The sequence below is a fragment of the Colossoma macropomum genome, unplaced genomic scaffold (genome assembly GCF_904425465.1).
Source record: "Colossoma macropomum unplaced genomic scaffold, Colossoma_macropomum, whole genome shotgun sequence".
In the NCBI taxonomy this organism is placed as follows: domain Eukaryota; kingdom Metazoa; phylum Chordata; class Actinopteri; order Characiformes; family Serrasalmidae; genus Colossoma; species Colossoma macropomum.
In genome coordinates this window covers 13,080,831-13,214,898 of record NW_023494795.1, presented here as the reverse complement: position 1 = coordinate 13,214,898, position 134,068 = coordinate 13,080,831, and the positions used below count along the sequence as shown (strand labels likewise).

Here is a 134,068-nt window from a genome sequence, read left to right as displayed (position 1 = left end):
CTCAAATGCATTATTTAAACATTATAAGAGGACCTCAGGGATTTTAAAATACCAGAAGATATAGGACACAGGGCCTTTAATTAAACTGGTCATAAACACCCTTTCAGAGATGCCATTAACTTAGATTGCTTATGGCATATACTATTTAATGACTAATTAACTAGTATTAATACATAAAATAAATAAAAAAGAGTTGTATGTAATAATAAAACAAATAAATAAAATCTGAAATATTTAGGGGTGTCTGATGTTAGTGGAACACTGCCCCACTGAATGACCCCTTGACAGCTAGCCTGTAGAAAGCCAAGTTCTCACTCACAGACACTTTGAAAAGGAGGCCCCTCAATCACTGCTGTCTTTGCAGAAAAAGGCCATGTACAACACAGAAGAAGCCATGCACAACATTTTAATTTTTACAGATGTTTGAGAAGCACACAGTGGCATTTACCAAGAACTCTCAGTGGAATAAGTGGGGCTCATAGGGCGGAGCTGAAAAGGTTCTCCAAGCGCACTGGTGTTTGTCTTTGCCCTTTTCATATTCACTGATACTCACTAGTTTTCTCTTGCTCTTTCCAACCCCTCAACAAGTCTCTTTCTGCTGGCCTGTCATGTCACTGACCTTTAGTGCTCCGGTAACATCTGTGTTGTTTGATTCAAAAGCCAGATATACCAGTTCTGAGGTCATATGGGTATATGCAGGTGGTGAAAATGCTGGACAAGGCCAATTTATCTCAGGGTTATGAAGTGGACACTGCATTATACTATCCATGCCTGTCTCAAAGAGGGTTAGTCTCTCAATCCTAAGCACCTATAAAAGTAAAAGGGTGAGAGAAGCCACCGTACGGTCAATGAGAAAATGCCATCTGCCAAACACAAACTGAACAGTCCATGACTCAGCACATAATGTCTAGACAAGCAGGGAGAGCCGTAGCAAATCTACCACAAAGAACCCAATCAGTATGTTTAAATGAGGCTTTAAAAGCCCGTTTTCAACACTTTATTGCTGCATGCGTTTCAGGCTGTTGCAATCTTGCGCAAGCTGTAGTTTATAAATAAATGATAAATTTACTACCATATTAGTATTACATTTAGTTGTACTATTAGCCTTTTGTTTTCAGCTTGTCTTTTTAAGTTAAAATCATTTGATTTTTCCATGAATATAGAAACGCGTATTAGTTTTGTATTCTTGGGTGATCAGCAGTTTAAATAAGAGACTTAGAACCATGAACATATTTTCAACTGTACTACAAAGCTACTAGTAAATATTTTAATCTGTATGTTTAGTCAAATCATTTTACTTTGCTATGAATATATTACATGTAAAGAATGTGTGTATTAGTTACACATTCTTGGGCGATTAACAGAAAATCTGTGTTTTCTTTCCAAGTACAGTACTTGATTTATTCTATTTTTGCATATTTGTCACACTTAAAAATTGCATCCAACTTAATCTAAGACAACCTGAATAAACAGAAAATACCATTTTCAAATGATTGTTTCATTTATTAAAGGAAAAAAGTTAGCCAACCAAACTAGCCCTGTGTGAAAAAGTAATTGCCCTTAACTTAAGCAACCATTTAATCAGATTGAGCTTATAATTAGGATCTATTAAACTAGACGTCCAAGCTTGATCACTGCCAACCCTGTTCAGTCGAAACATCACTTAAATAGAACCTTTCCAGTAATGTGAAGTAAACTAAAGGATCTCAACAAGCAGCACACTATGCCTCCATCAAAAGGAATTCTCAAAAGAGATGAGAAAGAAATTTATTGAAATATGTCAGTTTGGAAAGGGTTACAAAGCCATTTCAAAGAAACCACAATGAGAACCATTATTTCCAAATGGAGAAAATTTTAAAAAGTGGTGAACCTTCCTAGAACAACTGGCCGACCTACTAAAGTTCCTCCAAAAGCACGGTAACGACCCATCCAGGAAGTCACAAAAGAACCCAAACGACTTGCAACTCTCCTATGGATACCATTTAAGGAACTACAGGCCTTGCTTGCATCAGATAAGGTCAGCGTACATGGTTCCACCATTAGAAAGAGACATGGGTAAAAATGGCATCCATGGAAGAGCTGCAAGGCAAAAAAACACTGCTAACCAATAGTGAACATAAAGGTTCGTGTCACGTTTACCAAAAAACACCTTGATGAACCCCAAGCTTTCTGGTATAATGTTCAGTGGACTGATGGGTCAAAAATGAAAGTTTCTGGAAGACACTGCGTCATCATTCTGACGTAAAGCTATCACAGCATTCCATCAGAACGTCACATCAGCATTCAGACATGGAGGTGGTAGTGTGATGGTGTGGGGACCTGGGCAACTTGCCATAACTGACAGGACCATAAATTCTGCTCCCTACCAGAGACAACCCTGCCAGAGAATGTCTTGTCATCAAGTCTGTGATCTGAAGGTCTAACACAATTGATTTATGCTGCAAGACAATGAAGCAGAACAGCAAGTTTACAGCTGAATGGATCAAAAGAAACACAGTTAAGGTTTTGAAGCGGTCTAGTCAAGTCCTGACATGAACCCTATTGAGATACTGTGGTAGGACCTTGAATGCTCAGTTCATGCTCAAAAGCCCTCTAATGTGGCCGAAAAAAAGCAATTCTGCAAAGAAGCGTGAGTTCCTCCCCAGCGAGAAAGACTGATCTTAGTTTACGGGGGCAGTTACCTTTTCACATGGAAAACTTTCTTCCGTCAATGCATGAAATTATTTAAACACTGTATTTCATGTTTGCTCATGTTCTCCTTGTCTTATATTACATGTTGCATGAGGATATGAAACCATTTAGTGTGACAAACATGCAAAACTACAGGAAATCAGCAGGGGGCAAAAACATTCACCGCATTGTAGGTAAATCATGCACCTGTGGGCACACAACATACATGCATATGTCCTGTACATAATGTACCAGTGTACAGTAAATGGCTACCGTATTTTACCAAAATTCATCCGATATAAACCGGGCAGTGCTAATATAGGGAAGTGCTTACATAAGCAATATCCTCACCAATCAAAGGCTGACCTCTCTCCTCGAGTCAGAAAAACGTAAGAGAGAAAGCTAACGATTAGGACTGTCATGCTCATGAAATATTAGCTTGCGATTAACCGTCATGTACGCAATTGCGATTACCAATTTAACGTCATTTTCCATTTGCTATATGCAACTATTAAAGCCTAAGCCTAAAGTGACCAAATTAACTGATGACACATTTAGCCTCCTAGCTGTCTGCTCAAACAAATGTCTACAGTTACACCAAAACACATGTAGAGTTGAGCAAAGCTACATTTGTTCCTGAGATTAAAAATGTAAACAAAAACACTCATTCGAATTAGCTATATAACTAACAAATAAACAAACAGGTTAAAACATTTTTGAAAGCTCCTTATCTTAATGAAGGCATTTACTGCTGTTTTTACATTTATCTGCCTCAACCCAGCATATATGACTATGAAATCTAACTACTGCAGAAAATGATGCAGTCAACTTAAATAATTGCAATTAGCCCATTGCATAATAATTGACAAGCCTAATGATGACAAAAGTTAACCTAGCATGCATAACTAATTTACCAAGGTAGCTCATCTGTCTGCCTATTGTTCAGCCCTTCATTTGTCTATCTGTTGGTTTGTTTGTTCGTTCATTACAGAACCCTACCTATTTTTTAAAAAAAGGTGGATAATACTTTTGGAGAGCTGTCAATCAAGTGTGGTAATAAGAATATTAAGACCACAGCCAGATCTTTCTACTAGCATTTTTGAGCTGTGCTTTATTATATTTCTATTTTCTTGTTTTTCATTTGAACTTTGCTGGATGTTTAATAGAACACTCAATTTTAATATCATACAAACATTCATAATATTTTACATGAAGGATAATCTTACTACTTCTATTTTCAACTGCACTACTAACTTACTATCAACTACTTTCAGCTGTTTCTTTTTTAGTCTTTTCATTTGATTTTGTCTCAAATACATTACATGTGAAGAAAATGCTTATGAGTTATCTGTACCACTGCAAATTCAGAAAACAATCTGAATAATCAATACTTTTGCTAAAGACTTTGTGTTCAAAGCGGAGGCTGCATATTGAGAAGGGATTAAAAGGTGAGGAGGAGGAGAGAGGTGAGTAAACCTGGCAGTGAAAAAAGTGACAGTGGTGTAAAAGTAGGGAGGAGAAAACGCAGAGCAAAAAGACAAAGACTGAAAGACAGAAATTTAGGAATGTTCAAGAAAAAAAAGGTATAAACGAGAACTGTTAAAGAGACTCTGATGGGGACGGCTATGTGAAAAAAAAGAAATTCTGAGAGAAACAGAGAGAGAGAGAGAGAGGTGAGGGTTAATGGAGCGCAGAGCTCAGCTATTGTTTCAGCTGCGTCAGGAAGGGTTGAATAGCGTCAGCATTTGAGCAGTGGCGTAGGAATAGAAGCACAAGAGCACTTCTTGCATTGTCCTAGCCATTATCTCACACACACACACACACACACACACACCTGGATGCATCCAACTTTGAAAAGGCTTGTGCTTTCAACCTAGCCACATGGTTTTGCTAATCGCAGCTTTGAAGGCAGTTCAAAGAGAAAAGCTAACAGCCTCTGATCTGATGAGCTCAAACGAGTATGAAACGCTGATGTGAAACAAGCCACAAGGTAGGTGGGGGCAAAATGATTGACAAATCGGTGACCCAAATAGAGAAAAAGCGTCAATACTTCTTGACTCTAACCAGTGTGGTCACTTAAAGCCAGCAGAAAGGCAGGAAGTTGATTACCCAGGTACATAGCTGGATAGACAGACACAGATAGAAAGAATATTCAAAATTACACAATTGAAAAACACAAAATTAAAAATTCTATCCAATACAGTGGTGTGGCTCAATGCAACATTTTTCAACAGAGCAAAATTAAGTGCTTGAATATGCCTCTTCTTCATATATTAATGTTAATATGTTAATGTTTGCACCATGCACACAGCGTACATGTATGTACACTGGGGGCATGAGGTCAAGATTCAAATTTATTAGCGATTATTTTTGGTGTTATAATTTTTCAGAAAGTTTTTATAGAACTCTAGGTTGTGTTGTGGTTCTATATTGAACATTTTTTTAAAAATGGATCTATATAGCACCAAAAAAGGGTTCTACTAGTGTTGTAAGCTTAACATCATAACAATAGCATTTACATTTATTTGCCTTAACCCAACACAACTGATTGCTAATTTCTGGAACCATAATATAACTGTGAAATCTAACAACTGTGAAAAAATGACTGCAGTCAGCTTAAATAATTGTGATCATCTCACCTCAAATAACTGTGATTCCCAATTATGTACTTTAGCCTAGTTGCAAGCACTGACAATGGTTTCCACAAAAGGCGGCAAGCGTGAGAAACTCAGATCCCTAATGGATGGATGGATGGATAGACGGATGGATAGACAGAAAGATAGATAGACAGATAGATAGATAGACACTTTGTTTTTCTAAATACATACTTAAATGCAAATGAATATTTAAAAACAACTGGAGTATAATGATTATTTTCAGGTTCAATAAATTTTCGATTCTGAGGTGAGGTTTTGATGTGTGATATTTTATGTAATAAAAATGTCTTGATTCCCAAGAGCTCTAATTACGCCATCTTGAAATAGGATACACCTGGATGTCAAGTTTTGATCCTTGACAGTGCTTACGATGCAAATGAGAAACTTTCAGAAAAGACTCGGGTTCAGATTTTGATATACTGTTTTGAACGTCAAATGTCAATTTTAATAAGTGCATATGATAATTATGCACACGTACGTACTGTTCTAGATGAGATAATGGGAAGAATTACACTGCATTTAACTAGAAGTACTAAGAAGTACTAAGTACTAAGAAAATTGCAGACTATTATTAGCCAACATCGTGCCCATAGGTTCTCAGTCTGAAGGAGGTCAATACCTCCCCATAAATGTGACCCATTTGCATCTTTTTAATAAATGCATGTGGCTGCTTTTTGTGAATACAGTAGTAACAGTAAAAACAGATTATCACCACTGACCAACAAATCCAAGTTTGAAATCCTCTAAGGATGCAAGCACAATATAACAAGTGGCTAACAGATCAGCTACAAAATGCAAAGTACATACAAAGGATCATGACCGATTCTTGGCAAATGGACCAATACCTGTAAAGCCAATGAAGCTCAGAGAATAGTTTCTAACAAACTATTTCATATGACAGAGACAAGAACCTGCTTAGTATGGCAGAGGCACACTGTCAGCAATCTCCTAGTGCCTGTGGCTCTTTTCCACTCAGCCGTCTATTACTGATCATTTCTGCACAGTAATACTCACAAAGCTGGCTCAGCTATGTGCACTGGCTCCAGTAAATCTGTCTCACATACAGTCAAAAAATGAAAGAATGCCACATTAGTCCGTTCTAAAAGAAGTAAACAGATTGAAAGTACCAGTGTTGTAGACAGTACACCCGCCGAGTTCAGTCAGTATTAGGTTTAGTGTCAGACTATTATGAAGTCTCTGCACGGCTCAGACGGTCATCTCTGGCTCAAGTGAAGGAAATGTCAGCTTAAACTGAATATGTCAAGCACCCTAGTCTTTGGCCACACATGCATAAACCAATCCAATTTGGACTGAGACTAAAGACATACACACTGGCTCATTTTCTGGTATCATAATTGGAACAAGCATATGTGTTTCACTTCCAAATATTCTGTGTCCTATTCCAAAGTCTTAATAGGAAAGTCTGCCCACTCAGCTGCCATCCTGGCAACACCCCTGAGCAGTTACTTCCACTCAGACCAAACTCTGTCTTTGAATGGGAAGAGGCCTATAAACCTAACTCTGAAATGTTTCAAAAACATTTGAAAATAAAAATTGCATTAATATTGTGTAGCGTCTGGCTCAAATAACACTCAAAACATGTTTTTTCAGGTTGTTCTGCTACTGCACACACCCATATCTTCACAATAAGGGTGGGCTTTTGCCGCCAGCGGTTTTACAAGCTCTTACATTCATTTTTCTTTTTCAACCACTGAACTGTCTCCTACTGCTATTATAATGTTTCTGAATGTACTGTGTATGACATACTGGCATGTCAACAAGCCCTAAAAAGCACAGTGTGTATTACAAAAGTCAACCAATACATGTTTAATGTCCAAAGTTTACTTCTTAGGTTTTGCATTGGAGCTAAAAGGCTAAGGTAGCTACCTCAACAATTATTTTACAAATCGCATGCCTACATGATCACGTACTACACTCGAACGGTGTTAAGCTGTTAAGTAAACTTAAATAGACTTGGTTAGATAATAATGAACAACAGTATGAACAAGTTGGCTCCACAGTGGCTGTTACTATTGTTTTAGCTATGTGACATAGGCTTATTTTTGAGATTGTATTTGAAATGACTTAAGTGGGAATTCCACCATTGTTTCACAATTTCTGCATAATTAAAAGGTTAATATGTAAACAAAATCATTCAGAGCGGTTTCATGTGAAATGCTCCATTCTAGAGAAAACCGCCGAGTCAGAATTGCTCCCAGTGTTGGTGATGGGAAGCAGATGTCTGATGCATTTACTGTCTCTAAAAGCTCCTTCACAGAAGGTCATTATATGAAATGGTTATGAATGAGCTGCCTGATATGTTTTCAGATATAGTTTTAACATAAGATTTATTTTTCTTAAGCATATTCACGGCACAGAGGTACACAAAGGTACAGATTTTTTACAGATTTACTGCGATTTAACTATTATCAACATTACATGTGAAAACTTAGAAGATGTAGTTTTGCTGGTTGTTTCGTATGGTAAATAAAATGGCTATATTTGTGTCGTACACACTGCGACTCCTGGTTTCAGTCCCCACCATCTGAGTCAGTTGGTTTCTCCACAGTACGTTTCATCTCAAATCACTCTCAATGACTCTGTTTATGTTTCAACAATGCATTTATGCAATTTTGAAAAATAGATGGAATTTTAAGTCAACAGAGTTTGAGGCAAGAGTGCAGTTTGCATTCTGTCAATTGGTAAGAATATGATTCCACTACTTGTTAGCTACATTAGCCTTGTAGCTCCAATGAAAAACCAAGGATGCAAACTTTACACAAAAAACCTGCCTTAGCTGATCGACTACATTTGGGGTAAAAGAAAAATTATGTAAATTACATTTTATGTCAAAGTATTCCTTTAATGCACTTTAAAAATAGGAAGCAAACTTGTTCAAAGAGGCTACTAGAAAGGGCCTGTTCTCGGCAGTGAAGACAGGACGGGGCTGAGCGGAACAAGACGTCGGCGGGCAGTCGGCTTGGACATGGAGTGTGACAAAGGGAGTTTGGGCTCTATAAATAAACTGTGATTGTTCAGCAGTGTGTCCAGCTCTCCCACGTATGCACTGCTGAAACTTCAAGGAGGTCAGTGAGGCACTCTTTTGCAGGACATGAAGAAAAAATCAACCCGATTTAAACACAAAGCAGGAGAAAAAGTGGAGATGCGTGACAGAGATAACTATCAAATAAGTTGTGAAAAATTCTATAGAGAGAGAAAAGGAGAGACTGTGTTGTGGTTTTGTACAAGAACACACCCCAAATGTCCCCAGTGTAAGTGATGTAAGAGAGCTACCATTTTTCTCTGCCTCTGTACTCATGCTCTGGGGAAAGAGAGATTGAGAGAGCAAGAGAGAGAAATGTGTGTGTCACACATTTCTATATATAAACACTAATAGCCCTCTGTCTCCAGTAAAAAATAAAAGACTATCACATGATTAATTTTTTTACTTTTCTCTCCTGTTATGGGCACTGAGTGGGTGCAGATACCCTAAACGCCTCATTAACGTGTCACATGACCTGAATGCCAAGCCCGCAGTCATTTGTCATTACTGGACGTTGACTGACACATCATAATAGTGGCGTAATATGGCCCAAGAGCCCCTTAGGACAGAATAATTATGATGAAGACAGATGGTCTCTTGGTTGTTCAGTCCACGAGTTCAGCTTATATCAGGATCGACAGACTGCCAGTCTTTGGACACTGACGAAAACATAGATGCATTTGCAGTGAGTGTTAAAGCCACTACCAACTTCCAAGAAGAGTTTAGCAAACTGAAACCCAACTGTGATTTAGAATGCAGCTGCAGCAAATCATGGAGTTCTGTGGCAGCATAATTCAAGCTGACCATGGATGACATGCAAAGTACACCTACAAGCAGACGCTTAAACCTTGTGCTGCATGAACTGCAAGGTGATCCGGTCATGAGTCAGGTTTTTCAAAAGGCACCACTGCTGGCGGTTATCATTCGTAGTGTCTTTTTCGGGCCTACAGTCCTGTGGGCAACTCTACAGAGCTGAATGTTTGCGGTGGCAGCGTTAGGCTGTAATTAAGGCAGTGAGCTCGCCAGTGCTCTCTCTGAATACATCAAAATGTAACTGCATAGCCCTGTCATCTGGTTTCCTTTCCTATGGAAATACTGTTAATTAAAAAGACCGAGGGAGAGCACAATGAGCTAAGACAGAGAAAGTGAATGAGGGGTGAAAAGAAACCCCATCAGATGGGATCTTTATCGTAACATCACCCCACGGTCATGTACGTGTAGTTCTGTGCTAAGCCTATCCCAGAAAATCTGATTGGCTCTGCTATATAAAAAATATGAGAGAGTGAGAAAACAAAGAAGAAAAGAAAGAGAGAGAAAGCGAGAGTTAGGGAGGGACAGAGAGAGTAAATGAAAACAGAAACAGAAAGAGAAATTACAGAGAAATAAATAACAAACACGAAAGAAAGAAAGAAAGAAAGAAAAAAAAGGATGAAATCTAGATACATATTTAAAATGTAATTTCACGCAGAGAAGGAGAGCATGTTTTAAGATGACAGTCTAGATATAACCACCATAACTTCAGATTAAATAAATACACAACATTTGCTCCTAAAGGTCTACACAGTTAAAGGGGAGCTCCACTGATTTTTCAAAATTCTGCATTATTTAATATTTGAGGTAACAAAGTCATTCACAGTGGTTTGATGTGAAATGATTCACTGTAGAAAACCTTAGACTCAGATTTCCTTACAGTGGTGGTGATTTATCATATATATGTCTATGGAACCCGGGGTCACAATGTCTGTAATACAAATATAGCCATTTATTTACTACCAAAAACCACCAGCGAATCTACACGTCTTCTTAGTTTCATATGTACTGTTGATGATGATAAAATAGTAAATATAGTAAAAATAGTAAAATTTAGTTTTTTCTATTTTGCCTTACAGTGCCTTTCATGTACCACTCCGACATGAATCTTTTTGTCAAAAATACATTGTCAGTAATAACCTTGGGACATCAAGCAGTCTAACCATTTCATGTGATAACTTTCTGTGAGCTATCTTTCAGAGACATTGTCTTCGGACGTCTGGTTCCCATCTCCACCACTGCGAACAATTATTCATTATGACTCGGTAGGTTTATAAAAGAGCAATTCAAACCAGACCACACTGAACGACTTAGTTTACTTCTCAATTATTTCATTATGCATAACTTTTAGAAAATCGGCAGAATTCCTCCTTCTTAAGTCCAAAACACAATAATCGTTGTGTTTATCCCACAGGACCTTCAGGTCACTCTAACCCGCCTAATGAGAACACATCCCTCAGACGACACACAGGTGACACAGGCGTGTAGAGCTCTTACCTCTTGTGAAGGAACTGTAGCACAAGACGAGCAGGACGCTCAGGGTAACGGTTCCCCTCATGGTTTGCGGTGGAATAAGAAACAGTAGCCTAACTAAGATAACTTAAGACTACCTAACCTGAACCGAGAACGCCGTCGCTTATCTGTAGGTTTCTAGTTAAGCTGCTAGCCGAGTTAACTTCAGTGCTGTTTTCGTTGACTTGACTGAGCTGCTCCTCAGCGCGCTCGGCTCCTCTGACTGAACCCGCAGTTCAACTCTCTTCTCTCTCTCTCTCTCTCTCTCTCTCCCACTCTCTCTCGCTCTATCACTGCCTGAGCTCATATGCCACGTGTTTCACCCTTCACTCACTCCTACGGCGCTCAGCTGTTCACAACAAAAAGATAACTGTCTCCATCGCAGAGGGTCTCAGCAGCGGGCTCGGATTCTCATAACGGCCTCTGTTCACTCACTCGGGCCGAGAGCGGAGCGCCAACAGCGCAGAGCAGCCAGCAGCTCCAGCACAGCCCGGTCCAATAAAGCACTGCAGCTCCGTGACGCCGCGCTGAGAGCGGACAGATGGAGCAGGACACGCCCTCAAACCCGCTCACACACCAGCGGCAGAAATACAAACTAAAAAGTAAACGGGTTACTGTAAACAGTTTCGCTGGATTTCCTCAGTGGCTCAAATGAACACATTTGTTAAATTATTTTTATTATTTTATTATTTGAACAAGAAAGTACAGTAAATAAAAAGGGAATGTGCAGGGAAAGTAAAAAAAAAAGCACTGAAAAGGCTTGTACCAAATACTTCTCCTCAAAAAATATATATATATGCCCAAACAGAGGCTGCAATGTTGTCTAAAAAACCTCGACACACCATACAGAAGTTGTTTGTTTTCATATTAAATATTATAAATTTTATTTATAATATTCGATTACGTCATGAAGAAGACCTCGTCGCTATATTGGTAGGCCAGAGCCAAGGCTGTGCGGTAGGCAAGCTGCAACTCTAACTGAGCTCTGATAGAGCTCGTCTCATCACCGTTACTGCGGCTACAGCCCTGCAGGTGGATAAAAACAAGCAAAATAGACCAGAATGAGTCAGAAAATTCCAGTGTATTTTATAAAAACTGAGAAAAGTGGCTGCCAGAGCTCTTAACTTAAGGCCGCGTCCCAAACCACACATTTAAGTACATTAAGGCATCACACAACCGCAAACTGGCAATATCAGTTAAACACAGTGACAAAAATCTATAAATCAAATTAAATTGGATTTTATTACAAAGAAATCAGCAGCCAGGGACCTTCAAAAAAGCACCACACAGAGATTTACACTTTCTCAACAGTGACACACGGGGGCGCCATCACGCTGTATGTCAGAGTTTGCCGTGCTGCACAAAAAAACTACGCTTCCCAGAGTGCAATACGATGGACCCTTTCAAAAACGTGCAACGGCGCCTGTCTATAAATCCAATTATGCCGGTTTGTAAATCTATATCACACATTGAAATGTAATAACATGTAAAATATTCCATAATATCAAACAACTCTGAGAAAGAAAAATAAAAAAGAACCAGGCGTGGGCGACTATACGCCTAGTCCTGTATGAGCGGAGAGAGAGAGAGAGAGAGAGAGAGAGAGAGAGAGAGAGAGAGAGAGAGAGAGAGAGAGAGAGAGCGCGCGGAAGAGAGAGAGAGAGAGCGCGCGCGGAAGAGAGAGAGAGAGAGCGAGCGCGCGGGGGAGAGATAGAGAGAGAGCGGGTGGCTCTTAGCTAGACAAGTCAGGAACAGCTCACCGGTTAGGACACAACAAACGGACACACATTTAACTACTTTCGCTGGCAGCACGAATGTCGTATAATGTGGAAAGCTAATGCCGGTGTCACACAGAGACGCGGTCCGGCGGAGCAGAAGAGCTCAGTCATGGTTGTTTTTTTAGCTAGCTAAGCAGCGCTAGCGTCGAGGCTCCGGTGTTGCTAGCTACCCTCGCGCCTCGCTGGCAGCTGTAGTTATTTTGATTTCCTTAAGCGAAAGGAAAATAAGAAAACAGAGCAGGAACGGTGTTTATTACTAGAATTATTCGAGTGTGGTCGACTGGGAAGGGCTGGTAGGCAGCAGTAGAGACATCTTGAACGTCTCTCCTCTTCGCCCCCATCTGCCCGGGCGCTGACAGACAGACAGAGAGCATGGACACGCCGGGCAGGATAGCAGTCAGCACGGCGGACACGGCGGACTTCACCGTGGAGAACGTAGAGAAGGTAACACGACGAATGGCCGCTCATCACTCGTTTCTTTTATTCTGTACTGTAGCTGAGAGGGGTACAATACTACACGCCTGTCCATACAAATTTTGGCAAGAATTTTGAGCATCACTCATGACACTTCATCGCTCTTTGCCATGCTGCTTCAATTCATAGTACTACTTTAAACTTTAAACTAAAACGTTTGGTCTTCTGAGTATGTCATGCCGCCGATGAGAAAAGCTTGAAATGCTTGAACACCCTTGTGACAATGACTTGTCAGATAATAATGCGTTTATTATAGAAGTCGTTTTTTCACACTTAGGTTACAGCAAGTGTGCCGGCCATCCACATAATGCTTTGTATACTGACATGTTTGACGTTGCTGTTATACCTGGTTCCAGTTGATCAGATTAGTAGGAGGTTTATTTTAGAAAGGGTCTGCAGCTGGATAGCAAATTGCCGCCCATGTGACACAGCTAACGCTCTGTAAAGGCAATCTATACGCTAAAGGCTTTGTAACCTCATGGCGACCATCAACCCATCCTTTTTTGGACTGAGAGATTCCTCAAATACAAAGCAGATTTCTTTTTTGAGTGCTGGGTTGTAAATAACATCTCATAAGTGACCAAACAGATATTTTCTGATGAATTCTTTGCCAGTACACAGCCAGCGTTTCCTCACTGAGCCGTACATTTTGTGCCACCTGCTGTGCTAGTCGGAGGATATATCTGATGAATATGTGCTGGAGTTAATAAGCAGACAGGGGTTTTACTGCTATTTCATAGGTTTTACGTTCACCAGGACCACCCAATTCAGTTCTATATCTGGATATGTTTGTCAATATCTCTGTAACATGATGTACTATATATTAAACAGAGGAGGAAGATGTGTGCTCTCCCTGTGCCACTGCCTGTTAGAAGACATCGCATGTTACTGTTCACTGTAACCCATACAAGTGCTTTGTTTTGTTTAGTACTGCAGTGTATTGTAACACCATTCATATCCACGGTTGACAAAACCTTTAATCCTCTTTTAACTGTCACAGTACAGCAGCAGAGGATGAGCTACAGCTATGTGACTAATTATTCAGACGTGTCTTTTGAGGATTTTTGTAAATAGATCGCAGATGAGTGTCTGCGCAGGCTGTGCGTGTGTGTTTTGGACCTCCTCAGGTGTGAACTGTGCTGAGGGTGTTTTGAATGAATAGTGATTCAGAGGCTCAGAATCTAGAAGACAAAGAAAGCTGAACGTGTTTGTATTGCGGTAAAGAGAAAGAAAGGAGGTGAGGACTGTGGCGAAAGGCGAAGGTGGTTTTCACTGAGAACGTTGCAGATATGTGTCTAAAATGAGCTTCGTCACCTCTCATTTTCTCTTTCTTCCCTTTGGCTCTCGCTTACACACTCTTACCTGTCTGAGTCTTCTGCGTGTTCACCTTTCATCTCTCTTTTATTCTCTGTCCTTCATGGGCTTCCTTTTAATCTCTTTTGCTTTTTCTGTTCCTTTCTCTTCACTTCCTTTCTCACTTAAAAGGCACTTTTCTACCAGACAGTGCAGTGCGCATTTTCTTGTCATTTCCATTTCCATAAGTGACCCGTGGTGTTCCTGAGGACCCATGCTGAATTCGGTTACTCTTATTGCCAGGGTACCTAGCATACCAAACCAGGACGTATGGGTGGTGGAAATAGTGCAGACCGAAAGCAATCATCAGAGCATCGGCGTGCCTCGTCACTTGAGTCAGATAATCTCTATATCTAAAAATACAAGCGAGACTTAATTGCTTTCTGAAAAAATTGTAGCATGTTCAAAAGTTTGGATGCCCTTCTAGTGTAAAGTCTCAGACATAAGTTAACTCGTAAGAGCTTAACTGACTCATTAGGATTAGTTAAGCAGGTCAAGAATTGTCATTAGATATTGTCAGCTGATGACAGAGAGTAATATGTTCTGACTCTTGAAGTCTTTTTGTACGCTCAATAATCATGGGCTTCTCTAAGCACCTGGCTGAGACACTGAAAATGAAGCTAGTTGATGTTTTCTAAGTAGGGGAAGGCTATAAAAAGATATCAAGGCAATTCCAGCTCTCAGTTTCTACTGTCTGAAATGTCATTAAGAAATTGAGGAACTTGTGCTACACAAGGTAAGATCTGACCAGTAAAACTGTTAGGTATAACTGCTCATATGATGGTCAGAAAGGCAAAGCAGATGTGACAGCAATAGTCCTGCAAGAAGGTTTAGCTAAGACTGGGGTGTTGGTGCACCCATCTACTGTACAGCGTTACTCGCCCAAACATAATCTACATGGAAGAGGCATCAGAAAGAAAACATACCTGCAACTGAAGCAAAACAACGTCTGGATATGCGAGAACCCTTTGGAAATAAGTCCTACTGGCTGATGAAATAACAGTGGAACTCTTTGGACACAAAGGCACCAAAGGTATGCTTGGATAAAAAAGAACCAGCATTTGATGAGAAGAACACCTTGCAAATGTCAAACATGAGGGTGGATCTGTTTTGCTTTGGGCTTATGTGGTGGCACAGTAGCACAGGAAACACCGTATGGTAGATGAAAGTAAGGGTTCCACTAAATATTTCCAAACTCTGGAAGCAAATGTGACTCAGTTAGTCAAGAAAAGCTTAAATGCAGTGATCCAACACATACCTCAAGATTCACTATGAATTACTTGAAGAAACACAAATTGAAGCTTTTGGGGTGACGCTAGCAGTCTCCTAACTTGAGCATCTTTAAGAATCTGTGGGTAGATTTTAAACATGGTGTGCGTGCAAGGCGGGGTCAAGAATATTACAGAACTAGAAGTGTTCTGCAAAGAGGAGTAGGTGAAAATTCACAAAACAAGCATAGAAAGACTAGATGGAATAGCTAGCTGCAGAAAGCAATAGCAATCTGTGATATCTCCCAAAGGTGGTGTCACTAAGTGTTGACTTAATATGATGTCCAAAGTTTTCCACATGCCACAATTAGTTTTATATATATATTTTTTCTTTTAAGGTAATTAATGTAAAATGAACTGCGTATCAACATTTGCAGAAAAAATATTATTTTCAAATAATTTGCTATTGTGGTTGTGTTAACTTTTTTCACTTAATTTAGCCAGGAGTGCCTGAACTTTCGCCAATTGTTTTTTTTTTATTTACCTCCGCTAACCTTCTGTAAACCTACTTTCTGAGTCATTTGACAGCCACACAACACCTGAAAGCTCCTACTTTCATGGGTACCATTGTGAAATGGGGCACAGACAGGTAATCGACCAGCATACTGAGAAATCTTGATTCGGATTAGCAACTGTGTACCGTGTAGAGCGGAGTAATTTGGGAAAAATGTCAGCATAGATCAATAAACAGATCAGTACTCTTTATCGGCCAACACCCTGAGTTTAGCTATCGGTGTTGGGAGAGAATAAGTTGAATGGGTGTGTCCCTGCATTCACCTCACTTCCCCTCTCCCACTTGGTCTCAATGTAGATGTGAGTAGAGGCATTAGCTAAACCAAACTAGATGCCAGTCGCTCATTCACTCTCTTTTCTGTCTATCATTGATTTCCCTCTTCACTCACTCTCTTCTCAGATGTCATGACAGCATTATGTATTTCTATTCAGTTTTCCCAAATACCAGTATTGTTTTAATGTGTCTGTTCAGTAATGTGATTCCACCTGCTGTGGACTGGGGAATATTTTCATCTGCCTATTGTGTGTGTGCGCATCTGTCTGTTTGTCTGTCTGTCTGTCTCCCCTCTTGCAGGTTGTGTCTGGCTGTTGCCAGGTGCAGTCTGTGACTCTGGGGCAGATACAGTGAAAGAATAAAGGAGGGGGGTTGGGCAAAGTAGCTGCAACAAAACAGTGGAAATAAAGCTGTGGCTCTAATGGAACAGAAGAAAGGTAGCGGGATCGGTATCTGTGTCTGATGCAGGAGGTGGGCGGGGGGCTTATAGGTGGTGATGTAAGTCACAGTTTCATGAATGGCATCAAGAAGATGTGGTTTGTAGTCCAGAGAGAGGAAACTCATGCATGGTAATGGCTTTTCATAGTTGACAGTTGGCATGCAGGCTGGGCTTTGAAAAATGGAAAGATCAAAAAGAGTGGTGCGGGGGTGGCAGAGTGATTGAGGAAATGACTGAGCTTCAGGCAAAGGGCTGAGGAGAGGACTGGATGGCTCTTATGCTGCAACCCACGGCAGCATCTTTGTTCATTTCCCATGGAACTAACGGGGCAAGTGTAATAGAAGTCTGCTCTGAATGTGACCTGAACTGACAGTGTGACGCGTTATCAATCAGGCATACGGTGATCAGCCTACCAGTCTTCCTATGATCACTATAATGAATAAGTTCAGTAGCATAAGCTGTTCACTGAAACTGCCTGTGACATGTTTTTGTTCAATAATGTGAAAAAAATAATCTTTGAAAAGTTTCACATTAAATTATTGAAGAATACCAGGTACCATGCAGTTCAGATGATGTGGCATGACAGTTCATAAGATTATTTGTCATAGTCTTTCTGTGTCTGACCTGTGTTGTAGTCTCACTTTCTTCTCGTCATTTAATTCAACTTTATGACCAACTGTTAGTCACGCGAACATTGCATTATTTAGTAGAGATGTGGAATTTCTGGGACTGATACAGTAACCATTAATAAACACAACATTGGGGCAGACGAAAAATTATATCGTGAAAATTAATTGTTTTAACATTTTACTTTTTGTAGATATGCTACATTGTTTAGCAGGCACTCTGAGCTGAAGCCCTTCACAACAGAATGTGAGTGAAAATAACAATTCTTGAAGATAAAGAGCGGGATATGTAACTGATAACACTGAACCAACTAACAATACCTCACAACAATGAACCTTCATAATAATATGATTTAGATTTTTTTAATTAAAATAATCAAAAAAATCTATCATACCCATGAACTCTCTCTGGCTATGACTTTGAATCACCTTGAACTAATTTCATATATGTGTGTGTGTGTATGTGTATGTGTTTATATATATATATATATATATATATATATATATATATATATATATATATATATATATATAATGTGTATATATATATGTGTATATATATATACACATATGTCTCTGTGTGTGTGTGTGTGTGTGTAATTTTTAATGTAATCTCAACAGCCAGATCGGAATTCACGTGGCTTTTACATCAATCCAACTCGACGTTCATGCTTATTCATTTTACCTGCTGTGTGGTCGTGGCAGATCCACGTGACTATATGTGCAGTAGTAAGTCTTTAAGGGTGCAGTACATGAACACAGAATGGGGAAGGGATTAACAGAATTAAAAAATAATTGAAATAACAGACACCGGCAAAATTATGTCGGTCAGAGGTTCTGAATGTCGATTTTGATTACTTTTCGATTAATTGCCCAGCCCTACTTGAGTATCTCTTGTTTGTTTGTTTGTTTTTTGAGTGTTCATCATAACAATGAGCATATAAATGTATAACAGTATTTTAAAAGCTAAAATTTGTTTATTTAAAAAGTAAACTGACTACAAAATGAAAATTTGGTCCGTGATGAAAATTGATTTTCTGTCAGAATCCAAATCGGTAAGTTACAATACATGCATTTGGTGGTTTAACTAGTACTCTGCTCCAGTTACAAAGAAGCTAAGACCTTGTTTCCACTGTCGAGCCAAATGGTTCTCAGGGTCGTACTCGGCCGTTCTGCGTTGGTCCAGACTCGGAAGACTAGTTACAGGTTTTTCATTTGTTGTGCCACTAAAGCAGAACCAGGATAAACTGAAGAAAACTACGCAAATGAGTGGCTAACTGCTAACAGGCTAATAGCTACTCGCACACCACCCATAGATATTAACTGCGTCCGTGCGAATGAACTGGTTTGTTTTCAAGTTGCAGGATGTGGTGGTGCGATACTGACAAATGTAGAACCAGTCAGCGAATAGCTAACGTTACATCATAGTGTCATCCCGAATGGTTCTGTGGCCCCGAGCTAACTGTGCCGAGAAAAAACAGGCTGAGCCCAGTTTTTAAGTGTTCTGTGTCGAACCATGTCCTTGTGGAAAAAGCTACTGGGACGGATACCCTCCGTGCTCAGAACTGTTTGGCCCTGCAGTGGAAAAAAGGCCTAAGAGTGGCCAGCAAAGGCTGCTGTGGTGTCTAGAAGAACAGCATTTTCCCTCTACTGGTGACTACCAGTCGGCTTCATTGTGTGTTTGCGAGTTAGAAATAGGACTCGAAGTTTTGAGTGATAATTACAACCAATAACTTGAATATTGGATAATAATAAAGTTTCTCCTTTTATTGCTCATATGTTGTGCATCTCTACAGTTTGGCATTCAGTCTTTTTATGTAAAGTTTAGGGTCAAACATTCTTAATGTAGAATTCCACTGAAAATTTCTGTATAATTTAATCATTAAGGTTTAATCAATTCATTCACAGTGGTTTGGAGTGAAACAGTGGATTGTAGAGAAATGTAATCAATTTCTTTAAAATGATGGGAAGTCTTGCAAAGCAGGATTTCATGTTTAGCCAGTTTTCTTTTAACTTAGCTTGATCTTAGCCTGAGTTTTCTGTTTTACAACTGTGAATCACTTTACCAGCCGTGGCAACATATGCTGCGTGCCTGACCTGCTCCATGACAGGTTAAGTTCAGGGTTTCAGATCATAAACAGCTCTTGCACCAATCAGGACAGGTTTCTGACCGATGAGGGGACAGCCACACTCATTCCATCCTTCTCGGTTATCCTTTTTGCCTGTCTTTTCTCCTGTTTCACAATGACCTTTGTATGGGACTGTGTGGCTCTGTATCTGTGGCTCAGAGGTTGTATTGTGTATTGTTTGAAGAGATGTGATGGTCAGGCGATGTGGCTGGTAGTGAATGGTCAGATGTTGTACTGGTCAAACATAAATCTTGCAGTGGACAATGCAGAGAGAAAGAGACATGCTGGACTAAACTTAAAGGACCTTTCCAGGTCCTTTAGGTTTAAGTTTCCATGTACCCACTAAACAGTCCTTTCTCTTATTGAAGTTTTACCAAACTCACTTATTTCTTTTTATGTTAATATCACCTCTGCCATTGGTTTTCTCTTAAACTGAGGCTGTTTCCTCGGCATTAGACTAGATGAGTTTGACTGTGTAGTATATATTGTAGATGCCTGTTGGCTGTTGTCCTGGTTATAAGTTTTCCTGTAAATAATTAAACTTGCCTTTCATCTGTAATTAGTTTGCTTTTTGCATGTTGAGTAAGTTTTAAGAGAACAACGTGTAACATAACCCAAGGTATTCCACATTTGAGTTACAAATGTGTTTTTGCTTGAGGTTGGCAAAAACAGCTAGCTGCCTGGTTGGTGAATGTAGTACGATGGATAACAGGGCAGTAGAAAATTGGTTCAGTAGCTGGTTAACCGTTTAACTGACTGTTCAGCCATTCCAGTAAATCAAACATATCACTGTTGTTGGAAGAAAACCTTGTATCTCCAAAATGTTAACTTTACAGGAGAAGGAAAAAAAAAAACTACTTTGCCTTTAATGTAAGTCAATGGAACCAGACTAATTTTGGGTAATTTCTTTTAGGCCATTCATCATGAAATTTACATACAATGTACAGGGTAATAGGTATTTCCAAAATATGACAAAAATGGAGATAGAAGAATGGAAATACAAGGTTTTCTTCCGACAACAGTGATGTGTAACCTTTGTTTGATGAGTAAGTTGAAACAGCTGAACCAAAATAGAAACAACAGCAAGTGGACTTCTTAAAAGAGACCTGTATTCCCAGCAGTAAACTCAACAAATTCATCTTATTTAAGTGATGATAAGTCTTGGACATTTGTGTATTTGCTACTTGTAGCTGACTGGTTATTGTGATGTATTTGTGGTGAAGAAAAAAAAACACACAGCATATATGTATATATATATATATACATATATATATATATATATATAATGTACTGTAACTGTTAGCGAACACAGTCTGTAACTATGTCATTCAACCCTGCTTGTTAGGTTCATTGATTTTGTCTTCTCATTTCCTGAAAAGCTCCAATATCCTGAAGTATCAAGTATCATATTTATTGGATAAAAATCCTGTATATAAAATTCGGAGGGCTCTGTATCGCTCTCAAAGCTCACTGCTCACTCCTATCAAATGATGTGATCGGGTTTCATCTGGAACATCTTTATCTGTTATTTTTCATTGAGAGAAGAAAGGAAACAGTGTGTGCTAATTTGGTGAAACAATAGTGATCACGAGATGTGAAGGGACTGTCTCAACCTCGCTTGTTGACACATATGAAGGACATTTTGTGTGTGTTGCAGAAGTTGTTGTTTCAGCATCAGTCCGGGCTTAAGCTTCATTAATTCCGTACACTGTGTGCTAGGAAGTGGTTGTCAATGGCAACCTGAGGGTTCACTCACTCACTTGTTACTTTCAGGTGTATCTGTCACTTATATGAGGAAAATTATGTTATTAAAACTTTTTCACAAGCTGTTTTAATAACCTGGTGTGAAATCAGTGTCAGTTGGATCTTTTTCTGGATTTATGGCATCACCATAAGTTGAGAAGTTGATCTGCTTTGTTACCTGTCTTTACAACAAACGTCTGCTCAAGTACAGTACAACCTGATCAGCAGATTTAGAAATAAACGTTTTTGATGCCTGTGGTCTTTATCAGTCCACTGTTAGCAGAGCTTTAATTAGGCTTGAAATTTTGGTCTGAACCTGAATACAGCCTGAGAACTTTCTCTCCAATGCTGACCCGACACTTAATATAATTTTGAGTCCAAACCTGACCCAAGCCTGACAAAATTCTGTCTAAACATGGAAATTAAGTTTTTAGTTCAAACCAAAGAATTTTATCCGAAGCTGACACAAACCGGCCCATCATCTCCCAAAATGCTTAATAAAACCAGAATGGACAGTGTCAGCTGTGTAGTGACAATAAGTAGTGATGAATAAAGTCGGAACATGGTGTAATGCAGGGTATCTGTTAAACGTCTCAGGCAAGCTGTGAGAACCCGGATGGTAAATTTAAACCCAATCTGAGTCTGACACATTTGAGAAATGAGCGTGAGCGGTCGGGTCCCGTTGGTTCGGGCAAATATTTCAAGCTGTAACTGTCAGACAGATATTCAGAAATTCAGTGCTGTTGCTACGTTCACTGGAAGAGCTCGTTTTACAAAGATCAGTGTAAGGGCTATCACAATAAAAACCCTGAATGAACAGTGAGCTTACCACAAGGAAAAACTCTTTCCAGAAAAAAGCAGACCATCTCAAGTTCTTTAAAGACCACCTAGATGTTCCACAGCAGTGTTCTATGATCATACATTTTGGTAAATGTATGAGCTTTTTGTTTAAAGACAGCAAATCACTGCGTTGTCTATCCCAAAACTTCATCCCAGCTGTGAAACATGGTGTAGGGTGTTTGTTGATGTGAGGTCATTGATCAATCAGTGAATTTCAAGTTGTATCAGGAAATTCCATAGAAGACTAGTCTAAAACTCAAAAGACGACGATCTTAAACACAGAAGTAAATCACAAATAGACCAGCTCATACTGAAAAAAATCATATTTCAGAGAGTCCATGTCAGGGTCCTGACTTAAGTCTTATTGGTATGCTGTAGCGTGAACTGAAGCCAGCCATTTAAGCAAGATATCCCAAGAATAGATAAACCCGAAGCAGTTTTTAATGGAATGGGCCGACCACTTTGCAGAGCTGAAGAGGTACATAAAGCATTCGGTTGAGGTTGAGAAATTTCCTCTGTTTACTACTTTTAATGGTTCACATACTTTTACCTTGTTTGTTGACACTGATTGTTTAGATGTTGTCAGTAAAAATATACTGCAAGCTGTTCTGTCTCCGGCTTGTTAAACAAAGCAGTATTTTTATAATCTAGTGTTATTATTAGCCGTTATTTATTATCATGCCTTCAGTGAAGGTCACATTACAATGATCCATTACCGTGTGGTGCTGTACTACTCTTTACTCGCTCATGGACTGGAGGAACCTGCGTTTGAACTATTGAATTAAGCCTCTGTTAGAGCAGCAGGTTAAAGACTCTCTCTGGTTTGTATCATGCATCTTTAACTCACCAGCTGTCTGATCCAGAAGCTACACTTGTCTCAGCACTCATTGTGTCCCCATGGGCTGCGAGGCTACTTAAGCGAATTACAGACAGACTGCTTGAGGTCTAAAATTCTGTCAGCTGCTCTCCACTGAGCTGTTCAGGCTTCAAAATAGAAGAGTGGAGCTCGGCACCCTTGAACTCTCTGGACGGTAAGCCATAGCCAGGCCAGCCACCTTCTTATCACTATACTATGTTTTTTTTTGTGTCTCAAATACTCTAATGCTCTGCATGTTTAATTTTTTAACGTTTATTTAAATATAATAATTGACATACTGTGTCAATGTGGATGGGGTTATATATTTGCTCTTTGATCAGTTGTGTTGGCAGGCAGATTGTTCTCGGGAGCAATAACTTTATAGCAGCTTTTCATTGATTCTGGCTTTAATCAGTTGAGCTCCTTCAGCTGAGTAGTCTATGGCTCAAGTTAGCATAAATCAGAAATGATTTGAGTTGGCTCTGTGTTCCCAAGCCTTTAAACTCATGCATACCTTGTCGTAATGAAAGCTGCTTTTTTAAACATCAGCTCCGACGTTTGGCATCAAAAGATGGCAAACCTGGATTCAGTAGGCAAATAAAATATGCTGCAAGAGCAGTACAAAAAACCGAGGGAGTAATGTGGCTAATGGTCTGGCCGTCGCCTGTGCAGTCTGCGGGGAGCCGCGGTGATTAATGGCCGGGGTGAGCGGTGCAGAACACAAGGACAGAGTGAGTCATCGGCGAGCATCTCTCATCTCACATGCAGGCTTTCTTTACAGCGAGTACGCCGGGCACTGCTCGTCAGTCTCTGTGTCAGCGGACCACGGTCATTCAGGACCAACACCAGCTAATGTCGCATGTCTGATGAGGATGAGCTGGTGTGGAATTGTGGGTTGTCATAGAAACCTTCGATTTTCAAGAAGCTGTGTGTCGTAAGAAAGCTTGCGGAGAAGACCGATGATGATGAAGACTGGTGTGTAATAATTTTAAACATATAATAGTGCTGTACATGAAACTATCAGAGAACTGAACACTAACATGATGTACAGGAACACTTTGTTTCTCTTTGTTGCCCTTTTGATGTTGTTATCTGAGTATTTGATTTTTATAGTCATCTCTTAAATTTGATAGCAGATGGCAGCTCCCCTGGAGCATTTAGACTTCTTGACCCTTTGCACATCTGAAAGTTGGTTCATTTGTCACTTTATTAGGAACACCAAAGTAATACTGAATAGGACCCCTGCCCTAGCTCTCACAACAGCCTGAATACTTTGTGGCATGGATTCAGCAGTGCTGGAAAAATTCTTTAGAGATTCTGGTCCATTGCTGCACATTCATGCTGTGAATATCATATTCTCCCACAACTACTCTGAACTGATGACTGGAGAGGCCATTCAGGTACTCTGAACTCATTATGTCCATGGAACCAGTTTGAGGTGACTTGTGTTTTGTGATAAGATGCATTATCAAAATGGAAGTAGCCATTCGTATTATGGCCATATTCTGGCTTTAAAGGGGAGCACATTGTCAGCAACAGTACTCTGATAGTCAAGTGGTAGTATTTAAATAATGCTCGATTGGTATTAGGGGCCCAATGTGTGCAAAGACAACACTCTTCACACTATTGCCCACACTATAGCCCATTCGTGTTAAGTGAGTGTGTGTACACAGAAATGTAGGTATGTTGTACCCTCATATCAATTTTTTTAGAAAAATTGCACTATCCACCAAACCCAAAAGGTAATTGTTTGTATGTAAATTGTCAGTCCAGTCCACTACAAGGTTTTATAACACTATGATTTCTAGGGCTCAGACTGATTGTAAGTCAGAAAGTGTTTTGTTTTTTTGAAGTCTGGTTGGGTGAAGTTTCATAGTCCTGAAATTAAACTTGACAGTTAATAGAATGATTTTTTTGGTTTAAAGTTGGAAAGATTTTTTGGGGGGAGTTTGATTGGACTGTAATTTTCCTCCTATGCAGTCACTATGCTCTCAGTCTTTGTTTAATATATCAGTTGTTTTGTGTTTTTTCTGTTAACTTCCTCCATGCTTTTAATTCTTCATCCCACCAATTTTTTTATTCTCCTTTTCTTGTCCTTATTTCTCTATGCCTTTTGCCACTCATTATCATCCCTGAATCTCCAAGGGTTCTCTCCCTCCCTCCCTCCATCCCACTGGGTCTCTACTCTACTTGTCTGTCTCTATGGGACAGATTTCACTCTGTCAAATATAGCACAGACTGTTCTCAGCCATCACTGTTATCTCATCAGAAATGACCGAGAGGAAACTAGTAGCATGATAGTAGGAGTCATGCTGTGACACTTGTACTGTGACTCTGCTTTAACTGTTATCTACTGATTCCCTCGGTGACCCTCCTTACATAAGAACTGATGTGCATCTCATTCAATGTTAAATTTGATTCAAAACACTGGAAACTCATAGGGAATCAACATTCCCATCTTATGCAAGAAATTACTTGAAGGCTCAAACAAACCAGTAAAAATCTTGTCTGTATGGGAGGGAGAACTAGCCTGGCTGGGATTCTAATCTAAGTGGGAAACTGTTGTCTAATCTCTGTATCACCTCAAAAAATCTAGCACATGTACTCATTCACTTCAAGCTTATTCACAGAATGTACTATGTACCAGAATGCACCATATAAACAGTATTTAATGAACTGTGAATCAGATTCTAGTTGTAAGATATGTAAAAATAATTCTAAAGGTACTTTTCTTCACATAGTTTGGGATTGCCCAGTTGTTGTATCTGTTTGGAAGTGTGTAATCAGTGACTTAAGTAATCTCACACAAAGAACTCTAGACTTAGATCCTTGTTTACTCCTGTTAAATGATGATTCATGCTACCGATTTTCTTCAGGAGAGGCTATAGCGGCTCTTCCTCTCACTTTCCTTAGCCGCTTACGGAGCAGGTTACTGGTAACAAGCCAGACGCGAAAACTTCTCAGAAACAAAAATCTTCATGCAAAAAACTTTTACTATTCCAGTATTGATGTTTACAAGTCATAGTTGGCTCATTAGGATTTCGATCAGAAAACTATGTTACTCCTAACCTGACCGTCTTAGATCTGTTAACTCAACGCTCGCATTCATGGACGCTGTATGGAGTGTTCCATAACTATATTACACGGGGGGGGGGCATTGATGGCAGGCTTCACATCTGCAAAGAAAACCACACTGCAGCTATGGTTTGCACCTGCTATCAATTTAAGACAATTCTGTATTGTTTCTTTTTATAATATAGCCTGATTAGAATGTAGTACTGTGAGGATCAACAGAGCAACAAAATCTACTGTTAACTCTTGGTATGAGAGTTAGTTAGCCGAACCCTTTGACTTTCTAATTAACTACCACTTTATTTGCTGCCATTCTCTTTTTTCCCCTGTGTGTATATTTGTGTTGTATGTCATGTTCTTAAATAATATATAATAAAAAATATATAGTGGCTTGTAACAACTTTAATGTAAATTCTTACTAGTTTTGTTCCCCTATCACTCATGCTTGTGGCGTATAGCTGTACCTGACTACATCTTGCTTTTCTGTCTTCCAGGCTCTACACCAGCTGTATTATGACCCCAACATTGAGAATAAGAACCTGGCTCAGAAGTGGCTGATGCAGGCTCAGATTTCCCCTCAGGCCTGGCAGTTCTGTTGGGCTCTACTCAGTCCAGACAAGGTGAGAGCAAAGTGTAGCTTCTACTGCTCTTGTGTGTTGAACTGTACTCTGTTTCTCTTTTCTCTTCCTGCACTGTTTTGTTTGGCTTTACTCTACTTGATCCGTTCGTCCTCTGTTCCTCTGCTCTCTGCTTTTCTTGTTCTGTTCTGTGCTCTTCTGTCAGCTGCATTGTGCTCTACCTTTCTGTTCCACTTTACCTCAGTCCCCTCCAATCTATACTGCCTACTCACTACTCTTCTACTTCAGATTATGCTTACTGTAAAATACTGTGAACTATCTGTCCTGCTTTATAACAGTCTTCTATTTTGATTGGATTATTCCCCATTTTTTTTGCCATTTTCTACTTGAAATAAAAATCGGAGAGATTAGTAGGAAACCATCTTGCACAAGGTCTCAAATTACCCATTTTCTGCTGTTAGACTATACACTACTTATTCTCATCCTTCTTGTATTTGTTCTCATCCTTCTCACTTGAGCTGTTTATACCTGATATCACTCCACATTTATACTGGGCTACAGTCTAAGTGTGACCTGAACTATCATGTTTCCTGATGCATATCTAATCCTACTGTAACTGATCCAGGCTGACTAAGAGGAGCATCCTCTTTGCAGGGTCCCAGATTAGAGCTTTATGCATGATGGTGTTCATAGCCTTTGGAACTGAACAAGTGATAACGAATGTGTGCTGTCAGGTTTTGCACAGTCTGCTGCAAGGCAAACTGGAAATTTGTTTCCAGTGTTTACATCCATCTTCCCAAGGGAAATAAACAGGTTTGCACTAATATGATACCGATGCCTGTACTGGCATATAAACACAATATTGGTATCGGCGATGGGGATGCTGATACCTGTGACCGATACCACGAAGCAATTTCTGAAGAGTGTGAGCATGTCAGTGGGCACTAGGCAGTGTAGACTGACAAGGAGCAGTAAAAATCATAGCAAAAATTGTGTGCCAGTATTAAGTAGAAAGACAATAGTAGTGGGTAATATACCATTTTTGAATTCTTTCTAAGCTATTGGTTTCACTGATACAGATACACCAGATAACACAACATACAAACAATGTAAAACCACTAACTTTGGTAACTTGCCTCAATTAGTGAGCAATGCTTCTTTCAGCAACCCCTCGTCTCCCTCTGTGTAGTCACTTAAAGTCTGAGTTAATGTTAGTCTGGGTTGTTATTGAGGGAGTGAACATTAGAGAGACATATGGAAGGAACCGCCAGTCTCTTGGGTAAGGATAGTCTTTATTTAGCCTTTAGTATAACAGCCTTCCAGCTAGGCCTGTGTGTCCACTAGCCCTGCCTGTGGTACACCTATGTCTTTTAGCTGCATCAGGCAGCAGTGAGGTCTCGCAGCCTTTTGCTCCCACAAAGCTGAGAAATCTGTGGCTCAACTGCTGCTACTGACAGTGTGAATGACTGTAATATTTACTAAACTCCAGTAGAGTCTGATGCTGTGAAACAGCATTTGCCGAATCAGAGAAGCTGCTGTGTACTTACAAGTACAGATCACCGGTTTATCTATATATGGTTCAGTTCTGTTTTTTAGCTATTTTGCACAATAAAAATATAAAATATTTTGCATTTATTTTAGTTGTAATAAATGCTACTCAAGGACTCAAACTTTCCAGTTATATATGTAGTCTAGTCGTGCTTTGTGGTATACTCTTTTGTCTGAAATGGCTTTTCTTTGAGAATTTTCCATGTTATTTTGCTCTCCCCTTCTTTTCTCAGGTTCCAGAGATCCAGTACTTTGGTGCCAGCGCCCTTCACACCAAGATCTCCCGCTACTGGGGCGATATTCCTGCCGAGCAGTATGACACTCTGAAGACTCAGCTCTTCTCTCAGATCGCCCTCTTTGCCTCGGGGTCCAAGATTGTTCTCACACGCCTGTGCGTGGCCTTGGCTTCGCTGGCTCTTAACATGATGCCCGAGGCGTGGCCAGGCGCTGTGTCCGAGATGGTGCGCATGTTTCAGGAGGAGGGCGGCGGGGTGGACGGCCGCGCCCGCTGCCTGGCCCTGCTGGAGCTTCTTACCGTGTTGCCCGAGGAGTTCCAGACCAGCCGACTGCCACAGTACCGCAAGGGACAGGTGCGTGGGGCTCTGGGCCGTGAGTGGGCTGCAGTCTACCCACTCCTCCAGCAGCTACTGCGCCAGCCCGACTCACCAGCACTGGTGAAGGCACGCGTGCTAAAGTGCCTGTCTAGTTGGGTGCTGCTGGACGTGCCACTCAGCGAGAGTGAGGGCCTGCTGGAGGCTGGATTTGCTGCCCTCTCTGACCCTGAGCTTTTTGACACAGCCGTGGAGGCCATCGTTAATGCCATCTCTCAGCCCGACTCGCAGAGGTAAGGCTAAAGCATGGCTCAAACTTAGTTTGACACTGAAAATAGCTAGCTGGGTATCTCTGGTGCATTCTCCCATTGTTGCCATTTCTATTGCTCATCGCCAAATAGTGCACGAAAGATGTTGTTGTTAAAAATTCAGGTCTTTTGCTGCCAGGAACAATTTGGAGGAACAGAATGACAGCTTTTGAAAATATGTGAAATGCACATTATGAATATGATACTAATTGCTAGGGGTGTTCCAATAAAGTTTTTGGAAACTTTATTGAAGTCACTTAATATTGAGTATATACATGATACAGTAATTGTAAGTACAAACTTGTCTAAAAACAGATTATTTTCCTCATATTGTACATGTCTATTCACCCTCTGTCTGAAATGCTTTTGTCCTTAAGAGCTCCTGTGACCTCCCGATGAGCCCCTTGTGCTCTGATTGGTCAGCTCGCCTACTCTGTTCTAATTGGTCAATCACCGGAGCAGTTATGCCCCTACACATTCCGCCCCTGTCTTGTAGTCGCAGACAGTCCCTTTTCTCCTGAGCAGCTGTAAACGTTGATGTGGCTTTTTTTATAGAACTGAACAAGCTCTTCCAGGCCTCCTGTAGTTGCTGTGCGCTGTGTGAGGGTGTACCAATCTTGCTGGTAGGTGGACAGTAAGGATTGTGTTATGAGATTGCGTCATCTTGTAACAAAGACACCTGAAAAAGGTTGTGTTTATGGGAAAGAGTTACTCCCTCTGGCATGTACTTTGAGCTTTATAACTTTGCAGACTGTTTATGTGCACAAGAAGCTATATAACACACTAAAGGGAAAAGCATAATAGGTCACCTTTTAATATTGTGGATATTAACCCATTAAATAATATTTAGATTGGCTTTGATACTGATCTTTTAGACTGGGCCGAAACATCCCTAGAGGATTGTGGAAGTCATCTAACATTCGCAGCTACCTGAGATCATAAAATTGTAGTTGAGTTGGTACTTATATGAGGGACTGAAGAAGATGTATGACTAGAATAGTGAGAATAAGTGCTTGTGGTGATTGTAGGCTTCATTGCAGTAGTCCTTGAGCTGAAACCTCAAATACATCACAAAGACAAAATGCCTAGCACCTCAAAGCAACAGGTACACTACTGACGCTGCTGATAACATTAAACCCATTTCACACTAGATGCAGCTGGGTGCGTGTGGTAAACTGGAATTACTCCAGGACACTTATTTCACACCAGACATGGCAAACGCATAGCGAGGTGAAAGTAGTTTCTGTTTGCATTATATTTTCATGTAATGCAAATATCTTTATTGTCCATTTATTACTCATATAAACGTTACTTAGATGACATGAAGAATCAACAATAAGAACCTGAGTTGCTGCCGTGACTTTTGCTACTTTCTCACCATGGGATGTACAGCTGTATGAGGAGGAGGAGATGCTTGAGAGTTCACAATGTTGTTGATTTTGTTTATTAGCTTAGATTGTACATTATAGCATAAACACTGCATTTCTTTACTGTTTCTGCCTAGAAACTGCTGGCATGCAGTGCGCGGTACATGTCAAAAATAGATCCAAAGCGTATTTTTGCACTTCACGCATGCATTTCCGCCATGTGACGCATGCAGTCAGTGTGAAAGGCTACATTGATTAATATATGGGAGCCTATTGCGCGTGGCATGGATGTGCTACGGTTACCACGTCTGGTGTGAAATGGGCTTTAGAGTTGGTCCTACACATTCACATTAGAGCCTCGAGGTGCCACACACACAGAGGCGGTAATGCAACATGAGGCAGAAAAGCAATTGTGAAAAAAAATGTGTGAGGAAGTATTGAGGAAGGAGAGGATGACCTACGCTGGTCAAAACAGTGATTTGGACGATAGATCAAGTATGTATGTATGTGTGTGTGTGTGTGTGTGTGTGTGTGTTCATGTGTGTGAAAGGTGAAGGATGAAGTTTGGCTGAAAGGAGATATTGAAGACATTTGTGAACGTACAGATTACTTGTGGATGGATAGGCATAGAATATTACTGAAGGTAAATGGGAGGGAGTGTGTGTGTGTGTGTGTGTGTGTGTGTGTGTGTGTGTGTGGTGTGATGAGCAGACACACGCAGTGTGAAAGAGGGGGGATTGTGAGAGACATGAGCCAGACAGCAAGAGAGTGAGTGATTGGGTAGTTACACTGACATGGAGGGGAGGCAGGAAAACAAAGCCGAGCTGAAACTCAGACACATCAGAGAACGAGGGGAAAACGGAGGGACCGAGGGAGAGCAGCCGAGAGGGGTTGGGAGAAGGGGAGGTGGGGGTGGTGGGGGACATTTCAAGGCTGGCTGGCGTTTCCATGGCGATAGAGCAAGAGAGCGATGTCTTACGCTCTGGTTGGTACAGACACGTTAAGCTCACCCCCCCAACCCTTCCTCAGAGAGAGCTGGAAAGACCAAGAGAAAGGAAGGGTTGGATGGAGAGGTTGAGTTTAAGACCAGGCCTTTACTTTGTCTTTCTTTCAGGAACGTTGTAATCCTTAGTTCTTATGTAGATGGCAGTATAAGTACAAAGGGGACAGGAAAAAAAGAATGTTAAGTGAGATAAAATAAGCACAGTTATCATTACACAGCCCACCACCATTTATCACAGAGGAAGTAGCATCCTCACTGTATCACGTATGTTGGACGATTTCTTAAGCTATGTTCAGATTCCGCATTTTTATGCAGAAATACATAGTATGTAGAAATAGTGCTGCCTCTAGGGTGTTTTGTGCTGATACAAAATTGGCTGATGTGTACCATGTAACTGTAACAGTGTTAGCACAGTGTTCTGCTTTGTATCTGGTTTTGCCAGCTAACTAACTATCTAGATTGATTTATGTCTCACTGTTTAGCCTAGGTATGGCTGCATGCCTGGAATGGCTTTGGAGGCAGAATATTAAAGTGTAAAGCAGTAATAAATATGTGTTCTGAGTTTGTCACGCCACAGAAAAACGATATTGACCCCACAGCCAAATTTGAATGATTTAAAAAAAATGACCAAGTATATAAATCATGTTTCAAAATCATGAAAAAATAAGCAATATTTTCTACTCTTAAACACTGAGGGGTATCTTCACTGAAGGCGCTGAAACCATGCCCAGTCACCGGAAAGGTACAGCCTCTCTCAAGGCTTCAGCATCGTATTCGCCAGAACAAACCTGCTGCACTGTTTGAGGTAGAACAGGAGAATTTGAGCATGAAGCTGGAGAGTAAGAAGCCGACTTCAGCTTCATACTAACGTTAGCATATCCGTTAGCTCGCTAGGTTAGACATCGACACGTAGAATTCACTTTCATTTGCAGCCTCTCTCAAGTGTAAAATACCACTGTGACCTGAAAAATGGATGCTCCATTTAGGTTTTATTGGACTTGTACATCCATACTTGTTTGAGCTAGAGCCAGAATTCAGTTCGGAAGACACTGACCTCCCCAAAAATCCCCCCCCCAAAAGAAAAAACCAGAACACAAAAATGATAAACAGGTTAATGGTCTAACTCTACAATTCAGTACTACAAAGTTAAATCTTGTCCCATGTCTTCAGCAATTATTTTATTTTATTTTTTTAACATGTATAATTCCCTTATGCAGACTTCAAAAGGAGGAGATGTGACATTTACTGAAAAGTTAAAACTCTTTCAACTTCAGCAAGCTGCATTCTGACCAACTTGTGATTGTTTCCATTAGGATAACATGTAAAATATTATTAAGGATAAATGGCTAATCTGAACACAGCCTTATGTCCTTTTTAACTGGTGCACTAAACCATGAATCTTCAGCTTTGGTCCTGGAGGGCCAGTGTCCAGCACAGTTTGATCATTTCCTTGCTCAAGCATGTCTAACTCAACTCATCTGTTAATGTGCCCTTAATTGTAGGGCAGATACCAAACTGTACTGGACACTGGACCTCCAAGATTGGATTTACCTCTGCTCTATACCCACCTTTCTGTTTTTATCTTCCCTGCTTATATGAATCGAATCTTGCTTGCTCAACAAATAAAAGCCAGAAGCTGAGGTTATTGTTCCTTTGTTTCTTAGTATGAACCAAAAATAAATCCCTCCCTGAGCACAATAAACAGCTGCTCCAGAATAAAGACGCAGTTTGTCGCATGCCAAGTAACAGTAGAACACCATGTTCTTCTGGTCACAAGTTCGGTACATCATTAGTTTTGGGATTGGTCACAGATACAAAGGCATGTATGACTCCAGAACTATGTACAGAGAGTCTGAGATGAGGGAAGAGAGACTTGGAGACAGAGATATTATTTTTGAGGTTCACAGCATCCACCTACATGGCAAATGTGTTAGATCATCAAGCTAGTTGCTGAAATGATGTGGCTGCATGATTAATCAAATGCATTGGAACGTTAGTCTCAAAAAGCTGCAACATTGGCTTAACCACTTTTTGCAGTAGGAAGCTGAGTAGCCAAGGCCTGTGACAAACAGCAAGTCACAAATTCGCTGAAATTGCAGATATGATTGTTTTAACAATGCGTTCTGGGTGATGTTGCAATTTTTAATATTGGGCAAAATAACATTTTATATTTAGCATGTGTAGAGGAGCCCTAATAGATCACTGGACGGGTACTGCAGCATGTCTGCAGTCATCCATGTCATTGCTGTGCGTTGCTGCTGTGTGTGTCCTTGGAGGCATGCTGTGATATTTCAGCTGTTACGAGTTATGGTAAGATGGGCCATATGGCAGGGCGTGCACACAGGTAGAGCCGTCTGGGCTTTGTTTCAATCAGTGCTTCTGATTTCCCTTCAGCTTCCCATATATCTCAGTTCAGTTTGCACTGTGTAGAGTTGTCTATTGGCTCAAACACACCGACTCAATACTTTTGAGTATTTTTCTTTGATACTCCTCTGTATCTGACCTGTTGTTACTGGTTGTAATTTCCATGACCTGAGTGTGTTTTGCATACTGCCTTTTAAAGAGAATGAAACCTTTTAGGGCAGATAGTGCAGAGTGCAGAAATGGCTGAGAAGCATTAGGAGCTTTTTGCATAGGAATTTTGTTAAAATAAGACAATATGGGTTTAATGAGCCTTGTCTGTGGCACTGCCTGAGTGTTTGTGAGTGTGTGAATATTTGTGTGGTATTTGAAGGAGACAAGAGGACTGATGACAATGAAAAGGCAAGGTCTATGGTCCCCACCTTACCCCAGTGCAGAGGGGGGAGGAGTGGGTGTGTCTCTTATTCTGAGCTTGGAGTATTGATTGATGGCGACTATCAATCTGATACCAGTGCTAAATTTACAGCAGGGCGTCAACTAACTGTTAATTTCATACTCGAATAATCAGTCCATTATGATTTAAAGAAAAATGTTCAGTTATTAGTTTGTCAATAATTAACATTTAAACATTTAACCTTATTTACAATGTCATTTTAAAAAAAGAAAAATAATACAAACATTTTCTTCTTTGTTTCTTTTTCAACATTCTGTCAGACATAAAGTCACATACATAAAAAAGGATGTTTGTCAAGGATGTAACAACAGATCTTTTGCATTGTTCCTAAAAAACACTGTTCAGTGTGAGAGTTGCAAAAACAATAAAGGAACAAATTTCTCTCTAATGATAACGCAAAGCTAAATTAATCATTTTCTGTGTGGGTGGTAACTCCATCTTCGAACCTGATATTATAACCTCACAGAAACAGCCCAGTAATCAGCAATGTCAGCAAAACAGCATCGACTGTGTGCATGAGACCAGGCTTTTAAAAAGGAAAAAAAAAGTACTTCTTTCACACAAAATCCACAGAAGATCTCCACCTTGGAGAAAGTTCCAAAAACTCACTGTTTCAGGTCAGTAAAAGGTTTTCCAAACGTATTCATGGTAACAGCTTAGCATTATATAGCCATGCGTTTTTGATAGATGCTTTCAAAAAATATCCTTTTAGCCCTTCAGCCAATGTTGTTTATGTAAATAAGCCAATGTTCTGTTGTGCTATTGTTCTATTAATTAAAAGCAGACAATGATGCGTTATTTCTGACCTTGACTACTACACGTACAGTTTTTTTGGACAAGTGAGGCCTTCGCACCAAGTTTTTTTTTTTTATTATTATTTGTCTATACATTCTGAAAACCTAAGAAGACAGAAGATGAGCAAGAAATGATTCCTGGAGCAGCAGCGACAATTAATTATTCACTTTAATTTTATGCATTGCAACTAAATGACGCACACACTGGGTGTAGCCCAATCTACAGAATAGACACCAACATGAGGAGTTCCGCCTCATATGAGAGCTGAAGCTGAATAACAGGCGATTCTGGAGGATTTCCGAATGACAGGAGTGCTACGTGAATAGGCTCATTCTGCCGAGCTTTTACTGTGGATGTAGTGTTGTTTCTCTAAGATGCTCTTGACTTTTTGGGTTCTTGCACTCGGGTGGTCTGTATCTTCTTGTGATTAGATGATATAATGTTAAATAGGAAGTGTAAGAGTTGTCAAGCCAACTAATCTGTAAGGTTGCTTGCCATGGTACATGTTAAAAATCTTACAAAAATTGAGTAACATTGTTCTAAGAAACAGTATCAAATGTGGATCAGTCTGACTGATCTGATTATTTTAATGAGATTAGTTATGATACTGATTGGGGTTGTCACTGTAAATTATATTAGTACTTGAGAATTTTACGATTACTTTGACCGTTAATCTATAACATCAGATTTGAAAAAAGGCCAACAGTAAAGACTTAACTGAACATATCAAACAATTAATGAGATGACAATATTTCTTCAAAAAAAATTTGATTGCAAAGATTTCATTGATTTTCTATATAAAAACTTTGTCCTATATTCATAAAGCTTGTCAGAGCAGGAGTGCTGATCTAGGGTCTGTTTTTATCAGAAAAACCATAGTAAACAAGAGAGGAGTCTGATCTTAAATGAGATTCCTGCTCTGAGAAGCTTAGTGAATATGGGCCATTATGTGGCAAAAGTAGGATTTATGATTGAATTTAAAAAATATACATTATCCGTCAAATTGCCAACTAATCACTGCTGATTCATTAAGAACGTAAATTTTAATAGATTTTTTTTCGAGTACTTGAATTTAATTGATTCCTGACTGCCCTAGTGCTGATACAGATTCAGTATATCGGAAGGGAGCATCAATAATAATGAGTAAATGTACCTGAATAGGAGTGAAGCCTGCATGTCATTGTGTACTAAACCTTCAGTGCCCTTCATCACTCGAGAGACCAGGATGACTGCTTTTAATCCCAGTGGGACACTGGAACACACGCATGCTGTGTGCTGTACAGTAACAGATGGGGCTTGCAGCACTGTAGGACAGGGCTCAAGCTCAGTATGGGCTTGTTATCAATTTTTCAGTCCCTAAATGCACCACATTACTTTCCCTGCTCGTAAAAGGTTGTTAAATGGATTTTGAAGGCCATCTAAAGGCCAGACTGCCGATCCTGCCCCATAACACCCTCTTATACCTCCTTCTGTCTGTCTCTTTTCTTCTTTTCTCTGTAATTTCTCTCTTCTACCTTCCTGTCTCTCGCTCACTTCATCACCCTCTCTCTGCTATTTTTCCTGCTGTCTTACTTCCAATTCTCCCTTCTCTCACTCTCTTTCTTACCCCCAGCCTTCCCTTACAGCTTTCTCACAGTTTAAACACATTACAGTCAAGTGACTTGGGAGGATGCTATTGGACCAATTGCATCTTGTTGCCAGGCAACTCATTTCATCTGTCTCCTGGCGTCTGTGGATAATTGCAGGGTTTTGGGGGAGGGAGAGGGACGAGAGAGGGATAGAGTGAGAGAGAGAGAGAGAGAGAGAGAAAGTGAGAAATCTAGAGGGAGGGGTGCAGAGCGTGTGTCTGTGCAAATGGCAGGATGTCAGGTTTAATATGAGTGTGTGTGAGGTCACCGTGAGAAACCTAATCTGAACTCCACTCTTTTTAACATGCATGTCCCTCAGAAAGAGCAGAAGAAAGAAAAAGAGACCATGTGGCCAGGAGAAAGAGGCAGACAGAAGAAAAAATGGACACAGACATACAGACCCAGAAAAGACATTTAGAGATCAATAAAGGGTGCTTACATGGCATGGTGATGGAGAGTGTACCAGGAGACAGAATGGGTAGAGGGAGCAGATTAAGGAGTGGTCTGGGGAAAATATCTAATTGCGACTTTTCTAACCAATGTGAGGGTGTGATTTAATTTTATTTAAGATTATTTTATCATTAGTTATTTAAGATTATTTTCTATGAACTAAACTCAATGTTTTTGTGGTCTTCCTAGTACCAAACAACTACCAATTACAATTTTTTCTTGTTTCTACATGAAAAGAATCATTTGTAAACATTTGACCACAAACAAGCCATTACTTAGCATATTTCAAGACGGGACTGAAATACCCATTTTAAAAACTAAAATATGCCCTTCATTTTCCTAAAAATTATATGCATACTGGAAATAACAGTAACATGAGTGATAACAAATCATTTGCCATGTAGTCTGAAGTGCACAATACATAAATCACTGAAATAAGACTGCCCACAATATGAAAACTTCTCGCTCCACATAAAGCCCTTTGACATTGTTATTATTAAATATTATGGGAAAATCACATTTGTGCAGGCATGTAAATCTAAAGGAGGGGTTGCATTAATGTTTTCACTAACGTTTGAGCTGTCTGTCCTCAGTTGAAAGACAGATTGCTCATTCAACTCACTTGCCTTTGAGTCAGCAAGATGGCAAAGTTACACACAGACATTTTTATTAGCCCTGTTCGGACCTGATTTAATGTACTAGGGGTCCTTGGGTAATTTTGTTTTTACAGGTGCTCCACTGTGATTTTATTTTCATCCAGATTGGCCATCTTTGTGTTTCTTCTCATTCTTCCCCAGAGAAAATTGAAGACCAGATTACTCATCTGTACTCGGCCGTCTGTTAAATTTAGTCCTGTCTGGATGCAGATCTCTGTGATTTTGGTGGAATTTCCAGGCAGATGTCGCGTTGTGTTGAAATCAATAGATTTTTGACCAGTGCAGCTCCCCATATTTAGTCTTCTTGCATGTGTATCATTTTCCGAATCACGAAATGGTGAATGCTTTGGAAGTGTTTTAACCATTTACTTGGTCTGAGTTAGGGATGCATCAACACCGTTACTGGTTTTGGATGCTGGTATACCGTACTTGTTTATTTTTGTTAGTGCTCATAAAAAATACCAATACCAACATTCTAATACAAGCAGTGTGTTCACTGCTGCGCTAATGAACAATGATCACTCAAACTGGTAGAGAATGAGGCTCTGCTCACACAGAAGTGTCATTGACTCTGTGGAGTTTAGACAGAAAGCTGCTGGTCACTTGAAACATTCTGCCTTGGCAGATTCCCACGAGGAATGCACTTTTAAGCACACACAAACACAATCATAACCACTTCCCTAGTGGGTGGAGACACGTAGGCTAGCAAAATGGAAGCAAAAAAAGTCGTACATATCATCTTTACTCTGTTTGACTGAATAGAATTGCAGGGTATAATTTTTATTTATTTATTTATTTATTTATTTATTTTTTCCGTTTTTGCGAGGCATTGCTGTGTAACATTACTATTCAGTGCACGGTGTGGTTACCCGAGCTGCTGTTTTTACTCAGAGCGCAACATTATTTTGATGAACAGAGCCGTCTGTAAAGGCTATGTCTCACGAAGCAAGGACCGAGCATTTTCATACAGTTTGATTATATAAATTGTAGGCTTTGTCTGTACATGACATACAATTCAAATGTACAGTGTGAGTCACCAGATAAGATTTCTAAAATTGCACAGTGTATGTTTAGCTTTAGAGAGCATTCAATTACAGCTTAACCAGCCAAACAAAAGATTCCAACAGGATGTAAAACTCTACAAGTGAGCCTCTCAGATGTGGTACCTGCTGTCACTGTGCTACAGAGACTAATGCTGAAAGAGACAAATAAGGGTTAAAACTGTAAAAGTTACTTTACTTACAGCTGTACAGAAGCACTTTTCTAATGTGGAACAAAACCTGCTCTTCTTCACTGCAGCGCTACTTGATCCAGGGTAACTAATGTAGTTAGCATAGCTAGCCGATGCACATCTTTTTAACCACTAACGTACATAGCACTCATATACCAACAACTACTTAATTCTAATTAGGTGAGTACTTATATTCAATATTGATGAGTCCTAAAAATGATGTACTCAGTCTGAAAAAAAAATGGTATAGATGAATCCTTAATCTGGGTGGTAGAACTTTGTCTCTTTTCTCTCTACAATGGGAGAGCATAAGCAGGAGGAGCAACAAGAAGCATGTTCTCGCAGGCTAAGGAAAGGGACAATTCTAGTGGCAGCTTATATATTCAAAAGCACTGTTTTTTCACATAAACCTACCATAAACCTATCATGAAAGCATTTCTGTATACACGCACAATATCGTCATGCGAATAAAACTTGATCATGTGAACACGTGTGACACAAACATTCAGGTTCATAGAAATTATCGTCCAAAACTCGCACCTCCTGTAGTAATTCTATTGCTGTTTGGATGTTTGAGCTTTATAACTGATGAGACATGCATTTTTTTTATAAAAAAGTTGTCCCCCAGATATACTGATCCAATCCGGATAGGGCTTGTGTCTAGTTTAGTGCACTAAATTTAATTGACCAGGGCTAATTGTGCTGTCTTTGTAATGTCAACATCCATATGTAGTGACGATATCCTTGTAAACCATTATAGAGTCCCTCCACAAATGTTGGCACCCCTGGTAAACGTGAGCAAAACGGGTTGTAAGAAAATTCTTTAGATCTTATTGGTCCTTTTGATCTTTCATTCAAAATATTAATAATAGAATATCAATAATTACGAGGTTTATAGCAACTTAAGATGTTAAGAATTTCCCAGAAAGAGAATGCATGTCTATATTGACCCCATGCACAGTGAGGAGGATGGTTAAAGAGGTCAAAGAATCTCCAAGAATCACAGCTGGGGAAAAAGCAGGCATTAGTTAGATCTTTGCAAAGGGAAGCTGCTGTTACATTAAAGCTTGCCAACAATTATGGGACACACAGATTTGAGAAAAATAGTTATTTCATGTTGAGATTTCTTTCTTTCAATCATTGTACCTCAAGTACACATTAAATTGTTGTTAATATTTTGAATAAGAGATCAAAAGGATAAAAAATAAAGAAATGCTTTTACAACCAGTTTTGCTCATGTTTACCAGGGTGCCTATATTTATGGAGGCCACTTTACACAGCACAAACAAGTATTTTTTCACCCCAATGTCAGACCTCAATGTTAAAAATAAACACTGTAATTAGAATCACAGTTTGTAATTTGAAAAAACTCGTTCTTTGATTTAAAAAAGCGGTTGATCGTTCACCCTTAGAGTAGTGTGTTGCGGAGAGTGTTGCAGGCAATCAACGGGAGTCTCCTGGGTTAGCTGAAATATGACTCTCTCACCCACCAACATAAACAGAAAACGATTTACAGCCATGCACAACTCAACACATCTTTAGGAAGAAACAAATGGACATTCTTTAGTAGTGCCACATTAAGCCAGACCACCAGCACATGGCACAGCTCATCACTGCATTTAGCTGTTCAGCTTTTCCTTTCACACTCCATTCATTTTTAACAGGTTGCATTTGAGGTCACAGTGTAGTCCGTATCTGAAGACGATAGCAAGGTCGCGTGTCCTTTGTGCTGAAGTGTACAAGTACATAATATGAAAGCTCTTTTCAGGCTCATTTCCCTCACTATACGAGTTGTATTTTGGCTTACAAGGATAGCAGCCAGGTTGTTTGAGGGTTATGTCAGTACGTTCCACCTTTTCAGGACATCTAACCCATGTTACTTAGTCTGTGTATTTTTGTATTGGGTAAAGACTAAAGAAATAATGGGAATGTTAACCTGGCAGCCTTTAATTACACCAAGACCTGAATAAAAAAAATCATTAGGGATATTTTTCTGTGTTTTACATACAGTGCTATATCATCTGGCTTGTCTCAAGAATAAAGATACATGACATATGACAAGGCATGCAGCTATTTTTTGTGACATGGTATGGGTATGGTGTACATTGCAGCTTTTGAGTGCCAAACAGATTTGTCAAAGGGGCCAAAACAAGGCCTGGCCGCCAGTCCAGTGACTTTACCACCCAGAAGAAGAAGAGACAAGGGGAAGCTAGACAAAGCAAATGGACGCAGAGCTTTTCAGAAACCCACAATGACCTTGCCTCCTCTATAATTCAACAGCCCTGCTCTCTCACTGCCTCTCACAGCTCTGGTCTCTCGAGCTACTGTTAAAAAGGGTTCAGACAAAGGAGATGAAAACCATCAACGTGTGAGCCATCCTTCCTTATGCACCGATTGGCCTCATCCATAATTTAGTGTTATCATATCGTAGGATATAATTGGGTGTGATGATGGTTCAACTCGCCGCAGCACAGCAGACACGGAGCATCCTTAAGATCCTTTTGTAGTGTAATTCTCCACACAAATTATTGAATTTTTGTTTATATATTTATTTATTTTTTGTGAATGAATGGTTGGCTGACTGAGACAAGAAATGAATGACTAGAAAAACCGCTGACGCTGTAGGCCAGTTTTGTCATTTGACACAATTTAGGAAAGGATTGAGATTCTTCTTCAGTGGTCAGGACCCCCATGGACCCTCACAGAGCAGGTGCTGTTCGGGTGGTGGATCATTCTCAGCACTGTAGTAACACTGATGTGGTGGTGGTGTGTTAGTGTGTGTTGTGCTGGTCTGAGTGGATCAGACGCGGCAGTGCTGCTTGAGTTTTTAAACATCTCAGTGTCACTGCTGGACTGAGAATAGTCCACCAACCGAAAATATCCAGCCAACAGCGTCCTGTGGGCAGCGCCCTATGGGCAGCGTCCTGTGACCACTGATGAAGGACTAGAGGATGACTAACACAAACTGTTCAGCAGCAGATGAGCTATCGTCTCTGACTTTACATCTACAGAGTGGACAGTGAATGGACAGTGTTTAAAAATTCCAGCAGCACTGCTGTGTCTGATCCACTCGTACCAGCACAACACACACTAACACACCACCACCACATCAGTGTTACTGCAGTGCTGAGAATGATCCACCACCCAAATAGTACCTGCTCTGTGAGGGTCCATGGGGGTCCAAACCACTGAAGAACAGAGTAAAAGGGGGCTAACAAAGTATGCAGAGAAACAGATGGACTACAGTCTGTAATTGTAGAACTGCAAAGTGCACCTATATAATAAGTGGAGCTGATAAAATGGACAATGAGCGTAGAAACAAGGAGGTGGTCATAATGTTATGCCTGATTGGTGTAAATGCACTGACCTCAAGCCTGAACATTTTTGAAAGAGTACAGACGTGGTAATTCCAACAGTAGCATCTTTGCTGTAGCTCCTTTCATTTATTAAAAAGCTCCAAGTGCACCCTCTCCATGGATCCCATTGAATTTGCATCAGATCTGTTTAGTTGTAGTCCTAAGGTAGATTACAAAGTCTTTGTGGTATTAGCTCTCTAAGTAATTACACTGCAGTGACAGTCTGTTTTTATAAATGAGAGAGAAAGCAGGGACTATGGGGTTTGGAGCGCTGTCAGAATGCTCACCCTAACAAAGACATTCACAGCTGATGCACTGGTGGAACGAACGATAATGAGGTAGTTACTGTCTTTCTCTTAGTCTGCACCTCGTTAACATTTTTCTTTTTGGGGGTCCTTTCTGCCGTCATGATCTGAATGTGAGGATGGAACTATAGAGAAACATGTTCTGTGTATTCGAGAGCACAGAAGGTGACAGTGGAGGGATGAATTTGGAGATTTTTCCAGAAAGGCTGAAGCAGCAGGAAGTCAGTAAAGTAATTGACATATGTTGACGTGGGGAGATTGGGTACCAGTAGCTGATGAAAGAACATGAAAGGAAGGGTGTATGTGTGAGAGAGAGGGAAAGGGAGAAAGAAGAAAAGAATGAGTGAAAATAGAGGCTGGCAGGCTGTGTGTTTGTGCTTGTTTTGGCAGAGGATGTAAAAGGGAGCTTTAAAGAAATGTAGGTTAACATGAATCTGATGCAAACAAAAATGTAGTTATGCTGCATGAATCATAGGCATTTGTAAGGGGACTGTTTGAGAAAGGTATTCGGATAGAGCAATTTAGGTTGGACCTAGTACTAGGCCCTGGGGCACCCCAAAAGAGCAGCTATGTTGTTCTTTTAAGGAACGTCTGTGCCTGTGAGTGGGAGTCTGTTTTTGTGTGTCATTTCAGCTTTTATGAATCACCAAGTATATACACATTTTAGCAACATTTCTGCAAGCTTTTTGTATATATGGCTGTTTGACACAAAAAAATGTAATATATAGCCCCAAAATGAAACAGCTAAGAAGGTTTTGTTGTGTGTGTGTGTGTGTTTCAGATACGTGAACACTTTGCTGAAGCTGGTTCCACAGGTGCTGCAGCTGCAAGAGCAGTTACGAGAAGCAGTACAGAATGGAGACATGGAGACATCACATGGGATATGCCGAATCGCTGTCTCTCTGGGAGAGAACCATTCCAGGTACACATGGTATATGAGTAATGTTGTGTATGATATGGTAGACTGTGGGCATGATTGAAAAGCAACTGTTAAATATGAAATTCCCCACTGAAAATATTTTGTAATGTGCTGTGTGTGTAATTGTAGGTGCTGTTGAGTAATTATGTGGCACTCTTCACTAGGGCAGCTGGTCTCAGTGGGCAAGTGCCCTAGCTGAGTGTGCAATTTGCATCACTGATGGTATTACAATAGCTCTCCAGATTTTCCAGTGCTGCTTGCACTACAACCATGTCTACAGCTTCTCCACTCAGGACAACATACTGACACAGCTATTGCTTTGTTCTCTACTATAAGAGCCTCATCATATCTAAAAGTCAAACAAATCTGCGGTTGTCTTATTATTTGATTTTTTTTTTCTTCGTTTTGTACTACGAAGTGATGTACAGTACCAGTCTTTTCTGCATTTTAAAGTTACAGTGAAAACTATGAAATAAATGTAGTATAAATACATACATATGTAATACATATATAGAACTGAAATTGTTAATAACATGCTAAAAATTATTGCACCAGGAAGGTTAATCCGCAGTCTAGACAATTACTTGTATGATCAGGCAAGCTGATGTTTTCACCTTTCGGAGGCAGTTTGTTCTGTGAACTGTTATTTAGTATACTTGACACTTACCTTCATTCACTGCCATATCCAAAACATCACCTAGCTGCAGAAAAAATGGTCAAATCCAATTGTGTGTCAAGTTTAATTGCTGGTAATTATCTGATTCTGAGTTTAAAATGTCAACGAAGCAAGTGAGAAATAATATTCCCTGAGTATTTACTGAGTAAAATGTGCTGCATTTGCTGTACAGTTTAAGTGTCCTGTTGGTTAGCTGAAAATGCCACTGTAATGACAGAAAGCACCTTGTTTTTAGTGTAGAAAGTATGTGGACACAGCTTTGGAAATTACTTGCAGTCTTTCTCCAGCTAGGAGCGCTATTAGCATGCAAGTCTCCACGAATCTGTAGCAGAAGAAGCTCATAAACGTATTTGCATTGGTGTTGAGTTACTCAGTATCCTATGTAATATGTGGGTTCTATTAACAATTTACATTAAAACAATTATGTAAAAAAGAATGTAAACTAAAATAGAATAGAACATGGGTCAAAGCGGAGTTGGAGAGGTGACAATATCGATAATGGCAATTTTTAAACTAGAAAATAATTTGCTAATTATTTTTAGATGTCACCCAGGCCTAATGTATAGACTGTATGACACTGAAGACTAATAATAGTTTTATTGTTAGTCAAGCATAAGCCTTTGAATGGCAAAGGTACAATGTACAGACTTTTGGCTGATACTGTATTTAGGTGCTATATTTTGTTTCAGAATATTAATTTTGGAGTACTTGTTTATAATCTGTACCCTGCTGTAACCCACACAGGGCGCTGCTGGAGCAGGTGGAGCATTGGCAGAGTTTCCTGGCATTGGTCAATATGATCATGTTCTGCACAGGCATCCCTGGCCACTACCCAGTTAACGAGACCACAAGCTCTCTCACGCTCACTTTCTGGTACACCCTACAGGTATTTATCACTTCAGAACTTTTACTTTAAGGGTTACAGCGACATTCCTCTGTCATAAAGGGCTTAGTTATTTTTCCCCGTCGCATGTAATACACAAGTTCTGATTACCAATTTGGGACCCGTTTGGAATGGTAAAGAAAAAACGCCAATTTAGGTTTGTATTAAACTGGACAGTTTATTGGTCTGGATTTAATTTGGTTTTCTCTCCTACTCATGCGCACACACACATACACTCAGTTTCCTTGACATCTTGGAGTTTTCATAGTGTTGTGAATTAGTGACTTCAGTGTAACTGAAATTCTTCACGTTGCTGTGTTCTGTGGTGTCTGTGTGTGAGTGATGTATATAAATAGCTCGACCTTTACTGTCGAGATAATAAAGCGCCGCCAGTGAACATTGAACTGCAGCTCAGATCACTCCAGTACACTCCATCCCTGCTGTGCATGCTCACTTCTGTGTGCTTTGTCCAGCTTTTGTTCTTCGCGTGTCCTAATACATGTATGTACTTGCTGATGCATGAACATGTCGTCCTCTCGCTTCATCTCCCTCCCTCTCTCTCACCGAACCTCTCCCTGTCTCTCTGTTTCTTCCCTTTCTCCTTCTCCTTCCTTCCCTCCTCCCCCACATCCTGTACACTGTCAACCACCTAGAATCACACCCTGTTATGTGCTGTTACAGAAACTCAGAAGAACAAACCTTTCATTCGTTCAGCTCAGTGCACGTCTACTTTATTATTTGCTGTTGGAAGGGAGCTTATTAGCTAGGAATGCACTGACAGAGGGCAAATACAATAACGGATTATTAATATTTTGTTGATGACGGCACCAATGCCAATAAACAATAACATATTTTAAGAAAGCTCATATTATAATCCTTACATCAACTGCAGTTATTAAAGACAGATTAAATTTCTAAATAAGTAACATTGATTCATTTTACTGATCCAGCTAAATACGACATGGTCACTGCTGAAAAATGTACAATATTTTATGTAAAATACTTCAGATTATTTATCCAGAGCTATTTGCAATAGTAGGAGACAGAGATGTGCACTCAAGTCACATGACTTAGACTTGAGTCAGACTCAAGTCAGAAATTTGATGACTTGAGACTCGACTCAGCCAAATCAAGAAAGGCTTGACTTCTACTTGAACTATCTACACACTCTACACAGTCTTTGCTTGTCATGTAAATCGACTCATTTCTAGTCATAGTAATGCAAAACTGCATCAAAAGTGTATTTGCTGTAGACTTCTTACAGCACTTTTATCAAATGTCTGTTGCTACTTTGCTTATTTTATTTTGGAAAACAAGTGAGAACAGCATGAGAGTCGGATTTTGCCTCCATAATCTGAAAACAAGCAGAATTCACATGATCATCAGCAAACTTAACACCTAAACTCCCGTCTTAATGGAATAGCTAATAAGGCTAACTCTCCATTTTTCTCATGAGAGTTAAACAGAAACTCTGCTCTCAAACAACTCGCTCTATTTGAATGGGTTCTAGTGTAAAAACTAGCACAAAATTCACCATCGTTTGTCTCTGTTTTAGTTTCTGGTGTTTTATTGTTGTCTAAATTCAATTCAAACTAGCAGTTGCTTTTACTTTCTGTTAAGCTGATTCGTCAACATGTGTCACTTGAAAACAGAGTATATTAGGAACAAACAGTGTGCTAAATTATTGTTTGCAGTTATTGGCTGTAATTCTAATAACAAGGATAATACTAATTTTTTTGTTGTTTATCAGCAAGTAACATATTATCCACTGATATATTGTGCATCCTAAGTCTTAACCCAGTATGTGTGGGTGTCTGTTTGTTACAGGATGACATCATGTCATTTGAAGCAGAGAAGCAGGCTGTGTATCTCCAGGTGTACAGACCTGTGTATTTTCAGCTGGTGGATGTTCTGCTCCATAAAGCCCAGTTCCCCACTGACGAAGAGTACGCCTCCTGGTCCTCTGACGAGAAAGAGCAGTTCAGGATCTACAGGTTTGTTAGTGTGTGTTTGTGTGTAGGTTGGAGGGCAGATGTGCACACAGAAAAAGGATAGAGCTGAGATTGAGGGCATATGTGTATATTTGGCTTTGTGTTTTAACTGAGTATGTTCTTCTGTGCCTGTGTCATAAAAATAAAATGACACTTATTTCACTCAGCATATTTGTGCTGGCTTTGTTGAGTCGGCACCAGAGGTAGGAGCCGAAATGCTGTCTAGACAAAGCTGCCTTCCAGAAGTGATTGTGTCTGAGAGAGAGAGACTGAGAAGTAGAATAAATATGTCATTAACCTTCACTCTTTGTTTTAGGGTGGACATATCTGACACACTGATGTATGTCTATGAGATGCTGGGAGCAGAGTTGCTTAGTAATCTGTATGACAAGCTAGGCAGGCTGCTTACCAATGCAGAACAGCCAACGTCCTGGCAGGTCAGAAACCATGCAAGCTACCATTAAAGCAAAGAACCAGATTTCTTGCTATTATACTTGATAACAGTATGGTTGTATCCTACAAAGGTTTTTGTTATACACTGTAAGATATTCATTAAAACATTTCTTTATTTTTTTGCTTCCTGAAGCACACAGAGGCTCTGCTGTATGGGTTCCAGTCCATAGCAGAAACGATAGATGTGAACTACTCAGATGTCATTCCTGGCCTGATCGGTCTCATTCCCCGAATCAACATCAACAACGTGCAACTTGCAGACACAGTAATGTTCACTATAGGTTTGTATGATGCATTTAATTTTACACTTAAGCCCTGTTTCAGTTGGGTGCATTTACTTGGGAAGGCACCGTAATTTAAATATTGACTGAGATTGTGTTTTCAGTCTCTGTTGTTTTTCCAAAGTTTCACTCATTATTCTGGAGGTTTGTGGACGCTACCAATTTTAAGGGGCAAAAAACTTTGAGAACGTATAATATTGGCTATTTTAATTTTAGATTTATGGTTTGATTTGCATTTTATATCCCAGTAGTAGGTGGGTAACAATACACATATTTCATGATACGATAAGTGTTGTTGTTTTTCATGTCTCAAAAAGACAACAGTGTGTATTGAAAGGAGAACTAACGCAGTTTGTTAGAAGAGCAAATCTATGTTATATGTTGCATGTGTGTTTGGCAAACGTGTGTTATGGCTCATGAAATTAAAAGTAAAAAAAAAAATGATGGGCTATGTTTTTACATCTCAAAAGGCTAAGTGGCTGTTTAAAGTTTTGTCATTTCATTAGATGATCAGTCCAAATCCTAACCAAATATAGACTTTAATTATCAGCACATTATCAGCGATATTTTTGCTGATACCAATAAAACCAGGGCGAACTTATATGAGTCTGCCAGTCAAATCCCTTACAAATTGCATTGCAGAACCTGTATTGGTAACACTGTTCCATCTTGAATAGTGCTTTTTACACTGCCTTTTGTTTGTTGTCCAAAATTGTGCATACACAATTGCCCTCTGTTTCAAGTTGTGTCAATTCTTAAGACTTTGTCCTTCCTCTCTCTCTTTTCACTTGCTTTCACTCTCTGTTGCCCTCTGTCACACTGTGTCTAGGTGCACTGGCAGAATGGTTAGCAGATCACCCAGTGATGTTGAGCAGTGTGTTGCCACTGGTGCTGCAGGCATTAGGGAATCCGGATTTGTCTGTGTCAAGTGTGTCCACCCTAAAGAAAATCTGCAGAGAGTGCAAATACGACCTGCCCCCTTATGCCACAAACATAGTTGCTGTGTCTCAGGTGACGAATATGTCCTCATCCTTGTGGTTCCTTGAAATATAGTGCACACCTGTACTCAGAATTTGGGTTACACTATCACTGTAAATGTTAAGCATACACTATGCTAGTTCATCTACATTATGAGCTAATGTTTGTTCTTTTCTCTGTTATTTTCTTTTCCCTTCCTGTCTGTCTCTCAACTCCAGGAGGTGCTTATTAAACAGATTCACAAGGTCAGTGTATTTTAACTATAAAATCCATGTTTAATATTTTTGGTCTCTTAACCTTGTTTGATATTTTTACAAGTAATTTAAAGATGATTTTATGCGTGAAACCTGACGCACTCTCTGTCTGTCTCTCTGTCTCTGTAGACAAGTCAGTGTATGTGGCTGATGCAGGCTTTAGGTTTTCTGTTGTCGGCACTGCCAGTGGAGGACATTCTGCGCAACCTTCACTCTCTCATCACACCCTATATCCAGCAGCTGGAGAAACTGGCTGAGGAGACGGTACGAATTGATTACTTGATTCCACATACACATTACGTCCGAAGATAAACTCAATCACACAGACACAGTCCGTCTGCAGTGAGACATAATCACTCAAGACTCGGACTAAATCAATCGATGTGGCTGGTCGTACCAGAGACGCTAAAATCCCTTACATATAGTTTATAATAATTCTAATATAATTCTTTATATAATCTTTTATATTACAATTTTACATCTGAGTTCGAGCACACTTTGAGGAAACATATATTTATTACCCAAGTGTTATCTCAGATTATAGCACTATTGATATTTTAGTTTGTTTTCAGAGTCTGGTGCCTTTTCTTTTCAGGTTTGGTCTGTGGATATATGTTGATTATCTCAGTAATTCCTACCTTGGGCAGCTGTGTTTTAGGTTTTGGGTTTTGATCAGAAGAAAAACTTTTTTTTTTCCAGATGTTCTAGGTTTTTCAAAATATATGATTGGCATACAGTGTAAATTTTGGACTAGTTAAAGATTCTAGTAGGTTTTGTAACTCATTGAAGTCAAGAACCACCAACTCTGATAGGAAGTGGCTGCTTGACTGACATGCAAACCAACCAACCACACACTATTGTTTTTGCCAGGCATGTAGGGGCAGGCCAGAAGTGCTACACACTGCAAGAAACAGTTGTATGACTTGATTCATTGGTGTCCCATGTAAATGAGCAACATTAACATTAATATGCTGTGACCAGTATATTGCCAATTTGTCTAACAAAGTAAATAATTCCTGGACACGTTAAATGGCACCAAAATATCCTAGGAGAAACTCTGCTCAGCAGTTTACTTGAATGGCTTGAATGAATTAGTTACTCAAAAATCTCTCAGATAACACAGGTGATGTCAGCTGCATGGTAGAGTTTGATTGGGGTTTGTTGTTGCTATGTTCTCCCATACTGGAACAAGGGCAGGTTTCTGTTGTTGATCTGACTCTTGCCTTGGCCTTTCTCCAAATGAACAGACCCTGTGTGTGTGTTCTGCCGATTATTATGGAACATTTCACAGTGGGGCCAGATTGGCATTTCACTGGACTCCGGAAGCAACACGCCACAGGCTAAGCTAAGACTAATGGAACGAAGAGACACATACACACTTGAGGTTTCAGTCTTTTTACTGCCGTCAGTGCTACCAACAGTTTTTTTTTTTTGACACATGACACATGAGCTCACGACGTTATTTCACGTGTTATTTTCTCGTTGTTGTCTTTACCAATGATTGCACAGATTAAGTAAATTTCCTTTAGTTCTTAATAAGAACATTGTGTGTTGTGCTTCATTCACACTGCAAGTTTATCAAGTACATGCAGCTCAAATAACTGATGTGAGGTTTCAGTGAATATACAGTGTTGCCCCTTCTAATGCTTTTTCACTAGCTGTATTACTGTGGCTGTAATGCAGTTACTAAAAAGCAGTTTTTACATTATAAATGTTGTCAAATACTTTGGACCAATAAAAGAACATCATTAGATGGCAATTAATCATTAACTGGCAAACCTAAAACTTTGGACCTGCTGGTGGGTCCTGTCTGTTTAAGGGGTTTGTGTTTATGACAATTCTAGTCTATCAGGTAACTTAAATACTATAGAACTAAAAGTGCACCAATACCACTTTTTCCTTTCCAATAACGATACCAATACCTGATCCTTGAAGATCGGCCGATACTGATTTCAGATGCTTGAGACCAAACTATTTTTGTTGATTTTCTACATTTAATTATTGCTTATTATATAATTAGTAATAAGTACTATATTTAACAACTGAAGTAAATGCAAAAATATTTTTTGTTTAAAATGGTTAAAAACATGAACCATGTATAGATAAACCTGTGTTCTGTACATGTAAGCATTCAGCAGCTTCTCCGGCTCAGCAAAAACGGTGTGCGTAATTGTTTCACGTCCAGATTTCTCAAGTCATTTTTCTCATACGTGCATCCCATACACTCGCGCTTATATCTCAGAGCATCAGACTCTGCTGGAGTTTAGTAAATATTGGTAATTCATTTTTCGGCTTTGTTGAAGCAGAAGGCTGCGAGACTCCGCAGCTGCGTGATGCAACTGATCGACAGAGATGCACCGCAGGTGTGGCTAGCGGACACACAGGCCCAGTTAGCGGGCTGATATGCTAAAGTCTAAATAAAGACTAAAGGCTGTCATTACCCTAAAAGACGAACGCTTTCTTTCATCTCCAATGTTCACTCCCTCAAAAACAACCTGGACTAAAATTAACTCAGAGTGTAAGTGACTGAACAGTGGGAGAAGAGGGATTACTGAAAGAAGCATCGTTCAGCATTTCAAGTAAGTTGCTATGGTTAGCGTGTTTTACACTGTTTGTATGTAGCGTTATCTGGCGTATTTGTGACATATCGGTGAAACCAATAGCTTAGGAAAAATTTCAAACAGTGTATCACCCACTGCTACTGGCTTTCCACTAAATGATGGCATACCGATTTTGCCATGAACGTTTTTATAGCTGCTTGTCAACCCACACTGTTGATATGTTGTTAAGTACAGCCTATACAAGCATGTCAGAAATTGCTTTGTGAAATTGGTCCTTGGTATCTCCTTCGCTGATACTGATACTCCTTTTAAGTGTCAGTGCAACCTTATATAGAATGAATCCAAAGGTCTGCAAATGAAGAGCCCCACAATGTACAGTATGCGCAAAAGTTGTTCAGTGTGGGTATGTAATGCTATATGTAAAGCCAGCTACTATTTGCTACTATAAATGAGTCAGCTTAAAAATCAGGTATGATAAGTGTCTTTCCATTGTGCCCAAGGAATAAGCACCCGCTGACATTAGTTCAAAGTCGGAATAGAGAATGAACCAGTGGTTCAGGGATCAGAAAGGTCAGAACATAAGGGGGTGTCATGTCTCTCACATGCTGTCTCTCTTTTTTTTCCTCTCTCTTGCTCATGTTTGTACCCTCTCACTCATGCAGTTTTTTTCAGAAGGAGGCATTACATCAGACTCTTAGAGCAGGCTCTGTTCTTAAAACTCTGTCAAACAGTGACACCTAGTGATGCGAGGAACAGTGACTTCCTAGATATTTTTAGGTTCCTCTGGAGCATGGTTAGATGATGAAATCATGGCAGCCTTGAAAAAGAACAGTGGTTGTTCAGCTGATGAATTCTTGTGTCAGATGTTATTTATAAGCTTTTAAAATACCTCCTGTGAGATGAAAATAGCCAAAACAAACACTATTTTTAGCAGGTTGATTTTTGTGTGGGTGTGTGTGTGTTTGTTTATTTTATTGTGTTTTTTTTGTTTGTTTGTTTTGTTTTTGACTGTCTTTGAATGTCTTACTATATATGTTCTGATGTTTTATGTTACTGGTTATATATGAGGCTGTATGATACTATATGGCTATTATTCAAAATATTGAAGGAAAATCCGTGGATTTTCTTATTGGATGAGTAACGAAGGCTGCCTCTTCAGAGGAGCTAAAAAGCTGACACTAACCAGTACAGTATTGGCTGCTGATGATCATTTACATGAGGGCTTTTCTTCTCTGTGGATGCAGGGACAATATGTTAGAGAAATGTATTTCCACTGCTTTTCAGTTTAGCTAACATCAGCTAGAGTAGTTAGCTTAGTTGGTAAAAAAGCTGAGCCAGAGCCGGACATGTTACCTCTGCCTTAGTTATGTCCTTAACAATGCATCCTCTGTAACATACCCACGTTAAGGCCCCCTTTGTGTTAGCAAAGTATAATATACTTGTAAAATTTACAGTGCTGTTAAAATATAACATCCATGAATGTTAAACTGTATATGTTCTCTGTTTTCTTTTGATGAAACATAATAACTGATTAGTGACCTCAGCAGTTTTTCTCATGTATGCAGAATACTTGTAGAATACATTTTAAAGGTGTATTGATAAGGCAAATGGGAAATACTGCTGTTGAATGTTTTTTATTTAATTCACACTGTTCCCCACTGTTACTGGATGACTGTTTTGTTAATATGTTCAACATCATTTTGGCTCTCAGTACCTGCTCAGTTTACTGCTGCTCCCATAATCTCACTGTTCCTGTAACCACACTGTCATCTCATTAATTAAGCAGACAGTTCACCATATCTCAATATCTAGCAAATTTGACTCAGAAGTGAATAGCTGTGTGATTTTCAGCATAGCATGTATGCAACTTGCCACAAAATGCATGCATGAGTCCAGTACAGCACTGGTGCTGAGGTCCATTACTGAGGTAAATGATCGGTTCAGTCATCCCTCAAAGGAGTTTAGTGACATCCTGCCTGACTGGATCTTTTCTGCTCTAGCGTGCATTCATCAGAGACCCTCTCTCCCTGTAGTCCATGGCTGTTGATGTAGGTTTTTTTTTTTTTTTTTTATATATATGATGTCATGAGGGACGGTATCATGACTCAGTCTCCTAGTCCACCAATCGCATGGCTGTTGTCATGGCACTAACAGCAATGATTAGAGTCTGATGGTTGTTTAACGACTCTTTAATTGCTCCTGTTGTTCCCACAAGCTCTGCAAGATGGCCTCGCTCTCCCCTCCCCCTCCCAGTGGGCTGTAATTAAGGGCTTGTTTAAAAGTTCCCTCGAACACTATAATTTTCTGTCTTCAAGTTTCTATACTGCTGACTCTGTTCATTTTTTCTTTGCTTTTATCTTCAATTCTGTAAACGTTTACAGTAAACAACAAAAGTCTAAAAAGTTCTAATTAATTTTATTAGCACTACTCACTGTTCATTTGTTGATCTCAACAAAGAGGATGAAACCATTGTTCTTTTTCTTTTTTGTTCTTTCTCTCTCATCACAGCCAAATCCCTCTAATAAACTGGCCATCATCCACATTCTGGGCCTGCTGTCCAACCTCTTCACCACACTCGACATCACCAAGCAAGAAGATGAGTCTGGGGAGAGTGCGCCACCTGTCAAATCAACCCCACCACAATCCGGCCCCAACCCTGTGAGTGTTGTACCGTTTAACAGATGTGATGTTCTTTTAAAGAAGGCTGTGGCCACCAGAGCAGAAGCAGTTGTACCCAAATTAGAGTGGAAATAATACCAAATTTATGGCAGTCCATAATGAAATTTAACAGCTCGCTGTACTAATTCAGTACGATAGCAAACAAACAAGTTTGGAATGGTTGAGGATTTTTTGGTAAGTGTGGCAACATCACATAAATAACATGACCGTCAGCATTCTCAAACAAAAAAGGTAATACATGCTATTTTTAGATAAGAACTCTAGCATAATATAACTAAGGTTCAGAATATTTAGTAGAAATGTTTGCTAACAGGGTTTTGAGGTCCACTATATTACCTTGCTTGTCTTGTTCCAGTATTCCCATAAGCTATTGGCAGCTTATTTAACTTGATACTACCACTACTATATAAAAGCAGAATTGTTATTTTTTTCAGTTTTAGGTCTGAAGTACTGTTACTGATACATCACTTATCCAAATATGAATCCATTGTATGGATTTGTACTGCAATATATTTATCTTTAGTAAAAATCTTAGTACTTCAGGAATACCTAATGTTTGTCATTGTGTTTTAATGTTGTGCAATGTTAAGTGAGGTGGTCATGGTCAATCCATTAAGCAGAAGTATTTGATTTAAAAAAAAAAAAAAAAACTCAAACAGCCTGTTGGACATCAGTTATATCTGTGTGCCACATTGTATATATTTTTGCATTTTTATTGAAACCGGTTTACAAACTGCTTATCTTCAACTTGTTTTTCAAATAAATACTTTAAACAGTTACTTTATTACTAATGTAATTGAGACATATATAGACAGGCCTAATGTAAATCATGTAGAATGGTCATGTAGAATGGCTGCCTTACACTATTAAGCATCAAGGGCTGTAGTGTGGTGTCCTTTACTGTCCTCAATTCCTCTTATCGTCTAGTTTAGAGTTCACAGAAGCAAACAAGGGAAGGGAGGAGAGACTAGATGAGATTCAAAAATGACTGGAATTGAGTCATCTCACCTTTAGGCCAAATAAAAGTGGCCAGTTATTTTCTCTTTGTTTTTTTTTTGTTAGTTTTTTTTTTTTTGAGGAAGAAGGCCTACATTCTTCATATAGGAAGTACAGTGTGGACAATCAAGAATTCAGTGGTCTCATGTTAAGAAGCTGTGCAGTGTTGATTTTGTGGAGAAACCTTTTCCATTCTGCATATGTCACCCACACTGTTCTCCACCCACAAACTAGCTATTATGGGCTAGCTATATAATTTGGTTATGAAGTGAGACATCACTAAGAGTTATGGTCAGCTTGTTGAGTGATTTTATTTTGAATTGCAAAAAGATACATAAAAATATCTGGTAACTGAACCATACACAAGTGTCTGTTGATTCTCTTAAGTGTTCATATTCTGAATAATGTTCCATAATAACTGTGTCTCTGTACTTGCCTTAGGTGGTAGTGGTGCTGCAGCAGGTCTTTGCCCTCATTCAGACTGTCCTCAGTAAATGGCTGAATGACTCACAGGTTGTAGAGGTAAGATTTTTAGCCTCTCTTTAAGTGGGCCATTTACTCTTGGTCACAGACTACACAGACTACTATTTTTCCCTTTCTGTCGATCGCATTTTAAGCCAGTTACTACTGATACAGCTTGTTTTCTCACTGCTTTTGTCTGTATCACTTTCTTGGTCAGAGTGTGTTGCCTTGACAAAAATGTTTGTTTGTTTAAAGACTGTACTTACTTAGAATAAAAAAAACGAAAAACTATCTCTGTGTCTCTTTCTCAGGCTGTCTGTGCTATCTTTGAAAAGTCAGTGAAGACTCTGCTCCATGACTTCGCTCCTATGGTGTCTCAACTGAGTGAGATGCTAGGCCAGATGTACAGCACTATACCGCAGGCCTCTGCACTGGATCTGACACGACAGGTACACATACAATTACACACAGAGCTGTTCACACTCTCCGTTCCTGTGGATTACCAATATCACATGTTCAAACACGAACTTGCTACAGTGCCTGCCAACTTGCATAATTATATTGTGCTATTCTGTTCTTTTAATAACTTCTGCTTTACTTAAATGTTTTATGGAGTCATTAAAAACTCTGTGTCCAGGAAGATTATTAATATATTTATATATCCTTTTAGCCCCTGAAACCAGCAGGCTGTTGCCATAGCTACATACAGTGACGTCATTCAGCTAGATGCCATTTACCATATCTACTCCATCTAGGCAGAGCCCTCACCTTTATCAGCTTCAGCAACCGGAGATCAATGATTCTGACCCAAGACTAATGTTAGAGCTTTTTGGACTTTATGATCTGTGTGTGTCGTTTATGCACTGACACTGAAAAACTAATTAGGATTTTATGGATACAGAATCTGGAGTAGAGCTGTAACTAATAATGATTTCCATAATTGATTAATCAGTTCATTATGGTTTTCATTAATCAATTAAACTGGAAAAGAACATGTGATGCTAATAGTCTGTCAAAAAAGGGCATAACAGGCATAACAGCAAATCTTCTGCACTACCCTCTAAAACACTATTTAACTTAGTGGAAAAAGTTGCACGAATAATAAAAGAACAACTCATGAACAAAATGACCGGGCACACAGAATAAGCCATATCAGACGCACAGTTTCCTAAAGTGTGCTCAGTAAACATGCACCTTAGGTCAGCATATGAAAAACATCTGTCTACTGAACACAGAAAAAGGAGTTTTAAAAATCACCACCCAGGAGAGCGTTTTCCATAAACACAGTTTTTTAGTGACCTTTAAGTTTTCATGCGGGTGAGAGAGGAGAAATATATGTTTTCAGAAAAACAAATACAATTCCTAATCTGGGTGGACGAGCAAGTGTGTGTGCATTAGTGCACAAACACTAGTTTAGCCGTGCAGTTAAACTATACACAAATGCAGCTAATCCCTTTAGCTAACAGTGTTTGTTTTGCTAAGAGAAAACAGGGCTATATGAAAAGCAGACAACGCCAGGCTATTTCGAACTACTTTTGACTACAGTTTTGCTGCACTTTCAGCAGTTACTCACAAAAAAAACTCACAGAAAAAAACTTTCTGCAAACAATTTTTTTTAGCAACGTTATCAATAATGTCTGCCGCCGTAATCTTAAGCTTTTTGGTGAAAACATATATATCAAGATATATATCATTTTGCTTTCTGAAATGGCTTAAAAGAGTGGTTTGAATCGGAGGAACCAGGATTTGGACAGAGCAGCCTTTATTAAATGAAATGAGAGTTCTGAAGCAAACAAACTGTTTCCAAGTAAACTCAAAATGTTGACTGCAAAAATCAATTTAGAAAACATCAAGATAATGTATTTTAGACTTTTTAGCTTTTAATGCAAAGCCCTCATTTGAGTGCATCTACATTTTTAGCAGATAGTTATCCGGAGCAGCTTAACATGGCAGATAAATGCAACATGAGTTTTACCCGTATGGGGAATTGAACCTTGATCTCCTGTGTGCAGAGCAGCTTTACCCACTGGGCTATCCAGCCACTTCACATTGTGCTGTTGCTTGAGGTTTTGATAATAAGGCTTAACATGGAAAGTCAGAAAAGTCAACTGCGTGCACAGAATGCAAATAAAGTGCACATAATGAGGCATATTAAGATCACCAAATTATTCATGATGTTGCTTAATTTTAGGTCTTCTAAATAATCATCGCAAATGTATGGTAAATACTCCTAAATAGTTTAGAAGTAGTTCTTCAACCTAGGAAGCGTTACCTAAGATGTTTGTGTGGATGTGTCTAAATTATTCTTATTCGTTTATGTCCAGATGGTGCATATATTTGCCAGTGAGACAGACCACTTTCCTCCAATCAAAGCCCTGTTTGAGTTAGTCACTTCAGTCACCCTCACCATCTTCCAGCAAGGTAGGCATCACAGATTTTCTGTTTCTGTGCTTAGATGACTCTAATAATTTCCTGCTCTATTGAACCTGTTTTTGCACACATTTTCAACAGTCGTCCCAGTAAGTTGCTTGAATGAGGAGGCGTACTGTTTGTTTTACCCAGAATTGTGAATCTTAATTTACACTTGCTAACTAACTAAAATGGATAATATAAAAAGTCTCAGTCCTGTACCCTACACCACACACACACACACACACACACACACACACACACGTCATGCTGTTTTCCAGATGTGGCTGATCATCGTCTGCTGCTCCGTCTCCCCTTCGCTTCTCCTTCGTCCCTTTTCTTGTCCTTCACTTTATTTTTACCACTTTGTTCACCAATTAACAGACATCATGTCTCTCTGTACCCGTTAACCCTCTTATCTCCTCCTAGGTCCCTTTACTGTGGCTCTGAGGACCTGCCATGGTTTTCTTTTGACTGTTTGTCTTTTTTACTTTACTGGGAGGATTGGGCATTGGTGGGGAGGGGGGTAAGGGGTTGACTGGGGTTTTGTTTGGAGTGTGGGAACAGCTAGGGGAGGGGACTTTGGGGCTAAATGCTGCCCCTCTCTGGGGCAGCCCTGGTGACTGAACGCTCAGCAAACCCTGGGGTGGGGCAAGTTGGGAAAGTGTGTATGATTTGAGTTAAGAGAAGACCAAAAAAAAGTCAAAAAGAACCAAACAAAAAGAAGAGAGAAAGAAAAAAAAAAAAGATGTCACAGTAGCAGGTGCCTTCCTGGGTTCCCACTCCAAACCCACTTTGGTTTTTTTAGGTTTGGTCTTTTTTTTTTCGTTACTTCTCTTTTGGTTCGTTCTTTATCGTTTCTCCAAACTGACTCATGACTCCGTCTGTTTTTTGGTTTTTCTTTTTAGAGACTGCCTTTAGCGCCTTACATGCTCCTCCCTTCCTTCTCTCCCCTTCTTTTCTCACGCGTGCAATTATTTCAACGAGATCCTTTCTGTTGCCTTTTCTTTCCACATGACTGTTCAATCTGTTCCGTTGCTGTTTGTATATATTCTTATTATTCTTCTTATTATTTCTTAAGTTACATCTTTATTATATTTTAGGGCCCAGGGATCATCCTGATATTGTTGATTCATTTATGCAACTCCAAGCTCAGGTGTGTTTTTGGTTTCTTATTTCATTCACTTTGGGTTTCTCTCTCTCTCCTATCCCTTTCTTTCTCTCCCTCCCTTCTTCTTTCTGTCCTGTGTTTTCGGGGTCTGTGGTGACCCTCATTTTTACTGGGCTGTGAAGTAGACAGAGGGGCACTATTGGATGACTGACAGACCTCTCGTCCAATAGTATGGGTTCTACCAAGCGTGGATTAGCCCCTCAGAAATGTGATTGGTCATTTCAGAGGAGGGACGCCACCCCTGAAACGTGCACATGCTGTATATGGTCATACAGTGCATGTACACACTGCTGAGTGAACTGTGAGTTGGGGTTCTTTACTAGAGCTTAACTGCCTCACTTTCAGTACCGACTATCCCTATCAACAAGCTGTTTTTTCTGATTTCTCATAGTAAGTGTATGTAGTGTATGGTAATATAGACACAGACAGCTAAAATTGCTTAAAATCACATCCATATAGTTCAATGTCAGTATTTAGTAATATTACAATAATAATAAACTTTACTTAAATTTATAGACCACTTTTCACATAGGCAGCAGCTCAAAGTGCTTTACAGACAATTATAGCCTTTTTTTATTTTAGTAGCAGAAATAAAAAGTCGAGTGATTTTCTTCTGTTACTCTTTAATAACTGCAAAAAAAGAAAGATTAATAATAAATCAAAGTCGAGTATTAATTAAAATAAACAGCCTAATAAAATGTGGAATTAGGTTTCACAGTTTAGAAGCACAAATACAGAAAGACGCCTCTCCGCATTTTCTGCATTTTACAGAAAGTATTTGCAGATGAGCAGTATGTGCAGATGACGTGTTGGAACATAAAAAGATAGACATTTGGTGAGGTACACAGATGCTGAGCCATTTAAAGTCTTAAATTGTAACACAACTTTAAAATCTGTCCTACAATATACAGGTAACCAGTGCAGTTATTTCAAAAAGGGGGTGAACAATTCCTCATTTTCATTAAGAACCATGCTGCTGTATTTATGTACGAGTTGTAGAGGATATATTTCCTTGGGTGTTATTTTGTGCTAGTATTTGTCAGTCATTTATTAAGATTCCCATGAACTGTTGCTCTTTTCTGTTGTCTAATTAAGGTAAACATTAAGTAAAATTTATAAAAACTAAACTTTTGCTTTTTTATTTTGTGTATGTTTAGATGTACAGATACTTTCTGTTTCTTAAGATTGAGTTTATATGTGGTGAGAACAAGTTATATTTGTAGTTTACGTGTATTTTTATTGTACATTTTTTTGCTCAGAATTTTTTCATTCCCTAACTACAGTTTTCACATTTTCATTTTGATGGGCTTGAGCTGTTTTGGGCCAATCAGAAATCTTTATTAATAGGTTTTGTGATCATGTTTTCCATGTTGTTATTTATTGCCATATTAATATAAAATGAAAGTATTAGGTACAGCTAAATATGCAGGTCTCTGTTAATGGAGAAATATTAATAAAATAAGTTTATATATATATATATATATATATATATATATATATATATATATATATATATATATATATATGTATGTATGTGTGTGTGTGTGTGTATATATATATATATATATATATATATATATATATATATATATATAAAGTACATATATATAAGTACATAGAAACTTGCAAATAAGTCAAAGCTGAAAGGAAACCCTCACAGTAAGCCAATCAGGGTTAGAGTCTCTGAAGCCCCTTCTCAAAGTGTCATTCCAGCCCCAAAACTGATTAAACCCTAAATTAATTAATATCCTAATTAATTAATTAACTATACTGAATTGGCACCGTATGTATCATATTTGGTTTTCTCTTCGGTTTTCATGCCTTCTCTCATTTCTGACTTTGGCTGGACCCTCAGGTCCATCTCTTTATTTCTTTCTTTCTCTCTGTCTTCTTTTCTTCTCCTCTCTCCCTCCCTCCCTGAGTATCCTCTCATCCTTAATGAGTTCTTTAATGCATCAGTTGTCTTTATCCGTACATGTTACTTAGATTTCTGTTGAATATTCAGTCCAACTGAGCAAAAAAGTAGAGATTGCAAAAGAAAAAAAAAAATACAAGAATCAATACAAATCATACCACCTTTAGTTTGACTTAAGTTAAATGTTTGATTTTTTGCAGTTGATTTCTTACTTATCTGATCTGTTTGCATTGAATAAGTTGATGTACATTTGGTTGTTTTTGTTAATTGCAGTAACATTGAGCAATTGTAGGAGAGAGAGGTAACGAAGGTGGGAGGGGAGGGTGCAGGATTTACGAGCTTCCAGATGTTGAGTTTATGCTGTATGCCATGTTCACTGCCTCTGTCTGCTTTGTAGGCTCTCAAACGGAAGCCCGATTTGTTCTTATCTGAAAATCTTGATGTGAAAGCGGTGTTTCACTGTGGTAAGTGATTGGGACGGCAGAGGTCTGATGCCAAAATGACACTCTATTGCACTGATATGGGCATCTAGTTGTGAGTAAATCTTAGTTTGGTATAGAGTTTCTACTAGAACTTCATTGTACAGCATGTAATGTAGTGTGATTCAGTACAATTTTGGTGTGTAAGTAAAAAAGAAATGGCAGCATTAATTTTGCTTTCATCATGTGGTCAAAATCCGGTTGTCAAATATAAGACTTCAGTACCTAGTACATAGAGCTGGGCAATAAGACAACATTTATTGTTATTGTGATAAATTATGTCACAGTATGTCACAGTATGCTTTAGTGAGCATATCTTGGATATAGTCACTACTTCCCAACTGCATGTTTGATTTACATATAGAGCCTAATTAGTTATGTTTAAGTGGATTTAGTGCAGCTCATGATGTGAAATACTGAATATAAATAATTTTATTCATAGTTTTAGATAATATATTTTTTTAAATATGGCACTACTTTGTCTGTTTCAGTTTAACACGTCAAAAAAACATATTGTGGTATTACATTATTGCCATATCAGCCACCTCTAGTAAATAGTACCTAATTAACACAAACAAGATGAATACATTTAAGTTTACACACAAAGAATAAACGGTTTCAGGTATAGCACAGGGGAGTTTACTTTTATAGCATTATATCTAACTGTATTCTCGGTGCATATTGTGTTTCAACCCTTGTATCTAAAAAATGAAATGGATATTAATATGCTTCTGGTAATACCCCTTGTAGAAATTATGTTAAAAGGAGCGTGTTATTCATTTTAAACATAACTTGTGTCTCCTATCTGTAGGAGTTCTGTCACTCAAATTCCCAGAGGCCCCTACAGTCAAGTCTACCTGCCTTTTCTTTGTAAGTGAAAAAATATTGTCATTTTAGAGCAACACTGTGTCCAAAAGTATCCACACAACCCCATCTAATTAGTGAATTCAGCTACTTTAAGATGCAGCCATTGCTGATTTTGGTGTTTAGTTGTGCACACGCAGCTTAATTAATCTCCATACAAAAGCGTTATTGATAGAATGGGTTGCTCTGGAGCAGCCGTACATCAGCCTAAGGTTGCCATGTCCGATGCCAAAAGTCAGCTAGAGCTGTTTAATGAGTGGATTTGCTTTCTCTGGCCTTAGGGATGAATTGGAGTGCCGTTTGATCTAGAACTAATCATCCAACATCAGTACCTGACCTCACTAATACTTTTATGGCTGAATGCATTCAAAAGCTCACAGCTATCTATAACCACAGTTCACATCACTACATCTAGTGTAGAGCCTTCCTGGAAATGTAGAAGTGGGACAAACTCCCTATTAATACTCTTGATTTCAGAAGCAATGAGGGATTAGCAGATGTCTACACACTTTTGGACATGCAGTGTATTTGACAAGTTGAACTGATCTGAGCTTGCAAACCTCATAATATTATCATGCATTTGTGACCTTGTTACCTTTCATCTTGACTGTCTTACTTTTTTCCTTCACATAGAATTTATAACATTTCACTGTGCAAGTGTAAATATTGTATTTTGTATTTGTGTATTGAATAGACTGAGCTGCTGCCACACTGTGCAGACATCCCTCCTGTGGGACAAGTGGTGCAAGAAGATGGCAAACTACTACTGCTGGCTGTTCTGGAGGTCAGTGCATGAACCACAACCTTTGATTTCTTGCCTTATCCCATCCCTCCTCAACACTGTACTGAATGGGAAACTATCTCTTGGCCTTCTCTAGGCGATTGGTGGTCAGTCTTCTCGCAGTCTAATGGATCAGTTTGCTGAGGTGCTGTTCTCCATGAATAAGCACTGTTTTGGCCTGCTTACTGTGTGGCTCAAAGAAGCCCTGCAGTCTCCAGGCTTCCCCTCCTCCCGCGTTTCAGACGAGCAGAAAGATACCTTCAGCCAGCAAGTCCTCAGGTACCCTTTTTTAATAGCTGCTTTTGACACTCTATTATAATAGATAAACTGTGAAATATCACATAATGAATTACTATAATCAGAAATACTGGTCTTTCACCAGAAGGTATTTAGGTTTATTTAGACCTTCCCTAACTGACAACACATCTGATTTGGTGTAAACACCTTACTGAAGACAGACAAATTAATTGTTAAGGAGTCACATAGTAATTAGGATAGTGTAATGATTGTGGTTTAACATTTTCCAGCTCTCAACTTTACTGAAGTGCTATATGAAAAGTAATTGTTAGGGCCGTGTTTTAAAAGAACATACATAGACATCAAATTTTTTATTTGCTTTGAAACTTCCTGCATGAAATCTCATGCATTTAAGCTACAGCTGGAGCTACTATGCAGTTTATCGATAATTAGCAATTACGGCCATGAATTCAGTGGCTTTTTTTTTTTTATACATTACTCACAATTTACACACTGAGTCAGTGTGAGTAAAAGTCTCAGTGACCTGCTCACTGCTATACAGGGAAAACAGCATAAGAAACAGTATTCTTCATACTTAGTTTAACGTTAAGTCTTCATGAATTTTTTCCTTCTTGAATATTTTTTGATGAAAACGGTGCATGTGATTTTAATGCAGTGAAACCTTCACCGTAAGTCATATGTGCTGTCGTTACTAAAAACAAACACTCAAGGCAGGAGAACTGGATCCATCAAGTAGTAATGCTGGCAAAGTGATTTTTTTTTTCAAAATAAAAAAAGCAATGCAATTCAAAGATACAGATGTTTGGTGTTAGCCCAATAATGTGTGTGTGTGTGTGTGTGTGTGGTGATTAGTGTAATTAAACAGAATGAAACTTAGTTTGAAAAGGTGTTAAGACTTTGTTGCCCCTTCTAGTGGAAATGGAAGCTGTCTTAGATATACTGAATATGTAGCAGTAATAAACCCAAGCTTATAAAAATATTAATGCTTATTGTTAATTTTGTCTTGATTCATTGATTTTTCAAATTTGCTATTATCCCAGCCCTAATTTGACCATATACCTTTAGATCATGCCTTTATGATTACGAAAAACATGCATTCAGTCAGGCACAAACTTTTTACTGGTACTGCATACATATTTATCTAGAATTGTTCATTTTGTTTATCCAAAATTCTCTTCACAGACTAATGAGCTGCTCTTTTCTTTTGTCTCTCGCTCTCTCTCTCTCACTCTTGCTTTCTCTTTTTCACGCAGGGAACGAGTGAATAAGCGTCGTGTGAAGGACATAGTTAAAGAGTTCACTCTGGTGTGCCGGGGGCTGCATGGTACAGAATACGCAGCAGAGTACTGAACAGCCCAAGTCCAAAGCGATCCAAAACTACAATTCCAAGCAGCCCCCACCGGAAACTCGACACAGACATGAGCAATGCTAGAGAGACAGCCTGACAAACAGATGTTCAGAGCATGCACTGTAAGGACCTGAGGAGGGCGCTCTGCCTCTTTTTTGATCTTTCTTCTTCTCTTTCCTTTCCATCCAGCTTTCGCAAGGCTGTTTCGGGCCCTCTGGAAGGTGGCCAGTGCTGCCTGTTTTGAGCAGCAAAACATTTCATATAAATCCCCTCTCTTCCCTCTCCTCCCCACCTTCACCCCTGCAGCATGTGGATTGTAAACAGTCACCTCCCCTTTTTCACGTTCTCGATCTTCCGTGGCTCTTAGGCTGTTTTCCTTGTGACAATTTGCAGATGTACGAACAAAGAACTAGTGGTAGTTAAATGTTTTATTTTTAAATTTAGAGATACTGAAAGCTAAATGAGTATATACACACATATATATAAATCTATATATAAACACTTATATACCTAGCAAACCACGGGAGGTGTGTGAGTCCTTATAGCTACTGCTACTGACAGAGAGAGGGACCAATGAAGAATGATAATTTTTTTTCCTCTGTGGCTTTATATATATCTATATAATCTACCTAACTACCCCCCACTCACACCATTATTCTGCCAAAACGTTGTGAATCTTGTCATGTGTCTTAGTTTTTTTTATTATTATTATTGTGATTAATTATTTTTGATATGTGAAATAGCAGCACATATTGGGCTGGTAAGAACTGACGTTAAAAACAACACCATTATACTGTACAAACATCTGACGTTGATGATCAGACAGTTGCAGTCATGGAAGACGATACGTTTCTCTACTCTGCTTATGGTGTCCACTGAGGAGAGCTGCTGGGAGCCCAGGACGGCTGTGAAAAATGTACCTGTGAATGTTCCCTGTGTTTTTTCAGAATGTGTGCATAGTTTTCAGAGCATCCGTGAAGAAAGAGAAGCGGTCACGTCCATAACTGTGAGCTGTCCACCCAACACTGTAACGCCAAGCAGAAAATTATTAATAATGTTTTAGAAACATAAACGGTCCTTTTGCGTATGTGTGTGCGCGCACCTGTGCGCATGTGCCTTTGTACACCTGCGTGTGAGGGCTCGTCCTAATTGCAGCCTCTGTAGACTTTCGAGTGCACTTATGAGGAACTGAACACAAACCCTTACTACAAAGTCCCCTTGTTTTTGCTGTTCGAGGCCCCTGAAAAGGACACTGCTGTGGCCAGGCCTCTCTCTCTGTCCCTGTCTACTGCCCGGCCGCTGCCTGCAAACATGTAGCATGTGTGTTTCAAATTTTGGGCGGGGGAATCGGGCATGCAGCAAGCGAATGTGTCGTGAGCATTCAGCAGGTTGAGGATACTCTCCCATCCTGCATTTGTTTACCAGTGGTGGATATGTCTAGAGTAAGGGAGGGGAAGATAGAGGGGGTGACGTGTACATGACTTTTTTTTTCTTTTGTACCTTGTTTTAATTTATTAAATATATCTAAGATGGCATCACTTGACTCGTCTCTGTGTCTTGAATTAAGCCTGAGTGTAAAAAGGACAGTAAAGTAAATACAGCATTAGGTAAATCCTCAGTATCTTATTCAACAGAGACACATATACATTTTCTACATAAACCACAAAGCCCCTTTCAGGTCAGGGATCCCACAAGTTTTGAAATTCTGGAAAATCTGGACAGATAAACTCAAGATCACAAATCATTGTTTCATTCAACATAACTCAGGTTTATTTGTTTATTTGGATTGTTACCCAGTTTTCTCCCTAATTTAGTCATTGCCAAGTCCACCCACTAATAAGGTCTCCCCATCACGCTATGCTACCAAGCTGGGCATGAACCTAGCATGTGTGTCATTCAGGACACATGAAGCCACTCTTTTCGATCTGTCCCCAACACGTCGTCACTGGACAGCTGAACACGCTTGGAGGGGAGCACTAACTGCCAATTCTGTTACATTGGCTAACAGATAGCCACATTAGTTGGCATAATGCTGAGTGATGGGGAAGACCTACCTACCCAGAAAAAACAAGACAAATTATGTATTTATATACATATATAATATTCTCAAACTGTTTTCTCTGTTTTTGACAATTATTTTTTCTGAATTGAGACAGAGAAGAACATGTAGGGTAACTTGGGGGTGAAGCCTCCCAGGGTAAGATGCACTGATCTGGTTGCACTGTCCTGTAAACGTTTCTCCTTAGTAAAATTAGGTCCGAAATTTTTGATAGTGTGATTACACATATTGTCCTTAATGATTTAGGTTGGGTCAACTCAATAAACAAGACTACACTAGAAAATTTGTATGTAGAAATCTGTGGAAATATACTAAAACGTTAGCTTTTATTGATTCTGCTTTTCATGAAAGATCTTTAATATTCTGCAAGACTCTCAAAACACGTAACCAACATATACAGAGATATGAAGCCCTAAAAAAAACAAGAGCTCATCCAAACCTGAACCTCATTAACTCACTAACACGGAGAGCTTTAGAGCAGCGCAGTCAAATCCTCACAAACTGAATTATCAAACAAAGCACAAAAAAAGCCCTTTCGGGGCACTGAAACAACACCACCACCGAAACACAACCCAAATTACAACACTGGGACTCTGAACAGAGAATCTGAACTGGCAGATTGTGTTCACCATCTAAAATAAGAAACAAAGACCGTGATCAGGCACAAGCAGAGCGGCCAATCTAGCCGCAGAAAAGCGCCAGGACTGCCATGAAAAACACTGGTTTTTAAACACCCGGGACGGAGGTCACCATAGCCACGGGATTCACCCTGACGGTAGACCAACCCCCAACACAGAATAACACAATAATCACACACACCTTTACACTAACCAACAGCGACATTAGTAACAACAACAACTCTTCCTAGGAGGGCGCGCGCCTACGGACTGTCACCTACAGTGGGTTGAATCCACAGGGATGGTCATCACTAGCCACACACGTCGTTCTGACAGTAGGGCAACCACCAACACAAAACACACATCTTGCATAGCAGCACCCCATTCCCCGACAAAGAACAGCACAATAAACACACTTTCACCAACAGACAACATTAAACAACAGAAAACGCCCCTTTTCAGAAGGGCGCGCGCCTACCACGAGCCTTTGCTTCCTTGGATACATATTAATGATTTTAATGTTGTCGTTCTTTAGTTTAAAATGTGTTTATGTGTCGTTTGTGTTTCATGGTGTTTTTGTGTTTTGTGTAGTGAAATTTTTGTGGGACGAGTTATATATATATGTGTGTGTGTGTGTGTGTGTGTGTGTGTGTGGGTGAATATCAAACATGAGTATGATCTTTCCCAGTTCTTTTTTTCTGGCCGACGTCACCACAGCCCAGCACAACAGCCCACCTACAACATCAAAAACTGTTTTCATGTTTTTAAGTGTCTCACTGCTGACCTACCCCTGGTGTTGCGTGTGTGTGTGTGTGTGTGTGTGTGTGTGTATACACTGTGTGTAAATTTCATGTTAAATGGACCAAAAGAAACTGCCCAAAATGACTTGGACAGAAGTCTGGTTCCATTGACTTACATTATAAAATAAAGAAGGTTTTTTTTATTTTTCCTGTAAAGTTGAAAGTTGTCGTTTTGGAGATACGAGGTTTTGTTTAGACAATAGCTATACACACACACACGCACACACACACACACACACACACACACACACACATATATATATATATATATATATATATATATATATATATATATATATGCGCAATGTGTTTCTTTACTGCACATATAAAAGTTTAACGTACATTAGTAAAAAGTGTTTTTTTACATTAAAAGTTATTGGCAAAAGCTATGAATTATTATTGCGAACTATTATAGAGAAGGGCCGTGGTTAAAAAAAAAAAAGTTAATGAAATTGCGTTCCCGGTTTTCCCAGTTTCGCCAGTCTATGCTGGGTTTATTCAGCAATTGTTCTCTGCAGTCTCTGTAAAAGTAACTTCTACTGTACGAGGACGCTCGACCTCAGTTTGAGTCACTAACAGCACAATCATGTTTGATTTTGAGAAGCGACCCGTCTTTATATTTCAATCCAAGATCAACTTAAAATTCAATGAGCTGCTCCGTGTCTGAGTTTAAGCAAAGCACAGCTTTTGCAAGTGAATGCAATCGGTTGCATCGTAATGCAAAACATTTGCGAGGGAACGCATTTTATTTGTGAGGAAACGCAAACTTTTTTTTTTTTTTTACCACGGCCCCTTAGGGGCTCCATAAGTTTTTAATAGCAGAGAGTAAGAAGAAACTATTAAGATAGTTAATAGACAGAGCTACACTGAACTGATTGTTGATGGCTCCAGTAGGCGCTGCGCATGCGCACGGAGGCGCGGTTTCGCTCCGAGCGGAAGGTTAGCGCTTGTTCTCTGCACGTGTGTCCGGCTCTGTCTGTCAGGAGCTGTTCTGCTCTGCTGCAGGAGGAGAACCGAGAGCCTCTAACAGACCCCGAGCGACTGGAAGGTGAGGCGCTTCAGTGGTCATTTTTGTCATAGCAGTATAAGAACAGTTCTTAAAAGCCCTGACCAACTTTTCTTCATTTACCAAAGCATAAAACTTTGCCCTGCACTTCGGCTAACTAAGTTAGCTCACTTAGTTACATCTCTTACTCTGGAGTGTAATAGTTCCAGCCTCTTTGTTTGCCTCTGTGTAATAGGTTTATCTGTTCAATGTGGAATATAGGGACTTTACATCGCCTCAGTGATTTTATATAATATAATATAATATAATATAATATAAGCTGTTTTGCTATAGCGCGTTTATTAAAACTGAAGCTGCATGTGTGGTTTAATAACGTTGGCTGTTGTGTGTGACTTGAGTTACGAAAAGGCAGATTCCTCTGCTCGCTTATCAGCTAACTAAGCACTCCTGACTGGGCTGAGCGTCTTGTGATGCAACAGTTAAACAAACAGTTAAGCAAAAGTTGTCTTCACTCTCATTTCATTTCTTCTGCACAGTGATTGGACACTTCGCCTTCCTCTCTCGGAGGAGATTGTGGTCTGAACTGATTTATTAATGTGATTTAAACCTGTAAACTTTGTGAATAAAATATCAGTTTAACAGTTTATGTGAATAGTCCTAAACTCGTCTGTTCTTTTCCACAGAACATTCACTGGCTAGAGTTTGAGTAGCACCACTGCAGGGTTTGTTATCGTGATATTGGTCACCGTCACAGTATCTCTGATCAGTCAGTCAATGAGGACAGGGGGCTGTAACTGAGGACAGTGGGACTGCAGTGTCAATATTGAGCAACCTGAAACTTTATATAGAGGAAGATTCAGTAGTGAAAGTAGAGGTGGGCGATACGGCAAAAATATAGCATTGTGATACTTAAAGACATTGTCATGATATGCAGTATCACGATAATTAGTGGGTCTAAAAATCGAACAATTGGTAAAAATAAATGAACCCAAACTGCAGTTTATGCAGTTACAGCAAACTGCTTGTTAGTTTAATTGATCCTAATCTTGTCTTTCTCGTGCCGCATGCAGTTGTTCAGTGTGGAAGTACTGGTGAGATTCAGGTTATGCTCAGAAAAGCATATCGAGATGTGATTTATCCCAGTAACATATTGCCGTAGGTGAAAGTAGTGAGGTTATTGTCTTCATAAGCTGTCTCTGTCTGTCTCTCGCTCCCAGGATCATGACTGTGTTGCGGTTCTACCGGAGAGAAGAGTCTGAGGGGGGACGGACCCTGAGGAGGGTCAAACAGCTGTATCCGCAGGTCACCATAACGACTGAGCACTGCTACAATGTCGAGCTGAACGGTGAGAGATGGCAGAATAAGGCTGATGTTTGTATAGAGACACTGAGCTTTGGCTGTTTTAGAGATGGAGAGAACAAGAGGGAGTGAAGAACTGAGTCATTCTTGTCTTTCTGAGAGAGAAAAGGTGCAGGTCTAAGTGAGAGCAGCTTGTTTCTGGCTGTATTTTCCTCACATGCTGATTCTCACATGATGTTCTGTCTCTCTCTCTCTCTCTCTCTCTCTAAAATTATTTATAGAGATGTGATTGTAGAATTGTGTCTGACAGTGTATTGAAAGGCTGGCTTCTTTAATGACAATAAAAGGGTTAGTAGTTTACATAATTGAAAGAAAGTAATACACAAATAAGGATCTGCATTAATATACTCTACATGCTGCTTGAAATGTTAATACAGAGACAAGTCTAAGTGTCAAGTATACTCAGCAGTCTTTCTCTCCCTCTCTCTCTCATTTACACATAAATAAATCTCTCTCCTCCTGCCCTCTCTTTGCTGTTTCTCTATTTAACCTTCCCTCTTTTTGTTTTTCGTTCTTTTTTTCTATTCTCTCTCCCCTTTATTTCTCTCTTCTTTCTTTTTCTATTCCACTCTCTTTTCTCTCTCTCTTTCTCTCTCCATTCTCTCTTTCGCTCTCTTTCTCTCACACACTATCTCACATTCTTTTTCTGTCTCTCCCTTTCTCTCTCTCTCTCTCTCTCTCTCTCTCTCAGGTGCTGATTCTCTGAGTAAAGAGCAGAAGGACATCCTGTGCTGGTTGTTCAGTCCTCCTCACTCTGCAGCTCTGTCTGACAAGCCCACTCTCAAAGTAACATCACCAGCAGAGACTCTGGTGGAGATAGGCCCCAGGTACCTAAAGACTACCCTGCTTTAACATATTAAAAAAGGCTCAAATTTAATGCTTCCTACATCGGCAGCAGTGCAGATACTATAGTCCTGACTGCAGACTTGTTTAAACACAGTTTGGTGAAAAATATAAGTTTCACATACTGTTTTCTGTTAAAATGGATGCAAGTATGGATACAATTCAGACTTCAAGGTTGTACATACTGCTGTTTTTATCTATGTGAGGTACGTTTGTCCATTTTTATAGATAAAAGTATGTCATGCAGTATTAGAAAGTCTATTAGAGACAGCTTGGCATGGTTTGAGATAAGTGTGTGTTGACTTAATCATGCAGCTTGCACGATGCTAGTTGGTGGACATCGGCTTCCATTACTTGGTATAGCTGCATTACCTGCAGTGCAAAACTAAAAAAACACTTGAGACACCAAACATTCTCCGCTGACTGAGTGCTAAGTGCTTTATACCTCTTCCCAAATTCAGATCCATGTTTGGATATCTCATTATCTTTTCCCTGTAGGCTGAATTTTTCCACTGCCTGGTCCACAAATGCAGTGTCCATCTGCCAGAGTGCTGGCCTGAAGCAGGTGACCAGAGTGGAGTTGTCCCGCAGGCACCTAATCAAGGTCTGCAGAACCATCACACTTCCAGAGAGCTTTATTACTGCCAGCCAGCCTCAGATTAACTTTCCTTTACCCCATCATTCATCACATGAGTCTTATTATTGAGGCCTTGCCTGAACACTGGGTCATCTTTTGTCCTTAAAGGGTAATTCCACCATTTTCTTTTTCTCAAAATTTCTGTATAATTTAATAATTAAGATGTGAACTAAGGCAACCAATGTGATTTACAATAGAAAAAAGGGTTTAAAGCCTTTAAAAGCCACTTCACAGAAAGTCAATACATGATCAGGAATATGTTGAATGATGACTAAGACATTTTTGTCGATAGTTTTGATAAGAGGTTTTGGCCTAAAACATACTTTTAAGAATCCCTTCATGGTGGAAATTTAGAAAAAATTGGTGGAATTCCCCTTTAAGAAATGCTAACAAATTAGAACAGAACCAACATCCAAGTGAGCTCTTGTGTTTGTCTTTGACCCCACTTCAGACAATAGTTCCCTGTGGTTTGTCAACAGTTGCTCCAATTATTAACACCCTATCTAGTGAGATTTGGTTGTTTCTCAACAGGGTTAGGATTAAGACTAGGGCTAGAAGCAAGGTTAGGGTTAGAGTTGAATTTAGGTTTTGGGTTGAAGATAAGGTTAGCATTAGCATTAGTTTTACATTTAATTAATGAAATAATTAATTTATACATATTTTTTTTAAATGCTGTTGGATTATAGTGCGATTAGAATCTACAAATCATCTAAGGTGTCTATCCAAGTGAGGTTTTACAGTCTATTATTATTTGAAACACTCCCAGTGGCAGACTTTTCACTATTTTAAGATGGTCCTGTGCTTTTCTTGTCAAAGGATGGACAAAATGGGCCAAGAAAGAATGGAGAGATGGAGAAGCTGATTGGTCTCTTGTATGACAGCATGACAGAGTGCATCTACATGAAGCCCATCACGTCGTTCTCTGTGGATGTCCAGCCACAGAAAGTGTTTGAGGTTGACATTCTGCGGAAAGGTCGTGCTGCCTTGGAGAAGGCCAACGATGACCTGGGTAAGTGGTGTGGATTCACTGGAAAGCATTATATTTTTGTCCAGTTTCTTTTGAGTGTAGGATTTTTTTTATTCTTTTCACTAATACATCTCACCAGGCTCAAGAGCCAGAGCTCTGATTGAGAGGAGTGAGACACATTAGGATCACATGACACTCATGATGTGAAGAAGTGTAGATGTCACAGGATGAGGGCTGTTTTAGTTTAATAGGTCATGAGCTCTGTATGTGTGTGTGTCTGTCAGAGTGAGACAGAGAATGAGAGAGAGAGTGAATGAATGTGATAAGGGGGTGAAACGGTTTCAAGAACAAGTTACACTAATACCAAAAGATTAATAAGAGAGCGGTTTAGCCTTTTCGTTATATTTTAGCCTGTTTGGCCTGCTACCTTTTAGCCTGTTTGTTAAGTAAAATCTAGTTTTCAACCCCTCAGTTTAATCAAAACTAGGCTCTTAATTTATCTATAAATACACTCAGTGGTCCATGCAAGCAGCATTACAGTCCATTCACAGCGCAGTGTTTTTAGTGAGAATTAGATTGACAGTCATGGGTGGGTGAAGTAGTAGGTGATGTGCCAGTTCTTTCAGGACACCAGTGAAATTCTTCCTTAGGTATGAGTTTTTGTTATAACAGTTACACTGATATGGTACAAGTAAGTGTAGAAAACATGACACACAAACAGTGAAAACCACACTAACATTAGCCTGTTTAGCTAAATGGACGGATGTTTCAGTTGCATTTCTAATAAAAATAAAAGGTGAAAACATTTGCACACCTGCCGCATTGGACTCCGCGCAGCGAAAATCTGCATCTGCATTGGCATCCTGCTGAAAATAACGTGCTTGAAGGTGCAGCAGTAATTTTTTTTGCATCCAGTGTACAAGCGGTTTTAGCCAAACATGGACAATAGTTGCCGCCCTTCTGTTTCTTGTACAGCCTGAGAAGCTGCCTGGTTTTGTCAGCTGCCAAAGACTACGCTGCGGTCAGGGCCTTATGTGCAAAACAAGCTATGCACAAGCTGATGCTGATATTGTGAATGACTATGATATTTTCCAAATTCCAGCAGTGTCTGACTGCTTTAAGTGGCACAGCAGTTACCTTCAGGCACCGGTCCAGGTGGCATAATGTAACTGCTGTTCTATTCAGGGTTGAATGGAAAATTTCAACAAAAAGCTACTGAATGAGAAGCCAACTTTGAACCTTGTAGAAATTCAGACATCACTGTTGTTCCTGTGCCTGCGGTGCTAGTGTTAGAGAGCAATATTGTCAATATCGTTTTAATATTATATATTTTATTAGAAAATATGTGTATACCAGAACTGTCAGAAATTTTAATTACATCATGATGCAGTTTTTTTGGCCATACCACCCACTACTAGGTGTGCATATATTGAGTATCATATGACAGCTTTGAACACTACTTAACCAGTCAGGCTTGGCATGAGTCTGTTACCTTGTGTCTCTCACGTGTATAACCATCTGTTTCTTGTCCTCATAGGATAGCACACTGCATCCTGACTGCATATTTAGAAAACATAACATTTGTGAATTTGATTTCTGAACCCATCTGTCATCTTGAAAGTAGCTTCATCCCATCCTGAACCTAGAACCAAAAGCTGTACCTGACATTGTTGTTTTCCTGCTGCTTGCTGCTAATCTTTTACCTGATACTACTTTTTAACCTTGGTTTATAATGTGTCTGTACATGTGTGAACAGGTTTGGCCTTTGATTCCTGGGATCTGGACTACTACACAGCATTGTTCCAGAGGGTGAAGAGAAACCCCACCAGTGTAGAATGCTTTGACTTGGCCCAATCCAATAGGTGAGTGTGCGAGTGTTTGTCATTATTTCTGTTTGGTGCATTCCTTTCACATTTGTAGGAACACACAAACGTTTTTCAGTCTAATCTCTGTGTCGCATCTGTAGTACAAAATCTATTACCATGGACAATAATTTCCAACTGATGCAAAAATGGTGCTGAAGCACATAGAAACATGTTTAAATGATTGTTTGTGGTAAAGGGTCGTATGCTGCATACAGATTTGTTTGGAAAAACACAGTATTATTTAAATGGATATAGTCCAAAAAGTGTAATATTATATTTCCCTTCTGTGGTCTTACCTGCAGTGAGCACAGTCGCCACTGGTTTTTTCGGGGGCGGATGGTGATTGATGGGCAGGAACAGAAGGACACGCTCTTCAGCCTCATTATGGGCACCCAGCAGCATAGCAACCAGAATAATGTGATCAAGTTCTGTGACAACAGCAGGTGAGCAGGTTGGAAGTGGTAGTGTCTATACCACTAAGCTTGCTGCTGGCACACTGCATGGTTTGGCATATAACAGAGCTGCTCTTGGCATTAATTTTCACAAAGTCACTGTGGCATTAAAGTCATTGTCATAGAAAGTGCAACTTGGCTTGTGTGTGTGTGTGTGTGTGTGTACAGCGGCATTAAAGGCATGGAGCTGGAGTGTATGTTCCCTACTGACCCTGCGCAGGCCAGCTGCTATGAGACCAGACGCACCACCAGACACGTCATCTTCACTGCAGAAACTCACAACTTCCCCACCGGTCAGAGCAGGAGCACATTTACGCTTTTATCTTCTTCAGAGGATATTAAACTCCCTTTCATCACTAAAATTTCATTTTTCATGTGCTTAACACTTACGCTATCTAACGCTAAGCTCTTCCTGTATACCCCCTAGTGGCTGTTCTGCTGGTGAAATAAAAAATGACTGATATTTTTAAATAATATATATCAAATAAAACAGTTTTTCCTGTTGCTCTAAGGCACTGATGACTCTCTGTATGTGAAATGTGACATTGTGTTAAGCTGCTAGTGAGCAATGATGTGCGAACAGGGAGGTGCGAGAACCCCCTGCTGTAAAAGCAATTCTCCACAAAGATGGCCAGGCCAAGATAGCACAGCTGCGACTTTGACTTGGTATCAATCATGTACAGCTGCCACATTAAAATGGTTTTTATATACTTATAGATATTGATTTGCTTGCTCACCTTCAAAACCTGAAATCACAAATTACACATTTCCAATAAAATACATTCCATCAACATAGGATAAAAATTCATAGTTCAAGTGGGGGACGTTTTTCAAAACAGGTGGAATTAATTTTTTATGGCCGCTGTAAAAAAGCCTTAATTCTCAAAAAATGCAAAGCAGGTTTTAAATGTGTAAATGCATATAAATGCTGTTTTTCAGATTGAGTCTGAAACCTAAAGACCATGACAATTGACCAGTACATTTAAAGATATATAATTAAGGTTGATCCATAAAGTATGTAATAAAAAAGTACATCAGATGTGTAGATTTCAGTGTTAAAAACCGCTGTGAAAATGTATTTGAGAGAGTTCTTTCTGAATTCTGAATGCTGATATGAAAAGGCAGATGTTAGCTAGAACACTTTGTAGATCCTCACGTTAGTGATGTGCATTGTGTTCTACACAGGTGTTGCTCCCTTCAGTGGGGCCATCACAGGTACCGGTGGACGAATCAGAGATGTGCAGAGTGCTGGCAAAGGAGGTCACGTGATCGCTGGCACTGCTGGGTACTGCTTTGGTAACCTCCACATTCCAGGTGGGTGTGGCTTGCAGAATGTATTTCTTGTACCTTAATTGAGAATTGGAATTTTAAAGAGTCACAGGTCTTAAAAAGTCTCTTTATATTTGTTTCCTTATTATTGTTTGTAGGTTTTACCCTCCCATGGGAGGAGGCTGATTGGGAGTACCCCTCCAGCTTTGCTCCTCCTCTGCAAGTGGCTATCGAAGCCAGTGATGGAGCCTCAGACTATGGCAACAAATTTGGAGAGCCAGTGCTGGCAGGTACAGTGCTTTCTGTCTTGTTTGCTTCCTCTGAATTAGCAGAAACATTCGGTTGAATTCAAAATATACGCTCAGTTCTTAACAGTTTACTTTAATTGTTGTCTTAAATGTTTATTGATTTCTTTTTTTTTATCTGTGTTGCTAAAGGCTTTGCCAGATCTTTTGGGATGCGATTGGCCAATGGGGAACGCCGGGAATGGATCAAGCCGATCATGTTCAGTGGAGGGCTAGGCTCCATTGAGAATAATCATGTGAAGAAAGAGGAGGCAGAGCCAGGTAGGGAAAAGGCACAACATGGATCATTATAGTCAAAAATGAATTCCTTATGGTTTCATTCTCGTAGCCCATATCATTTTCATAACATAAATAGCACTGTGGCTAATAAGTTACATTATTAGCTTCTGTTTAAATGGGTGTTACTCCTGTAATCTGAATTTCTGTTTTTTTGTGGATTAGGTATGGAGGTGGTAAAAATAGGAGGTCCTGTGTACAGGATTGGTGTAGGAGGAGGAGCTGCATCTTCTGTACAGGTAGATACAGACTTTATTTTCATTAACATTTAGTCATTCAATAGAAACTCCTACCCAGGGCAACTAGCTGACCTGTATTGCTTATTGCTTTATTAAAGGTGATGGTTAAGGTGAAATGTGTGACGAATGACGCGTCTGTTTGTGTTTTTTGTGTATGTGCAAGGTGCAAGGTGATAACTCCAGTGAGCGGGATCTGGGTGCAGTGCAGAGAGGAGATGCTGAGATGGAACAGAAAATGAATCGGGCTCTCAGGGCCTGTCTGGAGAGAGCATTGGGGAACCCCATCTGTAGCATCCATGACCAGGGTGCTGGAGGAAATGGTAAGTAACAGTTAATGTGTAATGTGTGGTTTCAGTGCTGGCTTTTGATTAAACAGTGATGAAATCTTTAATACATCATAGTATTTACTTTTACAAACCTTTTGACAAGAGAGTGAATTTGTCCTGTAACATAGGGAACGTGTTGAAGGAGCTGAGTGAGCCTGCTGGAGCTGTCATCTACACCAGCAAGTTTAAGGTGAGCTTGTATGTAAGGACTTTGTTACACAGTGTGAAGACTTTTACTAGCTAAGCTATTCACCACGTCTGTCCTTTTTATCCTACAGAGAGGAGACCCAACCCTCAGTGTTCTAGAGCTGTGGGGGGCAGAGTATCAGGAGAGTAATGCTCTCTTGCTCCGCCCATCTGACCGGAGTTTCCTGGAGAAGGTGTGTCAGAGGGAGAAATGCCCCGTCGACTTTGTGGGCAAAATTACGGGTGATGGCAAGGTGAGTTTGAACACTGTGGAGTTATTGTAGCACAACTTTCCCCAAGTTGGGTGCATTTCCAGATTTACGTTTTAAACAGAAGGACTCACAGGTTAACTAGTTTAGGGTTTGTGAGTGTTACCTACTGCCTGATGGTGAACTCCTTGTGTTAGCATCTGTTCCCAGTTACTACCACAAACAGTATTCACATGTTTGTTCCTTTCAGATTGTTCTTGTGGATGATTTGTCTAACCAAGGTGGTGGAGTGGATGGTGGGCGGTGCCCTGTGGATCTGGAGCTGGATTGGGTGTTGGGGAAAATGCCTCAAAAGGTGAGAAGGAGTCTGAAAACTCAAACGCTGAACGCTTTGTAAACAGAGGCGTAAAAAGTACAGAGAAACTGTACTTCTGTGAAAGAGATCATATTAAAATTAAAAGTATGGAACCAAAAATATACTTGAGTGAAAATCAGACATCATCTATGTTTAAACATACTCAAGTACAGTACTGTGCAAAAGTCACCCAAGCAAATTGTTTAAAACCATTTATCTAGAAAATAAGTATGTTAATGTTTATAAAACATCAAATAACATGATCTTAGAATAAATGCAAACTATTTGTATCTTTTAGGGTAAGTTTTAAAGTTCTGCTACTAGTTTTTAAGGCTCTAAATGACCTTAAAGCACCACTTACATCACACAATGTCTGTCTGTTTATGTTCCAGCACGAGATCTTAGATCTGCACATACTGACCTTCTGCAAATACCTTCTGTAAAATACACAGAACAGAGAATGACATTTTTTAGTTATGCATCTAACCTGAAGAGCTCAGTTCCACCTTCTATTTGACAGTCAACCTCAGTGCTCACTTTTAAGAAACATTTGAAAACATTTGAAATCGTACTTAATCAAAATGATACCTCTCGTTTGGTATTTATGTTTTCAATTTGAAGTCATAATATCTTCTGTTATTGTTGAGCTTCATTACTTCTCTGTAAAGCACTTTGAACTTCCACCTTTATGAAATATTTATTTTATTATTATTATTATTGTTATTGTTATTGTTATTATTGTTATACAAATTGTTGTGTTTTTAAAACCATGAAATGAAGATTAGTTCAGGAGCTCCCTCTGGTGGCTGTTTTGGATATTTCCATTAAGTATTATTTGAATGATAAATCTGTACGATTGTTCATCTGTTTTCTCCAGCTTTTCCACTGTAATACATTAATACATCCTACAAACTTATTTAATGACCTCTCTCTCTCTCTCTCTCTCTCTCTCTGTAGGAGTTTGTGCTGGACTGTATAGCATCCTCTCTGCAACCTCTCTCTCTCCCTGCAGACCTCTCTGTTCTACCAGCTCTAGAGAGAGTCCTCAAACTGCCTGCAGTGGCCAGCAAACGCTACCTCACCAACAAGGTAAACAAGGTCACATTTGCACGACTTGATTGCTTGTGAAAACAATGAAAACAAGGTTATTGCCCATTAAACAAATGACACAAAGTGAGATACCATCACTGTCAGAACTCTATATGCATTTGTTTTCCACTTTTTAAAACAATGCTGTTTTTGACTTTTCCTGTTACCATTTTGGAGATACAAGGTTTTGTCCCAACAGTGACGATATGCTACTGTAGGCTAGATATAAAAGGTACAACAGTCCACTGAGGCTTCCAATACTGCAGTACTTTGAAAACACAGGTATTTAAGCGTGTTTATCCATTAAATGCTTATCCACTTTTCTTGTCAGGTGGATCGCTCTGTGACTGGATTGGTTGCACAGCAGCAGTGTGTAGGACCTCTCCACACCCCATTAGCTGATGTGGCCGTGGTTGCCCTGTCCCCCTTCAGTCTCCAGGGTGCTGCCACAGCAATTGGGGAGCAGCCAATCAAAGGCCTGGTTTCCCCAGCAGCAGGCGCTCGAATGGCTGTGGGAGAGGCCCTCACTAATCTGGTGTTTGCCCAAGTCACTGCTCTCAAGGTAAGTAATTAAAGTCTAGTTATTTGAATAATGCTAATGCATGCTTTAAACATGCATTGGGAGACGATAAGGCTAAGATGTTGAATGCCTAATAAATATGTCTGCTGATAACTCAAACTGTATGTTTCTGGTTTCTCTTAGGATGTGAAGTGCAGTGGGAACTGGATGTGGGCAGCGAAGTTGCCAGGTGAGGGGGCATGTCTCTGGGAGGCGTGTCAGGCCATGTGCAAGGTCATGGGCGAACTGGGCGTGGCTGTAGATGGAGGAAAGGACTCCCTTAGCATGGCAGCTCGTGTCAGCGGAGAAACCGTTAAGGCACCAGGTGTGTATGTGCATGAGTGAGTGAATGTATGCTATATGGCCAAAAGAATGTGGTAGTATTTGCAGCTATAACAGCCTTCAGTCTTCTTGAAAAGTATTGAAAAGTTGGAAGTGAAGGCTGAATGTCACAATCGATGTGCTCAGTGGAGTTAAAGGCAAACTATGAGAGCCAAAATAATGTTTTGAATTTTGTAACTTTATTTATGTACAGTGTTCTGAAAAAGTACTTGCCCCTCACCTGATTTCTTCAATTTTGCGAATTTGTCACATTGAATGTTTCAGATCATCCAACTAATTTTAATATAAGATAAAGACAACACAAGTAAACACAAAATGCAGCTTTTAAATGATCCTTCCATTTATTGAAGATAAAGATTTATTCAAAGACTATATCCCCCATATGAGAAAGTAAGCCCCCTAAACCAAATAACTGGTTGTGTCACCCTTGTCAGTCGCGATGATCAGACGTTTGTGATAACTTGCTGTGAGTCTTTTGCATCGCTGAGGAATTTTGTTCCACTCTTCTTTGCAGAATTGTTTTCATTTGGCTACATTGGAGGGTTTTGAGCATGAACTGTCTGTTTAACGTCTTGCCATCTCATCTCAATTGGATTCAAGCCATGACTTTAGCTCAGCCACTCTGAAACCTTTGCTTGTGTGCTTCGGATCATTGTCCTGCTGCATAGCCCAGTTGAGCTTTAGGTCACAAACTGGTCGGCGGACATTCTCCTAAAGGATTTTCTGATAGAAAGTAGCAGAATTCATGGTTCCATCAATTATGACAAGTCATACAGGTCCTGCAGAAGCAAAGCAGGCCCGGATCACACGACTGTTGGTATGATGTTCTTGTGGTGGAATGTGGTGTTAGCTGTACACCGGATGTAACAGGACCCATGTCTTCCAAAAATCCACAGAATATTATCCCAAAAGTCTTGGGGGTCATCTAGATGTTTTTTGGCAAATGTGAGAGAAGCCTTTGTGTTCTTTTTGGTCAGTGGTGGTTTGCGCCTTGCAGCTCTCCAATGGATGCCATTTTTTGTCCAGTGTCTTTCTTATTGTGGAGTCGTCAACATTGACCTTAACTGATGCAAGTGAGGCCTGCAGTTCTTCAGATGTTTGTCTGGGTTCTTTTGTGACCTCCTGGATGAGTCGCCGATACGCTCCTGGTGACTTTTGGTAGAAGGTTCACCACAGTTACAAGTTTTTTCCATTTGTGGATAGTGGCTCTCACTGTGGTTGGCTGGAGTCCCAGAGCCTTAGCAATGACTTCGTAACTCTTTCCAGACTGGTAGATTTCAGTTACTTTGTTTTGCATCTGTATTTGAATCTCTTTAGAACGTGGCATCATGTGCTGCTTTTTGAGACCTTCTTGTCTGCTTCACTTTGCCAAACAGGTTCTATTTTAGTGATGTTTAGATTCACCAGGTCTGGGAGTAATCATGCCTGGGTGTGGCTAGTAAAATTGAGACATAAAATCATTTGAATTTCATCTTTTGATTGACTTAGTATGAATTTGAGTTTGGTTGATTTAGTAGCTAAGGGGGCAAGTACTTTTCCACGTAGGGCCTGTTAAGGCTGTGCAGCATTTTTCCTTTAATAAATGAAATCATCATTTAAAAGCATTTTGTGTTTATTTAGGTTATCTCTGTCTAATATTAAAAAGTAGTTTCATGATCTGAAGCATTCAAGCATGAAGAACATGCAAACATAGAAGAAATGGAGAAGGGGCAAATAGTTTTTCACAGCACTGTAAGTGAAGGCATAAGAAAAAGGATTGCATAAGTAAAAGTGCCAACCAGTAACAGCGAGGGACAGTGTGAATTAAATAAAATTACAACAGAGTTTTTCCCCCATATGCGTTATTAATATGTGTTCTACATCTATTCTGAGTGCATGCTGAATATAATACTTTTTATGTATTGTAATGGATACTGGTAATGGATGCAACATGTAATAGTAAATTTAGCACAATGTATTCAGTCATCACTACTTTATTCTGCCCAACACTGTACTTGTGTGTGTGTGCACACTTCAGCATACGTGTATATGCGTCAGTTCAAGTTAGCTAACCTAACACCTCTAATTTTTCTTTCTCAGGCTCTCTGGTGATTTCTGTGTATGCTGTGTGTCCTGACATCACTGCTACTGTCACCCCTGACCTGGATGACCCAGAAGGCAAAGGTTAGTCTTGCATGATAGGGACTCTGTGCGTAAGCTCTTCAGAAGAGAGCTCTAGCCACCAAGCCTAGTGATCGTGGATAGAATGAATGACTGGATCTCTCTCCTTCTGTACTTTCCTAGGATGTTAAAGAAAGTGGGCTTTTTCAGACTAAGAGTTTTCAGCTTAATCTGTGTGCTGCGTCTGTCGAATCTGTTCAGTTACTGCAGACAGTGATTTAGTAAAAGAACAGAATATCCCTGTGTGCTTATATGCAGAAAACCCATTATGCTAAAAACCTCTTCCTTTGATTTCTTTTATAAATGGTTTTTCTTTTTGAGGCAGTGAGTTTTGTGAAATCATTTGTGGCCGATGAAGATTAGGCTGAAAAATTCTGTTGTATTCTTTAAATAACTTTCTGTAAGTGCACTCTAGAAAGCATGTTAATACACTATCTGACTGTACTATATGGGAGCTTGAGCAACGGAGAAGTGTGCAGGTCTTAGGATTTCTGGGGTTGCCCTTGTCCATATATAGTCTTTATACATTGATAGGGTATGTTTTTGTGCACTAAATATGGGGGAGTCATCTTGTAAATGGGATCCCCTTATGTTCAGCAAGAAACTATTTATCTCAGCAACAAGTGTTATTCAGCAATAATAATACTATATTAGAATGGATGCAAATAAACATAAGTACAATAATGTGTAACAGGATTTATTGTTTTTACATTTTTTAAACATCTTGGTCGATTTGTGAAATTCCATCTGCTGATTTTATTGAATGAAGGATTATTGATAAATGGGCATTGAATGGTAGCTGTAAATACTGGAATTTCTGAATGAGAGCTTTGGAAATGGTTAAACTAACACATTCACACACACAAAATCACAATGTTCACTGCCCAAATAGGCTTCAAATCATGTTCCTTGTCTTTTGAGTGGAGAACAAAGAGGCCATATAAGCGTTTCTATATCAGTGCTTTATATGTTTTGACATACCTCTGATTTTTTGGCAGTCTGTTTGTATGAATGAGAAAAAAATGGATATAAAACGCTTGACTCTGTCATCTGTCAGGTGTGCTGCTGTACGTTCCAGTGAGTGCAGGTAAATACAGGCTGGGTGGCTCTGCACTAGCTCAGTGTTATGGTCAGCTGGGAGACTGCAGCCCTGATCTGGATCACCCTGACCTGCTCTCCACCTGTTTCAGCACCACCCAGACGCTCATTAAGGGTGAGTAGTAACTAAGGATATATTCTCTATAGCCCAAGTTTGTTTTTATTTCAGCGTCGTTTTTGTTCTCCTAGTTTTTACAGTGGTGAATCTAATGATACTGTCTGTCTTGTAGACCGTCTACTGAGCGCAGGACATGATGTCAGCGATGGAGGACTCGTTTCTTGTCTTCTGGAGATGGCTTTTGCAGGGAATCGTGGGCTAGAAGTGAACTTGCCCTTTGAAGGGGCTGGAGGTTTGTATAACATGATTCAAACATGAATATCTGAAACTTAAGCCTCACTCACTTCAGGGCATTAGGTAAGCACCTGTCTGTCCCTCTCTCTGTCTCAGTGATGGAGGCTCTGTTCTCAGAGGAGTTGGGCCTGGTGTTAGAGGTGTGTGAGAGTAACGCAGCCAGTGTGTGTCAGCGTTACACAGACGCTGGACTTGTCTGCCACAGGATCGGCACTACCTCCGGTTTTGGACCCGACTCTAAGGTGAGGTGTCCTTTACCAAAACCTTCTCTGCACTTCTGCAGGCCTACCTCTTTGACTGAATTTAGATGGACGGTCTAAGCTTGCAAATATTTTGTTTGCACAGTGTGTTCTTTTTTTTCTTTTTCTTTTTTTTTTATGCTTGCTTAAACTGTCAGGGCCTATACTTAAATTTCTTTACCCTTAAACTTCTCAAGTAACTACATGACCTAGTTTTGTAGCAGCTGAATAATGTATTGTAATTACTGGAGGGTACATTTTTAGATTGATAATGGAATAATAAGCCTGCGGTTGAGGGGGTTAAAGTCAAAACAACTGCCAAAAAATGAATCGTATCTGCAGGATCCCGAATGTCACAACTGGTTAGGTGCCTAAGCCATTTGTGGCCAGGAGTCCAAGACAGCAAAGTTGGCCTCACTCTCTCAGGGTGGGCAGGATGGCCCTCTCTCTCCCCCCATAGATACTAGCCAACCTGTGCCTCTATTAGCTGACTTAACAGAATTGGCAGTTAGTGTTCTCCTTCAAGCATGTTCAGCTGTCTAATGTCATTGCAGTAGCAGCAGTTGGAAAAGATGTAGTGGCTGACATCACATGACTCAAGTAGGCAAGTGCTAACACTCACCCTCCCAGCTTGGTAGCGTCGTGTGATAGCAGGTGGAATTGGCCATGACTAAAATGTGGAGGAAATTGGGGGAGAGAAATCCCTCTTACCTTAATTTTAACATGTTGAGGAATTACCTACAATTTGAGGTGTTAGGAGAGCTTTTATATCAATGACTAAGTCTGTTAAGGACAAATAAACTGGGCTGATGATAGTTATGTTGATATTGTTGTTCTCCAGGTCAGGGTGAGCCTGCGTGGACAGGAGGTGCTGAACGAGCGTCTGCCCACTCTCAGGGCGTTGTGGGAAAGCACAAGCTTCCAGCTGGAGCGTCTGCAGGCCAATCCGCTCTGTGTGCAACAGGAAGAAGAGGGGCTAGCCACTCGCACCCAGCCATACTTTAAACTGACCTTCGACCCTGCCCAAACACCCATAATAACAGAGCTGGGTTAGTTGATAAGAAGTGAAGGCACTGCTAAGTTTCAAAAACTGCAAACAACAGCTGATTGATAGATTGTTTTCCTCTAGTAGTCAAATTAAATACGATGTACTCATGTTGTTGCACAGCTGGCCAGAAGCCTCGTGTTGCAGTGGTCCGGGAGGAAGGCAGCAATGGGGATCGAGAGATGGCTGCGTCTTTGTTTATGGCTGGATTTGAGGTAGACGAACACTAAAGCAAACACTTTGTGTGTAATTGAGCCCAAACACAAATTATTACGACATAAAATGGATTTGTACTTGTGCAGCTTCGTATTAGCGCAGCTCCAAAAGTTTCTAAATGTGTCGCTTTCTGTAGGTTAAAGGGTAAAATCCAGTGACTGGACATTGTGTTCTACTATCTGCAGGTATGGGATGTAACAATGCAGGACTTGTGCTCTGGAGCCACAACCCTTGACCCCTTCCGAGCTGTTGTGTTTGTGGGTGGTTTCAGTTATGCTGATGTGCTTGGATCAGCCAAAGGTGAATCAATGTGAACCTTACACAGAGAAACACACACTCACCACTAGGTCTGTGTTCAAAACATTGATATCACATCATAAAGGGGCTTCTGTCAATATGCATATTGATATAGTGACAGCTTTATTTATGAATTTACTTTTATTTAAAACAGATTAACTGCATTCAAGTTTGAGAGTACAACATCCAACATGTGGCAGATATGTACTCTAATTGTCAGTGTTTAGCTCTTTATTCATTATTGTTTGTGTTAATTCGTTAGTTTATTGTCTGCATAAATCATGTACTTAAATAATCTTTTAAAAACCATGTCTAACTATTGTTAACACATGTATGATCTTTATGTGTTAAAGTTAGTTTCATTTTCACAGGCATTGTTCAGTTTGCAGTTGTAGTTATTAGTATTAGAGGTTATATCAGGCTGCTGTGATTAGCCGTTAGCCGTTTTGGTTACATGTTTTTAGAGTTGTTTCAAGTTGTAGCTCAATTCTGCAGCAGTCATTCATGTAATGTGAGATGCCACATGCAAGAACTTTAGCATTCTCTATATTGTCTTCAGATGAATGCATGTTGTTTGTCAAACTGTCTTGCTTTTCTCATTAGGCTGGGCAGCCACCGTGACCTTTAACCCACGTGCCCGAGAGGAGTTTGAGCGTTTCCGGCGTCGTGATGACACCCTGAGTCTGGGGGTGTGTAACGGCTGCCAGCTCCTGGCTCTGCTGGGCTGGGTGGGGGAAGCACAGGATGGAGGTGAGAAAAGAGAATTAAAGATTGCGCTAAGGAGTGTGTCAGTAGTCATCAGCTATGTTAGCATTTTAAAAGAACACTCCAGTGTTTTTTAACCCGATTTCTCTCTGCTGCATCTTATCACGTTTCTGATTATTGATGCGTTTTTTTGTACCTGTTGAAAAAACAGAAAATCTGTTGACTTAAACCACATTTATAACAGAAATCGATAGGATGGTGCCAAAAAGGTGACCCATTGACTTCTGTTATAAGTAGCCTGAACAGGTTTTCTGTTCTTTAATCAAGTACAGAGAAATTATTATCTGAGGTAATCAATCATATGCTAAACTGGTTCATAGAGATTAGGTTTAAAGATGCTGGACTGTTCTCCTTTAAGTAGGTGTTAATGCATTAGTATGCACAGTGCTGTGACGCTCTCATGATGAGACATTCATAAAGGTCATTTCATACATTACTTTCATTAATAGATTGCCCTCTCCCCTTTTCCTTCCCTCCTTTTCTTTTGCCTCTTTCTCTTGCCTATACATGTGCTCTCTCGCTTTTCATCTCTCTCTCTCTCACAGGCTCTGAGGTGTCCCTGACCCATAATAAGTCAGGGCGGTTTGAGTCTCGGTTTGTCAGTGTTGGTATTCTGCCATCTCCATCTGTCATGCTCAAGGGCATGGAGGGATCCGCTCTGGGCGTGTGGGTTGCCCATGGAGAAGGTGAGACTTCTGTCTACACTAAAAATGACCAGCGAAGGGTCACTTTGACGATGTTTCATGACGTGAATGGATCATTTTTATGAGAAACTATTTCCAATGTGTCTAGTTTTTTTTATAGTATTTAAACAAATCCAAGGCATAATAATAACACTGTTTAATATCATGCTTGCGTTTACAGCCTCACATAATCATTTGAACACCATATCAAAGCTTTAATATTAGTAACATTTTGATCCTTCCACTCACATATAACATTTGTAAAAAGATAAAAAGGCTTAACTGAAACATATCAAACACTAAAGCCCTAAAGTTAATCATTACAAGTAATTTTTCATTAAGTCACCTCTAATATACAGTGGAGTCTAAAAGTATGAGAGTACTAGTGAAAAGGCTTTGCATTTTGCATTCTTTTCTAATTTATTACAAATTTTTCCATTATCAATTATACTGTATTATCAACATAAGTGCATGAATGTCAGAATTTTTTTGTATTCTTGTTATGTCCCTTTTTGCTTTAATAGCGCCATGCACTCGAGCTGGCGCCACAAGTTTATGGAAAATCCTCTGATGAGTAGATCAAATCCACCTGAAAGTTTTCTGAACAAGAGCTTCAGTGGACGTGATTGTACTCATAAAAAAACCTTTTTGTACAAAAGCATGGTCAATGTGAGGAATTGACTTAAGTTTGAATAGTGACCTAGAAACAGTGAAGAATATTTCTTTTTTGTACTTGTTATACACTTTCTTTGCTTTAAAGTTTTCAAAATTCTAAACTGTTTGTTGTGTTTTTCCAGGTTTAAATGGGGGAAAAAAAATCCCAGATTTTTAATGTGGTCTTTTTTAATGTGAAGTTTAGTTTGGCTCACATTAAAAATAGCCTGTTCCAGTGGTTCTCAACCCCATTTTTGGACAATTTCTGCATTGCATATTTTAGTGTTTTTCCTTCTTTAACACAGCAACTTGAATAATGAGCCTTAATGAGATTATTAGGTAGATCGAGTGGGTTAGAGCATTAGTGTAAACACCAAAATATGCAAAACAGGAGTGTTCTGATACCAGGGTTGGGAGCCACTGGGCTATTCAAACATTATAATCTGATCTAGCAAACAAGAAACCCAAGTCTAATCCTACTACACATCTTAGAGTATAGCTGTAGCTACAGTGCCCCTTAATGAAGCAGAGCTCACTGTAATCACCACCTTTCCTGCTCAGGTCTGATGCAGTTCCGCTCTGCTGAGGCCCAGGACAGGCTCGTAAGTGCCTCTCTGACACCCCTGCGCTATGTAGATGACTCAGGAGCCCCCACAGAGACCTACCCCATGAACCCCAACGGTTCTGCACTGGGCATAGCAGGCCTCTGTTCAGCTGATGGCCGTCACCTGGCCATGATGCCCCACCCGGAGCGTGCTGTGCTGGGCTGGCAGTGGGCCTGGGCCCCTGCGCCCCTCAGGGCCTCTCTGGAGCCTTCACCTTGGATCCACATGTTCCACAATGCTGCTGCCTGGTGTCAGACCACTGGAGAGTGATAGAGTTCCTGCACTGTGGCAGTAAAGTTGCCTGGGCCTGGTGTATTGTTACATCTAAGAAAGTGCTCTGTGACCAGCCAACTCTTTGTATGGAGGTTTGAGAGAGAGTGTTCTAAAGTTTACATAGTGCACAAGGCTGTGTTTCTACACCCATACAAATGATCTAACAAAGGCATAAATAACAAAAAAAAAAAAATAAATAAATGAGTTTTACTGTGTATTACTTAATTCCAGGTGAAACAATATGTATGATGTCATGTCACTTAGCCAAAGTCTAACTAGATGATATTTGTTTTGCTTAAATGTGACTTGCACTATAGCATTAAGTGATGAGGACCAAAATGTCTCGGATATCTCTGTGTTTTTAAATAGTTAAAAATGTTACCATCAGTGTTACAGCCTCATGCAGCTGTCACAAAAAAAAGTGGAAGCTTTCATCTTATTTTCATCTGCATTTTGGGTGTATCTGCGTGAGTTGTTGGTGCTTTCTTTGTTACTAGGCCACATTCTCTGAAGAACTGTAGGGAGCACTTGATATCATTATACATAATTAGATGACAGTAGCTTCTAGGTGTAGAATTAGTAGCATGGCAGCAGTGGACAAATCCTGGTTTTGCTGAAGGTATAGACCTGTGAAGTCAGGTCAGTCTGAAGTTGGCGTCATGCCCATAGTAGCAACTCTGTGTCTCAACTGGATTTATCTATGATAAAAGTGAGTGGGATTTTCACAAACTGTCACTATTGCACTGTTTTAAACAAAAAGGTTCAAAACCTGATACATTTTGTTCTACGTGCATTTTTCCACCCTGGTTCCTCTGAGTAATGAGGCTGTTAAGGAGTCAACAAATTAACATTGCTACATCCATGCTAATAGTGAGCTACTGTATATTAAAATGATGTCACATGAAAATAAGTCTAATATTAAACTTCACCACTGTTATATAAAAACACTAGGTAATCTTAATGGGCTCCACTATTGTCAAAGCGACTTATCTACTACATCTGATGAAGGTTGCTGGTTTGTGTGGTGTATTTTGGTGAGGTTGCCAGTCTTACAATGTCAGTTCAGTGCACAGCAGTGTTAACCTACATGTAGCAAAATTCATAGTTCGACTTCTTAACAAGCTTGCAATTCAGAGGATCCAGTGGCATTCAGAAGACAAATGTATGTAGTACAAAACATCAGGTTTGGAACCATTTTCTTTACCAGAGAGCACGATAGCAGCATTTTTTGAAAATTGTGTTTATTGTTGTCATAGTGAAATCCAGCTCTAGACCTAGAGTTCCTAAATTCAGCATGATGCCAACTACACAATGACGGCATGACTTCAGTGGTCTGTGTTGGTTCGGGCAACAGGAATGAAGACTGTGCCAGATCAAAGCTGAGTAAATGAAAACGAGCATGTGACTTGCAGGATGGTTGTTCGATGATATGAATGTTTGTTTTTCCTCCATCACCTTGTTAGACATTTCAATTGAGGCTTACACGTCAACTAAACACTACTAAAAAGACAAACGTCAAATAAACCTTTGGTACAAATTACAAGATAATTTTCTTGTGTGTGATGTACGAAGTGTTTTTATGTTTTACTGTGTAAAATGTTAAAACAAGGACACACAGTGTCAGTGATGTGAAGCAATACTATTATGAAACATGAGTCTACTTGAGTGCCAATGGCACCCCCTTGTGGAGAATCTTCAGCTTGCTAAATGTGAGTAAGTATGTGGTCCCTGAAGTGCTTTGTATCTAAAACCATTCAACAAGATAAAGAAGTCTGTTTTATAAGTTTGATAAATAGGTCTTTATTAAACACTTTACAATATTTACATTGTGTACATTAAAAAGATATTGATGATTCCTGGTTGCACCCAAGGGAGGCATAAGGATTGTTGCCTTAATATTTTTCATGGTGGTCAGCTCTAGGGAGATATTAAAAATAAAAATGCTTAAGAGCTGGGGCTACACAATGAATAATGTACAGCAATGAAGGTAAACTATACATTACTATATTAGAGACTGTACATTGGAAGAACATCAGTTAGGCAAAAAGGAATTAAAAAGATTTCATTCACACCAAAAATGAAAACATACTGTACACAAGACCCTCAGCATATAAATAAATGCTGACAATATACCAGCTGAGTAAACTGAAGAAAAGGGCAGTTTTTGTTTTAAGTCTCAATTCTAAGGACTCCATCGGTCTTTGTGCATTCATTAAATCCTAGAATTATTAGGACAAAGCAGATCTTTACAGTTACTGTTTCCAGACCCACATGTCACTGTTGTCTAAAGAAAACCTTGCATCTCCATTTTTGTCATTTTTCAGTTTTTGACATAATTTGAAAGTGGCTGTTGCCCTTTACATTGTGTGTAAATTTCATTAAGAATGGACCAAAAGAAATGGGTTAAAATTACCTGGAAAAAAATCTTGTTCCATTGACTTGCATTAAAAGTAGATATGGTTTTTTCCTTCTCCTGTAAAGTTACCATTTTGGAGATAAGAGGTTTTCTTCCGACAACAGTAATATAGTAGTTATAAGGGCTGACTGGTCCTGCTGTGTTCTTAAACATTTCATATTTCATAAAAACATCACCTTTCTTAAAAGTTCTACACCCACTTTCTGCTCATTTGATGTTTCAGTCCAATCAGAAGGTTGTAGGTAGTGCAATATGTAAATAGAGTGTAGATGTCATTTGAAACTGACCTCTGTGTTATTCTTTATTACAACACAGTTTGTGGCTTAAAAAGCCTCCCTGCTGTTAACCTTCTCTGTGCAGCAGTTCAATATGTCCCCTTTACTGCCAGAGTTCACTCATCATGCTTATCTGCTGTGCAGTGTACTTTGTCCTCTGCTTTACAGCGTGTCTGTCAGAATTCCATGTGTAACAGTTTGTGTTCTGGTCGTCCTCTCTGAGGCCATCTGCTGGTGGATGTTAAAAATGGAGATGAGGAGGAGAAAGACAACAACCAGGTCATCTAGAAGCCCCACTGCCCCATTGACGGGTCCAGACATGGCCTCCAGTGGAGAGACAAGTGAGGCGGCCGCCCCAAACCCGCACACTGCCACCCTCAGCAGGAAGAGCCACACCAGTCCTCCCATATTCCCCAGAGTCCGCAACGAGAGCAGCAGGAAGAGAGGAGCATCACACAGGTAATCACTCACCTGCAAGGGAGAATGAGGTGTGTGAGACATCTCCGTCTTAGCTGGTCACTTTAACCCTTAAATGTATGCCACAAATGGGCTAGAAAACCATGACGTCATTTGTCCCTTCTACCCTGTCCATTTTTTTCAAGAAAATACCAAACTAAAATAATATTGTATTATTGTCAATTAAATGTTTTCACAGTTGTACACTGTGGTGGAAGCTGTGTTTGGTAAAGGGTAGTAGAGTACCGTGGGCATAAAAACCCCCTGGATGTTTCTTTATCCCAGAATACTAAATTGTATCAAACAGCAATAAAGCCCTCACGTAAAAACACTTGCTCATCACCGAGTACTGTGAATTATTGCTGATCCATATTTTCTCAACGTGCAGTGGTGGAAGATTCATTTCAAAAATATAGATTTATGTTAGGTATATACCTAAGGTATAAGGTATATACCTTTTGACAAAAGCCTTGTTTTTTAAACAGTGCTCATTGATGAAAACATTATTAAATCATTTAATAATTAAAGGGCCCATATCATGAAAAACTGAACTGAGTTTGATGTAGCATGTAAACGCTGTAAAGGTTTAGAATCTGTTCACTTCCCAGTCCATATATATAACCACACTGCAAAAACAGCCAGTTTTGAATTCATTGTCTATGTGATGTCACTAAAACCGACGTATTTACATATATCCATATTTACATACATCCACCTATTCAATAATAACCCATTCACACTGAAGTTATGCATAATGCAGTGCAGCCAATGAAAACAGGTCATTTACATATATCAGTGATGCATACAACCACACACACATTATATACAGACCATTGTAATTATTAAATACATTAAAATAATTATTGCCTTATAAATGTATTGAATACTGTGTTTATTGGTATGCCAGCTCACATAGCTGACTTTTAGCCACATTTTTCTTAAGGGGAGCCTTAAGCCATGTGGTACCTATGAAGTGAAAATCCAAAATAAGGCCTGCTATAATGTTTTTATTGTCTAGATTCCACTCTCTTTACATTTGTATATTTGCATGAACCTACCAAAATAACCTGACATTTCACTGCGCATTGAATCAGAATCAGTCCGTATCATCGTGGGGTCACAATCAGAATCAGTTTTATAGCTTCTGCCAGTAACCAGCTCCATATTACCCATAAAAGGTGTAGTGAAAGGGCGTGTGCTTTTGTATGTAGATAATGGAAATTAATGTGTTTATAGACCCAATAAAACACACAGAAGTAATAAAGCGCAGTAAATCTGACCTGTCTCTAACAGAGAAATGAAAATTTAATATGGAGAGTTGATGAAGTGGAACTCACCCTTCGTGGTGCTCCAGAATAGCGTTTATTATAATCTCTTATGTGGCCCAACACCTCTCTCTGCTTCCTGTCCACTCTGCTCTCACCAAAGAGATGATTCATTACACTAACCTAGGAGAAACCAGGAGAAACAACCAACATGAGACAAATATAATAAAAAACAAGGAAATGACTGAAGGAAATAAGGAACACTGAAGGTGTACTAATCACTACCGGAGTGCTGAGTAAGATCGCTATACTGATTACAGTTTCTTGTAAGTGACAATTGACAGGATTACCACAGACTATAATGGCTGAGTTCTATAATGAGTGCTTCATACCTTCTGTCTGCACAATGGACAGCTGATAGCGTCTAACCAGGAGCCGTGCTTCCAGTAAGATATCAGACAAGGAGCTTGAGAGAGAGCGAGAAAGAGAGAGAGAGAGTTAATAATCATAATCATAATAGCCATAAACAATGACAACACCACAGAAAACATAACCTTTTCTCCAGTTTTCCATAGAAAAACCCACAGACACACTCAGCTTGTATGACATCCATAGAAAAGCATTGCCAATAGAATGAGACACTCGCTGGAATGATGAAGCACCATCGAATACATATGAAATGAGTTAGAGTGATGTTTGTGATCCAGAACTGATCATCCAACATCAGTACCTGACCTCACTAATGCTCTTGTGGCTGAATGCAATCAAATCCTCATAGCAATGTTCTAACATCTAGTATAAAGCCTTTCTAGAAGAGCAGAGGCTGTTACTGCAGCAAAGGAGGAACAAATTCTGTATAATACCCTTTATTTTTGTCCTTTTAGACAGGTAAGTGTGTAATGCAGTAATATAAAAAAATATATTAATTATTTGTTCATTAAATAATACAATGAATCATTAAATATGTATAAATCTGTGCTAATAAAATACATTTCTTTATAATTTCTTTCATTTCTTTAATATTTGTGCACACAACCTAATTATGAAATAATGCATATACTGCCGTTGTTGAGATGACAGACTGAGATAATCCTGTACAGAATTGACAGGTTGTGTCGGCCAGTTTAAGCTGTTTGGGGTCAGAGTTTACTGGCACCAAAGCAAGGCTTTTCACCTCCAAGTTTCTTGGAGTTGTTCCAGAAGTAACATGACTAATTAAGGCTTTATTAATAATCTATCAGTCTCATTTGCAGCTTATCAAAGATGAGTGAGGGTCAGGTCAAGTTGTGTGAACATGTTGATGTTGACCTTACTGAACAGTGTTTTTAAACAGTGGCTTTATTCTCAGCACATTTTCGGTCATCAACTTTAAAAAAGGACTTTGTAAGAGTCATTCTTGGCTAATTTTATTGAGACAAAATAGTGACTTTTACCTTGTCGGCATTATTAATTGTAGTCATTTTATGGATCACATTTACTTTTAAACAGAAGGCTAATAAATACCTGGCATTGAGCTATCAGCATAACTCTATTTACCTTTCTAAATGGAGCTGGGGAGGGTTACACAGCCAGCCTTGCAGACTAAATAAGTTACCTGATAGGTCACATTATCTGAAGAGACAGTGTGAAGGCGAGGTGAAGGTGTGAGACAGAAAAAGGTTAACTGGTAGTTTGCTATCTGTCTCCAGGCTGATAAATCTTGACCCGTTTTCTGTGCCACAATGCTTGACTGGAAAAATAGATCTCAGCTTCTTTTGATTTCAGAATGCTATGGAATAGTGTAGCTGTTGCTATAGCGACATATTTCATATATATATCAAACTGAACATGATGCTTCTGGCACACTGTCAAAACACACTTCGTCAATAGTGGAGTGCGTGATCATCAGTCTCGCTCACTCTTGGCAGAAAAGCGAGTAGACGTGTGATTTGTATCATGTGACTTTGGGAACCACTGTCGCTACAGCAACAGTTAAATATTAAACTCCATGGACTGGGCTTAGTCATGTGACCCGCTGACTGTTCCTTGTGGTGAGAGCTTGTCCTGCCCTCCACCATCTGCTCTCTCACACAGATCAGGATACTGTACTTGCATCCAGTGCTTAAGCTGAGACACCTATGTGACGGGAGTCGTGTTACAGCAAGCTACCAACAGCAAACACATGGCCATTTGGTCTCATAGTGCAAGATGCACTAAACTGTGCCTTTTAGTTTCTGTACTAGACATTGGGAGCCATTTTTTAGCACATTTGTAAAGGGCGTTAAAATACAAAACTATTTTTCCTACTCCATATAACAGTATGGACAGAATGGCTGCTGGTTCAGTGGTCCTGGAGGCCCACCGCTCTGCACATTATGACGCTGCTGCCATACCTGATCCAACTAATCAGCTCATTAACAAGCCCTTCCCAAACTTAAGCAGGTATGCTGGACATGGGTACTTCAAGGCCAGGGTTCAAAACCTGTCCTCTAGATCACTGCTTGGAGTCTGAGACAACTTATAAAAATCAGCACTGGTGCCAGATTGTTATCCTAATATCATCTATGTAACAGTATTGATTTTGACCAAAATTGGTTAACAGGATCTAGATCATCCAGACCTTAAGACAGTGGGCTTTTCAAGGGTTCTTTATTAAAATCAATGGTTAAGTATAGTATGTATTGAGTGCTACTGGTTAAATTATATGCTTTGTTGACTTTATAAGTGAAAATATGTTAATGCACAAGTTGTGCCATGGCTAACTTCAATAAACCTAAGTATAGCTCAGTCAGTTTGCATTAAAGTCCCTGTAGTTACTGAATAGTAAGCCTTAGTATGTAATAAGCCTGGTATTTTAAGGGGTTCAGGAACATTTTAAACGGTTCTCTATAGCTCAAAAAGACTTCCATTATTGTTACAAGTCCCAGAACCATTTTTGAAACTATAAAGAAGCCTTTTTGGTTACACTGTAGCCTGACCAGAGATTTGCATGTAAAATGCATTACTCACCACAGAATAGATGGCCGCAGTTTGTCTCCACAGGAAATGTGGATAGCTGTAAACACACAGGGCAGTGAAGGTCCCTGCTGCCCGCAAGTATACATGACTGAGAGAGGTCCTGCAAAGACAGGGTAAAGAGGTGTTACTATAATAGAAAATTAAAACTTAGCGAGACTGGTTGAGCAATGTAGGATCTCAGCCAAGGATCATACAGATCTTTTTGTGCATTTTTCAGCATTTTTTTTAATCTTTTAGATTTCTTTTCAAGTGAAGTTGAAAGATTTATCATTTTATAGATTTATCATTAGGTAAATAAAAAAAAAATCATGTAAATAGCAAATACAAAGCAGTTTGGTTCATAAGGGGTAAAGTTAGATAAAGGAAGTGTTATTATTGTATTGCTAGTAACAAAATGGAATATTCAATCATTTATTTTAATTAAAGAAACATAATTAAGGTGTTGGCTCACACAAAGCAAAATGATTTTAGTCTAAAGTCCAAGTTAAAAGTCTGAAATGTGTTTTAAACTCTGACTTTGGACCAGTTCGGTAGAATGATCAATATATAGTTATCTAGTGCAGGATACAGAGAAGAACCAGTCGCTTGTTGTATTTGTGTATGATAGTTGAGTATGAACATCAGTAGTGTGTTAAAAGGCTGTGAAATGGTTCATACAATTTAAAGGTAAAGCATAGTCTTGGTCCTTTGAAGAGCTTTTTTGCTTGATGGACTGGATTATGTTTTTTTTACATATATATTACGGGATTAAATGTATGTTTGAGTGTAATATATAAATATAATAAACCACTTAAATGGCTGTAAAACATTAATACAGTTTAAACACAATATTTAATACATAAATACATAACTTATGTATGTGCGTTCCATGAACTACAAAAGCATACTCCGGTCCAGGTTATCTAAGGATATTCTCCCTCTCTCCCTCTCTCCCTCCCTTCCGCCCTCCCCCTCTCTCTTTCTCTACTCTTTCCTTCTCTCTCTCTTACTCTTTGTATGTGTTTATGTTTGTGTGTGTGCATGTGTGTGTGTGTGTGTGTTACCTCTCTGTTGCCCATGTGCTGGCCTTGTGCTTGACCCTGACCCTGGCTCTCTGAGATGAGAGGAGACCTAAAAAAATGTGAGAAAAGAAAACTGATCACTAGAGTAATAAACTCATTTACACAGCAGTGATATAAAGGGAAGGCTGTTGTTATCAGTGAGCCATCATAAAAACTAAAGAACCTGCACCTTAAAAAAATCAAAACATACACTTCACCAGTCACAGGATATCTGAAGTTCTCTGTATGAGACATGGAATGTGAATTCATATCTTCCTGTGTCTGATTCATAGATGTCCTGCATTACTCACAGCAGTTAATACAGTGACACACTGTCCAGTAACCCAGGGACCACTCTCACTGTGGCTGTATGTTATCACAAACACCTCTGACCACTGCAAGAGCCTCTGATTATTAGAAATGTCTTTTTAATTCTTATTTTCAAATTATGGGTGATGACTCTCTACATAATCCCAGCAAGTGGCCTTAAACACTCATATTCTGTGTTTTCCTTGTGTTTGTTTCCCGAGGCTGACACCTGATGCTTGTGTGGTTTGCATACTAAACATGGTCATAATTCATTTTTACATGACCATTTTCCAACCTCTCTTCATCCCTTACACCTAAACATGCCTTTTACTGTGCCTGTAAGACATGTAAATGAGCTCTGTTCTGATTGGCTGTCCTGTATCGCTTCTAACTTTACCATGGAGATGCGGAGCTAAACCTCTGTCAGCTGAACAGGAGGATATATGTAAATGCATTTGTTGAAACAATTATTTAAAACAGGGCAGTTTTGTTTACTATATGAACTGGGGAGTCATACAACATCAAACTCTTTTATTAAAAAAGGAAAGAAAATTCGGTTTTCCAAGGAAAGGCTTTAGAATCAAAAGCAGAATAAAAGTTTCAGATTCTAATCCTGTAACGGTTTTTGTCTATGTAAACTCTTTACTGTGATGATTTGTGCTGCCAAGCTGTATTGGAGCCAACGTACGTGTTTTTTTTTTTATTGCCTCAATAAACTATGACACAATTAATACTATGTGCCACACCGTATCAACACTAACATCTGGCTGCACGTACAACAAGTGCAACTGCTCTGCTGGACTGACGAGCATATAAAAAACTTGTCTATTTGGTTCAGTGAAGGCTCTTAATGGTGTGAATGTACAGACATGTAGAGAGATGATAGATGTTTAGGCACCACACAGATTTGATAGACTTAATGGAACTTCAGATTGCTTTACACACATTTCAAACATTAATAATGTTTGTACAGTAAAATGGGATATTCACATGTAAATGAATGCAGAGTAGGTATGACATCAGACATCATAATGTAAATTACGAGTTAACATATTGGGACAAAACCTTGTGTCTCCAAAATGATAACTTTATATGGGAAAGAAAAAACCTACTATACTTTTAATGTAAGTCAGTGGAACCAGACTTTTTACCAAGTAATTTCTACCTTTACTTTTGATCCATTCATCATGAAATTTACCGACAATGAAAAGAGCAACAGGCATTTTCACATTATGTCAAAAATAAAAAACGACAAAAATGGAGATAAGTTTTGTTCCGACAGCAGAGATATGTATAATGCATGCTGTCCATTAATGTAATATGTGTAATTTCTGAGATAAATCATATCTACCATAAAGCGGAGATAAAACATTAATATTGGGAGCCTCTTACCTGTTGTAGGAGCTGTGACAGGGGTGCATGTTCATGTGAAGTGTGTCTTGGCTCAGGGAGAGAAGGAAATGCTGTCTGACTGCATCACTGTATTCCATAAATTTGACAGACTAGTCAATTATTAACTAGAGCTTTGGGTTCCTGTCAGAGTGTCTCTTCTCTATGCAGCACAGCCCAAAATCTGACTTGAGGCCTTTTCAAAAGAAGAGCCTGACTTTGCTTTACATATAAACATAGTGTTAATAAAGGGAATGTGAACATTGATACATTCTTGCCTTATTAGGTAATAACTATCCATGAAATAGTGCCGTTCCCACCGTCTGCCAGGATACACTCTATTTTGGTCATGTGACCACCCATGCAAGGTCAAAGACTAACAGTCTCCACCTACTAACACGAAGTAGGTTAGGCCCAATAAAATCAGCCTATTTTGCCAATCATTTACTGTAGGTTTACATTGTGTAATACCTCACAAACGTCCCTGGAGTGTAGCCTCTGGAATCTGGCATAAGATATTAAAATACACTTTTACTATATTCCACTCAGAACTCTTTCAGTTGCAAAATCTGGAAGAATGTATTTTTAAAAAAACATGTAACCCTAAATAAATATTTTATATTATATTTTATTGCCAAATCACAGTGGTGTGCAAAAGTCAGAGACCACGCTTTTGTTTATTTAAGTACATGATTACATTACAAGTTATTTATTAAAAACAGAAAACATATTTAAGAGAAAATTAACCTCCAAAACATGGTATTATATCAAATCTAGCAGTGTTTATTTTCTCCACTCTTTACTTTTGTGCACATTCTGCCACTTTAACTCTTCCATTCTTCCATTCTTAAAACTGACCAGTTGTAGCTGTGTCCTCCCAACAAAAGCTGTTCTCTAAGATCCAAGATCTCAGTGACATTGTGTTCCCCTTTAAACTGACACTAACATTCACACAAGCAGTGACCAAAACTCACCACAGCTGCATTTCAACCAGAGTTGGCCAGTGTCACCCTAGCGTGAAGCATGGCCACCCTTCTGGCCACCCTCGAAAGTGTCATCAATCATCATCAGCAGTAATTACACTTTGTGGTGAAACTCTGCCATCTGCAATCATACCAATCAGTTATGAGAGTCTGATGATGCTGTATTTAATAGTTAGCGTATCTTGCTGTGTAATTTGCATGAATGTGTGCTGTAGCTCTGTGAGCTACATTATGAAGTAGGATATGCATTGGTAAGATGAGTTAACTGTCAGAAATTATATCTATAATCATTTATCATGCTAACTAATCAGTTTTTTCAATCAAACACATGCATGTGTTGTAGATAACCTTATATAGTACTGTCTGGCTAGCTTTCTGGTCATTAGACTAGTGAGAGCAGCCTCTATGGCCAATCTGTATGAAATGTTTATCTTAAAGTTAACATTGTGATCTGAAGAAGTGCTACATTTTATATACTTGATTTGAATACATCATTTTCTCATGAATGACTGCAATACATTAGATCGACAACAGTATTTTAATATTATACTATATTTAGTAGTAATGTTTTATTCATGTAGAAATTATGGACAATGATGGAAAACCTCGTATCTCAGTTTTTGTCATTTTTCAGACATAATATGAAAATGCCTGTTGCCCTTTACATTGTGTGTACATTTCATGAAGAATGGACAAAAAGAAATGGCCCAGAATTACTTGGAAAAAAGTCTGGTTCTATTGACTTACATTAAAAGTAAAGTACGTTTTTTCCTTCTCCTGTAAAGTTATCACTTTGGAGACAACAGCGATATTAAGAAAAACCAACACATCAATTCTTATGTCATTTTAATACAGTAACACTATTTTGATTTGCTTTTTTCAACAAAATAAAACAAAAACTGTCACCGATAAACAGATAAAACAGTACTTAAAGCTTTCATTTTTAAGAGACAGGACAAAATCAAGCTCCATTCTTGCTTCAGTGCTTCAGATCTGAAAAAATCCACATAGTGTCAACGCTATGAGTTTGATGGAATGTGTAGCTGTTAAGAAGCTGTTACTGAGAAAAAGGAAATAGACAAATAAGAAGAAAACTAGTACTGGAGCACAGAAACTGGACAGTAGTGATAAAAAACATTGAGCCCATACATTACAGTGATTTCACCACAGTTGAGAAGTATTTACAGTCTTAGCTTAGCTTAATAATGTTTTTATTGCAGTTATGAAGTGGCAACAAAATCCAAAATGACAAAATTCACAAATGTTTAATAAATAATTTAATCTAGAATTAATTACAATAGCAGCAGTTCTGCCATACTATGCAGTTCATTAACAGTGGTTGCTAAGCAACGAAACAAAGTTTATTCCATGAATAGCACAATTATTGTAAGCTTAATGCTTTTTACAACTTGGCGCATTAATACAGAACACAGCGTTTGTGTGCAGACGTGTGATCGTACTGATTACACCAACTTCACAACAGCTTAAATAGCTGTGCTTTTTAAATGAAAATAGAAATCTTGTACATCTCAATGAAATCATCTCCTAGTCTGATGTCCGAGTCTAAAAGTCAAAGACGTGCTTGAAACTAAAGTGTTTGAAACTGGCTGAAAGTGGTGACATCAGTATCCAAGACTTAGAGACAATATTCAGTATTCAGTTTTCTTGAACTTTGCTTTGATTGCTTTTCTTAAATTTGTTCTTGAGAAAGGTCCTAAGAAAATGTCTACATCAGATTCATGACGTGTTCTTAAACCGCAGACTTGTTCGCACCTTTGTGCTCTTGAGTGTGAGTAGATTCTGTTCTTACCTAAGAACAAATCCCAAATAAGAGAACACTGGTGAATGTCAGAATCAGATGGGTTTTAAGAAGAAATTCATCTTAACCTTTAATGTCCTCACCAAGAAAAAAGCAATGGATTTTTTTTGTATTTTTTATTTGTTTGGGGCAATAATATAAACAATTGCTGGGTTTTTTTTCCACTTTTTTGAAATATTCACATCTACCAAACGGTTGAGATGGCACTTTGTGGCATATATAGCGATTCAAAATATGCTCTACCAAATGGTTGAGCAGAACATGAAAGGGTTAAGAATGGTTGGTGAATGAGGCCCATTGTCGTAGCCTACTGCTTATCTGAAAAAAGTCAGTTTGAATTCTAATCACGATACAGCCTATATAGGGGACACATATCAAAAAGTTCTCTACCTAAAGATTAAGTAATACATATAACCATGTCAACTATAAGAAAACAGTTTTATTAAAAAAGCTTTTTTGTTGTTATTTCCTATTAAACATAGATTTATATGAAAGTAAATCATGATTGCATAAAATCAGGCTTTACGAAATACCAAACATTTCTACATCCTGTGGCGTGAGACACAGCACACACTTTGGCCACCTTCCTCTGTTTCCCCCTCCACCTGTGGCTAAAGTGGTGCCTCTTAACTAAACCTTTCCTTGGCTAATATTTATCTTTCGCATTTTTCCCAAAAGCAGAAGGTCAGATCAGCTAAAAATAGCAGTTATTGACCCACCAGGACCTTGACAGAGTGTAGGTTGATGACCCCCGAGTAAATGACTAGCCCCGCTTCTTGTGTGGGTGCAGGGCTGAATGTTGCGAAAGTCCACATCGTGTCACCGGTCTGCCCCACATTTCATCAGCCTCTGAGGATGCCGAGTCCATATTGACCATATGGTTATTTTCAGCACTTACCTGACCTGAGCCTCAGGTAGGCTTTATGGAAGGATGTTCAGGGGTTAAAGTGACACTGTTAAGCTTCTGATCCAAGACCTGATTCCTTAACAGTTGTAGCTCGAGAGGGTTTGTTTTATTGTTGTAGAGTGAATGAAAACTACATGGGTGTGAATGTGAGCCCACTACTGAGTTGAAGGGGAATTCCACGGATTTTTTCAAAATTTCTACATAATTAAATGGTTAAGATGTAAACAAAGTCATTCAGAGTGGTTTGGTGTGAAACGCTCCATTCTAGAGAAACTTCCCAAGTCTGAATTGTTCACAGTGGTGGTGATAGGAACCAGATGTCTGAAGAGTTTAATACCTCTAAAAGCTCCCTCTCTCAAGTTGGTACATGAAATGCTTATGATAACAGATACAAATACAAATTACAATGTCTGAGACATCGTTTTATGATAATTTAGAAATAAGAGTTTGGCATAAAATGTATTTTAAATAAAGATCCAATTCCCTTTTTGAGTTGATTGATTGTGGATCATTTAGTAATTGCAGACTTCTTTCTTTTTTAATATTATCTTTTATATGTGTTATTTCACTAGTTTTTACTGCCTTTTATAAGTATGGGTAAGTATCACAAAAAAAAAAATCTGATGTCAGTACATCGATAGTGTTACTTCTATACTGATTCCTGAATGATACTTTTTTTGGTAGCTTCTCTTTAATTACAAACTGAAAGTGAGTGTGGCTTAGACATTTAGTGTGGGGTGCTGGGGTGGGTTTATTTACTGACCTCAAAATATTACACATTAATCAAGAAGCCCTGACAATAATAACATGCATACAGAGTGTAATTTGGACAGTTAGTAAATTTTGAAACAAGCGTGCTTATTGGCTTATGAGTTCTGACTACTGAGGTTTTAAAATTCAGTATTTAATGACATAGAAAAGTAATTACATTGGTCCTGTAAGTGTATTGAATTTTGATTCCCAGCCAATAAGATATAGTCAACAGTATTATAAGTCTTGAGTGTTTAATTTTTAAAAGGTGTGATATAAGCACAATTATTATTATTATTATTATTATTATTAACATTAGAATTTTTGTACAAAGCAATCTTGCATTTGATGTTTTCTTGGCAGAAGGTAGAATAGAATACAATGAGACAAACGCATGATAACTAAAATAAATCATGCCGTTAAAATGTGATGTGCAGCTACATTCTGCATGTTTTTATGGAGAGGCAATTTGCCTTATTCGCATGCTCTTCACTCCAGGCCTTAAATCTCTTGCGTTTACATTATGAGAAAGTAATAAAAGATTCTGCACAGCCACGCAATGTTCACACGATGAGCATGATCCTTCAGTAGTTTACCTTATCTAATCTTATGACCTGACCCCATTTCTTTTGACATTTGTATAGAAAGCCTGGCGAATATGAAATAATTTCATTTAAGATTAATAGAAAGGTCTAGAAATAAGCTCAACAATATGTGCAACGTGTGAAAAAATTATCTTTTGCAGCTTACATCATCAACACTCACTTTATTTTCCTTTATCAAGTTCTGTTTGTACTTTCACACTTTAAAAACACAGGCACTATGTAAAAACATAGAAACCACACACACACACACACACACACACACACACACACACACACACACACACACACACATTATATTTCTATTTATCTTACGTGAAATTATTTCTATTATTTATTTACTTTATTTATTTCTAAATATATATATATATATATTTAGAAATAAATAAAGTAAATAAATAATAGAAATAATTTCACGTAAGATAAATAGAAAGGTTGAGAAATAGGTTGAACAATATGTGCAACGAGTGAAAAATCTTTTGCAGCTTACATCATCAACACTTTATTTTCACTTTAAAAACAGGCACCATATAAAAACAGAGAATGCAACACAAACACACACACACACACACACACACACACACACACACACACATATATATATATATATATATATATATATATGTATATAATATATATATACATACATACATATATATGCTCTTTATTTCTGATGAGGGCTACAGTTACAATTAAAGTCAGAAATCAGACTATGACCGCAGCAGCGCGTCTGTAACGCAGCTCACACATTTCCAACAGGACCGTCGGTCTTTTCCAGATCCTCATTCTGATTGGCCACTTGCTGCTCTTTAACTCGAGAGCTCATTGGTTTTTCCCTCTTCGTATTTCGCTCTTGACCCCACCAATCCGTATCAGCACAGCGCGCAGAAATCGCTCTGCGTACATTCACGAACAGACTTACGGCGGCCACAGAGCGCAGTCCTCCTAGACTCGAGCGTCAAGCGCCTTGATGGGGAGAATCACTCAAGTGGCATTTATTTTTATTTCCCACCCGTATTCCGACAAACCTCGACCCCCTGCGCAAGGACTGGTAAATCTTAGTTCTGTGGATTTACCAACCTGTTTGGTTGGTTATCGTATCCAGTGAAATGACTTGTGCTAAACACGTTTTGCACTGTTTTTCAGTCATTTATATCCTAAATCTCACACTGAAAGCGATTCACATTATTAGATTAAAAGAAACGGACTGAAAAGTCTGTGAGCAACATGATGGATAAGAACACGAATACAGACAAATAAACGCTGGCTGGTATATTCTACTATCAGAAACTGCATAATATTTCCAATATTTTTGGATCTGTTTGGGGATTAATGTTTTAAGCCTGTGTGAACTACTAGCCAATCACAGCGCAGGAGGGCGTGGCTTGTCGGAATACGGGTGGTAAAAGAAAAACACTAACGCCTCCAGGTGAGGTCAAATGCAGTGGGAAAGGGAAGCGCTTTGTTGACAGGTGGACGGAAATAGATGCCCGACTGCGGAAAAAGAAAGAAATGGATTTGAACAAGACGGTGCTGTGCGAGAGCCTCATCGTTTGGGTGAGTTTGATGTCCCTGTGCTGTTTGTCCGTGCGGTTTCAGGGGTCTGTTCCGCTTCCCCGCTTATTTATGTCAGACTCACATCAGTGACGGCGTGACTACCTGTCGCAGGTGAACATGGACCTCATGTTTCACACTTCGCCCACCCCTGAACGCAGGAAATGAGAGGACAGGTTAAAGTCTGCTCTTAGCTCGGTGCGCGTGCGTGTGTGTTTGTGCTCTTATGGCAGGTGATATTAGCCTAATGCGCGCGGGGCTAGCTAACGTAGCGTGGCTGCTGCAAAGGAAACCTGAGCTGTAAGCGAATAAACATGAGAGTAACACGCACACACAGTCTTCATCCGATTTGGAGGTGTAATCTGGTTAGTCAGTGGGGTATTTGTGGAATGTCTGCTCTTTGCTTCTCTTATGCAATCAAACGTTATCCAGGCTGAAGGCAGTGAGAGCTGGAGCTCTGGTGTTTGGTGGCGGTTGGTTGGTTTGCTGATGTAGGGCAGACAGAGACAAGCAGCGGAGCAGCGGCAGCGCGCACTGCAGTGATCGATGATGAATGCACAGCTCCCGTAGAGACTCTGTGACCGGGACTGTGGCTCCGTAAAGGGCTCCTCACATAGGCAGAACCCTGCAGCTGCTCGACCAGCCAAAGCAAAAAAGCTCCACTCAGCTGCTGCGGATCACTGGGTTTTGCTGTCTAACATGTCTGGTGCCAGTACAGCAGACTACAGCACACGCTGTACACTCTGTACCCTGCTGTGTGTGTCCTAGCCCACCACACACTCCCCTCATAACATATAGGGGAACACAGCTGCATTTCAGTGTGAAGCCATTCTGTGATTTTAATGCGATTTGTGTTTATTTTATTATTCTTTACACTGATTTCTCGAAACAAGTTTTTCTATATGCTTTAAAATTCTTATCCTATCAGCTTTCAGTGCCCCTCATACAGGTTTTTTCATTGATTACAAATAGTGATACTGTAAACATGTATACACACCTGCTCAGCATTTATTCTGAAATCATTGGTGTTAATAAGGAGTTTGGTCCTCTTTTGCTGCGTTAACAGCCTTTGCTCTGCTGGCAAGGCTTTACACTAGATGTTGGAACATGACTGTGAGGATTTGATTGCATTCAGCCACAAGAGCGTGAGTGAGGTCAGGTACTGATGTTGGGTGATTAGTTCCGGATCACAAATCTCAAACTCATCCCAGAGGTATTGGATGGAGCTCTATCACTCCAGAGAACACTGTTCCACTGCTCCACACCAATTTTGGGGGCTTTATACCCCTCTAGCTGATGCTTGGCATTGGAAATGGTGACCTTAGGCTCATGTGCAGCTGTTCCTGAGCATCACATTCTATAAGCAGTGGACATTGTTCAACTGAACACCTGTATCTTGTACTGCTGTTTAGAAAGGGTGCCTGGACACTTTTTGACATCATCGCTGTCACAACAAAACCTCATATTTCCAAAAAAGTACTTTTATAGTAGAAGGAAAAAAACGTAATTAACTTTAAAATGTAAGTTAGTGTTGCAAGATTTTATTCTAAGTAATTTTGGACCGTTTGTATTGGTCTGCTCGTCAGGCCGCTTTGCCATTTTTTACGCAGCAACTATCCAAATTATGTATAAAAGTAAAAACATCAAAAATAGAAATATAAGGTTTCGTGACGACAGCAAAAACATATATGGTGGGATTCCTGGACAGGGATTAAGCCACGTTCTGGATGATGCAACATGCTGAATGGAGATTCACCATTGAAATGAGTCCCAAATTAGGCTCAGTCCCTGATTGGGAAACCATCTCATAATGTTTTTGTAACCTATGAACTTGAGCTATGAACCTTCAACATGATAATAAACATACAACCTGGTCTTCTTAGAATTTTTGCAGAATGACTGTCGGATAAGATCTAAGGTGGGGGTATTGCCCTCTCTGGCTTCAGATAGTGTGCATATGATGTTTGGGGGTTCTGAGCACGCTGCCCTTTATCCACTTGCACACGTGAACTCTGGATGACATACAACTGGATAATGTATTGTTCCGCTTAGTTTACTATAAGGCTGTAGGGAGGGGATCCCTTGATGTTCATAAGCAGATGAATACATGTATATGCAAATAAATCTTCTTCTTATATGCTTTCAGTATTATTATTTGTAACAAATGCAGTAAAAAGAACTTATGCCAGGGTAAGAAAGTTCAGACACATAAAAATAACTGTTTTAATACCTGCTGCGCTAATTTAAATGTCCACTAGGATGAGCAGTAGTTCATCAGTGTAGTGCAAAGGTGGGAAAATGGACTCTTAGCAGCCTTGTGCTGTTTTGGTACAGGCCAGCATCACAAATACTGAGCACAGTTGTACATTTTATTGTTAAATCATAGTTCAAGATGAAAGCGATGGCATCTTTTTCATTATGTCTTTCATATGAAGTACCTTGTTTTGAATTAATCAATAAAATTGCACTTCTGTCAACGTACTAATGTTCCGTCTTTCAATTCTTTTGTGTTTTTGCCCTCAGCTGCAAACCTTTAACACCGCAGCGCCATGTAAGACAGTGGACGATCTGACCACAGGAGCAGCTATGGCCCAGGCTCTGCAACAGATGTGCGTTCACCTTGTATTTTGTTCCTTTTTTATTGTTTATCTTTCTATTTGTCCACCATTTCCTCTGCCACTCCCCACCTTATCTGTGTTAGCCACATCTGTCCATCCCTGGTCAGAATTATTCATTTATATCTCAGCCCATCCCTCCCTGAATATTTCATTACGGCCCCTGGTGGATTGTGGGCACTCTAGAGTGTTGTATTACCTGAGCGGGGACCTTAAGTCACCTCATTCTTATTATTCTGCAGGAGAAAATATTACATTTCATTCTTTATTAAGTTTCATTACACCGAAATGCCATTACACTCAACAGCACAGGAATGTAATGAAACTTAATAATATTTGCCATATCAGAGCTTGTAGGCTCAGGGACATTTTGCTAATGATTGATGTTGTAGTTACAACAGGCAGAAACCAGTGCTACTTAATGTAATTTCATCTGGGTTCTGCTCCACTTTTTAATATGGAACTGTACTGCTCTTAATGAAAACATATTTAATAAATCTGCTCTTAACTGACTGTTTCCTTTTAGAGATCCATCCTGGTTCAGTGAGAGCTGGCTCGCACGTATTAAAGAAGATGTAGGAGATAACATGAGACTCAAGGTAAACTACTTTTTTTGTGTATAATGTATATAGTAGGGATGCACCAGTAATGAATGATTATGATTTCTTTACTGCTAAATTGGCAGATGACCTTTTTCTTAGCCTTGTTTTTAACTCAATGCTCACATTGTATGTAGAAATTCACAATGTAAATAACATTATTTGCTGTTTATATAATCAAATGCAAAATCAGTTGCCTGTTTACATAGCATGAAATCAAATAAAGTGCTACAATGACAGTAAGAAGCTTCAGTACAGCTGGTTGGTGACAGTAAGAGGCGATAGTACAGCTCGTAGGTGTAGCGTCTAGTGTTGTAGTCAAGACGGAGACCTGGACACATTGAGTCTGAGTCAAGCTGTAGTATTCGCATCTGTGACAAAACCAGAGTATAAAAAGAAGAAGAAGAGAGAAGGAGAAAAAAACTGAAATTAATCCGAATCACCATCTAAAGTAAACTGAATATAAGCCAAACAACATGCATCCATTTTAATATACGATGAAAACATAGTAATGATAACATTCCGATCTCTCCTCAGATGATGTTTAAATTTTGTAACCAATGAATGTCTACAAATAATTCCTTGTCAAACCATCATGGAAAAGATTAGTTAGATCCTCAACCAGCAGCAGGCAGATTTTATTTAATCATTTAGAGAAAATACTTTTATTCTCCTTGAAGGTTTTGTTGATATTTAGTAATGATAGAAAAAAGTTCACTTTCCAGTTACCTCAGACAGAGGCATCACACTCGACTAGTCTCGGGAACAATTTCAGAGTCGTTTTTACCTCGAGACGGAGTTAAAATGGTGTTTAGACCGAGACAAGACCAAGACTTGAGACTTGAGACCGGAGTCCACATTACAACAAATGCAGCTTACATTATTTATGTCATAAACACAAAACAACCAAAAATAATAAATTAGCTGTTTGGAGCAAAAATCTGCCAATTCTGTGCTTCCCTGCTGCATGGATTATCTGTCTGTTCCTACTTTCAGTTTTCTGTTATTGGTAGGCTTTTTAATAACCTACAATGAATCAATTTCAGGCTGTTTAGCAGAACTACAGTTTTTGAACCTATACCTTTTCAGTGTTTATTTTTAACTTTGTTTTTGTGCAGGTGAACAACCTGAAAAAGATCCTGCAGATAATTGTCGATTACTATAATGAGGTAAGTTTGCGAACAGTTTGAGATTCATTACATGAGGTGTGCTTATAGTCACAGTGTGTTTCAAGTTCTTCATGATCAGTATTTGAATTAAAACAGCTGAAATACAACGGTATTTCATTCCTCTGCCTTAATTTGATGCTTTGTGAACTTTGGTGGCTAAAGAATTGGCTTTCAGGTGACAGCTGGCTTTTTATTAATGTAAAAAAAAGAAATAATCACACACTCTGAATTTGCTGATACAGCACTGGGTTCCAGCAGACACACCTTCCTTCTCCCTCTTTCTCCCTCCCTCTCTTAGGCTGTGCCAATACATAATTCACCCCTTTGTATCACTGTCCATTTCTCTCTCTCTTTCTCTCTCTCTCTCTCTCCCTCTTTCTCACTCCCTCCCTCTCTCTCTCTCTCTCTCTCTCTCCCTCTTTCTCTTTCTCGCTCTCTTTCTCTCTCTCTCTCTCTCTCCCTCTCTCTCTTTCTCCCTCTCTCTCTTTCTCACTCCTCTCTCTCTCTCTCTCTCTCTCTCTCCCTCTCTCTCTCCCTCTCTCTCTTTCTCTCTCTCTCTTTCTCTCTCCCTCTCTCTCTCCCTCTTTCTCTTTCTCGCTCCCTCTCTCTCTCTTCTCTCTTTCTCTCTCTCTCTCTCTGTCTTTTTGTCTTACTTTCTTTTAGGTTCTGAATCAGCAGATCTCAGGTTTCCCTCTTCCTGACCTGGTGCGGGTGGCTGAACACGCTGATCCTGTGGAGCTGGGGCGCCTCCTGCAGCTCATCCTGGGCTGTGCAGTAAAATGTGACAGGAAACAAGGTACCTGTACTGTTTGCTGCACTCAAAATCCTCTCAACACACCAGGGCTCAGCTTTTTTGAAATGGCTTTTATTTGTGGACCGTTAATATTGAAATAGTATAATCTACATATAAGGCCTGTGTAAACTCTTCCTCAGGTGGGTGCCTGTGTTAACGTTTTGTTCTTTAATTAACAAATTAGTCCCATTTTGAATACTGACAATAAAGGTTGTAAAACTAATAACATACAAGGTAAAAAAAAAAAAGACCGCTGATCTTGAGCACTCACGCTACGTATAATAATTAGGATATGTGCACAAAAATCCTGTTCTAAGTCAACACTGTTTTAATCAGAGAAGTTTTATATATGTTATGTACTGTTACATGTACTTGACATTTAGATGAATGCAAGTGTTTATCAGTGACTCCATTGTTATTTCTCCAGAGTATATCCAGATCATAATGACTCTGGAAGAGTCCGTGCAGCATGTAGTGATGACAGCCATCCAGGAGGTTAGTCTGCATTTCAAAAGGATTTAAAAAATTATGCTTTTTGTTACAAATAAGAAGATTTATAATCTGTATTTAATTTTTCATCTTACTGCTTCCTGTATATCTTGTACAGCTGATGAGTAAAGAATCTATGGCCCATTTTGGAGCAGAGCCACCAGGGGATGTAGAACAACAGGTAAGAGATTTAAGTTACAAGTTACACATCTAGTCTAAGTGACTGTATGGTGAAACATCCTGTCCAGATGTGGGCTGGTTTGATTATGGTCTCACAGCTGTATCTGAAGACAATATCTGTAAAGCTATAATGTTTAAAGTACTGCAGTTGTAGGGTCAGACAACTGTGACATGATGGGTCCAAAACCATAGTTCTGTTATATAAACCTGAACACACAGGTTTAAGGTAACACAGATGATATTGTGACTTGGTTTCATGTTACAATCCAGTGAATTATGAGATAAAGCTTCGCCAAGAATATTGTAAATAAGAGAGTTAGAGGAATGTAGAGAGTTACAGCATGGTGAACACTACCTGATAAGACTGGTCTAGTGATACAGAGAGAGACGGGGGACCAATCTAAACTCGGAGAACATCTCCACAGATCTCCCTGTGGATGTCCATGTTTCTCAGCCAGGATAACACTCTCCATTAGCAAGGCTCAGAGTACCTGCAGCTTTATCTAGACCAGATTGCTGTTGTTTAAACAACACCTTTTAGTTATTGTCCATTCAAAAATAGCAAATTGTTAGAAGTATCCTCAAACATTGTTGCCAGCAGATAACGCTAGTACATGATATGTCCAAAACCTTTTAGACATTCAGTGTTTCTTCTTAAATCAAGGGTTTGTCAGACGTTTGTCAGATGTTTGGAGTTTGTCCCCGTTTGCTGCAGTAACAGCCTCTGCTCTTCTGCGAAGGCTTTACCCCAGATGTTGGAACATTGCTGTGAGGATTTGATTGCATTCAGCCACAAGAGAATAAGAGACCCCTCTAGCTGAAGCTTGGCATTGGACAAAATGCTTTTGTGGAAATATAGTGTATCAACAGACTATTACCAGAAGGTTTCACTGCTGCAGGAAGCTGCATGTGATAGAAAAAGTCTCTGGTATGCAAATATGTATAACAACTGTTCAACTGTCCATTTGTGGTGAGTTCAGCTTCCCCAGAGGCAGGGTGTGAACATCGCCATGCCAGGATACACAGATGAAGTTGTTGCCTACACTGGCATTGAGTTTTTGAACTGTCAAATCAGCTTAATTTAATCATCGACTGGAGAGAAATCGCTTAAAATTACTGACTGTATTGCTTGTGTGTGAATAGCTGAAGAAAGCTCTGGAGGACTTGGCTGAGGTGATGGCAGAAAAAGACGAGCTGGCCCAGCGCTGCCAGGAGCTAGACATCCAGGTGAGAAACTCAGATATAGACACTGCTGCACACACATAGAGGCATATGATTGAAATGGATGTTGATTGGCAAATAAACATCATGAAGAAAAAAGCACCTGGAGAAGAGGTCCATGGTAATAGATCTTGGCAAACATGTATTGGAGAGCATGAAGATCATTTGGTGCCTCAGTAAAATCTGCAGAGGTAGATGACTCTTAGAAATATGTTAAGATTGGTGTTAGCAAACCTGGCTCTTATTCACAGTTACTGGATCTACATCAAGGGAATGAACTCTTGATATCAACTCTCAGTACCTGCATTCTTTCACCCTCAAGTTTAGAGTAGTTTGAGTAGATACCCTAAGAGGGACTAGTCTAGTGTGATCCGCCCTGGGCAGGATCTTTGCTGCACCTATCAGCACTTGTAGAACAACAAGGCTTGTTTTTTTTATTTTTTTTATTTTTTATTTTATTTTTTTTTTTTAAATGAGGAAGTTTTACTGTAGGGCGCTGACAGTGGTTGTTCCTCTCTGACACTCGGGTGGTGGCACATAATTGTGTTTAGTCACAAACTGCAGCAGTTGGAGAGCACAGCAGAATTTAGAAGTGCTGATTCATTACTGTTCTGAAGTCTCAGCAGGTTATTACTTTTTGAGTCAGTATCTGCAGTTATAAATATAATTAAATACACAACTAGAACAATAAAGCAGGAAACATATATCTCACAGGAAACTACACAAAGGCCTCCAGCACCAAGTATAATATGAAATCTATCAGTATTTAATTTGTCCACTTTTTACTTTCTGTGCATTTTACTGCCACCCTTCCATCCTTCTGATCTAAAACCAATGAGTTACACCTGTGTCCTCCCAACAAACACTGTTTCCAAATGTGCGACTGACAGAGACACTAACATTCACACAAACAGTTACCCAAACACACCTTAGATGTTTGGCAGATTTCTTTCTCATGTGCATCTAAAATGACTAAAGAAGATATTTCTGTAGAGATCAGAAGACAATGCACTTAAGAAAGGGAAAAGTTTCTAAAACTGGAGTTCAGAAAAATATTAAAAGACAAAATAAAATCGGACTCCTAAGAACCATGCAACGCCTGGTAGGCCACCAAAACTGTCCACTGTCAGGTAAACAGTACTTAAAGCTTACATCTTAAAGAGGTGGGAGAAAATTAAGCTATTAGATACTGAGAATCAGAAAATACTAACAACATCTAAGATTGAACTCTGTAAGTTTGGAAAATGATCACTGCAGATTTCTTTGAAATACTGAACATAAAAATTAAGGCAAAGGGTGGACTCACTAAATACTGACAATTATATATTTATTTGTTGAGGCTTCTGTGATTTTGGCAAGTAATGTATGTTGACTCTATCAGTCCTTAATACTTTTGTCAAGACCTGCTTCCATGGCTAAGAATGAATGAAGCACTTATTTGTCTTTACCGACTTCATTCTTTGGGTGAAGTGTTTCTTTAGGGAGTTACTTTAGGAAATGACTCCTAAACATAAGGCTGTGAGGAATGGTTATAGTTGAGTCATCCTATGATACAGCATTTCTACAGTCTCATCTTTGTGTTGCTGTGTACTGATCCACTGTTGGCACTGATTTTCGACAGATTGTGTATTAGCGTTTCCTTGGTGACTGAGGTAAGTCCAAATGGCTGCATGGCTGCAGAGCCTAACCAAAGCCTTACTAAAGCCTTGCATTAACCAACCTAACACGTGCAGCGTTTACTGGGGAAATACTCACAGATCCTGAGCTGTTCGTGGCAATGCAGCTAAACTCTGGCATTAAAGGTTTATGGCTCACTCAACAGTTGACAACAGCTACTAATAATGATGCCCATTATACTGCTCTTAAAAAGGGCTGATGTTTTGAAAGCTGTGCATTGTCCAATGAGGGTTTTTAGTAATTAATGATAATGCCCAGTTTCCTTCATATTTCCATAAAGAGTTCATTCTCTCTTAAGTAAATGTGTACTTGGCCGTAATAATTGTGTGTCTGTTTTTGAACGTCCTCATTTTTCTGGAGTAGTTCAACATTTAAAACAATATAAGCTTAATGTGTAGTTCTTCAGCCATCTCTACAATATTAATGTTCGGAGAAGAAGTAAGTCACCGTTGCATACAGGTTGTAAAAATGATACCCACCTTTGGGACCTCTGTGAGTAGAAAAGACGTTCAAAACCAGCACTGGCTCCTATCCAGCAGAAATAACAACACTATCAATTCACATAAACCATAGAAGAGAATGAAGTGCATCCCTTTAACCTGTAGCTCTGTGGGCCGTAACTCTATGAACAGGTGGCAGTGCTGCAGGAAGAGCGTAACAGCCTCCTAGCGGAGAACGATGTTCTGACGGATCGAGCCAATCAGCTGGACACGTTTGATGATCCCAGCACCCCATCAGGGAAGAAACATAGCCAGCTCCAGCTGCAGCTGGAACAGCTCCAAGAGGAGAACTTCAGGTAGTGCTGCATTATAGAGCTCACAGCCATACAAGCCTGATCATCTCACAGTGAGACTCTTTATTAGCATTTGTATAACCAATAAAGTGTAAATATGCATTGTAAATAGTGAGATACATTAAATAGCTGTATATTGTCACTGTCATGACAGAACTTTGTTGTATTATCGTATGTCTTATGTTGCCTCCTGTAAAGTTATCATTTCAGAGATACAAGGTTTTGTTATGACAGTGACGACATGTTCTATTTCTATGATGTTATATATTTTATATTCTGCACATGTGAACCTCCAAATAAGAAATGTAGTAGTTGGATGTGTCAGACAGACATTAGGTGATGTAGTAGTATGCTGTGTACTGCAAAGTGCTGAAAATGACTTTTCAGAACAAGTGAGTCTTTGAAATATTAGCTGGTTCTAATTTTTTATGTATTCTGTATATTTGTGTGTGTGTGACTGTCAGACTAGAGGCAGCTAAAGATGACTACCGTATTCACTGTGAGGAGCTGGAGAAACAGCTGGTGGAGGTTCAGCATCGAAACGATGAGCTCACCAGCCTGGCAGAGGAATCCCGCTCGCTGAAGGATGAGCTGGACATTCTGAGGTGTGAATGCGAGAGAGATCTATCACCACAGTCAAAGAAATTGTCTGTTTTGGCAGTTTTTATGTGTTCTAGTATTGTTCTTTATGGCTTTTAGCTCCAAATGCTGGATAAAAAAATACAAAACACTGACATTTTATGACCATTAACCCAAAACGCTCCTGCTGAAAAGCTGTTGTTTGGCGATTTCTTCCAAGCAGTGATGAACTCAGTGCTTAACAATTAAAGTCATTTCATACAGAAATAGGTGCCTTCAAGACTCTAAAACCAATTTTCTAGTCAGTTAACTTGCTGTAGACTAAGCTGTCCCCAAACGCAATGGTTTTGTCTGCTTTATTTAGAGTATTCTGTGTGTACATGTGTGTGTAGGAGCTGCTCTGACCGAGCAGTGAAGCTGGAGGCCTCTGTGGAGACGTACAGGAAGAAACTGGAGGACCTGAGTGACCTGAGGCGACAGGTTAAGGTGTTAGAGGAGAAAAACATGACCTACATGCACAACACAGTCAGTCTTGAGGAGGAACTCCGCAAAGCCAATGCTGCACGCACCCAGCTTGAGACTTATAAGAGACAGGTATTATACAGCAGATAGGCTCCCCATACATATGCTATATTTTTACATTGTAATTATTAATCCATTACCTTAAATTGAATGAAAATGCTGAAACTGTATGACCAGTGCTGTGATAACGGTTAGCTTGATAGGTCCTATAGGGATGGGCATTTAACTAATTAAGCTCTTCGAATACCTACATTTTTAAAATTAATCTCCACAATTTGTTATCTAATCATGAGCATGAATTTAAATATATATAAATAAGTATTTCATAGAACCATGAACATGCATTATGTTGCATGTAGAAACCTTGACTGTGTAAACAAACTTGACTTTGTTTTCCGATGGGTTAATGACCATGCCATTTAAAAGCCTTTTCCATTAGGTGGTATATATTCATTTTCCCACCGTATTCATTATTACCCATGGCAGCTGTAGTTTAAACATTGACTTTAGAAGCTTGTATGACCTGCATGTAACCTGCTTGCTCTTTATATGCAGCATTATTTTTTCATTATTTAGCCAACCTCTGAATATTACTGGAGTAAGTTAGCCTGTTAGCTACCTGCCGAACTGGTTGCTAAACAAAATCGTGTTCTTATGTAGGTTATGTTTAGTATGATTTTGGGCCTTTTATTTCATGTATGTGCAATTTGTGACTGCAAATATGCACAGATTTTTGTTATTTAAATATATGATTAATTAAACCGATGCTAAGAAGAGTTTAGATATCCATATTGCCACTGTTCAAAGAAAAACATGTATCTTCATTTTTTTTATTTTATTTTTTTTTTACATTTCTGCATCATTTGAGCACAGCAGCTGCCCTAAACGCTGTGTGAAAAATTCATGAGGATTGGACCAATAGAAATGCTCCAAAATTGCTTGGAATAAAATCTATTTACCTTAACTTGCACTGAAGGTAAATAATGTTTTTGCCTTCTCCTGTAAAGTTGCCATTTCAGAGGTATTTGTTTTTCTTCGGGCAGTGAAAATATATTCCACCCCCCTGATTTTTAGCTACAATAGCAGTCTAATAATACTTTAATTAAAGACTGATCCAAGTTATTATTGGCACAGCAGTTGCTCATCTCCATGCAAAATCACTGGCAGTGGAATGGGACACTTTTAAGCCCAAAATCAGGGGCGTGAAGCAGTGGAAATGTGTTCTCTGGACTGAGGCACCATCAGATATTCCTGGGATGAATTTAAAGTAAATGTGAACTAAAACTAATGGGGAAAAATCAGTACCTGCCCTCATTAATGTTATTGCATTTGAATGGAATTAAATCCTAGTCACAACAGTCCAGCATCTACTGTAAAGTCTTCCTAGAAGACTAGAGGCTAGAAAAAAAAACTCCCTATTAAAACACTAACTTCAGAAGAAATGTTGGAAGAGTAGAAGTCTGGTTAGTTAATACGCTGCATACACATACAGATGCATGCAGGTGGAGACATATTTTATATTTTAACCTCAGGTCCAGGAGCTTCATAGGAAGTTGTCTGAGGAGAGCCGCAGAGCTGATAATCTGGCCTTCGAGATGAAGAAGTTTGAGGAAAAATTTGAAGCTCTTTCGAAAGAGAAAGAGGTACATACACACATGCAAACATAGCCGAGATTCTACATTCCCATCCTTAATCTGAACAGTCTGCCTCAATCGACTGTATATGCATGTGTTATTGTGCCACATCTACCAGAGAATCATCATTGAGCGAGACTCCCTGAAAGAGACCAATGAGGAGCTGCGATGTACACAAGCTCAGCAAGACCAGCTTCTACAAGCAGGTACGCTATTAGACGAAATCAGACTTTTGTTTCCATACGAATATTCCTAGAAAGATAATGTGGCGCTCTCAGTCAGCATCACTTTGTGTTTGTGGTGCTGAGAAAAATGTCGTCCCTGAAAGTTAACGCTGCTGTCCAGCCATAATGAAATGTAACTGTTGAAATGTAATGCAAAAACAAGAGAAATCATTTCACTTGTCATTATACAAATCCAAATGCAAATGCCTGTATGTTTGTTTTTAAACTACAGGAATGTATAAAACTGGGAGTCCAAGCCATGACAACTTGGCAGCTGAGATGTTGCCCATTGAGTACAGGTACTGTGTGTATTTGTGCAGATTTGTTGTGAATTAGATTTCAGTTTTTAAACAGCTGTATAGAGGTATGTCCAAGCCACACCCTATTTTAGCTCAGTTACATATTGTGCTAATGGATTTCATGTGGTGGATCTGTTTAAGCAGTTAGGTTTCAAACCAGTATCACACTCCCATTGTTTTTCTTTAATGAGATAATGAGAAAACAAACACAAACAAACTAAAGAAAACGTTTTGTGATTTCTTTTTTTTCTCAATTTGCATTTGGAAAGTTCTAATTGAAGATTAAATGCTGCCACAGTGCATGTTGCAGACTTGCTATTGACTTGGTAGGATTGGTAGAGTGTGTGTTTTCCACAGTGTGCACATGTGCGTTTGTTGTACAGGGAGAAGTTCATCCGTTTGCAGCATGAGAATAAAATGCTGCGCGTGCAGCAGGAGGATTCTGAGAATGAGCGCATCACCGAGCTCCAGGGTCATCTGGAGGAGGAGCGGCGTGCACGCAGTGAGCTGGACACTGAGAACAGGTACTCGGACACATCTTAGACCAGCTGCACCCTTATCCCACCAGACAAATGATGGGAGACACGCACACATTTTAGAATGTCCAACATTTTAGAATAATAGTGAAGACATCAAAACTATGGAGTAAAACATATGGAAGTACTATAATTAGAAATATTGACCTTCACATAGGGCTGTATAAATCCAGCCTATCTCACAATCCATATCAAGGACAGACACTGTGCTAATTAACACTTAACAGTGTTACAATTTTAACATGTAATTACAATGATATAATGATTGTGTTTCAGCAATTTACAACTGTATATTTCGCAAGTTCTAAATGAAAACATGTTGGGAGTTTTTTTTCCCCAGTATGAATGTTTCGTTGTGGAAATGCATACATATACATCAACTTCACTGTTTTGTTGACATCAGAACAAAACCTCATGACTCACTTAGACATTACAAGAGAGAAAAAGCTTTTAATTGAACAGCAACAATTTGTATTTCCCTTGAACACAAATTTTCAGCATTTCTGCATGTGGCTTTAGATGACTTGAAGATTATGAAAACCATGAATTCAGTTGAGTATGTCGAGACTTTTCTGATACTGTACCCTACATAGTAGGACATTTCGCCTAAAAGAAATCGAATGATTATATTAAACTCAGGTCAGTCATGTTCACATCACGAACACACACAGAGAACCCTTAAAAAAAAAGACACAACTACTACCTCATCCTCACAATTCTGTACTAATCCTTTAGTCCTGTTACTGGTGATGTAAGTGACTGTGATTGTGGCTCACATTATGTAACGTGACTGTTCTCCTCAAACAGGTTGAACAGAGAGAGGATTAGTGAACTGCAGCAGCAGGTGGAAGACCTACAGAAAGCCCTGCAGACTCAAGGAGCCAAACCTGAGGACGTGAGTGTACTGTAAACACGCAGAAATGCCTCATTTAGAGTGACCCATATGCTATTTCTTGCGACTGCACAAAGCCTTCTCCCATAACCCAAGCAAGCACACTGGCTCTCCAACATAAAAACGTATTTTGTAGCTTTTTATGTATGTTGTTTGAGCATGCTTTTAAAAAGTCACATTCTTTGTTGTTGTTTTTCCAGTCTCACCTGAAGAGGAAACTAGATGCTCATATGTAAGTTTGATATTTTTGATTTTGCACCGCATTAAGTAGTACATTGGTCTACTGAAGTCCCAGTTGTCAGGCAGGTTGTTAGTACTGTAACAATAGATAACAATAAATAAATACATCTGTAGTAATATAATATAGTAGTATATTGAATAGTAATATAAGTAATAAAATAGGAGTAGTAGTAAAATAGTAATAAAAAGACTGGATTTGTGCCTTCTATGTCTAAATAAATAAATAAATAAATAAATAAACAAGGGTTTTCTGCAGTGTTTTCTGTCTGACTCCAGGCATATGAAAACAATGTGTATAGACATGTAAATGTTTTGGGTTTTACCCTTTATTACTTGAAACAGTGTTGTTTACCTTAACAATAATAACTTAAACCCTACTGGGATTTACTTCATGATGAGATTCATTTCTTGTACTCCCTCTATGATGGCCTCCTTTCAGCCACAGCGTTTGCTGAGATGCCATGAGACTCTGTATCTCTTTATATAATCTAATACTGTAACTAAGGTGTTTTCATTTGTTCTTGCCCTCTCAGGGTGCAGCTAAATGCAGCACAAGATGAGATCATGAAGAAGAAGGAGTTACTGGAGGACCTTCAGCCAGACGCAACTCAAGCCTGTAAGCCTGTGGCCTAACCTGACCCTTGATCTTTTGATGTTAACATTCTACACCTTATCATGGGCCTTAGTTCAGATCACATGACCTGTCAAAGGGTTAATTCATAATCCAGGCAGCCTAAACTCACATCTTAAACATCAGTTCCAAGAGTTTCTGAAAAGAATCCACATTATCTGAGCTCACTACTAGTATATTACATGTAAATGTTATTAGCCCAAGTGTTCTGCACTATAGAGAGAAAGTGGACCTATTTTCAATTTATCATTCCATCTTTAACGAGCAAAACTACATTTTCTTCCAGATTGTGGGTTGTTTGATTGATCTGAGGTAAAACATATTTAAGTTTGAACTTAAATTCATTTGCTTTTCCAGCACTGAAGGTCGACGAGCTGATGGCTGCTCTGAAGAAGAAAGACGACGACATGCGAGCAATGGAGGAGCGATACAAGATGTATCTGGAGAAAGCACGCAATGTAATTAACTCATGTTTACTCCAGGACTGCTCTGCTGGGTTGACTGGTTCTTACATGATATTTGACCCCCCTCTCTGTGTAATGACCCATATTGAGTAACCCAAATGTTTAGGGAATAGTTTTCTTCTTGCACTATGGTTTACAGCTAAAGCACATCCAGTCTGACAGGTTCTCGCTGCATCGCCTGAATGGAACACTAAATTAACAGCACCTTTAGAATATGTTGAATTTCTGAATAGAAATTTCTGAACATTAAATTTGAAGCTGTATGAATATGTATATGTACTTTTTCATGTACTGTAGGTACATGAAAGCATTCTGAGTAGTGAGAATACATACAGTTATTCACAAACATTTAAGTGGTTAATTCTTACAGTTGTGATTAAGCATTGGAAAAAAAACCAATATGGTGTAGAGATGAACAGAACTAGGGGAAAAGGTTAGATTGGGATATTTCAGCCTTTGTGGTAAAGTGTTTGAAAAACAAATGGAGCTAATTATCATGCTTGCACTGGAGAGCGTTTAATAGTAGTTCTGTATTCTGAATAAGGTTGCTTGATATGGACAAAATACCATATTGCAATAATGCAACTTTACTGCAACATATTGCAATATATCCATTATATTGAAAACATAGTAGTGAACCCATGATGTGATGATGGATCATGTAATTGCGTTGGATTGGTCAGGATGCTCACAGCACACAATAGAACATTCAGTGACCGGTTAGAGACTTATTTGCATATTGGAAACTTCTGCAATATTAGTATTATGAAGGCCAATATCACAATTCTGATTAAAGAACAATATATTCTGCAGCCCTAATGTGCCGTTATCAGCAATATATTGTGTTTTCAGTCAACTTATCATTCCCCAGAACAAGCAAAGAGATCTGGCTGTTAACTGATGAATACACTGTAAGGAAAAAAAAAGGTTCTACACTGCCACTGGGGCAGTTCCCCTCACATCACTGAGGTCGTGCCTTCAAGGGTACTTCAGTACCTAGTTATTGAACATAATTGTACCATATTCTGTTGCAGTTATGTTTTTTAAGTTGCGTTGACTCCACATAACCTGTCTGAACTCCAGGCTTTTTAAAAGTTGTTGTGAACAAGTACAAATATGCCCCTTTTGCCTGAGAAAGTGAAAGTAGAACCCTAAGTAGAAAGTCTTTAAAAGTATGCAGTTGGACCTCAAGAGTATTGTTGTACCTTTGAGGGTACATTTTACATGGTTTGTACCTTTGTGAACAAAAATGTACAGAACCCTTTTGTCTGAAAGTGTATATGGGCGTGTGTTGTGTTTGACAGGTGATCCGTGCACTGGACCCAAAACTGAACCCAGCCTCAGCTGAGATCCAGTCTCTTAAGGCCCAACTCTCAGAGAGAGAGAAGAGAATTGCTGCTCTGGAGGTCTACATCCCACCTCAGCTTTCATTCTCTCATCACCCCTGTCTTAGTGGTTTAATCTGTTTCTCTTTTCCTAATTTCTGTCCCCTTCATTTCTTCTGTTGTCTTCCACAGAGAGAGTGCGAGCAGGCCAAGCTGCGTGAATATGAGGAAAAACTCATTGTGACTGCATGGTACAATAAGGTAAGGAGGTGCAATGAATGCTGGAAGACAGTGATTAGGAAGTGCCCCTCATGTCACTGGGGTGGTGTTCTTAAGGGTACTTCTTCGGCACCCAGTTATTGAACATATTTGTACCATATTTTTTTGTATTGACTCCATACTATCTGTCTTAACTCCAGGCTGTTTCAAACTTTAGGTTATGAAAAAGTACAGATATGCTGCTTTCGCCTGAGAAAGTGAATGTAGTACCCTTTAAACTTATTTAAGATATGCAGTTGGACCTTAATACACAACAGGCCAAAAATATAAAAGCAGGAAGTGACATTTTTCTGAAAAAAGTTTAGAATTAATTAATTTGAAAATAACCAGCATTAGACAGCATGACTATAGACATCCAGTTTCACTGAATATGTTTTTCCAAAATAGTCCATTAGTTTGTAGTGATGTACTCCTAATGTGTTCTATGGGAAAGGACTTTTTTTCTGATAGTCCCTTACATCGACAAGTAATGTTTACAACTTCTAGTTTAATGCCTGATTCTGTTTATCAAGCATTCAGGAGCATCTGAATTGGAGAATCATGCTGATCTTACTAGAGCTGCAATACATCTCTGCAGGAGAATCACCAGGAGGAAAACAAATGAAGAATTAGTTGTACAGTACTGTGCAAAGGCCAGAGGTCATACCACATTTATTAAATTTCCATTCAAAAAGTCCTTATATACAAGTTATTCATTTCAGATGTTTCTGAGGAGATTAGATACAAGATAATCCACTTGCATAAGGAAGGGGAACGTCGGAGGTAAACAGTTGAAAAAAACGGGAGCTTCCAAAACTCACTTCAAAAAATTACAACCTAACATTTAAAAAAGTCAAAGGTTTGACAGTAAATACTAAAATATGTGTTATTATATTTAGGTGTTGACACTTTTATGGAATTGTCTGTTTAAATATGTTTTCAGCCTTATTCCTGACCCTAAAAATGAATAACTTGAACATAATGGCTGTTTCAACTGGGGATTAAATACATAAAGGGTGGTCTCTGACTTTTACACAGAGCTGTACACTATTGGTGCAGATATGGTCAATCTTTTGTTCTCTGTTAATAACGTGTTGCCGTTGGCTTCTCTGACTCTTTCTCACACACAGAGCCTGAGTTTCCAGAAGATGGCGATCGAGTCTCGGTTGGGTGGCCGTTCTAACTCTGTGGTGCCACCCGGTCAGTCGTTCCTGTCCCAGCAACGTCAGGTGACCAACGCTCGGCGCACCATGTCAATCAACGTGCCTGCTACTTCCTCAAAGTAATGACGACTTCTTCTCTTCTCCCGCCTTCTCCCATACCTTCTCTGCCCCTCGTCTACCCCTCAGCTGCACACTTAAGTGACCTTAAGCACAACCCTAAGTAAAGTGACAAGCTTGCCATAATGTGAACTGTTTCTATAGCACTTATGTCCCCATTTACTCCCTCACACGTACATGCAAACAAACAAACAAACAAACAAACAAGACAGGGTTTAATACCTTGTTGAACACTATATTCGCTCAGCATTCTCCTTCAAGCACACAGAAACACTCCCTTATGTAATGTATTACACACTTTTAATCTCCATACACACTCTAGCCCGCAATCATTAACTTGGACAGAATAGACTGGTATCTGAATGCGTTGTGCTCAAACTCAGAGGCTTGTGAAAGACTAATCCAGAGATGTATGTACCACTTGTTTGTCACAATCTATATATGTATGTCACATCTGAGATGGACTAAAAAGGGCAGCATGCATGCTAATGGCTAAAATGGACTTCCAGTGGTATTCTATGCAGCTAGATGTACTGCTATGTATAGTACCATTGTACTGTATGTCTATGTAGAGACATGTGCTTGTTGTAACATAGACCTGACATCAGCATTCTCTCCACTTCCACGCATGCATGTTCACAGAATCAACTAACTAATATGGATAAAGCTTCAGGACAAAGGCATATTTGGTGCTGGACACCAAAAAGTTCCTTTTTTTTTTACTACAAAAAACTTTTCTTACAGTTGAATACGAAACGTAAACAGTTACACATCTCAAAATAAGGAAATCTGAGGTGCTGCAGCCAATCTTGAATCAACTGGAGCAGATGTTTGTAGTATTTCTTTTATACAGTAATTGACTGTGATTGGACTCTTGCATGCTCTTGTAAACAGCAGGACTTTTTTTGTCCACTGAACATTTGCTGTCTGGCTTCAATGTGTAAAGGCCTCAGATATCAGGTTTAAATCACCAGCTGATGGTCATAGTAACCCGGCCAAGCCTTCTTTGATAGGGTCAAACGCTGTGACCATTTTTTGGAATGTTTTCTTCTTCGCCAGCTGGCCTTTCTCAGCTCTAGTGTATTTGGAAACCTGCAACCTGTGTAATAGCCAGTGAATCATCTATAGCTGCAGTGTAGATTTAGAAAGGCTGTACATTGTGAACATCTGCCCTTCATTAGGCTGGAATAATTTAGGGCTGTAAGGTTCAAAACGTGATTAGTTTAATTTGTGTTGGAATGTATTTGGCTTTCTTTAGGCTGATTCTGAACTCTTAATTGTAAGCTTTATTAACTCTGCAGTTATTTTTTCATTTCCATTTTGTCAGACATAGGCTTTTTACCCTTCACTGGGTGATGAGTGAGATTGCTTTGAATGAAAGTAACTAGAGATGCTTATGTGAAACGCTAATGAGAGGAAAGCTTTTGGAATTGTGGCTTTATTTAATGAGTGCTCTCTGTCTTTGTCAAAGATGAAGCTTAATAAGGGTGGAATATTATGGAATAATGTATGGACACAAAGCTTTTGTTTTCATGTAAAAAAATAAACACTTTAAATTATATTTTCATGGTTGTGTGTCTGTTCTGATGATGTGAAGTCAAAGGACAAGTTCCAAACATTACCTCTAGATGGTGATATAGACTACCAAAAGTGCTGGAAACTCCTTATTTTGGTTATTAATAAAACTAACACTACTACCACTACCACTACTACTACTACTACTACTAATAATAATAATAATAATATTAATAATGTGGGGTAGGGGGTGTATGTATATATGTAACACACTCTCTCTCTCTTTAGGCACAGCTCAGGAAAAATATGTACAGGTGAACAGATTTCCAATGTTATCAGTCACAATTCCTAGTATATCTTTGTGGAAGAGTGGGAATGGTGGGAAGTGTGTCTGTTTTTGTCAGTCTAGCATGAGTAAGCTGGTTTGTGATTGCTTTGTATTCCTATCACAGTGTACTTTCATGAGGGTGAAAGGTTCTTAAAATTGATTTACACTGAAGTTTCCTAACCTAGCAATACACTGGCAGCACTGATGAGTCTCTGGCTGCATCCCAGATGCTTTCACTCCTTCCTCTCCTTTCTTTTTTCTTTTTTGTTAAAACAGGCAAGGCATGCAAACAAAACTGCACAAAATTCAGAGACCACTCCTTTAATATGTAGTCAAAACAGCCATTAAGAACAGGTTTTTCAGCAGACCCTTCTGATGAGATTTGATAATATAATTTGCTTGTGAAAATCCCAATACTCTAGTTTAAAAAAATGATTAAGCTTTAGAGAAAATGGGACTCAACTAACAACCGTGCAAGACCTCGTTGACCATCACAACTATCACCATTAAATAAACAGTACTTTGAGAGAGAGGAGAACATTTCTGATCTGTAAAACTCCATGTGTTTCTGTCCATCCTGTCAAGAAACAGTTACTGAGAAGCTCTGTGAACACAGTAAATACTGAAAAAATGTATTGTTGAGGCGTCTGTAATTTTCTATTAAACATTTTCTGCTTTTTTTTTCTTGACACTGAAAAACAAATAACTTAATGGCTGAAAATTAAATAAATGAGTGGTGGTCTCTGACTTTTTCACTGTACTGTACATCAGATCTTTTTCTACCAAGATATATTCAACCATAATATATCTTTATCTCAAGATGTTATTATAATACCATCTTGAGATAAATTCCCTTTGCACTCCATATGTGGTTTTATTGGTACAAGTGTCTGCCCTGTGCCAGTATTTTCAGGCTGAGATAAGATGCTATAACAGCACTTTGTCCTACTCAGAATATCTTTTGTATACATGATCACTTGTTACCTACAGTACTAAAACATCTCAGCTTTTAAAGAACAGGACTGTCGTTCCTTTGATTAAAATTTACTTAAATATTTGAGACCTTCTGAAAGACCTGAGCTGGAGTGCAGACATATAAACAAACTAAAAAAAAGTTCTTTTCAGTCAAGTTGGATTCAAAGCATGAACAAAAGCTTTCATCTTTATTTCTGTGGTACAAAGGTTGAGGTGTGTTGAGGTGGTACAGAGGTTAATTATTGTAAAAGACTGCAAGTCTTAAGTAGAACAAGGTAGTACATAAGATCTTGAACTTGAGGAACTCAGAATTGTACTACACACCTCTGCTCAAGGACAGGGGTGCTGTATCTTTTGTGGTCAACAAACTGCCGGAATCTGTCCTCAGATGTACATGTACAAGCAAAATAGAAAGTAAAATAAGCTAATCTACTAATAGCTTAAATGTGCAATAAGGCTTTTAAATATTACTTTTTGCCAATATGGAACATTTGAATTCATATTCTAATAAAGATGTGCTTTCAATCACGTTTACACTGTCAGAAAAAAGGTACTGTTCAGGTACATTGTTTTTATTTTAATAAATGAAAAATGTAAATGTACCATCAAAGGTGCAACAGTGGTTTTAAGGTGCAACCCTATATATGTTTTTATAAAAGGTTGGGAAGGGTACATATACTGACATGCCAGAAGTCATGGGTCAGGAACTAGTATCATGTAGGACCCCCTCTAGCCCAACGAAGTGCAGCAACTCGATGTGGCATCAATTCCACAAGTGGACGGAACACGCCTGGAGGGATGGTGAGTTATGTCGTCTGGATAGCCTCCCACAGCACTGTGGTGTTTGTAGGTGCAGGATCTCTGGTGCAAATGGACCTCTCCACCACATCCCATAAATGCTTGACTGGGCTCATGTCAAGGTGCAGGCCACACCATTCGTCGGAACTCTCCAGAATGCTCCTTGAATCAATTCTGGACAGCTTGGGCCTGATATCCCATCATTGTGGGGGTACATAAAATCCAGGAAGGGCTGCAAATGGTCACCATGCAGTGAAATGGTCAATGATGTGTTTAACCCATGCCATGAGAACACACCCCACACCAGTATGGAATCACTATCAGCCTGTACAGTGCCTTGTTGACAACTGAGGTCCATGGCTTCATGGGGTCTGCGTCACAAATGAACCCTACCATCTGCCCAAAGCAATACCGTGACTCATCGGACCACACCACATGTTGACAGTCCTCTAGGGTCCAGCTAGCAACCTCACAAGCTCAGGTGAGGCGCTCCTATATCCCATGGAAGCTAAAGAACGCTGCACTGACTTACAGGATATGCATGTGGGGCCTCCTGCATTGAATGCGGATGTAACTTCTGCCTTCTATGATGTATTCCCGATTCAGCCATGACACTCTGGATCGAGAAATGTTAAGTGCCCGCACAGCTTCGGAAACGGAACGTCTCATCCGTCTGGCACCCACTATCATGCCTCATTTGAACTCAGACAATTCGTGTCGCCTTGCCATGAGCATGCTGACCAGTGTTCAGCCTCATTCACAAGATAACACCTCACAACTTAAAAAAGTGTGGCCGTTCCCAAGCCGTCCCCTGAGGTAACGCCACTTCATAATCAATTTACATACTGCCATCCCATGACTTTTGGCATTTTTCATAATTTCATGATCAATAAAAGAAAATAAAAATGCTGGGGGACAAGACATGGTGAGTGGAGTCAATACAACTTAACCATAATGAAATATGGTACAATTATATCCCCTAAGTGAAGGTACTGAAGACATACCCCTGAGGATAACACCCCAGTGACAGTTTAGTACTATTTTTTCTGAGAGTGTAATGTTTTACTGCAAATTCAGTTTGTTTGAAGTATAAACTATACAGTTGTATGCAAAAGTTGGGACACAGGTTAAATTACATGTTTTGTTGTTTTTCTACACATCTTCTATAGGGAATAAATTTTAGTGCGCAATTTCTGTTTGCTGAGTTCAACATACTGCAAAAAATATATAAAATGTGCACAGGCCGCACTTAAGTTAACATCCTCAATGGAGATACTATGTACTTCTAAGTGAACTATGTTCACTTAGAAAATTAACAAAACGTAATTTGACCAGGGGTACCCTAAACTTGCATACAATTATATATTTCAGTAATATTTAGTGAAGTGTGTGCTGTAAAATTCACATTTTGTTACTTTAAGAATTCAGATACTCCAATTTCTCTAACTCAGTTAACAGTAAAGGTTCACAGAAAAAGCAGTTTTGGCTCTCAGTGCTGACTGAGAAAGGAAGCTATCTTAGAGATGATCTTAAGATGAGTTTTGTCCATTTCATGCGAAGCAGTCCATGACCTCAAGAATAGCTCATGTTGCAGCAATATAATTGATTTGAGAAGCATGCTAATTTTTTTGTGTGTGGGGGGGGGTATTAAGCAGTGAGGTGTTTTCATCGTGCCTTTGCACAGATTTTAAAAGGCTGAGGAGTGAGCGTGATTCCTACAATTCCCTCCGTGCTGAGCTGCGTCCCCTCCACTGTGGAGAAGTGGAACTTCTGGAAGAGGCTGATGAAGAACAAGAAGAGCTCCATCCTCGCTAGCTGTTCCCCCAGACACACTCTCTTCCCTGATTCAGAGAGAAAGAGAGTGTGAGCGTGTGAAGGTGGATAAGGGATGCTCGGTTTGTGTAGGTGACAGATTCAGGCTTCTTCTTTGGGCATGTTCTTACCTGCGGAGAATGGCAGGAATGCATCTCTCCTTACAAACTTCCCGTCTTTATCGAGGAAGTGCTCAGGATTGAAGCTATTGGGTGTCTCCCACTCATTTTCATCAAACAAAACAGAGTGAAGTATCGGCATCAGCGTAGTTCCCTGGACACAACAGAAGAACATAAGGAGGCGAACAGAAATCAGTATAAAAGTACAACTCAGTGAAAAAGTGCAAACTATTAAAAGGGCTTTTGCAATATAGTCTCACAGGGCACCAAATCAACATTGCTGTTATTAAAGGAATATTCTATATTACATGTACTTTTTTCCCATCCATAGCATACAGCCGATTACTATAGACTTAGTTTCAGTTGTTTCAGTTGTTCAGTAGTTTCAGCTGTTTTGGCAGCTGTTTTAGCACCTGCCTATTGGCTTCTAAGTGAGTTACAACTGAATAGGCTCTCTGTAAGGTAAATGCATCAAAATTGCTGTTCATGGTAATCAGTTGTATTCCTTTAAAATATTCTGTGCTTCCCAATGTGTTTATTTTCTGCAGTACTAATTTGATCTACGTCACTAAGTTACTGTAGCTGGCTGCCTCTGCCAGAACAGGGTCATGGCTGAATCTTCTTGCAGGACAATGATAGAAAGCATACCTCCAAATGCACACAACAATAACTCGTTGAACGTAAATTCAAGCTTTTCCAGCGTCCATCCGAGACCCCCATTCCATAACCCCTTTGAAAACCTCTGGAGTGAGTTGAATATTATGTGACTATGATACTGTAAATGAATTGCTACTATCCTACTGCATATGTCCTACACCTGGGAACTGATGCAACCAATCAAATTCTTGATTTGTGGTGTGGTAAATGATTGCTATGCCCACAGTCATGCTGTGAGATTTAACACTGTAATGCTCACCGAGCAGGGGATACAGTGGTTGATAAAAACATAATTATCACAATAGATGATTAAGTTTAAAAACAATGGACCTCATTCACCAATCGTTCTTAAGAAGAAATTTCCTCATGAAGCCTACTTACACAGTTTTTACGAAGATTCTGACAATCACCAAAGTTGTCTGATTTGTGATTTGGCATTGGGTAAGAACAGAATCTATGCTTAAGAGTACAAAGGTACAAACAATTCTGTGCTTTAAGAACATGTCGTGAATCTAACATAGACTTCTTAGGAACTTTCTCAAGAACAAATTTAAGAAAAAAAACTTGGAACCGACCTACAATTCTGCACACACTTGACCTCTTTGAACCTCAACTGGCATTTTTGGCTCACTGTAATGAAAATATGCTGTTCACGTAAACAGTCCATGGCTGCAGATAATTAGAAAAATACAAAATCTGCTCTAAAACAAGCACACATGGGTCTTTACTACTCTCAAGAAAGTTTCAGAAAGTTTTATTATTATAATTCTCTTTAGCAGATGCAAATCCCAAAATTCTGAAATCAGGGGGGTGCACAGCACCCTACTAAAACCATTTCCCATGTCCCTGCAGGGTTTTCTGAATTGGTGGAATTTCTATAACTCGAGATTCTGCATACCTGCTCACCTGGTGTTCACATAAGCCGCTGATTGACAAAATCAAAAAGAAATTTTTTTCACAAATCAGCCTGATTTCATTCATCTGAGTGGTCAACTTTTGGCGCGGAAGGGTCCCCAGTTTGACACGTGTGGGTTATAAGCTTAGTAAATAAATCACTGAAGTGGAACACTGGCAGATTTCAGCAAATGACAACTTTACTTTTCTGAGACTGGACTTCAGGTCTTTCTCACAACCCTCTAATCCTTTGTGCATCAACTGTAGCTATGCTAGCCAGCTATGTATCATGCTAGTACTGCTTTGCTGTAACAGTGTGTTTTTTTGCATGCAGGCCCCAAAGCTTACGAAGCCTCAGTGATACATACAGTAACCTGTTCTCTTGCCAGCATGTTCTAACGATCCATGAGCGTCTGTCAAAAAAATATAATTCTCACTTTTGGAATGAAGTATCCTCCAAGTGTTGTGTCCTTCACTGCCATTCTTGCTCCATTCAGGGGCACAATGTCTCCTCTCCTCAGGATCTCATGGAGGACAGCTTCAGTGTAGGGCAAGTTTGGTCTGTCGGCCATGCAGGGCTGGCGCGTCTGTCCAATCACTCTATCTATCTCTTCCTGCACTTTATCTACATCAGCAAAAAGGTCAGATATTTGGTCACATTATATTCTTTTCATAAAGATGTTTATAATAAGTTATGTACAGTGCACTCTGGGATTATTGGCACTCTTGTTAAAAAGGATTCTTTGTCAGCTTGATACATGGTAACTATGGGAGAAAGGGAAAATTCCATAAACAAATTACGGTTATTGGCGACATTAGAAATTCTTAAGAATAAAGTCTCATTTTAGTCATCTTTAGAAACTCTTCAGTCTTCAGTGGTGATCTACATCTTCCTGGCTAACTAGGCTAACTAGGTCACCTCTGTGGTGGCTCAGAAGACTTAATAGTGAGTATCCTTAATTACTTAGGAGAAATAGCATTAGTCAAAAGAGAGATATGAGACACAGGAGAGTTAAGAGAGAGATAAGAGTTTAAGTTGCAGATAAATACAAGCATTACTGTCTTGGCAAATCTGAGCACAAAGTGTGACTTTACTCAGATCTTTACTAAAACTCGAGAGAAAATGTGTGATTTCTGGGCTCTGTTTCTCAGGAGAAATATCTGAGCAGCAGGAGACTCGAGCAAAAATCTACTTTGTTTTTCCATCTGACCTCATCGTTATCTAGGACAGACTACAGAGATATTAAGGAGGTCTCTTTTTTGATTTTTCTTTCCTATGGGAAATTAAATGAGACAGAACAACCTTCATAAATAAAGGCAATAAAAGTCTTTCCAGAAGGAATCATCTGCTGTTGTCAAGCCACAACAAGCCTGGAGTTCATTAAGGATCGCTGGTGCTCTGGTCAATTTTGACAAAACTAAAATTTTTTGGCAACAAACAGGTGGTTTTGGTATATAAAGAGACAAAGCCATTCAAAATAACCTAATTTCCTCTGTGAAGTATGTTGGTTGTAACTGCTGTCAAAGTCAGTTGTGCAGTTTGAGTTCATAATTTAATTCTGTTGGTTGACATAAATATAAATATATAACATTTGTCTAAAAGGCACTTGGCGCGCTTTATGCATTATGATAAGAAGCAAAGCACATCTGAAGCCTTAAGAGGATATTTTAAGTTATGTTGCTGTGTATTACAGTTCATGAGGATTGGACTTAAGTGAAGACTTGTAAAAGCTTAAAGTTTTCTCCTTTTCCCTCTTTGAATTAATGCGGCCAATGGTTTTATGTATGTTACCATGTTATGTTTATAGATATGCGTTAGCTTACAGCTAAAATGCTAACAGAGTTCATATAGTAAAGTAATGGTATATCTATGTTTTCATGAATGTTCAACAAGCTAATTATTCATAAGTTTAAAGGCTTATAGCCTTCGGTTTATTGGATTACGTGAGCTATATTTGTGTTAGAATGTAAGATCTGTTTTTTAATGATAATTTTCTATGTGAATGTTACTGTATTGCACAATACTCATTTTATGATTTGGTTATTTATCTAGTTCTCACGGCATTTGACGGCGTGGACGTGCAAATAAAATGCTTTAGTGTTTGTGATTTAACTCGAGGCAGCTACAGCAACCACAGAGGTGGATTGTGATACTGTGGAGCTTTTGTCCAAAGCCCTAGGAAAAATACTGCCACCTGTGCCAGGAGCCTAAGACTAGGAGGTTTCATCTTTCAACGATAAACGGAGCACCTAAAATAAAAAAGTGGTTCATTTTCACAGAATCAAGAACAGGGGGAGCTGTGGTTGGAGCTGAAGAGAAGAGGCCACTTGTAGGGACCTAGGAAGGATCTGGAGAGATTTTGTATGGTGACATAGTTTCAGGTCTCTTTTTATGTTCTCCTATCTCATCCAGCATTATAAGAGACGCCTCATTAATAAGCACTGAATACAGCAGCAAATGCAGGGGTGCTGGTAATTGTGAAAGATCAAACTAAACAACAAAAGACATTTTTTTAGTAACCCTTTTTTGCTCATCTGTACCAATTATGTTAATAACTATGGAGGGCACTGTAGTCTGTAACTGTTCTGAAATGGAATAGGATGCTTTTGGGTGACTGGGTGGCCAAATGTGATG

General features: G+C 39.2%; 6 protein-coding genes across 7 annotated transcripts in view; 3 read left to right on the top strand and 3 right to left on the bottom strand.

The window, feature by feature from the left end:
- Nucleotides 1-11,190, bottom strand: part of LOC118815422 (uncharacterized serine-rich protein C11G7.01) — a 31,523-nt gene extending 20,333 nt beyond the window's left edge. The window contains exon 1 of the mRNA XM_036581531.1: nt 10,678-11,190. Coding sequence (XP_036437424.1) covers nt 10,678-10,738 — 61 coding nt within the window. The 5' untranslated portion in view covers nt 10,739-11,190. The remainder of the gene's footprint in view (nt 1-10,677) is intronic.
- A 1,186-nt stretch (nt 11,191-12,376) lies between these two features.
- On the top strand, nt 12,377-66,544 carry ipo13 (importin 13). Of its 2 annotated transcripts, XM_036581530.1 has the most exons (21): nt 12,843-12,914; nt 26,552-26,677; nt 28,417-29,027; nt 43,430-43,570; nt 44,988-45,129; nt 46,954-47,120; nt 47,434-47,554; nt 47,704-47,851; nt 48,681-48,862; nt 49,048-49,074; nt 49,213-49,347; nt 54,153-54,302; nt 55,761-55,841; nt 56,093-56,230; nt 58,106-58,202; nt 59,294-59,346; nt 61,674-61,740; nt 62,567-62,625; nt 63,314-63,403; nt 63,498-63,679; nt 64,912-66,544. In XM_036581530.1, the coding sequence occupies exons 1-21, from the start codon at nt 12,843-12,845 to the stop codon at nt 65,006-65,008; spliced, it is 2,886 nt and encodes a 961-aa protein (XP_036437423.1). In that variant the 3' UTR covers nt 65,009-66,544. The 2 variants fall into 2 exon arrangements, 1 of the variants encoding a protein (XP_036437423.1); XR_005007804.1 differs by lacking the exons at nt 59,294-59,346; nt 64,912-66,544 and having other exon boundaries at nt 12,377-12,914; nt 63,498-63,591.
- A 2,886-nt stretch (nt 66,545-69,430) lies between these two features.
- On the top strand, nt 69,431-89,368 carry pfas (phosphoribosylformylglycinamidine synthase). The gene is made up of 29 exons (XM_036581527.1): nt 69,431-69,530; nt 70,706-70,833; nt 71,539-71,674; nt 72,189-72,294; nt 73,144-73,336; nt 75,051-75,156; nt 75,462-75,602; nt 75,780-75,904; nt 76,797-76,925; nt 77,039-77,170; nt 77,318-77,446; nt 77,627-77,700; nt 77,864-78,020; nt 78,155-78,216; nt 78,305-78,466; nt 78,672-78,776; nt 79,734-79,865; nt 80,197-80,427; nt 80,569-80,749; nt 82,846-82,929; nt 83,984-84,139; nt 84,255-84,374; nt 84,473-84,618; nt 85,457-85,664; nt 85,784-85,875; nt 86,062-86,176; nt 86,777-86,923; nt 87,484-87,624; nt 88,837-89,368. The coding sequence occupies exons 2-29, from the start codon at nt 70,710-70,712 to the stop codon at nt 89,148-89,150; spliced, it is 3,948 nt and encodes a 1,315-aa protein (XP_036437420.1). The 5' UTR covers nt 69,431-69,530; nt 70,706-70,709; the 3' UTR covers nt 89,151-89,368.
- Nucleotides 89,369-90,933: 1,565 nt separating this feature from the next.
- Nucleotides 90,934-99,585, bottom strand: si:dkey-183n20.15 (RING-HC_RNF170 domain-containing protein). The gene is made up of 6 exons (XM_036581529.1): nt 99,304-99,585; nt 97,606-97,672; nt 96,554-96,662; nt 93,958-94,031; nt 93,638-93,748; nt 90,934-92,315 (listed from the first exon to the last, which is right to left on the bottom strand). Exons 1-6 carry the CDS (start codon nt 99,399-99,401, stop codon nt 92,007-92,009), a joined length of 768 nt encoding a protein of 255 aa, XP_036437422.1. The 5' UTR covers nt 99,402-99,585; the 3' UTR covers nt 90,934-92,006.
- Nucleotides 99,586-105,287: 5,702 nt separating this feature from the next.
- hook1 (hook microtubule-tethering protein 1) lies at nt 105,288-125,896 on the top strand. The gene is made up of 22 exons (XM_036581522.1): nt 105,288-105,918; nt 108,439-108,524; nt 109,057-109,129; nt 110,248-110,298; nt 110,962-111,094; nt 111,519-111,586; nt 111,699-111,761; nt 112,904-112,987; nt 115,291-115,454; nt 115,916-116,056; nt 116,423-116,624; nt 118,085-118,195; nt 118,305-118,392; nt 118,643-118,709; nt 119,093-119,233; nt 120,053-120,140; nt 120,338-120,369; nt 120,911-120,993; nt 121,366-121,466; nt 122,777-122,878; nt 122,990-123,058; nt 124,186-125,896. Exons 1-22 carry the CDS (start codon nt 105,874-105,876, stop codon nt 124,339-124,341), a joined length of 2,148 nt encoding a protein of 715 aa, XP_036437415.1. The 5' UTR covers nt 105,288-105,873; the 3' UTR covers nt 124,342-125,896.
- A 1,412-nt stretch (nt 125,897-127,308) lies between these two features.
- The window catches only part of LOC118815416 (cytochrome P450 2J6), a 12,920-nt gene continuing 6,160 nt past the window's right edge, over nt 127,309-134,068 (bottom strand). The window contains exons 7-9 of the mRNA XM_036581524.1: nt 131,871-132,058; nt 129,895-130,036; nt 127,309-129,792 (exon numbers count right to left, since the gene is read on the bottom strand). Coding sequence (XP_036437417.1) covers nt 129,617-129,792; nt 129,895-130,036; nt 131,871-132,058 — 506 coding nt within the window. The 3' untranslated portion in view covers nt 127,309-129,616. The remainder of the gene's footprint in view (nt 129,793-129,894; nt 130,037-131,870; nt 132,059-134,068) is intronic.

Bases quoted from the DNA above. Each gene is read 5' to 3' on its own strand.
- pfas (XM_036581527.1), top strand. From the start codon at position 70,710: ATGACTGTGTTGCGGTTCTACCGGAGAGAAGAGTCTGAGGGGGGACGG. The intron at 77,171-77,317 runs GTACAGTGCTTT...GTGTTGCTAAAG, and splicing joins TGGAGAGCCAGTGCTGGCAG to GCTTTGCCAGATCTTTTGGG. The intron at 77,701-77,863 runs GTAGATACAGAC...TGTATGTGCAAG, and splicing joins GAGCTGCATCTTCTGTACAG to GTGCAAGGTGATAACTCCAG.
- ipo13 (XM_036581530.1), top strand. From the start codon at position 12,843: ATGGACACGCCGGGCAGGATAGCAGTCAGCACGGCGGACACGGCGGAC. The intron at 49,075-49,212 runs GTCAGTGTATTT...CTGTCTCTGTAG, and splicing joins TTATTAAACAGATTCACAAG to ACAAGTCAGTGTATGTGGCT. The intron at 56,231-58,105 runs GTACACATACAA...GTTTATGTCCAG, and splicing joins CACTGGATCTGACACGACAG to ATGGTGCATATATTTGCCAG.
- hook1 (XM_036581522.1), top strand. From the start codon at position 105,874: ATGGATTTGAACAAGACGGTGCTGTGCGAGAGCCTCATCGTTTGG. The intron at 105,919-108,438 runs GTGAGTTTGATG...TTTTGCCCTCAG, and splicing joins GCGAGAGCCTCATCGTTTGG to CTGCAAACCTTTAACACCGC. The intron at 110,299-110,961 runs GTAAGTTTGCGA...ACTTTCTTTTAG, and splicing joins TTGTCGATTACTATAATGAG to GTTCTGAATCAGCAGATCTC.
- si:dkey-183n20.15 (XM_036581529.1), bottom strand. From the start codon at position 99,401: ATGGAATACAGTGATGCAGTCAGACAGCATTTCCTTCTCTCCCTGAGC. The intron at 96,663-97,605 runs GTAACACACACA...CTGTCTTTGCAG, and splicing joins AGCACATGGGCAACAGAGAG to GACCTCTCTCAGTCATGTAT. The intron at 92,316-93,637 runs GTGAGTTCCACT...TCTCCCTTGCAG, and splicing joins ATTCTGGAGCACCACGAAGG to GTGAGTGATTACCTGTGTGA.